Here is a 144,179-nt window from a genome sequence, read left to right as displayed (position 1 = left end):
CAGACCAGTACCATGCCTAATATTGCACACACTACCGAAAAAAAATATGTACAGGCAAAAAATAAGTTTCTTTAGTCTTCCAGTTGCTGTGATTTTTTTTTTTATTAACACAAGACAGTTTCAGAAATCCATCCTTCATTGGTATGTGAGGACAGGTTTTAAAAGCATACCTAAATATTTCAGATGAACATAGGGCAGGAAAATCTCAAACCCTGCCAATAGCCTTATTCTCAGTGGTTTTTTAACCATGCCTTCTGAAAAGACAGAAGCTTAAATAATTTAAAATATACATCCATTACTTTCCCAGTACATGCTTAAGAGACTTTGTGGTCTAATTTCCAAAAAAGTCTTGTTAAAATCTTGTTAAAAATCAAGGTATAGTGTTCAGTTCTTCATGTTTTTAAAATTGTGCATTAAAATTCCCCCCTCTAGATTTTGTTTCAAAAGTCAGAAAGACTATGAAATCTACAGTGTAAAACAAACACACACAAGTGCCTTGAGGCTTCGGCTGTGGATTCAGAAGAACCAGGTCTTGATGCTGAGTCTCTTAACTTGGGGAACTATGAGTCTTCAAAAGTCAGCCTATCCCTCTGATGCTGATTGCCAAATGTGATGATCAGGGTAAGAAGGCTACTCGAGTCCTATCAGCCTCCAAAATTAAATTTTTATAACACATTCAAAGCCCTATCATCAAAAGAGACTTCTTACAGATAGAATTTCATTACAAAATTCTTAGCAAATTTGTCTACAAAGTGCATATTCCCCATGTTTTGCAAAGATTAACATCTTCCTGTCTGACCCAATAGTCCTTGGTGATTCACTTGATGCTGTTTGCACTGAACTGATGGTAAGTATTTAGTTCTGGGGTACTTTGAGGTATTTGCTATGTTTAAAGGGAAAACAACAAAGTTAATATTTCCTCCAAATATGCAAAATATGGTTTGCCCCTTGTAATCCACAGAATAGATTAAATGCTTATTGTATATTCCACAAAGAAATGAGAAATAAACCAAGAGATAATTAGTGGGCCATAGTGCCATAGATAGAAACCTCTAAAACCATGAGCCAAAACCAATTCCCCCCCATTTTACTTTTATTACCTTAGGCATTTTGTTACAGTAATGAAAAACTTTCTAACACAAAGGAAAAGAAGGGATGTAGGAATAATGAGTAAGGAAAAAAAGTATTGTTCTTTATCCTTTTATTATTTGAGTTATGGATAACATTTGCATAATAACATAATAAATGTTTAGAAAATATTTTACAAAATATAAAATATAAATATCCTGAGTTAGTGGCTTTTATATTAACTCATAGGCCAATGAAAAATTTAAAAATCTGGTAGGGTAATGAATTCAAAAGGGAGAAAGATTACTTAGGGGAGTACTTTTCTGAATTGACTACAGCTACTCACTTTTGTGGAGACACTGGTTTATGCTTTAGAAATGTTCTGTTTACTCTTTGCTAATTGCTAAGTTCACTCCAAAGTAGAACCACATCAAATCTATAGGTTTCATCTTTCAGTCACATTGATCCCCTTTTCAAAAGCTCAAAGTTGAAGGTTTCTCCCAAAAGCTTAACAAGAGTTCTTATTTCAGGAGGAATGGAAAGACACAGACCATAACACATCTGTTGATAGGATGTGAGGAGAATGTGCAGATCAAGAGGGTGGGTTGGCATTAGGGCATGAATCCTGGGAAATGTGTTATCCAGTCATAAGTTGCCTTCATCTCAAGAAACCTACCAGAATGAGCATAATGGCATCTTGTATGCTAATCATAAATATAAAGAACTTAATGACAGACAAAATTGGGGGAGTTCCATGATACTGGCCAATAGAAGAGCAATAAGAATCCATTTTGCAGTCAGTCTTAGGTATTAGAGTAGAATGGTTGTTAATTAGCACCCATCTTAATCAAAAAATTCTCTGAAGACAGGTGTTGTTTTTGATAGAAGCCAGTAGCATCTAAGTCAGCTTTCCCGGGGCTTTTTTATAACAGAAAGAATAACATTTTGATAGCAGGTGAGTTCATTTCAGGCAATGTTGACCAAAATAGCCCTTTAGGTTGTAAAGATCAGTACAATTCTTGTAATCATATTTTGATATTTTTAGTGAGTTCAATGATAAATATTTTTAAAGGATGGATTCAAATGAGCAAAAGACTTTTACATCATTTGTCTTGCCTTAAAAATGTCAAAAAGAAGAAGAATAGTCTCCCTTAAACTGACTTTGATAAAATTCCAGCCTCTCCAGACTGTCAGGTTTGTATCTTTCCAGAATTGCACCTTTTTTTTTTTTTTTTTTTTTTTTGAGAGTGAAAAGAAGCCATCAAAACTCTGCTGAGCAAGGTTGATGGAAAACTTGTTTCTCCCCATGTTAACTGCAAAGAGAGAAATCACCAACCATGACTCAGTGCTTCTTATTTCTTGACATTTCTATAAGATTTCTTGACATTAGCAGCCTACAGGCTACCAGAGTCATTTAGCAGTTCCTTTGGAGGCAGAGGCCAGACGTAATTAAATCTCACAGACTCACTTGATTTCAAAATAAGTGGCTTGGTGACACATAGGAAGAATATCAGAACTGCCTTGGGTTCTAAACTTTGGTTTTTAAATAAAAAGAAATCAGAAATGCAAGTTGTGTCAGCATTCTAGTTAGTAGGAATGACGCATTGGACAGAAGAAAGGAGATTAATTTTGTCTCATTGTTTCATAGAGTTTCATTTATGGTGACTCAATCTACATAATTGAGGACAACATCATGTTGATTTGCATATGTGGTGGACAAATTAATTCACATGATATGGACAGGAAACAGAGAGAAAAGAGACAGGATAATCTTCAAAGTCACACATTCTGTAATCTAATCCCTTCACTGAGACCCCACATTTTGAAGTTTCCATCACTTCTCCAGATAGTGCCACCAGCTAGGGATAAAGGGTTTTTAACATAGTAAAATGTAGCAGACATTTCATATTAAAATCTTTTCACTATCAAGACATTCCTAAACAAGATCTAAAATTAATTTACATTATTTTGGGGTGCTGAGAAGGCACCTTATATTTCAGTATCTATTGTCATGTCTCTTTAGTAATGGATCTCTTAACTATAGGCCCACCATGTGGTTAGCAGAATTAGAGCCACCGTCTCTAGTTTTCAGCTAGTTCTAAATACCTCACAAATTCTCTCAGAGTGCTTGCTTTATATTTGTTGTCCGTAAGCTGCAGATTTTCTGTGCTATGTTGTTTCTTATTTCTGTTTGAAATGAGGCTACATTTCCAGTCATTGTTATAGAGAATATAGGCTTTAGAAGAGACAAAAATTATTCACTAATTTCTTCATGAAGCCTCAACCGGTCCCAGGTACATGCAGTTAGGTAAGCCTAACTTATAACCATGAGTTGAATCCTGCAGCATCACTCACTGAAAAGTCCAGATGTCAGTTTCAATTTTGTACTTCCTTTTTATGACTTTATATTTTGAAATATCCTTTGGATACAGCTTTGGGAATTCTGTCTTCAAATATTAGTACTTTTTATTATAAATTTTAGTGATTCTTTATGGATTTCACACCATGCATTCTGATCCCATTTATCTCTCCCCATCTCCTCACATCTGCTCTCTGCACTTGCAACCCACCCCAAATCAAAACCAAATTTAAAAGAAAAACCAAAAACAAACAAAGAGACAAAACAACAACATAAAAAAAAGAATCATCTTGTCCTGGAAGTTGTAATGTGGCCTGTTGAGTCACACAGTTTGCTCTTCAGTCCATTCATCTTTTTTTGCAAGTGTTCATTGCTAAGAGTTATAGGTCTGACTTGAGAGGTCTCTGGTTTCTGCTGCACCAACAACAATGGGTGCTCACTGGGGCTCATCTTGGATATCCTGTTATTGTTCTATGTCACAGAGATCCTGCTGTTTTGGATCTATAAGTTCATCCTGTTCACATGCTCCATGTTCATAGATTCAGTGGATGTTGGGGTAGGCCAACTCATAGCCATGGTTCTGGAACTGAGTGGTAGCTGGGCTAGTCAGCTCACCAGATTTTCCTCACTGTCACTTCCTGGGTGAGATCTCCCACAGGGCCTGGACTAGCTCATCCTACAGCCTACAACAAGGAGCTGGCCAGGTTCTCCTCCTCTTGGGCCCTCATATTCAGGTTTCCCTCACCCACATCACCAGGGCCAGCTCTTCTGTTTTTCCTAGGCAAGATGTAGGGCACTTTCTCCTCATTGTTGTAGGGGGAATGGGGAGAAAAGATCAGCTCTCCTGCTCTCATGTCTTCTGGGCTGCCTCACTTGGGCCTCTGACAATAGGACCAGCTCCACTGTACTGCCTAGACAGGAATCAAAGTCCAAATATTAGTATTTTACAATAAAAACATGTTTCTCCCCAAACTTCCATATATAGTTAACATTTATTTAGGCTGCAACATGAATCAATAGTTATCAATCCATGGAATCAGCTTAATGATCAAGGGGGGTTATTTGGGGGTTAACTCGCAAGACAGAATTAAGGGGTTGTAGCAGGATCCTGAAAGAGTGAGGCAAGGTCCAGGCTGTTCTCTGGCGAGCTCTGCCTTGGTTCATCTTAGCATCAAAAATCCACTAGGTAGAGAGAGCATAGTGAGAGTACATATGTGCATCCCAGGTCTTAAGTGCCCCTGACAGCCCCGCCCAAGGGGCAGGTACCTAGCAGCTACCTGCTGCCTCACTAAGGACGGCGCTTCAGGGCTTGGCACAAACAGCCACCCACTACAAGGCTGGAAAGAATGTTCAGTAAATAAAGTCCTTGCTGTGCCAGCAGGAAGACCTGAGTTTATCCGATAGAACCCACATGAAATTCCAGGGATGGTGGCACAATCCTAAGTCTTGGAAAGTAGAGACATGTAAGTCCCAGGTCCTTAGTGGCCAACCAGCCTACATAGCTTGGTTGGCTGATCCAAGAAAATAAGAAAATCTCTCTCAAGAAAAGAAAGAGAAAAGAAGATTCATGGCATCTGAAGAATGACCAGATGTTGATCTCTGGCCTCCACACTCATGTACACACATATTCACCTGAACATAAGACTGTACAGACACATACATGCTCACACAAATAAATGAAAAAGCAATTATTCAGCTCGTCATGTGCATATTTCTATTGCATGGAATAGTTATACATAGCACATTATTTACTACGTTACTTTGTAATTTCAAACTTAAGTAAGAGTCCAAATTTGTAGATTGAAATATACAGAAGTATATACAAGAAAATAACCTTCTATCAAATACACAAGTAATAAAAAAGGCAAGTAAGTCAAAATTTAAAACAAAATCTCAATGGGCATAACAACCGGTTCCAAGTAACAGGAGGTTATCTGCATATGTGGTTCATCCCATCTACACTTGATAGAAGAACAAAATTTTCTGTTTTCAATTTTCTGCTCATTATATTAATTTTTTATTAATATTAACTTTTAAAATCTCCAAATCTCCTTTCCTTCTTGTCTTCTTCTTTAGCACTTTTCTTCCTTCTTTCATTTTAAGAATGGAATGCACACAGTATTAGAATAGATTGTAGGATTAGAACCCTGGGGTGACTGCTTTACACTCACTATCTGAGGAGAAGTCATGAGCCCCTCTACTTGCATGGAATCTTGCATGACACCTGTAACCATAATCTTATAACTGGAAAATGACTTTTCAAAAACAATAAATTCAACTTTTGGAATGACTGTACAGACAAGTTTAAGGTGGGATCCATTTCCTTTTTATCATCCCCTTTTCTTCATTCAGGGCAAATACGTGGGCTGCTTCAGGTCACAGCGCCACAAAACAAAGACCTTTGCACTGAGTCCCTTGGTATGCTTCAGAGAGCAGTTTCTATTCTGAAGGCTTGTTTCTGGGTAGACACATAGGGCCTGTGTGTCTACACCATAAAAATATGTAAGAAGATATCATTTCTGCAAACTTTGAACATTTCTATTATAATCTATTGTAATTTTGATATGTTAGCAAATGAAAGAGAAGACTTTTTTTTTTCTTATTACTTGGTGGAAGCTTCTTGTGGATGGTTAGTACATTCCAAAGATTTTTATCTGATGTTAATGGAGACACAGGGATAAGAAATGAATGTCTCCTAAGGAAACTAAGATAACTTGGAGAAACTTTGGTTCTGGATAAGTATATTAAACTCCATGATTACAAAGATTGAATCAGTCAATCAGCCTTTCAGAGTCTTTAAAATAATGTTTCTTTTCTTCTTTTTTTTTTGTTTTGAATGGTGTATTTAGATTTGGGACCTCAGTTCACATTTCTAAAGCACAACAATAATGACATTTCTAAAATTAAAACAAGAAAAGAAAACCCCAGTGAACAGACAATCATGAGGTCAAATGCTTCCACAGTGAGTTCTATTATATCAGCCCTGACTTATAGTCAGACAGAAAGGGAATTAATTCTTCTCATTTTTAGGCATGAGGGACTCTGTTTACCTGTACATATAATTCTCTCAATTTACCAGCCTTTGTCCTAGCCATACTTGTTGCAGACAAATGGAATGTATACCTAATGTGTTTATTAATAAACAAAGGTGCATGATTTGACCTCAGGGTTTCATCACCAAGCAAGTAATGTGAAGACATTTAAAATATCGAAGATATAAAGCAAAATTGACCTGATTTCTTTGAGTGTTTTTCACTATGTTAAATATATCTCTTTTTGAAGGCCAAGCTAAATATTTACCTTAATATGCGTATATATGCATGTGTGTGCATTTATGTTAGTAAGTTCACATTTAACTCACCACAAAGACAGATACACTACCATGACCCGAAATTGTCTTTAGAATAGTTAAGAACTTATTTTAAATCTTGTGACTTTTTATTGCCTGTGTGTTTGGTATAAAGTTAGTTTCCTATATGTACAACATTGTTACCACTATAAAGTGAAAATTATAGATAAAGTGTGAGTTCATAATTAAATGGGGGAAGTAAGGAAAATTATAATCAAGGAAAGCTGTAGCAGGAGAGGTGGAATTTCCATTGAAAGAGCAAAACAATTGGCCATCAAGTGCCAAATGGTCAGTCCTGTAATCACACATACAATTAACATATGGGTGGAATAGGTTATACTGAGAAATATATGTATGCAATATACATATATGCATACAATAACAATTAGTAGGAAAAGAGGCCCTGGATTGGAAGGAGAGTTTAGAAGGAAGCAAGCTAAAAGAGAAATGGAATTAAATAATAATTTCAAAATGAAAAAGAAAAATAACTCTAAAAATATATTTAAATATTATAGCAGCTCATTTGAGGATGAAATAATTAAGTCCCTATGGGCATGGGCTATTTATTAAATAAAAGAAGTATGTTTTATAAACCACTAAAACTTGAGGAATTCTGATGATGGCTAATAAAAACCAGAAGAAGTACTGAATAACAAGCTAATTTTCTATGTAAGTTTAGATGAAGTATTAAACACAACATAAATTTAAGTTTACAGTGCAATTGAGATAATTTTTATTTTTATATAAGTAATATATTTCAACAAAGTCATATTTATACAATTCTAATAAAAGGTTTAAGCCAAACATTAAGACATTTCTTAAGTTCACAAAACTTCAGTTGAATATTTTCAGGGTGCCTTAGGAAGAAATTTAGCAAAGTAAACTATACTTTCACTAACCCAAGGAAGTTCTCTTTTTGTTTCTTTTCTTTTTTTTTTTTTAGTTTTAGGTTTTAATAGATGCATACATTGTTGTAAAAGTCCACCCAGGTTACTAGAATTCATTAAATCAGGTCAAAGAAGTATTAACTATATTTTTTATGTTTTACTCAATTACATTTTAAAGTCTGAAGAGATTTTAATTAAGAAGACTGCATAAAGAATACATGGTTTATGTTCAAGCCACAGAAATATAATATGTAAGCAAATACATAACATACTTATCTTTCTGTGTCTAGGCTACCTCATTCAAGATGGTTTTTTCCTAGTTCCATCCATTTACCTACAATTTTAAAGATGTCATTTTTTTAACAGCTGAGTAATACTCCATTGTATAAATGGACCACACTTTCTTTATCCATTCTTGTATTGAGGAACATCTAGATTGTTTCCAGTTTCTTGATATTATAAATAAAGCTGCAATGAACATAGTACAGCACACTTGCTTAAGGTTGGATGGAACATCTCTTGGGTATATGCCCCGCAGTAGTGTAGCTGGATCTTGAGGTAGACTGATTCCCAATTTTCTGAGTTACCACCGTATTGATTTTCATAGTGGCTGACCAAGTTTGTATTCTCACTAGCAATGGAGGAGTGTTCATCTTGCTCCACCTCTACCACCAGCATAAACTGTCACCTGTATTACTGATCTTAGACATTCTGACTGATGTAAGATGGAATCTCAAAGTAGTCTTGATTTGCATTTCCCTGCTGGCTACTGATATTGCATATTTCTTTTAAGTCTATCTCTGTCATTTGAGTTTCCTCTATTGAGAATTCTCTGCTTAGATCTATACCCCATCCTTTAAATTGAATTATTTGTTTTTTGATATCTAGTGTCTTGATTTCTTTATAATAGTCTTCTATCAGATGTGGAGCCATTAGGAAAGTGATAACCAAGCTATATACTGTAGACCTACAGAGGTTAGCTAAAGAGGAGGGGTATAGGCCAGAGCACGTACATCCCCAGGAGGGAGAAACAAAATAGAATTTAGGGGCAGACTGGGGGCCCTGGTGGGAATGGAGTGGGAGAACAGATATGGGGGGAGATGAGGTGGAGGGAGAGAGTGTCGGGAAAAACAACTGGAACTGGAGACATATGGGGTGGTGTCCTTTTGCAATGGAAACCTTCTGGAATGTATGAGAGGGCTCCTAATGAGGACTCCTATTAAAGGAGATACAGAGTCTCAACTGGCCATCTCGTATTACTAGGCAAGGCTTCCAGTGGCAGGATATGGTTGCATTCAATTGAGTTTTTGGCCAAGGCGTCCCATGGAAATCCCCAAACAACCCAGGCTGATGCTAAGACAAAGGATTTCTTTCTACAAACTGACAACAAGGTCCCATTGCTGAGGACAATACCCACACATCTCATTGAACATGGAGAAGATGAGCTGGTACATACATGGAACCCTCATCTCTGCTTTCTAGGCCCTCTGCTGCAGGGTACTGAAAGACAAATGTAGACACCAAACCAGGCACAAATCTTTTGACCTACAATTTATACTGTCTGCAAAATACACTAAGGCAATTGTTGCACACAACTAACCAATGACTTAGTTTACTTAAGGCCCATTCCATGAGAAGGAATTGGACAACACTTGTCTCACCAAGAACAAGAGACTAGATAGCCCAGAGACCTAGGATAAAACCAAAACCTATTAGTCAAAAAAAAAATCAATAAAATGACTCCTACTGATATTCTACTATACTCATAGATCATTGCCCATTCAGTCATCATCAAAGAGGCTTCTTCCAGCAGCCAATGGGAAGAGATGCAGCCAACATTGTGTGGAATGTCTTCATGGGAGGTCTCCATCAAATCCTTCTCCATAGATCTCAGGTTGTAAGCGTCAGAAGGGATGGAGGACACCAGTGGAACAAGGACCTCTGACTCCATGAAGCGAGGACCATATAGCTCACAGGGACTGAAGCGGCAAAAACAGAGACTACATGTGTCAGCACCAGAATATATTGTATGAGAAAAGAATTCATGTTCTATAAGAGAAAAAAGAAAACAAAAAGAAATGTAGTTATGTACAGATACTATAATTGTTCAGACCATTGACATGACCAGGTACCACTGTTTTATATCTAGGAGAGGAACAAAAGATAATAAGACAGTAAAAGCTGGCCTCCTTGCTGTAAAGCTGAGATATATTTCTGTTTCCCTGTAAATTTTGTAAAGACTAAATGACTTGATAGAAATTTTTAATGACCTAATTAGCTCTTCATTAATTGCCATAGCACATATGTGGTTTGTAAGTACTTACTTATCCTAAATATCCAGTTGGTATAAGCTCTCTACACACCTACCTTCTGCAAAACATTGTGCTGGGACCAGATTCAGATCAGATAAAATAGGGGGAAAATCATATTCTTTCTGCCTCGTCTCAATCATCCTTATTGAAAGAAATTCCCTGGGGAAAAGTAAAAATGTGACTCTCAAGTCAGGATCATTTCTGTTTGTTTTCTTCCTATGCTATTCTAAGATGAATTTCACACACACCCACAAAAAAAAATGTTCCTCCTAGGTTTTGACAAAATGAAAATCTAGGTCTAAATAAAGTTATATGCTCTTTAAAATCAGTGAATCTTCTGAGAATACCCTCCAGACTGATTTCTATGAACCAAGTGCTTCTGTATATTTCTCCTACTTTCATGAAAATGAATCTAAGAAATTGATTAGTTTCATTCATTTATTCCTCAGCCTGGTGAAGCATATTTGCCCACTTGTCTATTTATTGTGAAGTCATTCAGTCGACATACACTTATGATGCCAGGACCTGGGCACAGGTGTGTGTGTGTGTGTAGCACACTGTTGTCACTATGGCTCAAAGGTCATTTGTATTTAGGTTGTGTAACTGGGCCACCCTTATCAGCCCTGTAACCTTTTCTGACAAAGTGGGTGTATTAGTCAGGGTTCTCTAGAGTCACAGAACTTATGGAGTGAATCTCCTATTCCTTCAGATAGGAACAATGATAAGTTCTGGTATTTCCCCTCTGCACTATGTGTTGTGGTTTCTCTAAGTCCTCTCCTTTGAATCTGTTCAAAGAGCATGAAAAAGTATGTCTTCTTAATTCAAAATCTGGAACTATGCCACAATGACTGCTGCTAAGTGAGAGAATTATTTCCTCTAACCCAGTGGGATGTGTATGAGGCAAAGGACAATAAAGGAACAGAGGGATGGCCATGAAATTCACAACCAGAATCACCACCAATGTTTGTATCTTGCTTCTACCATTAACAAGCTACATGACATTGGATAGTATACACACATTTGATTCTTATGTTTCTTATTTATTTGCTTTAGTAGAACAATATCTATGTTTCCACTCAGCCATTTCTTTTTAGAAATTCACTAATATATTGTTTTAGTTGGTTTCATGCTATAACAGAATACCACAGACTAGCTAATTTATAATGTAAAGGTGCATACTTACCAAGGATGTTGATTTGAGGAAATTCAGTGTCAAGACACCAGTATCTAGTGAAGACTTCCCTGATGCATCATAGCATGGCAGAATGCTGCACATTTCAACAGCAAGGCAATGTGAATGCTTGGCATTCATTTCAGAGCAAGACCTGCTCCAAGTTCCTTTTATAGTGTGTAAGTCAGTGGGCTTTCATGATGTGTCTCACTCTGAGAGATTCCATATTATAATCAACATTTGACTCCTTTGAGTGCAAATACAGAGGCAGAATGACTCTGTACCTTGGTGCTTGTATCAACACCACCGTCTGGCTGTCACTATACAGAAAGCGCAGACTAAAAACTCATGACCGAAAGTAAGATGAATGCCATGCCTTAAATTTATAAAAGTAAATTAGAACTAAACTACCTCTTAGGCATATTAAAATCATGCCAGAAAAAATATATAACTGAAAACACATCAAACAGTCCAGACAGTCTGCCATCTCACCAGCACCGTGTGTGTGTGTGTGTGTGTGTGTGTGTGTGTGTGTGTGTGTGTGTCTGTACTTCATAGAGAAACCCTGACTGTTCAAGAGGCATTAGCTTGGTTTTGTCCCCAGTGGTGATCTGACCTAATAAAATCTGACCTGTTTATTTGCTCACTCACCTCTCCAGGTCTGGGCTTACACTTTTACTCTAAGGCTCCAGCATCTTCCATGTTCATCTTAGTTCTGCTGTTTGACTTGACCCTGAGGCTTGGCACTACATTGACCCAATGGCTTTGGTTGGCAGTAGCAAAGTCAGCATGTTTCTGACAGGTTTCCCTATCTAATTCCCACATAGTTAACACACTGAATCCATATCAACATTTTGCCTTCTCTAGTGAAGCCCCTTTGGAAGTCCTCAGACTCTGTTTTTGGTGTCCTTGTAGCTAGTAGCCATTCTGTAACCTGCATAGCTAGGTATAAAGACAAACAGAAGTGTAGACAGATAAATGATAGAAAGATAGATTATAGGTAGGTAGGTAAGTAGGTAGGTAAGATAGATAGATAGACAGACAGATTTACTCTATGAGAGGTAATATATGACCTGAGATTTAATATTAGTAGCTAAGTTTGTAGTGAGTAAAGTCATGTTTTCTTTAGTTATCTACCAAGAAAAATGTGGACTACATGGAAAATCGCTGCCAGTGGAACTAATGTAACATAATGTTTATTACTACTCAATAAATTCTTTAGCTGAGGGTGACTCAAATGTGTCCATCTGTGTTCCTGACATAGTGCTTCCTTTTCCTATGATGCCACTAATCTCAACATAGTCCCTATTCATCCCCATGACCTTCTTTATTATAACCATCTCCCAAAGGCACAATTTCAAATATCAGTGTATGAATTTGACAATTAAAATTTCAAGACATGAGTTTTTGAGGAAACATTCAAACCATATGGAAGTAATTTGAAAAGACTGTAAAGTTCATATCAAATTAATTATTACCTTAATCAAATTTTATGTGTGACTTTTAGTGATTAAATCTATAGACTTTGAAACCAGATAATGTTTAATATTAAGTATGTGATATTCACAATTTTATTCACTTTTTAAAACTTACCTTTTAATTAATTTTTATTGTCATGATTATCATGGAGTTCTGTGACATTTCCAAAGACTAATATACATAACATTCATTGCAGAAACTTTGGGGCATAGAATAATCAGGAAATGCAGCTAATTTTTTGTCCTTATAGATAAATATGTACATGTTATGAATGGATAGAAATTACTTTGATTAGTAAATGTTTATGGGCCTTAAAATATTATATAAAAATTAAAGCAGAAATTCTGTGGACTCGAGATTACCTTGATCAGCTTCATGTTGCTGTAGCAGAATATCATGGACTGCATAAACCATCCTAAATATAAATGAATTTTCCTTATATTTATGGACAATGTTAAGTCCAAGCTCAAAGGATGAGCATCTCATCAGGGCTGTATGCATAACAGTATACTAGAAATGAGAGCAGAAGAGCTAGAAAGAGAGAGAACGAGGAAGAGAGAAAGAAAGAAAGTAAGAAGAGAATGATGAAAGCAAAGAGAAAGAGGACCAAAGAAGGTGAAGAGAAAAGAGAAAAGAGGGAAAAGAAAGAAAGCGACAGGAGGATGAAAGAGAGAGTGAAACAATGACCCTGAGAAAAGAAACAGTATTTATGCACCCAATGGAGAGAAATATAGAGTAGGGAGCAGAAGAAATTAAATGGTAGTTATTGCTTCTTGCCCCATCCAATTATTTGGGTATACATTTCAAGAGAAATGATAGAAGATACATAAATAATTTATAAGTAAGGGAATTGTAGCAGGAATCTTAAAAGTTCTTATTAATAAAATCAAACCTGGTGCCAGTTATTGGGGTGAATGCTGGAAGATCAGAAAGACAGAACAAGCCACAGCTACCTCACCTTGTCAGTTCCTCAGCTGATCCTGTTTCCTCAGACTGGATGCCTCTGAGTCCTCATCCAGAATGAATCTCAGCTAAACTGTGCTGCTCAAAAGCTCAAAGCTTCTAGTTTCTGGTTTTCACGCCTTTTATACCTTTCTGCTTTCGGACATCACTTCTTATTAAAGGTGTTAATCACCATGCCTGGCTGTTTCCAGTGTGACTTTAAACTCATGGAGATCTGGATGGATCTCTGCCTCCCAAGTGATAGGATTAAAGGCATGTGTGTCACCATTTTCTGCCCTCTATATCCAGTGGCTGTTCTGTTCTCTGACCCCAGATAAGTTTATTAGGATGCACAATATTTTGGGGAACACAATATCACCACAGGGGATTGAATGCAGAAATGAGTTTTAGTGATTTTAAGTTCACCATATTTGAATATATTGGGTATAGACCATGTCATTATATAATAGTGCTTTAAATAATGAGCAGTATGCAACATCATACAAACTGGATGTAGGACCAGTTTGCTAGAGAGTAAATGTGATGAAAGATGGGTGTCCTGGTTAGGTTTTTATTGCTATGACAACTTTGACAAAAAGTAACTTGAAATTAATGGTATGACTTACCTTGTAATTCCATGTCCTCAGTCCATCACGATGGAAAGTATGGATCAGGACAGATACCTGCAGACAGGACCTGAAACAGAAACCATGGAGGAGTGCTGTTTATTGGCTTGTTCTCCACACCTTTTTTTTTTTTCCCGTTTTTCGAGACAGGGTTTCTCTGTGTAGCTTTGCGCCTTTCCTAGAACTCACTTGGTAGCCCAGGCTGGCCTCGAACTCACAGAGATCCGCCTGGCTCTGCCTCCTGAGTGCTGGGATTAAAGGCGTACGCCACCACCGCCCGGCACCACACCTTTTTTCATTCTGCTTTCTGAAACTGCTCACTGTCCACAGTGAGTGGGGCCCTTCCACATCAAACATTAATCAAACTATACCTCCTATACTTGCCTACAGGCCAAACTGGTGGAGGCATATTTTCAACTGAAGTTCCCACTTTTCCTGACCACCTTAAGTTGTGTCAAGTTTAAACACACACACACACACACACACACACACACACACACACACACACACACACCACACAGAGCACAGAATAACACAGTTTAAAATGACAGCCCAGGCAGCAGTAGGGTGGAAAACACAATGGTGTATCAGTGATTGCTGGATGGGCTCAGGTACCAATGGTATCAACAGACAGAAAAACTCTGGATTTCCATCAAAAGGAGACCATAAACAAAGACCAGCAGCAGTGAATGCAATCATTACATGGGCAATACATTTCTTAGAGAATTAGAGGCTTGAGAACAACAGACAAACAAATACAAGAGCCAGTACAGGATCATCTGCTCCATTTTCTCCAGCTTGAAGACATCGACTTTATGTTTACGGATCTTCCCAGGTAAAGGTAAATAAACCCACCATCCTTGTTGTGGTCCTAATTCTGGATTCCAAAGGACATAGTTTTTTAGTTTGTTCATTTGTTTGTTTGTTTTTTAAGAAAAAGAAAATGCTACCTTCTAAGACATACTAATATCTCTTATGGGTTTGTTGGACCCAGTAGTTTTCATTAATAATGGATTCTTTTGGTCAGGTGCCATTGACAATTGTTGAAATCATTTGAAAGTTTGACTGGTCTGTTTTCTTCATTCACAAGCTTGCACATCTGCAGGAATGACTAGTGCCTCCCATTACTTATTCCCTGTCCATATCACTATGTTTGGGTTCTTCACAATAAGCAATTACAGGATAAGTTCAACTGCTTAGGTCACCAGAGTCCAAAACACTTAGAAAGAAATCCTAGAATTTTTAAAAGCTTATTTCAGAAGTTACTTTCATAGTGTTCTACTTTTAGTGGGGGCTATGTTACATGTGGTAGTGAATGGTTCAACAGAATGAGTGTGAGTGACATGGTTTGATGCAGGACATTTTAAAATATATATATGCTTTAGATTATTATATATATATATATGTGTGTGTGTGTGTGTGTGTGTGTGTGCTTTAAATTACAATAAAATTATAGTACCCTCTACCCTATCCTTCCGGAAAAGCTTTCAAGATAAATGCCACTTGCTTTCTTTCAAATTATTGTCTTCTTTTTTCTTCAAGTACTCTTAGAAATGTACATGAAAGAGCTTGTGTGTGTGTGTGTGTGTGTGTGTGTGTGTGTGTGTGTGTATGCCTAAACGTATAAATACAACTTGTTCATTCTGTATAATGTTGCCTGTATGCATATGTTTTCAGGACTGACCATTTAGGATTTGATAACCAACTGGTGTGCTCTTCCTTAAGGAAGGCTGTTTCTCCTAGTCTCAGCATTCCTTAGTTGCAAACACCAAAGGACAAGAGAGTTTGCTGTAGTATTCTACATAGTTTTCTCCAGTATTCTACATAGCAGTTCACACTTTGAATACATAGGTAAAGTAATCCTACGGGGGAAGATTTATATAAGAAGTCAACAGCCACTGGGATGTTACCCTGTAAGCTTCTTCCATTTAATGTGAAGTAAAAATGTCTCATATTACTAGTAATAGGCTGTGCTAGACTTTTTCAATTAGTCCTTTAAAATGAACTCAATATCATATTATTACCTTAACTGAATGGCACAGCTGTTGTTATGCTCTTTGTACTGCTGCAGAGAAAGATGAAAGGTGAAATCAGGAACCTTGTCCTAGTTAACACACCTCGTTAATACCAGAATAGTGACTTAATCTGTACTTGATTGATGAATATTTTTCAGTAAGTACCAGTTCTGGGAATCTTTAATATAAATCTAAAACTGCTTCTAATGAATGCATATTCTAGAATAAGTCATACTGGTAGCCCAGTAAAAGCTCATGGAAGCAAAAGCAGTTGGCTGTTATTCAAACACACTCTTGCTTCTTTCATCTCAAATTTTTAGAGGAACAAGGACTTCACAGTGGCAGTAACTTGACTGAAACTTGATGACCAGAGCCTGGGAAGCTCTGGAACCCTACTCAAGGTGAAAGATACTTCATTTTTCTCTGTAGATGATGGAGTCAAAGCAAAATTTGTATGGGATGCAGAACAATGTTTCACATTGGTCTTTGTGGTGCCAACTGTAAGATAATTTCTCTTGCCATTTCGTGCCTCAGAAGACTTTTAGTTACTGTGGTTTAAGAAATCAGAATCCTTTGCAATATTTTAAATTCACTGTTTGCTCATCGGAGTGATGATTGCTGCATATATGAAACACCCAACCATCAAAGCTGTGTAGTATGACAAAGGCTATACACTCCAGTAAGGAATTTGTGTTAATAACAAGACAATGAACTGCAAATATACCATGAAAAGTTAGAAATATGTTCAAGATGTTTTTCAACTATTAAATATGAAATCTTAATATAATATTATGGATTTATTTTTACTTAGTCACAAAAATCAGACTTTTTGAAAATGACTTAGTTTCTAATTGTTCCTTTTTAGAAAATTCTGTTGGAGCAGTAAATCTGTTAATGCACTAGATATATGAGCACATCAAGTAGATGCTATTTCTAATTGGTTCATAACTCATAGAGTACAAGGAATGCTAAGTATTTTCCATATTTAGAAGTTGTGACTACAAATAAAACTTCCTTCTAGTATAAGAAAATTCCCTACAAAACCAAAGAAGTTCCCATGAAATTTGTTATGATTCCTAGGCAATTTGCTAACAGATCACAAAAACAAATTCTTACCTTTTTGTTTGATTCCATACATATTAACTGTGTGGGAGGGAACAAAACATATTGACTGTACAACTGCTATGACAAGCTTAGTGGCCCAGACACATCTTTTGTGACAGGTTTACTGACAGGCAAACTCTGGATCCCAGAAAAGCCATAAGCTAACACCACCCAGGGATCCACCCAGAGATGGGCCAGCATCTAAGGGGAAGAACCTGACATCCCAAACATTCCAAATATTATGTAAATTTAGATAAGATTATCAGATGTCCCTGAGTCTAGCACACAACTATTTTCTTTTTACGGAGACCCCTAGACAAATGTCAGCCAATCAGGTCCTGAACCCTAGAAATCCCCTCACTCCAACCTCTGATATGATTAAAACCCTATCCCACCTGGGCTCTGGGCTCTCTGTTCTCACCACTGCATCAGACAGAGAGTCCAAGCTCCAAGCTTGAAAATAAAGGCTCTTTGCTTTTACATATGGGATTCAGTCTCTGTGGTAGTCTTTTGGGGGTCCCCGCTATCTGGGCATAACAATAACTAATTACATACATGCTAAGATGCAGAGTGACGACTCCTCATGAGGAGATGACAGAATCACATGTCACATATATTGCATCCTATATTCACATTTGTCTTTGAGAGGACTATCAGTTGACAATCCACAGGAAGAAGAACATATCTTCACAGTGGTAGGTTGGGACTTTGTGGACTGTGTTTAAATTTAGGGATCTCCCCTCCCACAGAAATCGGGAGGGAAGAGTATTGTTTTTTAAATGACAGTGTTTCAAATAGACTATTTTATTGCTACTAATCTCAATTCTTTGGTTCTATTTTGATTCTTCAAACTTTTCCTAAGGTATGAATTTTATATCAAAATTTATAAGATTTATATATATATATTAAACTTTTGTTATGATAGTAAAGGTCATATAGAATAATAACTAATTCTAGAAAAAAAATGCTTCATTTAGATGCCTATACATGTTTTTGTGTTCGAGTCTCTATCAGTTTTCTGTAGGGAATCACGACCAGGCCTAACATCGAATTTGAAGTCTCCAGAAAGATGATGGGGTCTCACAACAATGATTCCATGTAGACAATAACAATACCGCTAAGCTGATAAACATCACCCAAAGATCAGCTTTGGACTACAAACTGCTCAGAATAATTTTGAAATGGCTAGCTGAGATGATCCAGTTTCATAGACTACTTGAACAAGGACTTGAGATAAGCACTGAACTTTGGCATTATGCAGAGACTGGACAACAAACGATATAGCTACCTTTCCTAGAACTTGACAATTAACCCCAAATTGTTCTTTTCAGAATCCCCTAAAGATGCCTTCACCCACAAACAACAGGGAGCAATATTAAGAACACAATGCCCACATTCCCAAAGAGGTGGGGTGGGGCGGGTGGTTTTTGGTCTTTCAATGGTCTTGGGTTTGGGATAATTTTCATTGTTTAGGAGGGTTGGTTACAAGTTGCTGTTGTTAATGGTTAGGGTAACGGATAAACAAAAGGAGATTAGATTTAAGGTTATTGTTTGAAAAAAATAGAAGAAATATAGAAATGATAGAATAGAGGGTAGATTATTGAATCTACTCTGAAAAGAGAGGATACTGCCAGCAGCCACCATGAGAAGAAAGATGTAAAGATACTGGTAAGCCATGAGTCACATGGCAAAGCATAGATTTATAGAAATTGATTAATTTAAGATCTAAGATCTAGCTAGTGAGAAGCCTGAGCCAATAGTCCATACAGTTTGTAATTAACATAAGCCTCTGTGTATTCATTTGGGTCTGAGTGGCTGTAGGAACTCAAGGACATGGGAGCTGGGTGGGCACAGGAAAACTTTCAGTTACAGGGAGGGAAGAGTATTGTTTTTTAAATGACAGTGTTTTAAATAGATGGTCCCTACATCCTTGAGAAGTATAGTCCTGGGCCTAAGAACTGGAAACACAGTTTAACAAACAACAACAGCCATAAAAACCTTCTATACATCCAAAAAGGAGGAATAATTTAGATTTGCATTTTTCAAAATAGATATTTAAGCAAACTCCATGGATTTTATTTTCTTCTTTAAGGTGAGAGAATTAACTCTCATAGTTTTAATTTTTATTAGCTCTATGTACTGCTTATGATGGACTCTGGTTTTGAAAAGCTACTTATAATAGAAATTTTGCCGAAGTTATCTATAAAAATCAAGAAAACCAGACACTATCCTTAGTGTTTGAAGAAAACACTTGGTATTAATACTGCCTTGTGCATGCCCTAAGTTTCATATTTAAAGACACTAGCAGAATATTCCACAATATTTATATTAAATGCCCTTTTAAAGACAGATACTTTACACACAACCCCACACTATTTATGTGATGGTTTTATTTGAATGGGCTTTTCCTTTCTAGTCTCTTTTATCCTCAACCTTTCAAGATGCTAATATTTGCTTTATGCATGGTCTAAATAGGTCCCTGGTGAAACTTATTGTAACAGAAGTCATGTTTTATTCATAATTCCCTTTCTTTCAGAGGATTTTTATAATTGCAATTGATTAATTGAAATATAGTTACTAATTGTCATTGCTTATTGCAGAAAAGCAGACATTATTTCTTCTATTTATGTATCTAATTGCACAATTTCTCATGATACCTCAAATTACCTACAAAGTACCATCATAAGGAGGAATTTCTCAAATGTAAGTATTTTAATGACTATGTGAGATGATTTTTTCTCTTACTGAGGTGAACATAGAACAACCAAGTTGCATTAAACATGAATATGGGCAGTTTGGCAATGACACAGCTATAATGAGGGTGCCCATCTCTACAGGGGTGGCTTTCTTGTGGAGATTATGATGTATAAACAACAACTTCAGAAAAATGACCTTTAGACTTGAGTGTCTCACATGATGCTGATGGCGTCACTTCCCAGGGAGGGACTCTCAATGAAGTGTTTGTTAAGGTAAACTCTAGATTCTAAAGAACTCTTTATGACTAAATCAGGGTGCAGTTTCAACTGGTTTTCCTTGGTCAGATACTAGAAAGTGTTGAGGACTTCTGCATACTTGAAAAATACAAAAACTTAAGATATCTGTACTTACCAACATGGATCGTGCACCCTGCTAACTGCTGAAAACGTAGAGACTCATAATGTGATTGTGTGTGTGTGTGTGTGTGTTGTGTGTGTGTGTGTGTGTGTGTGTGTGTGTGTGTGTGTGTGTGTGTGTGTGTGTGTGTGTGTGTGTGTGTAATAGGGCCTTGGAAAATTAAAGTAGCTAAGGTATTTTCATAAGAACTTAGGGTAAATACAATTCTGGCTAATGGTGTGATGTCCTATAAGGCAAAGAACACTGAGCATTGGTGCTGTTCACCAGAAACCAGAAGAGGTATGGGGCATGCTCTCCCCCAGAGGCTCAAGAGGAATCAACGGCGTCAGCGCCTTCATTCTATACTTATACACTCCAGAAAGATGGGAGAATAAATTCTGCTGTTGGAAGCGTCTTTCTGTGCTACAAGTTTTTATTGCAACCCTTGAAATATAAATACATTGCTTTTCTGGCAACCATTTCCTTTCAGTGTCAAGTGGTAAAATATCCTAGGCTATGTGTGGCATGTTTTCTCCACGGCATGTATTTCTTCATTCCAGTTTTAAGATGGTTTTCCATGCAAAAATTGTTTCTAGTCATGTGAATCACACATATTTAGATCCTATCACATTTGACACAGAAATCATAAATTCTTTACCATACCCTATTCTTTGATTTTATTTTTGATTTTATTAATTAAAATATATATCCATAATATCCTTATTCTGCAAGATGAAGCAGAATAAGTCAGTATGAATAGGCACCAATTTGGAAAACTGCCTTAATTTAGTTTGTGACTCCTTCTCTCTCTCTCTCTCTCTCTCTCTCTCTCTCTCTCTCTCTCTCTCTCTCTCTCTCTCTCTCTCTTTCTCTCTCTCTCTACCTCTTTCTTTGTTGTTCTCTCACATGTATGTTATTTATTAATTCAAGAACTAGTTCATAATAAAACTCAAATAATGGAAGCTCTTTTCATTATGAATATATTTATTAGCATAATTTACTGCTAACAGAAAAAGAGTCTGTCTAAATGGTTAAAACAACCAGATCAGAATTATACCAGATCATTTTCATCATTACCACCATTTTTTGTTTGTTTTGTTTTTCATCTTTACACAGTGCATAACCTTGGTCAGTGTTTGATTAAACAGCTGAGTTATTTATGTTGGTTAGTGATAACATAGAATTGTTAAGGTGTGGTTTTAAGTGTTATTTATTAGGTTAATTAGGTAACATCAATGTAATCAACACATTGAACCACTTATGAGGCTTTAAAACTTTTTTTTATTTTGTTAATTATGTTTTATTGGGAAGGGCAAGTAGAAATTTCCACAATTTTGAGCATCTGAACTTTATATTACATTACTACCAAGTAAAAGTAACAACAAAAATGTGAAAATTAGTCCTCAAATATAAAAGTTTTACTATATGCTGCAGGGACTATCAGTGGCATGGGTGTCAATGAAGTTAACAATATTTTTCTCTATCTTTAGAGTAAATCAAACCTCTTCCATCCTCTCTTTGTTTCTTGAAGAAGAGAGACACAGGACTCATATAAGTTCAGCATTTAATGAGGTAGTACTGATGGTGGAGTAGAATAAGTAAAAGAATAGACTTCTTATTTAAATGTTTGACTTTCTTAGGTGTTTTCATTTGTCAGGACGTTTTCCTTACTGTCAAAAAATCATATATGGGCCAAAGGAAGCATTCAGGCAGAGACAATTCCCATTGGTCAATTCACCTTGCCTAACACATCTTCTCTGTTGACTCCAAATGTAACAATGTATTACAGTACTAAACACTGTGTAGTCTTTCATTTACAACATCCTTCTGAACATTTCTCTTACGATCTTAAAATTTGTTTTCTACTAATTTATTTAGTTTTCAAATTAAAATATTGAGAGACAAGGTTAAAGCAGTTGCTGCGAGCTACAGAATCAAACTCTTTGGATGCAAGATTTTAACACCCAGCCATCTCACCGTGTCATCCATTCCTCCTTCTTTGCTTCACTGGTTGCGTACTAATCAAAGTGCTACAGTAATTTGGTTTGTGAGGCTACATTTCCTGCAGGAGATGCAGAAAGCCAAAGTTTACTGTTCCAATTTGCTAAATGTTTGAATAAACCTTGTGTCCAAGAGGCTTTGAAGATTCCTTTGCCTCCTAAGTTTGAGGTACTCTGGAATTCTATTAAAAACGGGACGGTATAACCAGAGTTCAAAACAGTTATGAATAAATAAGCATAATGTCTTTTAAAGTTGTTCCTCAAAGTCTGTTACACGTTGATGTCAAAACTCTTAATGTAAAGACATTTCTAATGTCAGAGTTCAAAAAGATGGATGGAATTTTTATACTTATTAATTTATGTATTTATTATATTATACTTTATTTAAAAAAGATTTCAGAAGGATCTGTAGATAGCTTACTGTCCTTGCCATTGAACCCAGGAACCTACATAATCGGTATCTACCTTTAAATCAAAGTTGATAAACACAACTGAATATAAATACTAAAGCAAGTTTAAAGATTCCTATACATCATAGTTGTCTAATTGTTATGGACAAAATTCTCTAAATCAAAAATGGTTTGACAGCTATGATCCAAACTCTTGTCATAATTTTCTCTGATAAGCTCTGGAAAGAAATATCTGCAGCTTAGATTTTGCATGAGAAAATTAATTTAACAGGAACTTTAAATATCTCCCTTTAATGTTGAAGTCCTAGCACCACTGACTCTTGGTATAGTCACATTTCTGTGCAGTCCCGTTCTTTCTTAGCTCAGTTCATTTCTTAAGTACAGAGAGACAAAACAAAAGACTGCACTGTTTGTACATAAATACTTGTCATGCTACGTATGCTTTTCAGAAGATAAAATTCCATCATCTGTGGCCCACCAAATATAATTTAGGACCTTGTGATAGATGAGGCCTCAGATAATCTTTCTGTATAGGAAAGAGAGTTTGTCAGAACCAGGGACATAATTCCGTAGTAAGTATGAATATATGCATTAACCATTTTCTAGAAGAGGATAAGGAAAGCATGATCAATATTATTCTTAAATCCTTTTGTCATATTCATATATCACAGTACAACTCCTACAGCTTTATACTGAATGCTGTCATACTTATGATCTACACTATCATTTTCTCACATATATTTTTTGAATATAAGTTCATTTTCCTTAGCTTTTGTTCATGGTATGGCTTTGCATTTATTTCAATAGAGACTTACACTGAGGTTTTCAAAGAGGATGGGCATTGTCTAGATTGTGCAAGGCCCCATATACAATTAAATATAACAACTTATATAAAACACTCAGCCAAAATCACACCTGCAGACACAGAAATGTATTTCACCAGAGTGGACTTACTGGTGAGAGATTTTGAATGTCAAAGCATTCTCTGAAACAAGATGCATACAAGCCATTGATTGCTATTACACAGCCTGAAAAACAAAAACAAAAACAAAAACATGTGAACTCTGAGCAGAATAAGATAAATGAGCACAGTTTGTCCTTTTTATAGGGTGTGGTGGGTAGTTGTTCCAGCTTTGACCTGGAAGTACTACCCCCAGTGAGGCTTCCAGTAACTGTCATGCCTACCTATGACCTGGCCCTGTGGTGGGGCCCAAATGGGAGCCCTTAACACCCTAGATCTGGTTGCGCCACTTGGTTCCTGGTGATCCTGGGTGCTGGATGGTAGACCGAGCAGACTTCTCCAGAGAACACCACTGGACTCTACTTCACCTCTCCCGTATCCTGTAACCTACCCCTTTACTTGTTGTAAGTTACCCCAAAATAAACTTCCCTTTCAACTACATGGAGTTGCCTTAATAAATCCCCCATTATCAGGGACACCCTTTTAGTGAGGAAAAGCTAATAGAGGGAAGTTCTCTTGTCAGTGAGAAGAAGATAAGGTACTTCAAAAGTTGAAAACTGGAAAGGAAACATTTTATGTCATATCTGGGCAACCAAAGATGGCATGTTAGGAAACTCAACAAAATCGTACAAATGGGGGAACTTTAAACATAAACAGATCTGGGATTAAAACATGGTATGGATGCCTAACTATTTTTTTTTAACAACAGTCGGCTACACACTTGGATTTTCTAAGCTCAGTATCTTTCCTCTAAACAGTATTTTTTACATGACAAGTTTAAAAATTAAAAATTGCTAGCAACATGTTTCCTGTGTTCAAATTACTCAATTCAGGATAGTTTTAAATTGATTATTGTAATTACTAGTACAGTCAGAAATAGAACACATATACCAACTCTTTGTGCCTTTATATTCTTAATGAAAGCATCCCTTGACATGAAGCATAATGTTCGTGCCAATTTTGAAAATGTGGATGAAACAGGTAAGTTCCACTTGCAACTGATACATATGCTGATTTATCCTCACAACACAAATGACCATAGGCTTGAGGCAGAATCAATGAACTCAGAAGACTCCGATACACTGGAATGTTTGGTTCCAGACATTTGACAGGGAGTTTTAAATCTGAGACAACAGCATCCTTCCTCACTGCTCTCACATTTCCCTGAGAATAGTATATGTAGAACCACTTAGAATTGTTTTTCCAAGAAAAGTGATATTAGCTATAAACCTGAAGAGATGTTTAGCCTTGAGTGCTTCTTACGTCGAGTCAGAGGGGTCAAGGGATGAGCAGCAGTGCAAAGAGAGAAATGGCCTTCTTTCCAGACGGGATTGCTTAAATGAAGCTGGTGATTCTTGCCAAAGTTAATGTCACTTTATTACCAACTTAGGTCCTTGCCTATGAGAAAGATACAATTTCCCTTCATGGAAACAGAGAAGGTGAGCCTGATGTTTTGTTTTCCATGTGTGGTGTTTGGAATAGGAATGGTCCCATAGACTCATGTGTTTCAATGCTTGGCCCATAGAGGGTGGCATTATTAGGAGTTATGGCCTTGTTGGAATAGGTGTGGCTTTGTTATAGGAAGTGTGTCATTGTGGAAGCAGGCTTTGAGGTCTTAAATGCTCAAGCTAGGACTAGTGTAGCAGTTTCTTTCTGCTGCCTGTGTGCATCAGGACGTAGAAATCTCAGCTCCTCCAGTACCATGTCTGCCTGGATGTTACCATGATTCTTGCCATGGTGATGATGAACTAAACCTCTGAAACTGTAAGCCAGTCCCAATTAAATGGTTTCCTTTACAAGAGTTGCTGTGGTCCTGAGTTTTTCACAGCAATAGAAACCATAACTGAGACAGAAGTTGTTACTAGGGAGTGGGGAACTGTTGTGATAGGCCAGACCATGTTTTTGTTTGAAGGAACATGGACTTCGGAACTTTGGATTAGAAAAGTCTTTGAGCACTGTAAGTGGGGTTTAATGGGCCATCCTAGTAGAACATTGAAGACAGTGGTGCTGGGGGTGATTTGAACTGTGGGGTCTTGCTCAAGAGGGTTTAGTGGAGAATGACAGTATGTAGCCTTAAAGACCAATTTTGTGATGTTTTGGCAAGGAATGTGGCTGCATTTTGACTTTGTCTAAAATGTCTGCCTGAGGCTAAATTGAAGAGTTTTGGATTAATTCTGTTGGCAGAGGAAATCTCAAAACAGCCTGATATTAACTCTGAGGTACGGCTATTAGTGTTCACTGTTATGAAGATTTATAATGAAAAGTAGCAAGCTGAGCAAGGAAAAATAAAAATGTACAGCTCAAGGAGAAGAGGGGCACTTGGAAGTAGAATGGAGTTGTCTTATGTTCAAGGAAATAAACAGATTAAATGAAAGCCTGATTTTAAATGGAATAGAAGAAATGAAGACCTCAGGGCACAATCCTATCATGCTAAACTTCCAACTTGTGAAAAGGAATTAAAAACAAAAAAATCTCAGAATCAGGTGTGGTGGTGCACTCCTTTAATCCCAGCACTCAAGAAGCAGAGGTAGGCAGCAAATCTCTGATTTCAATGCTAGCCTGGTTTACAGAACAGGCAAGCTTAGGCAGTGAAGGAAACTAGCAAAAACATAAAGCTAATGAACCAGGACAAGTGAAGAGGTGTTGGAAAGGCATAAAAGATGGAGAATCAAAGAGGTTTTTGTTTGTTTGTTTTATTGTTGTTGTTTTGGTTTGTTTTTTGGTTTTCTTTTTATTTGCTTATTTGTTTGCTTGTTTTATTTTAGTTGGGTTTAAATTTTCATTTGGTGGGCAGCTTCCTGGGGAAGGGGGGAATATGGAGGGGCTGGGAGGTGAGCATAATGTGAAATTTCAAAATATTAAATAAAAATTATGATAAATATAAAACATAAGTAAAATATTATTTAAAATGAGAGAGAGATGTAACCGAATGAGGGCAGCATGTCCCAGTCCCAGTGAGCAGCTGAACTTGGCTACTTTGTTCACAAAATTTAGGCTTTGGAGTTAAGGATAAAAGAAAGAGGTTATGGAACCACCCTCTCTGACCCCCACCTCACGATTAAGGAAAGTTGTTGAGGTCGGGCACGTGTCAGAGGTGTCCCTGAATGAAGGCATAAAGAAACCATTGTGTGAAGATGTGAAGGGAAGCCTGGACTGCTGTGGAGCCCCCAAAGATGCTGAAGACACCAGAGTCATGGGATATCTGCTGAGAAAAGCTGCTAACAGAGAGTGGAACCAGCCCAAGAGAAAGAAATGCACTGCAGTCAACAAAGCTGAAAGGATTTGGGTATCTGAAAAAATTTTAACATCAAATGGAGATGCAGAGTTTGGAGTTTGCCCAGCTGCTTTTCTTGCTTCAGTCCAGTATTTCCTCACTATGCTTCTTTTCCTCCGTTTTGGAATGGTAATGTGTATCTTGTGCGATTATATGTTGCAAGTATGTGATCTACTTTTGGATTTTTATTTTATAATAGATTATAGTTAAAAAATTACATGAAGCCAGGCAGCTGTGGAGCATGCCTCTAATCCCAGCATTCGGGAGGCAGAGCCAGGCAGATCTCTGAGTTTGTGGTCAACCTGGTCTACAGAGCAAGATCCAGGCTCCAAAGCTACACAGAGAAACCCTGTCTTGAAAAAACAAAAAACAAAAAACAAAAAAATTACATGAATCTCAGAGTGCTGGGAGTGTTCTGTATGCTGTGAATGTGTTGCGCTGACTGGTTGATCTGATTGGCCAGTAGCCAGGAAGGAAGTATAAGCAGGATAAACAGATGAGGAGAATTCTGGGAAGAGGAAGGCTGAGTCAGGAGATGCCAGCCTACCATCCAGGGAGTAGCATGTAATGAATGGCACACAGGTAAAGCTGAGGAATGCATGACAACACATATACATTAACAGAAATGGGCTGAATTTAAGTGTAAGAGCTAGTCAGTGGTAGGCCTGAGATAATGGCTGAGAAGTTTAATTAATATAAGCCTCTGTGTGTTTACTTGGGTCTGAGCAACTGTGCACCACGGGGGACACAGAAAAACTTTCAGCTACATCAGAGAGTTTGAATTTTGGCCTTTTAAACAAGTTTGAGACTGTTTTAGACCATGGGGACTATTGAAGTTGGACTGAATGTATTTCTTCATTATGGTATGTCTACAATCCTATAGGGACCAAGGAGTGGAATGGTGGTTTGAACAGAATCATGTTTGAATGCTTTGCCCATAGAGAATGGCACTATTAGGAGGTGTGGCCTTTCTGGTATAGGTATGGCCTTGTTGGAGGAAGTGGTTGTAGTGGGTAGCCATTCCAGCTTTGATCTGGAAGTTCCAACCCCCATTGAGACTTGGGCAACTGTCACGCCTACAAGGCGGGGCCAAGGGAGGCGCCTGGGGACCCGAGATCCGGATCGGTGAACGCTCTCTTGGTTCCAGGACGCTGGATGGTGGAGGTAGACAGAGGAGAGCTCCAGAGAACACCGCTGGACTGTGATACACCTTCCCCAGACCCCGCGACCTACCTATCCCTTAATTTGTAAGTTACGCCATTAAATAAATCTCCTTTTAACTACGTGGAGTGGCCTAAATAATTTCACCAATATCTGGCGCCCAACGTGGGGCAAATCCCAAAAGCCTGGGTGGCTCCTGCCCTCAGCCCCCTCCCCGGCTAGCGGGTACCTAAACCCGCCTGCAAAGTTCCATATAACCAGGGAACACCTACACGGTTCCATTCCCGAAAAAGGGAGCAGCTAGTCTGGTCTCAGCTCCCTAGCTTAGCCCCGAGACCAGCGAAAGAGGCACTCCTCCGCTTCCTGAGTGCACGCACGCCAGCTGCGGCTCGGCTCCGCCATCTTGACTCCAGCGAGCTGCAGTCAGCCAAGATCACCAGCAGGCCCTGCTTTGGAGCTGTACCATCACCACCTGCTGGCTGAAAAGTGCTACTACACCCCCCAAAACCACGAAAGGTAAGTAAAAATACCTGATAATTTTACACCTTAAAATTGACTAACAAATTTTGAGTAATTCTGGTAATATGGCTGACAACATTACCTCACAAGAATTTGAAAACCTTTTTGCCTGTATGATGAATGACATCTTCCTGGAAATATACGACCTTCCTAAGGCATATCTGGCCTGTACCATTTTGGCATTCATCGTAATAATTCACACAGTGTTCAAACACTGGTTTAAAAACAAGAACAAAGATGAGTTATTATTGGGACTGATACAGGCTTTAAGCGAGAGCAATGACGGCTTACAGAAAAAGATTCTATCTCTGGAATCTGCTTTAATGGATAGCAATGAGACCTTAGAGAAAAAGATTCTCTCTCTGGAATCTGCTAACCAGGATTTACAGGCTTTCAAAACTAACAATGGTGGCTTACAGAAAAAGATTCTATCTCTGGAATCTGCTTTAATGGATAGCAATGAGACCATAGAGAAAAATATTCTCTCTCTGGAATCTGCTAACCAGGATTTACAGGCTTTCAAAACTAACAATGGTGGCTTACAGAAAAAGATTCTATCTCTGGAATCTGCTTTAATGGATAGCAATGAGACCATAGAGAAAAATATTCTCTCTCTGGAATCTGCTAACCAGGATTTACAGGCTTTCAAAACTAACAATGGTGGCTTACAGAAAAAGATTCTATCTCTGGAATCTGCTTTAATGGATAGCAATGAGACCTTAGAGAAAAAGATTCTTTCTCTGGAATCTGCTAATCAGGATTTACAAAACAGGCTTGTACCAAAAATTGATCTTATTGATAATAAATGTGAATATTTAATGGACAGAACACTAACTCTCCAGACACTATATAAGGAAGAAAGATTATCATTAATTGATAAGATAAGGTCCATGGAATCATGTGTTTCTGAGGAACATAAAAACTTCTATGATTCCATGAGAAATCTGGAGTCCCTTGCCAGAGAGGAGGTTCACTCCCTAGAACAGACCCTAGGTGCTCGTTTGCAGGCCTTAGAAGAAACTCTCATTAAACATGACAAGGGACCTAATAAGCAGAAGGGCAAGACCATAGAGGTTGTAACATCTCCAAATGGCTCTCACACAATGGCTTATCCTGTTATCATCCATGAGAAGCCAGCGGATGACACACCCCCCGAGCCATATAATACATATACATTACAACCAATTTCAACAAGGGACTTTAAAAATATAAAGGAAGCAGTAGTTACGTATGGGATACACTCCACATATGTAAAACAATTGTTAAATTCATGGTCTACCTCACATAGAATCATCCCAGATGACTGGCATCAGTTGATTTCAGCTGTTCTAGAATATAGTCAGCAGCTACAGTGGAAAAGCTGGTTGAGAGAAGAGGCAAAAAATTTAGAACAACAAGGTAAACTCAGAGGTTTTGTGATTTCCCAAGATCAAATACTTGGTGAGGGATGTTTTGCTGACAGGAATGTACAAGCCATTTATGATGAACATACAATATCCCTATGCCGTACAGCAGCTCTAAATGCTTGGGAAAAAATTCCAGAACCTGGAAAACCAACTGAGGTATACACAAAGATATTTCAGGGACCGCATGAACCCTTCACTGATTTTTTACAAAGACTGAACACAGCTATAACAAGAGCTGTATCAGATAAAGAATTAAGAAAAGTATTAATTGAGTCCTTGGCATTCGACAATGCTAATGCAGAATGCAGAAGAATACTTACACCATTAAAGATCAGACCAGCTCCTTTGGAAGAATGGATTCAGTATACTAATGGTGTTGAGTCTCGTAACTACAGTAATGAGGCTTGGATAGGAGAGACAAATCCCAGAGGTGAAAGAAGGCCCCGTGTTACCAAATGTTTTAAATGTGGTACACCAGGTCATATAAGTAAAAACTGTACATTACTCCTAGGAGTAATACTCCTTTTAGGAATAGCCTAAACAGGAGACCCCAACCACCTCCCGGATTATGTAGAAGGTGTGGCAAAGGCCGACATTGGACCAGTGAGTGCAGATCAAAAATAGATATACGAGGTAACCCTTTACTGGCGGGAAACACCTCAGGGGGCCTCTTGCAGGCCCCCAAATCAAATGTAGTAGGAACATTCCCAGCCACTGTGGAAGAAATTCCTCTCCAGGACAACTGAATAAACCACTGCCTAATGTAAAAACCAATACTGCAATGGATGATAAAACAGCTCTGATGGATGGATCACAGTTTACAAAGAACACTATAAAACAAATATTTTGGCAGACTTCCATAAATGGTCAAAGACCAAAGCTTAGAATTCGAATTAATGGCCTGGTCATGGAGGGACTGGTAGACACAGGTGCAGATGTGACTATAATTACACCAAAATCATGGCATCCGAATTGGCCTCTTCAAGAGGTAGATGTCCAACTTTTAGGGATCGGCACCCTATCTCAGATAAAACAGAGTTTGAGATGGGTTGAATGCATAGGGCCAGAAGGACAGAGAGGAAGACTGAAGCCATATGTAGCAAATGTAGCAGTAAATCTTTGGGGCCGAGATCTGTTACAACAGTGGAATACCCAGATTAAAATTCCTACACTTTCAGAAAAAGAATACAGACCAATGCATGTTTCTAGGAATAATATCATCGCATGCTATAAAAATCAGGCACCAACCATTCAGGCTGTTCACAAACAGAGCACAACTGCTGTTGAACTCTCAGAAGTACCAACTGCCTTACCTTTAAAATGGCTAACTAATAAACCTGTCTGTGTTGGACAATGGCCTTTGACAAAAGAGAAGCTACAAGCTTTAGAACAGCTGGTTCAAGAGCAGTTAAATGCTCAACACATTGAAGAATCTACCAGCCCTTGGAATTCTCCTGTATTTGTTATTAAAAAAAAAAGTCTGGTAATTGGAGAATGCTGACAGATCTGAGAGCTATTAATAAAGTAATTCAGCCAATGGGCTCCCTACAGACTGGGATGCCCTTGCCCTCTCTGCTACCTAAAGAATGGCCTATAATAGTTATTGACTTAAAAGACTGTTTCTTTACCATACCCTTACAAGAAAATGATAGAGAAAAATTTGCCTTCACAGTACCTAATTATAACAATTCTCAGCCAGTCAAGAGATATCAATGGAAGGTCCTCCCACAGGGAATGTTAAACAGCCCTACTTTGTGCCAATACTTTGTGCAGAAACCATTGGAGATAATTCGTGTAAAGTTTCCACAATCCATAATTTATCACTATATGGATGATATCCTATTAGCTGATCCAAAGTTAGATACATTAGAAAGCATGTTTGAAGAAGTAAAAAAAGTTTTGCCTCACTGGGGACTGCAACTTGCTCCTGAAAAAATACAAAGAGGAGATTCTATTAACTACTTAGGATATAAGATAGAGCTACAAAAAATTAGACCCCAAAAGGTACAGCTAAGGAGAGATCGATTGAAGACTCTTAATGATTTTCAAAAGTTATTAGGAAGCATTTCCAACTTACTGGGTATCATGGGAATACCCAAAGATGGACTACAAAATTTGGCTAATACTCTAGAAGGGGACAAAAAATTAAATAGTCCAAGAGAATTATCAGCCGAAGCTGAGAAGGAATTGGTTCTAGTAGAAAAGACAATTCGAGAAGCACATGTGGATCGTGTGGATCCAGAACTTAAATGCATTCTTGTCATATTCCCCTCCAGACATTCCCCAACAGGTATTTTGATGCAGAGGGAAGATATTATATTGGAATGGATATTCCTACCATGTAAACCAAATAAGAAATTAAAGACTTATATAGAAAAGATCTCTGATTTGATTCAAAAAGGTAAACTAAGACTTCGCCAGTTGACAGGAATGGACCCAGCAGAAATTGTAGTACCTTTAACTAATGATGAAATTTCATCACTATGGAAAGATAATGAATACTGGCAGAGAGCCTGCAGTAACTTTTTGGGAGAGATTAACAACCACTATCCCAAAAGCAAGAGAATAGAATTTATAAAGAAAACCGAATGGGTCCTTCCTCACATTGTACGACAAAAGCCAATTTCTGGAGTCCTCACATTCTATACTGATGCAAATAAATCAGGGAAAGCAGGATATAAATCAGGAGACTTAAGTAAAGTGGTACAAAGTCCATACAGCTCTGTACAAAAGGCAGAACTGTATGCCATTCTTATGGTACTGATGGACTTCACAGAACCCCTCAATATAGTCACTGACTCTCAATATGCAGAGAGAGTTGTTTTACATATTGAAACTGCTGAATTTATTCCTGATAATACAGAATTAACTTCATTATTCATACAATTGCAGGAAACCATCAGAAAAAGGGAACATCCTATATATATAACACATATCAGATCCCATACAGGTCTGCCAGGACCTCTAGCACAAGGTAATGATGAGATTGATCAGTTACTAATAGGTAATGTGCTAGAAGCTTCAGAATTTCATAAGAAATACCATGCAAATAGCAAAGGTTTGAAGAAGGATTTCTCCATCACTTGGCAACAGGCTAAGGATATTGTAAAAAAATGTCCTACTTGTTCCGTCTATAACCAACTTCCATTACCTGCAGGGAGCAATCCAAAAGGTATACAAAGAAATGAAATTTGGCAGATGGATGTGTTTTATTTTGCAGAATTTGGAAGATTAAAGTATGTACATCATACCATTGACACCTATTCAGGATTTCAATGGGCAACTCCTATGAGTTCTAAAAAGGCTGATTCTGTGATTACACACCTATTAGAAGTTATGGCCATCATGGGGATACCTGTACAAATTAAGACAGACAATGCTCCAGCATATGTCTCCAATAAAATGAGACAATTCTTTGCTTATTACAATATAAAGCATGTTACAGGTATACCACACAATCCCACAGGCCAAGCAGTCATAGAAAGATCCAATCGAACTTTAAAGGATATGCTAAATAAACAGCAACAGGTAACAATGACTCCTAGAAATAGATTGCATATTGCTTTATTAACCTTGAATTTTCTCAATGCTGATGAGAAAGGAACAACAGCTGCAGAGAGACATTGGACGACAGACAAAACTCCCGAGCTAAACCAACCGGTTTATTTCAAGGATGTGCTGACCTCAGAATGGAAACCTGGATATGTTCTACGTTGGGGAAGGGGTTTTGCCTTTGTTTCTGCAGGAGAAGAAAAGCTATGGATACCAACAAAATTAATAAAAATTCGATTTGAACAGGAAAAACCCCTTGATGAGGTGAAGTAAAAGATCATCCACCAACGTGACATCTCTACAAATTGTAAGAAAAATTTAACAATCAAGGTTGGGGTAGGGTTCTGTTTTTGTCTTTCCAGGATAATGGAAATACCCATCTTCCAAAAATCATAAGGCCTTGGATATCCGGATGTTTACAGCAGAAAGAAAGAATCTATTGGTACCAATCTACACACGGTAAAATCTCACTGTCTAACATCTATCTCTCTATCAATATAGAAAAGTTGTGGTCCCAATTCAATTATAAGCCAAGCTGGCTTTGGAGATGTAATTGGCTCACTCCTTCTCTAAACCCAAGCACATTGCTAAAAGAAAAGTTTGAGAGATTCTTCAGTACCATATCAGAAGAGCCCTCTGGTGTGGGACAGAAGGAAACCAATAAAAAGGGACCATTGTCTTCTAGATTCTAATTCTCTCCATGCTTACTCTTGATTTCTCAGAATCCTTTCTTACATGCTATGTCCTCTTTAAATCCAAATCCTCCATTTTGATAACAAATAAGTTTTCTAATAACAATCTCAGAAGTCTCCAGAAGGAAGATTGGGCCCCAACAACAACTCTACCCAATCCAGAATGATGCCATGCCATGGTAATCATCATCATACTACACTTCTTACCAGAATTTCAGACAATCTTACCCATTACTCTAAGACTTGCTGCAGAACCTACAGTTAGTCTAACTGAAATTTAACTATCTGCGCTTTCTCACAGTACCCAACAGAGATAACATCACCCCCTAAACAGCAGGAAACAATTCTAAGAAAACGATGCCCCTTCTCCCTTAGGTTTCATAATTCTCAGGGTTATGGATGATGGTTATAAGGTTGGGGGTGGAAGGAAATATTAAACTCACTACTCCCAAAAAAAAAAAAAAGGAAAAGAAGAAATGGGATGGATATGTATAAGACATTATGGTAGATTATTGTGTATACTAGTAAACAAATTTAGTAAAATAGCAGCCTTAAATAATTTGCACTGTAATTTGCACTGTTATGGATTCTTATATGTTGATACAAATGTAAACTATTTTTATATTCCTGTTTAAGATAATTTGTATATTGATACAAATACAAAACTATACTTGGTATAATGTACATATATTTCTACTCTTATTTGAAATGTTTGTATATTGATACAAATGTAAATTTATATCTGTCATACTTTATGTATGTTCTACTTCTGTTTAGGATATTCGATATATTGATATATATTTAAGATTATTGTCATATTGCATATCCCACTACATACTCCTACCTCTGTTACAAATATTGATATATATTTAAGATTATTATCATATTGTATATCACACTTACACTCCTACCTCTGTTATAACATCTTATGTATTATCACAACTTTGAAGTCATCGTTCTTTACCATACACTTGCTTATAGACTGTCTACCTTGTTTACGTGAAGCCTTAGTCCTTAGGTTATTTCAGTAGATGAGACTTGTAGATTTATAGTCACCTATGCTTGTCATCTCTATAGTTACGTTAGTCAGGTTATACAGATTTACAGATACATAGGTCAGATGGACAGGTAATCTTCAAACACTTCATAGACCTAGAGAATATGGCATTTAAATAACTTAGAATTCTGTTGATGCGAGACACAATTGCTCCTGGCTGCACCAATTTGATCCCGAGAGAATGTTGGGCTTCTAGACATTTCCATTTGGAAGTTTGTCTTCGTGGCACAAAATGGCCTACTGGGCAAAGAACTGCCCTTGCCTCGACAGCTGACAGTACAAATGCAATGCTATCCTTTCTGGACAAGCGGGACACAAGGAAAGCGACCACTGTACTCTGCCAAGACAGGGTAAGATGGTCTTTCAGAATTCCTGCTTCTGAAAATGGTCTGTCAGATACTTTAGGCCTGTAGCCAATTTGAATGCACCAACAATGCTGAAAAACATTAGGTGATTGTCCAGGCTGCCAGCTGTCTCGGTCTACTCTCGCAAGATTCCCGAAAGTTGCTTGCATCCATCTACCATTTCTCAGGTACCATTATATTCCTTCTCAGGTCTTTGATGGGATTGAAGACTAGCAGTTATAGTTACAACTTAATAGATAGAACATATTAAGTATTAGATTCAGGTTCTTTAGGATAGGACACCTTTTGGAATGATCTTTGTAACATGCCATTTATCTATGCTCTATACTTCTCTGGATTTTAATATGTGTTTCTTGCTTGATATTGTTTGCATTGGTTGTAGTTCCATCTTATCTAGGTCATTATCCCTCATTATTCCTGGACAATATTTGATAACCATTCCTTTGTATATAGTCTTGTATTAGGTTAGAACTTTCTTATTTAGACAAAAAGGGGGAGATGTAGTGGGTAGCCATTCCAGCTTTGATCTGGAAGTTCCAACCCCCATTGAGACTTGGGCAACTGTCACGCCTACAAGGCGGGGCCAAGGGAGGTGCCTGGGGACCCAAGATCCGGATCGGCGAACGCTCTCTTGGTTCCAGGACGCTGGATGGTGGAGGTAGACAGAGGAGAGCTCCGGAGAACACCGCTGGACTGTGATACACCTTCCCCAGACCCCGCGACCTACCTATCCCTTAATTTGTAAGTTACGCCATTAAATAAATCTCCTTTTAACTACGTGGAGTGGCCTAAATAATTTCACCAATAAGTGGTCACTGTGAAGTTGGGCTTTGAGGTCTTATATGCACAGGCTAGGCCTAGTGTGACAGTCTCTTTCAACTGTCTGCAGATCAAGACTTAGAATTCTCAACTCCTTCTCCAGTACCATGTCTGTGTGCATGTTGCTAAGCTTCTTACCATGTGAATAATGGACTGAACCTCTGAAGCTGTAAGCCATCCACATTAAATGATATCCTTTATAAAAGTTGCTATGCATGGTGTCTCTTCTTAGAAATAAAACCCTAACTTAGATGCCATGCTTAGTTAGCTATGCAAAAAGTCCCACATATTTTTTATTCATTTCATGTACTTCAAGGAAGATCATCTATTTGACTCTTCCCAAGCCAGTGTTATCCTTTAGGATCAGTTAGGTTTTTGCAGAATTTGGGCATGTAATTGTGAAGCATATTTTCCCTCAAACTGTAGAGTCCTGTATAAATTTATTATTTGTCAGTAAATTTAACAGAGTGAGTCTCTTGGAATCAACCCTTCTCTGAATAACTTTTCTGACTGTTGCATCAAGCAAGGACACATACTTAGATATAATTAGACCTCTTATTATCTGTAATGTCTCTGCTCAGCTAAAATGTAGGGGTCAGGAGAGAAAAATTAGAAATCAAAGAAAAAAATCAAAGAAAAATAGAAATCAAAGAAAAAAAATGGGTCAATTCCAGTAGGTTGAAATTTCTGGAACTCCTGACCTATGTATTTTCCAAAAACAATGAAAAGCTATCTCAAAAGATGAAAAACAGTGCATATATATTTTTTGAGACCAGGTTTCTCTGTGTAGCTTTTCTCCTTTCCTGAAACTCACTCTGTAGCCCAGGCTGGCCATGAACTCACAAAGATCTGCCAGCCTCTACCTCCCAAGTGCTGGGATTAAAGGCATGCACCACCACTGCCCGGCTCCAGTGTTTATATTTTGTTCTTTCATAGCTACTTAGACATCTAAGAAGAACGAGATTATGGCTCAGCATTAGGACTAGATTTTGCTAGATGTAAAATTTTGATCTGTGACTTCCATTTTCTCGACCCTTATAGTATTGTTCTAAAAGAAGCTAAATCATATCCTGCAGGGTAATTGTGTCCTGCTGTCTGAAGAAACCTTTACTTAAAAAGGCATTCTATTTGGAGGATTGTGAAATTATTGCATGTTTTTTGCACTAGTCATCTTGGTTTTCTTCCACTGACTCATGTTTCCTTCCAAAACCATTGTAGATAAGACCATTTAAGCTTGGTTACCCTCAATAGAGAGCACGGTAAATTCAACAAACATTGTTTCATATTCTGTAAGAATGTGTGGATCTTGTTAAAATGTCAAAGTGGTTCTTAGGAAATTCTCATGAAAAGTGGCCTAACTCTCTTAAATAATTGTGTTTTATAGTTGGCATTTTCATTTGACCCCTGATCCAAGCCAGAAGTGATTCATAAGCTTTCAACAATAAAACTCTAAAAATTAAAGGCAAACCTGTGGCAAACACTCAGCCATCTTCTTCAGTCCAGAAACCAATGTTGGAGATTTGTCTAGAACTGAATGTAGAATGGAACAGACTCCTCTGTAATCAAAGCACAGAATTCAAAATCTGCCAGTGTCTAATACTTTGCAGAAAGATCCATACCATATATATTTCTGATACAATATGTGCCATTCTGGGTATTACTTGCTTTTTTACCTTTCCCAGTCCCAATCTGCTGCTATGTCAAATGGTACATAATTCATTCCTTTCTTAAAGGCAAAGCATTACACACTAGGTTTTGAGATATCTTTCTAGTCTTAGATGACTGTGAGAGGTGTTCAGAGACATCCCAGGCCATCATCACTTCACTCACCCTCTGCAGACCACATACTAAAAGTGAGGCAATTATGAGTCCTGTCAAACTTCAGGAGTAACAGCTGCCAGCTACTGTTGAAAGAAAAGGAAAGAACACCCACACCCACACCCACACACTCACACACTCTTACACACAATTAAGTTTGTTTAAAAGACTGATTGGGCCTATTCATTTGAATGTGACATTGTCAGAATTTTCTGATCTGTGTTTTTTTAGAAAGAGGAGTTTGTTGTAGCAGCCAAAGAAATGTACAATTTGATCTGCTGTCATGAATTGCCACTTCCAATTCAGTGGCACCAAGCACAGTTACTAGACAGCCTCTGGCTCTTAACACTTTGCATTCTGCAGCTTCACTCATCATGAGAAGCCCCAAGCCAGTTACTGAACATAGTGGAACTCTAAAACGAAGTAAATTTCCTTAATGCATGATTTTTACAGCACGCTATACTCAATCCAGACCATCCTGTGGGATATTGAATACCTTACTATATTTTCTTGGCAGTTTGATACTTCTTTCTAATCTTATTTCCTGAATCTCTTAAGTACTACATCTCAAATCTGTGTTTCTTGCATATTCCTCAACATCTCCTTCTCAGACTACCTGACTCACATGTTAAGATTTAGTACCATATAGTTTTGGTTCATAAACAAATACATTGGGAGCCAACTTGCTTTCACACAGATATTACTTCTTAGCATTGTAGTGTGTGTTCAATAATTGTATGGTATTTATGTTTTTAATCTTCATTCCTAGTGTTTTGAATCATCTATCTATCTATCTATCTATCTATCTATCTATCTATCTATCATCTATTTATCTATCTATCTTCTCTAAAAATTTTCTTTATTTTTAATGAGTTGAATATTAGGAAATGTTGATATATTTGCTATAATACTTTCAAAAACTTGTTTTAACCTTGCAATGATGAAATTTTTGCACCAACTATTTTTCCAAACCATATTGCATCATCTCAACTTTGCTCCTCCAAAAAGTATTAAAACAATTCAGTAAAGCCAGTGGCATTGAAATGGTAAACTTACCAGAAAGGAGTCTCTCAGACATGAATGACAAAGATGTGTGTCTTAGTCACTTTTTTAATGTCTCTAAGAGACACCATCAACAAGGGAACTTATAAAAGAAAACATTTATGTGGAGGAATTTTTTATAGTTTCTGAGGATGTGTCCATTACAGGGAGCTTAGAAGCAGGTGGGCAGTCATGGTATTGGAGCTGTAGATGAGAGCTTTCATCTAATTAGTAAGTTGTAGGCAGAGAGAGAGAGAGAGAGAGAGAGAGAGAGAGAGAGAGAGAGAACTGAGAATGACAGGGGTCTAAAGAAACCTCAAAGCCCACCTCTAGTGACACACCTCCTTCTACAAGACTACACCTCCAAATGTTTCCTAAAATAGTCCGATCCATTGCAGGCCATGTATTCAACTCTATGAGCCTATGGGGTCATTCTCATTGAAACCACCACAACATGGATGGTTCTTTTCTCTTTCCTATCTAATTTCTGTTTGTCCCCAAATTGTCTCTCCAACTCTGTAATATCTCAGACAGATCTGAAGTTAGTGCTGTGGTTTATGGCAGGAGTAGGTTCAACAATGTCCTAATCTAAGTCCCGAGACTTGAAACTAGAGTAATTTCTAAGACTTTATCTTTGGTAAATAGATCCTGAGAAACAACTCAATATCAAGGTCTCCTTAGATATTCTGCTGAGCATTAGTATATAGATATTATAACAGGGAAATACTTTTGTAAATGCTACTGATAGAGAAGCAAGGAACAGTCACCCCATGACTGTATATCATTATGTCAGCTAAGGTAATTTTGTTTCCAGGTGTCTTTGAGATACTTAAATCATTTTGCTTGCTATTTATACAACATGCTTCACTGAGTTTCCTGTCTGGAAAACTGGGAATCCTAGGGAAACCTCATAGGTACTGTGAGGAAAATACTTAGGCATTATTTGCATAGTTACCAAGCTTGTTATGTGTCATATAAAATTAATAGAAGGATTCAGAAGGCTGAGGCTTTTTGCCAGCTTTACTTCTTAATATCTATGGGATCTTCATCTAGTCAATATTTCTCTGAATTTCACTGAGAACTTGTAAAAGTACATATTCCCACCACAGAAATATTAATAATGACAAGACTGGAAAATATTGGAAAATTAATTTATATATAGAAAGATGCTTTACAAATGGAATACCTCAGGTAAAGCTTTAGACAGAGGTTATGAAAGAACTCCAGTCTTGTTCTTGTTCTCAGACTGTATCAAATGAATTTCAAGGTACAAACTTGGCAGTGACTTATTTTCTAGTCATAGAAACTTGCATTTAAAGTTATTAGGCTCTAGTATTCAAACTAAATGCCTGGTTTTCTGAAGTCATTCAGATTTCTGAATTAAAACTACATTAATAACCAAATAATAAAATTATTTGATAAAAAATGATAAATATGCACAGGAATAATTTTAAGTGCCTTAACCACAGAAGGCTTTATCTAGAATCAGGGAAAGATTTCATGGAGGTACCAAAGTTAGAGATGTGTAAATTGATGATTAGAAAAAAGTTCCATTACTTGGTTCCTGCTTTTCTTCTACAAATACAACTGTATTTTCAGATGCAAAAATTTAATTTTACTTTTTATAATTGGTGTGTCTGATCACAAAACATCTGAGAGTGACATTTAAGCAAAGGAACCTGTATGTAGTAGAGCTTAAGATAATGTATGTAACTCACCATAATATCAATTCCAAGCATATGTGGACAGTCAAATAAGAAATAAAATTATGAAAGCGAGGTGGTGGTGGCACATGCCTTTAAGCTCAGCACTAGTGAGGCAGAGGCAGGTAGATCTCCATGAGTTCAAGGTCAGCCTGGTCTACAGAGCAAGATCCATGACAGGCACCAAAACTATACAGAAAAACCCTATCTCAAAAAAAAAAAACAAGCAAACAAATAAAAAGAAATGAAAGTATGAAGAATGAAGAAAGAATAAAAGAGACAGGAAGGAAGAAAACAAAGTACTTCATAATTAGCTATATACATATAGATATCAAAGAATGTAAGATTAAATATACTTATAACATCATTTTAATGAATACTTACTCTCAAATTTTAATGCAGCATAACAATTGTTTATTACATCATATGGTGTTTTGATTGCATCACATATATAATCCTGCTATTATGTAATTTAAGTTATTAACATTAGAGAATTGAACATTTGTGGATTTTAGTACATTACAGGTTCTGGACTGAAATTTCATATGAATAATAGAGATAGAAAATCCCTACTTTCCTAAATGATACATTGTAATGTTTTAAACAAGTTATTTGGTATTATTATATCATTTTGTCACTTTATGTTGTTTAGAAATAATAATATATACTTTCATGAGGGAGAAGTTATAATTACGTTTACTAAGTGTCTTAGTCTAAAACTGAGTCCAGACAAAATGATAATGTCTATTGCATATAGTATGTAAGCACTGTTCACTATGTTTATATTCAAGCAAACCAGTAATATGAGCATTTTCTCAACCTTGATTTTTTGATGGCTGTTTATATACATTTTTTTTAGACAGGGTTTCTCTGTGTAGTTTTTGTGTCTGTCTTGGATCTCCCTCTGTAGACCAGGCTGACCTCGAACTCACGGAGTTCTACCCTGCTCTGCCTCCCGAGTGCTGAGATTAAAGGTGTGTGCTGCCACTGCCTGGCCTATACTTTTAAATGATCCTACACCATATACATCGATCATTGAACACAACAGTCACTCAAAAGCATATTAGAAGCAATGTGTATTTTATTTCTCATTCACTAGTCTAATAAGTAAATGTGTTAGAAAGCTAAAGCAATTTGAGAGGTTTGTTGTACTCAATGAATTGAGACTTTCTGAAAAAAATAACCAAATTTCACCAGGGAAAAGGGAACTGAAGTTCTCATCAGCACAAAGTAATTCTTGACATGACAGCTGTGTGACTCTGTAAGGCAGCTCAGGAGATGGGCTATGGGTCTTAAGTAAATCCAAACTTCAAACTCGGTGAATTTCTTATAACATACTATATTAGTCTCTGTGCTGGGAATAGCAAAGAACTTAACTGTGTCAACTCTTGATTTCTAGCATGTCCATCTTGTAAACAATCCAATCTAACTCCAATAGCTTTTATTTAGTATGCTTGCCAGAATTTTGAAGCTTCCATTTTGATAACTTTACTATTAGAAAGTGAGGAGAGGAGAGCCTAATATTTGAACTTATGTAAACCTTTCTCTTGTTGAATTAAATATTTGAAAATGTGCATGAGAGGTAATTATAGATACTTTTCATCCAGGGTTATATTTCTAAGATTTCATTTGCCATTTTTTTATGTTCTTTCTAAAATAAATATAAATCAAGCTAGGGATAAATGCTTTCAGTCAGTGTTTATTACTGTGCAAAGTTTAGGAATCATTCAACTGCATCTTGTATTATTAGTCGATAAGTGCAAATGATGTTAGAGGCAGCCATTGGAGCAGAAGAGAATAACAGAGGCCAAAAGTATAGTCTACTTTGCTGAAAAAAAAATGCCATGCAAGATGTTCTAACATACACAAAAATTACATGTAAATTATTTCTGCACTAGAAAATGTATAGGTAAGGAAATGTTTTTACAACATGAAATTAGAGAATAACTAGTGAAGAACTAAAATAATAGACTTATATGAGAAATCAAATGCAATTGCGGTAGTTATAGGGATACTACCTATAATTCAGCATTCTCTTCCAGATAATCTGTTACTAAGAATGACCAGGAACTTTACAGTGAGATTGTGCTTTCTAGCTAGGAGAAGGAAGCCACACCTGTTAAATATAATCTATGTGTCTTCCTAAAGAAGACCTGGACAATCTAAACAACCATTGACATCCCAAGGTATATTGATGAAAATCTCAAGGGACTCCACCCCTGCATAAATAGCTATAAGTAGTTAACAACTAAAAGAAGGAAAATTACTTTCCCTGAGGGATTAGAATCTGATTGGTTTTCCAATATCAAATGTTCAGCCCTTGGAACATATACATTCAGAGAACATTTAACAGAATCAGTGAGTTGTATTTATATAGTTCTTCATTCATATGTATATGTGTAACATGAATCTTAAAGGGTCTTATTAATAAAAAAAACAAAAAAACAAAACAAAACAAACAACAACAACAACAACAAAAAAAACTCAGGAGCCAGATATCGGGGTGAACACTAAAAGATCCAAGAGACAGAACAAGCCACAGCTAACCTCATCTCGCCAACTTCTCAGCCGATCCCGTTTCCTCAAACTGGAAGCACCTGAGTCCTTATCCAGAATGGATCTCAGCTGAAATGCTGCTAAAAGCTTAAAACCTTAACCAGGCTCTAGTTCCTGGTCCTCACGTTTTATTTACCTTCCTGCTTCCTGCCATCACCTCCTGGGATTAAAGGCTTGTGGCACCATGCCTGGCTGTTTCCAGTGTGGCTTTGAACTCACAGAGATCCAGATGGATCTCTGTCTCTGAAATGCTAGGATTAAAGGTATGTGTGCCACCATTTTCTGGCTCCTATATCCAGTGGCTGACCTGTTTTCTGACTCCAGATAAGTTTACTAGGGTACACAATATATTGGGGAACACTATCACCACATATATGTAACAATCATGGTTAAAAAAAGAGGTGGCAAATTTTAGGAAGAAGTTGTGGTAGTAGATGAACATGGAGGGGGCAAGAGAGAGTAGAGGAGGGAACAACCATATAACTATAGTTTAATTTAAAATTTTTGAAAAGGAATAGTTCTGAGTGACAGAATGTTGCTGTTCTGTGTCAACATGAACATTTTATCAAGACACATTTCCAAGAGAATGCATTTAAATAAATAAAAGATATATTTTTTTTTCACTGTTGTAGCTATGTCTTGGCTCATTCATTTTGTGGAGACAGTATATCATTGCTTTGAGTACATGGTACAACATGTAAATGTCTTCACAAAACTCTAAAGAGTGAGAGAGAAGGAAGAATAGGCTGGGATTGTATTAATCATTCAATGGAATACATCCAATTAATAAGAACTCACCAACTAACTAAAATAAATTCATATAAAAAAAGAAACCATGATGGGTGGAGAAAAGGAATTTTAGAGAAGAAGAAGAAGATGGTAAGGCAAAGGGATTAAGAAAAGAAAAATGGGAAATGAGGTGTCTTAATTTTGGAGGAGGAAAGCATTACAGAGTAAAAGGGAGGAAGGTAGGATAGCAAATGATGTTTGAAGGAGCCATAGGAAACCTACAATATTATGTTTACATAAAAGTACATATATAATATAATATATGAAGACACACACACACACACACACACACACACACACATATATATATATATATATATATAAAGTTTATTTTTTAATGAAGTTATACCAGTGCTAATAGTTCTACTCCAAGAACCACAGACTGTCTAAAAAACCCCAGGGCCAGGTACGGAAGACCTTGCTTTGAGTTTGTTGCTTGAGAGAGTTTAAGAGACCCCTCCAAAGCAATATAACTTACTACTCTTGCTCTTTGTTTCTCCTGGAACGTGATGGTAACACCACATTGCTGAACATACAACCCCCTTTGGACCCAGAGCTTGGAACAATTGAGTTGAAATTAACCTGTAAATCTCTATGCTAAGGACTGCCTCTCATAGTATCTGAAGTTGCTATGCAAGCTGCATATGCAAGTAGAAGACAATAGCCCTCAATGACCAACTGCCAAGATAGTAACAATGGTAGAGTAGAGACGCGTATATCTTGGAGGTAACTAACATCTGCCTAATTGTACTTAAGACTAATGCTGTAGGAGAGAATTCATGCCTGATTCTGCAACCTAGCCAACTACTCATGTCTGATGAGCTCATGAACCCAGGAAGAAAACCTACTATTACCATTTATCTAAACCAGTGCAATTTCTAACTATTCTAGAAATGTATGCTTCTACACACAGAAAATTGTAGGCTTTACTCATTCTCAAAGACACTTCATTATATAATAGAGGGAGACTATTACAGAAATTCAGCACTGGACGAAATGCAAAGTGATCTGCTCACTGTGATGTACCAAACCAAAACTGATACATCTTCAATGCTAACCTTTCATCTAAGGCTCAGGGAACAACAAAAGAGGTGTTTGAATGATTATAAGAGCCAGAGGAACAGAATGTATGCTTTGAGATAGTGTCTTTTGTATATTGCAGAGAAGCTGCACCCATGAAGTCTCAAAAAAGTGGTAATCCAATCAAGACCTGCAGAACAACAATGCCAGTTGACCTGCCACAGTGGATGAGGGAAACCATACAGGGATAAATACAAATTGTTAAAAAGTGTAATGGATACTGTAACACGAATTTCTAAATGGTCTTATTAATTAAAAAAAAAAAAAAAAAAAAAAAAAAAAAAAAACAAGCCAAATGTTGGAGAGAAAACTGAAAGATCAGAGAAGTAAAACAAGCCACAGCTAAGCTCACCTCGCCAACTCCTCAGCCGATCTTGTTTCCTCAGACTGAAAGCTTCTGAGTCCTCATGCGAATGAACCTCAGCTGAACTGCTTAAAAGCCTTTATTTCCTGGTTCTCATTCCTTAAGAGTGCCAGTTCCTGTTTCCTCACACCTTAATATACCTTTCTGTGTCCTGGCTTATTACTTCCTGGGATTAAAGGACTTCCTGGGATTAAAGGCATGTGTCCTAACCAAGCAAAAACATGAGATCTCAAGTGCTTGGATTAAAGGTGTGTGCCACCATGCCTGGCTCTGTTTCCAGTATGCCCTCGAACTCACAGAGATCCAGATGGATCTCTGCCTCCAGAATGTTAGGATTAAAGGCGTGTGTTACCACTGCTTAACCTCTATATTTAATATAGTGGCTGTTCTGTTCTCTGACCCCCAGATAAGTTTATTGGGGTGCATAATATATCAACCACAGGATACATGGTGAAGTGCTTAGTTATTTTCAGGATGAATGGAGCTGGAAGGTAAATTAATTCCTGTAAAATTTCTTTCCATTTCAAGATATTAAAGTAAACTTATAAGAAAATGCATAAGCAATTATTGTATTAGATGGTGTTAAATTTTTGCAAAGTAATTTAACAATATTTGCATGTAAGGCACTGAGTGAAGAATTTTTGTTAAACTTGCATTTTTCTTTTTCATTTTTTATGAATTGAGTTTGTCCTTTGGCAATTTTATACATTTATGTGATACATTCTAAAAAAGTCCATCATCCTAACTCTTTTATATCTATTTGACCCCATTCGACACTCCTTTATCACCATATTCATGGATTTTTGCTTTGTTTTGTTACACAATATGTTTGACCAGAGTGTGATCACAGATGCTGAACTGTCCACTGGAGCTTAGTGGGCTCCTTAGTGATAGCCTTGGCAGCAGGGTGTTAGTCTCTGTAACAGTTGACATACATTGAGGCATTAGAATTAAGAGCAGCAGGTGTATGCTGGCACAATTAGAAAATATTACAGAGAGCTTTCTTAGACACTGTCAGCCCCTTGTGTATCGTTGTGGGGGTTACTGAAACTGACAGTTGTTTATGACACAATGATGAGTCAGACTTCTCATAAGCATATGTGGGCGAACTGAGTTCCTCCAGGCCTTTGGTACTTTAAATACCCAGGACATTCTTTAGAATGAAAATGAGTGGCACTTCTTTGGTGTTGTAGGATTGCTTTTCAGTTAAAATCAAGTGTCATTTATATCTGAGCAGTCATTAGTTTCTATAGTTCTGTAAAATATCATCTTGGGGAATATTGTACAGATGGAGCCTGTTGCCTGAATACTAAACAAAATCATATTGATTTCAGTTGCACTTTGTCTGCTAGAATTTGCATCATAAATATCAGAAATGTAGAGCTCAGATTTCACACAATGGAGAGTGAACATCATTCCACAGTATGACAGTCTCAAAGACTTCATTTACATCACCAAAGGTCTAGATAAGAAGTTCTGATGCCTTGAGAATAGAAATCTCTTTATTTCCTATATTTATATGATTGAAATTGGTATCTTAGCTGTGAATAGGAAATTATACTAACATGAGATTAAATGGTTATTTGTTAACTTGCTGGAATTTTAAGTACATTTCTTTGTTATTGCATGTAAGCTTGAATCTCCAGGTGTCTAGCTTAACTCAGGAGTTTGACTCACAAGTGTCGTCTCCTTCCTGTATCACTACTGTATAACCCTCACTAAAACCATGGCTAAAGGGAAGCAACTATGTTCATGATGATGAGCTTAGTGATAAGCTAGGTTCTGCTTAGTTCCATCTTAGAGCAGTGTTCAGAAACCTCACCAAATATTGTGTTCAAATCACAAAAATGGAATGGAAACTCTAATACCATTTAAGAATGTGCATTCTTAAAAGAATGCTGCCTAACTACTAAAAATAAAAATGAAGTCTATTTTTTCAATGAGAACATTCTCTTTCCAAAATTTCTTGTTGATAGATTATAAGGCATTGATAACTTTATTGACTGCTTTAAGAATTTATCAAAAGTTACTAGCTGTGAACACTGAAAGCCGCAATAATTATTACAAAGCAAGCTATGCCCATTAACACATTGCTAAAAATGTTATTAGGATAGCCAGATACTTTCTTATTGAATTTAATGTCTCCTTCCCAGACATAACACTTACCTGGCATTGAAAATGGGGCCAGGAATCCTTAGCTGAGTAAGTTATAGGCCTTAGAGGAGAATCTGATACTATTATTTTGCTGTAAGTGTATACATAAAATTCCTGATGAAATTTATTCTTAGATTAGTGTAGCTTTCAACCCTTCACCAGAGAATTGTTTTGTACTTAGTTTTGATTATTACAAAGACTCACAACCAGTGAAAAGGCAGAGAATAAGTGGCTATGGTTTGTTCAGTCCTTAGTAGAAAAACATCTCTATTGTCCCTCATTTTGTATGTGTAAGATCAACAATTTGCTTTTTGTTTATTTTTAACTTGTGAAAGGATCTTTTCTCAGATGCAAATGTTAATGGAACTCTTAAGAGTATTTCACGTACTGAAAGTCATCAGTCTCCTAGTTTGCTTTCTATTACTGTGACAAAAACACAAACCTCAACTAGTTTGAGAAGGAAAGCATTTATTTTGCTTGCATGTTTTCATAAGATTCCGTCATCACCATTGTGAAAGCTAAGGGAAGAACAAAAACAGGGTTGGAGCCTGGAGGTAGAGACTATGGAGGAATGCGTTTTATTGCCTTTCACTCCATGGCTTTCTCAGCTTATTTTTATACAACTCAGGACCACCTGGCCATCGCTGGCAAAACTCACAATTTCCTGGGGCCCCACATATTATTAATTAAGTAAATGGCTCACAGACTTGCCTCCATGACAAGCTGATGGAGGTGTGTTTTATTTTTTTTTTTAACTGAAGTTCCCTCTTCCAAGATGACCCTAGCTTGTGTCAAATTAATAAATATTAGCCAGCTAAATTGGTGATAAATTATTTTGAAATATATGTGTCAGGGGAGATGATTCAGTTGGAAAAAAAATGACTGCTGCATATGCATAAGACCTGAGAGTGGATCCAAAGAACTCATGTAGAGAAGCCAGGCATGGCAGTGATGGCCTACAATCCAGCATTAGGGAACTGGAGACAGGGAGATCCTTTGGAATGTATCCGGCCATTATAGCTGAATAGGTGATATCCAGGCTCAGTGAGACAAGGAAAGAATTACTCTGGAGACCACAAACTAGAGGATCATCAACCTCAGACTTTGATATATATGCACTAATATGATCACACAGATCACACACAAACACAAACACAATCACACAATCACACAAACATTCACACACGCACATACACATACAAATACATTCATACACACATATACCCACAGGCACATTCACACACACACACACACACACACACACACACACACACACACATATGAGGAAAATATTTTTAAGTAACAATTTTAGTATATCTAAAACCAATTATCTTCAAAGAGCAAAAAATTCTCTTCAAGGGTCTACTGCACAGATTGTTTCCTTAAAATAAATATTTTCTTCAAAATGTTTGATCTGAAAATTTAGATCTAATACCTCAGAGAAACTGAAACTATCCTATGGCTTCACGCCCTAGAAATAAGTGATGGTTTACTTGGACTTGTGGGCTATAAAGTCACTTAAAGGTACTTTCCACACTAAGGTGTTGTCAGTTACATCGTTTTTCACTCTATGTGCACCAGATACTCACATCTGTGGCACCACATAAATTTCATAATGTTCTATCTAAGATAATATATATATATACTAAGTTGTAACTATAACTGCTAGTCTTCAATCCCATCAAAGACCTGAGAAGGAATATAATGGTACCTGAGAAATGGTAGATGGATGCAAGCAACTTTTGGGAATCTTGCAAGAGTAGACCAAGACAGCTGGCAGCCTGGACAGTCACCTAATGTTTCTCAACATTGTTGGTGCATTCAAATTGGCTACAGGCCTAGAGTATCTGACAGACCATTTTCAGAAGCAGGAATTCTGAAAGATCATCTTACCCTGTCTTGGCAGAGTACAGTGGTCGCTTTCCTTGTGTCCCGCTTGTCCAGAAAGGACAGCATTGCATTCATACTGTCAGCAGTTGAGGCAAGGGCAGTTCTTTGCCCAGTAGGCCATTTTGTGCTAAGAAGACAAACTTCCAAATGGAAATGTCTTAGAAGCCCAACATTCTCTCAGGATCAAATTGGTGCAGCCAGGAGCAATTGTGTCTCATGTCAACAGAATTCTAAGTTATTTCAATGCCATATTCTCTAGGTCTATGAAGTGCTTGAAGATTACCTGTCCATCTGACCTATGTATCTGTAAATCTGGATAACCTAACTAACGTAACTATAGAGATGACAAGCATAGGTGACTATAAATCTATAAGTCTTATCTACCGAAATAACCTAAGGACTAAGGCTTCATGTAAACAAGGTAAACAGTCTATAAGCAAATGTATGGTAAAGAATGATGACTTCAAAATTGTGACAATACACAAGATATTTATAACAGAGGTAGGAATATATAGTGCGATATGCAATATGACAATAATCTTAAATATATATCAATATACCGAATATCCTAAACAGAAGTAGAACATACATAAAATATGACAGATAAAAATTTACATTTGTATCAATATACAAATATTTCAAATAAGAGTAGAAATATATGTACATTATAACAAATATAGTTCTGTATTTGTATCAATATACAAATTATCTTAAACAAGAATATAAAAATAGTTTACATTTGTATCAACATATAAGAATCCATAACAGTGCAAATTACAGTGCAAATTATCTAAGGCTGCTATTTTACTAAATTTGTTTACTAGTATATACAATAATCTACCATAATATCTTATACATATCCATTCCATTTCTTCTACCTTTTTTCTATAAACAAAATTAAAGAGATTAATGAACTCATAAGATACCATTCCATTTCCTTCATGTCAGTTTATTCTAGTAATTTGAGCATATAATTAGGATTATGAATTGAGATTTCTTATTATTTCCTGGTGGCAGCAAGTGGAAGTATAATAAGATATTATGAATACTCTGTACTAGTACAGAGTAAGTTACATCATGTCTCCACATATTTACTTTAGATGTCAATATAACTACCATAGATGAACTGTTAAAAACTATGGTTATTTTGTATTCCTGCTTTAATGTATAGCATAGTATCTGGATCATTGAGTTACATATACATGTTTTTAATTATAGAATTCATGAAAATTTTTGCTAATATTAAACTCTTTGTAGTCATGTGTAACAAATCTTGTTATTGTACATCTCTATTATAAATACACAATTTGTATTTGCTAACTAAATATTTTTAAAACAAAAAAAAGTTCATGAGTGGGCAATTACTGAAATTCTAAGATTTGAGAAAATATGGTAGCATTGCTGTGCTGCTGGCTCAAGATGGTGCCATCCAGATTCTCACCTACAGGACAGTCCTTGAATCAAAGCTCAGAGTCTCTTTACATAAACCTCCCTGGATTGTATTGTGTACACTCTGTGTAGTTTATTCTCATTCCATCAAACCTTCTACCACCAGAATGTCTGATATGCTAATTGTGCTCTGTTGGACATTATGTGCACAGCCATGTTAGTTCTTCTAGCACATATTACCTAGGTGTCACTGGCAGAGTAAAAGCCGTTATAAGTGTATCCTGCTGAGAACAGTGCTCTTGTAGTGGGACTTAGATAGAGAACACATGACACAAATGATTTTTGTCTAGAGGAGATTGTCAGTAAACATAAATAATGCAACTTAAACAAAAAATGAAACCTTCAGCCAGGTGGTGGTGGCGCACGCCTTTAATCCCAGCACTCTGGAGGCAGAGCCAGGCGGATCTCTGTGAGTTCGAGGCCAGCCTGGGCTAACAAGTGAGTTCCAGGAAAGGAGCAAGGCTACACAGAGAAACCTTGTCTCGAAAACCAAAAAAAAAAAAAACAAAAAACAAAAAAAAACCAAAAAAAACCAAAAAAAAAACAAAAAACCTGAAACTTTCAATTTTAGTTTTCTTTTCTGTGACAGATTTCCTTCAACAACTATATTTTCCTTCAGGATTCTAAGCCATGAAGTTGTTTAAAAACAGAGAAAGTATTTAAACTAGTATAACAGAGAGAAATCCTTGCTCTCTTTCCCCGTGTTGGTAAGAAAAGGGATGTGCATGCTGCTGCATGGAGTGGTGAAATACTCTTGAAAATTCTCTCACACAGTCTGTGATGTCGTGCAAGTGCTGTCCATGGTGCTGACAGAGTGCCCATGCCTCCAAGGCATCTACAGTGATGTGCATCAACTACATTTAAATGGTAGAAACAAACATTACCTTGTTATTTAGGGATTCGCTGACTGGATTTTTTTACGTGTTCTGATAGCACACCCATTGATTTTTTTAATAATCTGACTTGATAGGATCTTCATGGAGTACTAATTGCAAGACTATCACAATGGAAATACACTTAGGAAACACCAGATGAGAATTCTAGTGATAAGAAAATTTTAATGTGATCCCAGAGAAACATTAAAAACTCTCTTAAAATAGAATTGTGAATGCTAAGTCCTCCAGAACTGCAGAAAGAATGGTACTAAGGGAGACATCACCATCACTACCTCCATCAATCACCATCAACATCACCACCACTGGACCCCAGAAAGGCTTACATCAGAATTCTAAAGAACCATTCCATTAAGGCAGCACTAGCAGAATTCACTCATTGAACAATTACTATGAGAATTTACATTTTTATTTCATATAAATAGAAAAGTTAAACGAGATTGAAATCCGTAACTCCATCTTGTAGTTGATGATACTGGAGCTTCTAGAAAAAAAAAAAAACCCCAAAACAAACCAACAACAACAACACCAAAAATCACCACCACTACTACCACCACCACCACCAACAACAACAACAACAACAAAAAACAGATTACATAGCCTTACATGGTTCCTTGAAATTAGAATTCAATTTGTCAGACTAGGTTTTCAATTATAACTTTATACTGTTGGGTTGATCCAATTTTATTCAAATGCCTTTATTTTATGATGAGTGATTATTGAGTTTCTGTTTCCTGTGCAACAAAGTTAGAGTAAGGCCATTTATTTCAAGCAAACAAGAACACAAGGAACCAGAGACACAAAACAGAGATATGTGGAAGTCTGGAGACTAAGAAAGATACATAGACAAAATATAGAGTCAGAGTTAAATAATACGGTTAGTCAAAATTGAAAAACCTAAAGCTGTTAAATTGTGCACATGACTACACCTGTGATTTTCTTTCGATGTTCAGTTCAGAGTCAGCTTTCCAAATGGCAACATAACCAATACCCTTCAAACTTTAAGAACACGCCTTCAGTATTTCATATCTGTTTTTATTACATCATTTCCCTTTTCAGGTCTTGCCATGGGTGATTTTTGGCATTTTTACTATTTATATTTTATGAGTAGTTTTCTTGAGCATGAACCCCAGAGAGATTTTTGTCTGTTTACCTTTATGATATGCTTTATTAACGGTGCATGGTTACTATGAAATACGATGGAATTTTGTGAGAATGACTGTAATAGAGAAGAATCAGGGACTGATGTCAGTGCTATCAAGAGAAGAAAGGCTATTTCCTGATTCTTGTTGCATTGTAGCTCTTCATGTACAGATATAGTAAAGATTTCTTTATTTGGTCATTTTCCTAGAAAGAAGAGAGCTCATTAAGGGAAAACATTGGTCTCTTTACTGAACTTTGCAGAAATAGAAATTGTACCAATGAGAAGTTGAGTTTTGTCTTGTGTTACACCAATCTGAAAGGGCAGTGAATACTTGCTTTGCCTGTGTCTAGTCTGAGGCTTGGAGGTTACACTAAGTATTGTCTATCTTGACTTTGCTTTTAGAGGACAGAATTCCAAAAGACACTAAGTCTATTCTGGAAAAGAGAAACTAAGGAGAGGACACATATCTGTTCTATGATGAATAATCCTACTAAGAGTAAAAGAAAATGCTAGCAATTATTGAGCCTTGATTATATACAATGTATGGCTTAAGGACATTATATGCATTGTGTTATATGCTAAGCTGAACTGTTGTTGAAGATTTTGTGTTTTGTTTTAAGCATCATAGTTTGGCTGCTTCTAGATAATGAACATTAATACTTTTTTACAAGTTAAATTTATTTATTTATTTTACATCCAGACTGCAGTTCCCCATCCCTCTTCTCCTCCCATTCCCTCCCCCACCCCCCAATCCACATCTCCCCTGTTTCTGTTCAGAAAGGGGTAGGCCTTCCATGGTTGTCAACAAAGCATGGCATATTAAGGTGAGTTAGGACTAAGTTCCAAAGCTCCTCCCCTTGTATTAAGGCTGGGCAAGGCAGCCCAGTATGAGGAATAGATTTCCTAGAAGCCAGTCAATGCATTAAGGACAGACTCTTCTTATACCACTACGAGCCCCTTGTCTCTAAATATTTTACTTTTTTTTTGAGACAGGGTTTCTCTATGTAGCTTTAAACCTGTTCTGGAACTCTGTGGCTAGGCTGGCCTTAACCTCACAGAGATCCACCTTCCTCTTCCTCCCAAGTGCTGGGATTAAAGGCATGTGTCACCACAGCCCACCCCCAGTCAGTATTATTCTTTTGGGGAGAACTTAGAGGTTACCCATTTTAAATACCTTGTAACACAATTTTCTGGAATTTTTTAGTTTTCCTATGGTGTTTGTGTGTGTGTGTGTGTGTGTGTGTGTGTGTGTGTGTGTGTGTGTATGTGTGTGTGTGCATGTGTATTTTTGCATGAGGAGGAAGGGTAAAATATTAGTCTCTGTTCTTATGCTACACAGTTTTGCTTCCCCATGTTAACAGTTTCTACATTCTTCTATTTTCCCCATGTAGATGCACATCAATGTAATGTATCAATTTAAGTCTCCAGAAATGAATAGAGATAAGAGATAAAAGAACACTGATCAAAATATCACATGTCAAGTCACAGCAAGAACTGCAGTCAGGATTTCCAATGTAAAAAAAAAAAAAACATCTAAGCCATCACTTTGCTTCTTCCAGAATGAGTTGTCTTACCTGTCAAGGAGAATAGGAATGTCTACCTCACAAATGTACCATCTCATTCACTTTTCTGTTTTTGCAATAAAATATCCAGAGAAAAGCAGTTTAAGGGAGGAATGCTTTATTTGGCTTTTAGTTTCAGGAGGTTACAGTCCTTCATGTCGGGAAGATATGGCAAGAGGTGGAGACAACAAAATAAGAGGAGCAGGAGGCGTCCTGAGGCAATGATTTTCTGAGTTCATAATTTCCTATGTATAGATCTATATCACTATTCCATGAAATGGGAGAAGCAATGAAATTCTCAGGCTAGATTCATTTCTGTAAGTTCATCCAGTTTATATGTATACATATGAATGTTTTCTTCTTAAACTAGAAAAGATATTATATTTTCAGGAGAAGCTTGAAAAATTCTTTTTCTTTTATAAGATGAAAATCAGGTTCGGATAGCTTAGGAAATCTTCTGGTCAGTTTTAAATAAGAGTGGCCTCCATAGGCTCGTAGATTTGAATGGTCATTAGGGAGTGAGTCTACTTGACAGGGATTGGGAGGTGTGGCCTACTTGGAGTAGGTGTGGCCTTGTTGGAGGAAGTGTGTCATTGGCTGTGGGCTTTGAGGCTTCAAGTGCTCAAGCAAGGACCAGTGTCTCTCTCTCTCTCTCCTCCTGCTGCCTGCCAGTATGCATGTAGAAGTTGCAGCTACCTCTCCAGCACCATGTCTGCCTTTGTTCCACTACACGTCTGGCCATAACAGTAATGGACTAAACCTCTGAAAACGTTAGCCAGCCCCAATTAAATGTTGGCCCTTATGAGAGTTGCTGTGGCCATGTTGTTTCTTCACAGCAATAGAACATTGACTAAGACACCCCCTAATTGTGTTTCATAGTGCAGCATGGTATAGACATATGGTGACTGCAATAATACCATAAAGCCAATTTAAGTGACTCACAGGGTTCATGTGATTTATCTTTTAGCAATGTGATGCAAACTGCCCTATGAGTTTGAGGACACAGGCTCCTTCAAGACATATAAACTCCCATAAACACGATAGCCAAGTTTATTGTTATTTGAATAGCTTAGCTTAACATCCCCTTATAAAAGAAACAGCTGTTAAATTGTCCTGAATGAATATAGGTGTGATTGAGAATAAATAATTCATAAAACCTCAAGAAAGGAGTCTAAATGGAGTCCCACCAAGTGAGTGAACGTTAGAGCCAGGATTACAAGTTTGTCTTTAATACTGTGGATACCCAAATAAGTCTCTGACTTATCCACTTCTTAATCAAGTGCTGTGCATGATTGATTGATAAATAAAGCACGGATTGGCCAGTAGCCAGGCAGGAAGTATAGGCAGGACTAGCAGAGAGGAGAGCTGGGAACAGGAAGGCTGGGTTAGAAGAGATGCTACCAGCCACTGCCATGAGTACCCACATGTAAGATACTGGTAAGCCACGAGCCATGTGGCAAGGTATAGATTTATAGAAATGGGTTAATTTAAGATGTGAGAACTAGATAGCTAGAAGCCTGCCACGGCCATACAGTTTGTAAGCAATATAAGTCTCTGTGTTTACTTGGTTGGGTCTGAGCAGCTGTGGGACTGGTGGGTGAGAGAGATTTGTCCTGACTGTGGGCCAGGCAGGAAAACTCTAGGTACAGAAGGTGGTATATTGCTAAACATTGACATCAATGTTGTAGTCCAACAATAGTTAGGCACTACAATATTATAGTAAACTGTGGAAAAGTGAAAATGAAATATTAGACAGCTTATTTTTTACATTTATAGTTTCCTTCTTCAAAATCAATATAATGAATTCTAAATTCTGATTCATTAGGGAATGAGGTTCTCTATTATGTAATTATTATGGAGCATCACAATTACTGATTCAATATTTTGGCTTTACTATACTATTAACAACATATTGGCTTTAATCCCACATTGAAGAAATGTTTTCTTTTTTCCTTTACCTGTTAAAACAAGATAGTAATGTTCACCACAGACATGAGGTATTTCTTGGGCATTTTCTGTATTTCTGATAAAATACTCTATAAAGGCAATTAAAGAATAGTTTATTTTGACTCGTGTTTCCAGGAGAGTACCGTCCATCTTGGAAGGAAAGATGGGACAACAGACAGAGAAAGCACGTTGGCAGAAGCAAGAGACTGGCTGGTCACAGTACACTGACTGTCAGGAAGTAGAGTGTGAACACAAATGGAGTCAGGCTATGGACTTCAAGTCCTGTGCCCAGTGAACTACTTCCTCCAGTGAGAACCCAACCATGCAAGGTTTTGCAACCTTCCAAAGTAGTGCCAAAAATTGGAGGCACTAATGTTCAAACATAGGAGGATATGGGGACATTTTACAGTGAAACTCTAAGGAGATGTGACTTATATAAACCATGTGGAAACTACACATCTCTGCCCATATGCTCCACTGGCTTATATTAAAGGATATAAGAACATATAAAATTGTCCATTTAAAGTAGTCTACCCTCCTGTATCCTTATAGAAGAATATTTGAGAAATTTTATTGTTCCTTTCTTTGCTGCTTTTGATGTAGTTAGACATAAGTTAAATGGTTGTGATTTTAAAGGTACTTAGAAAACTGAAGATGTATTTGTTGACAAATTTAGGCCAATATATACAAAAGTGAATCATCATTTATCTTAGCTTATTTTGATAGCTAAAATAGAATAACATAAAACTGATGGATTATAAACTGCCAAGATGTATTTGTCACAATTATGGGGACTTTGTAGACTTTAAAATTAAGAGACTGGGAAAATTGTTGTCTTGTCTGCTTCCCAGCTGAGCTGCACATTGTCAATATTTCTCATTATACTCTTTGTTTTAAAAGAGATCCCCTTTAATCCCCTTTACAGTAGCACTGTTCTCATTCCTGAAAGTATCACATTACACCCAAATCACCTTTGAAGATTGAATTTTTTCATATCAACAAATTCATAATTAGATCCACACAGAAGCTGTGAATGGACATAAATACCCAAACTAGAGTACTACTCAATACATACATAGGTCAAAAAGAAAAGAAAATTCTAAAACAAGCACATTGAATTTAAAAGTCTGTAAATAAACACCCAAAGGAGTTTTTAAGTCTACCAAATGTTGTTGGCAACTTTTTCAATTTAAGGACACAGGAGAAAAAATTCTTTGAGTTGTTGCTCATGAACAAGAACTAACTTGCTAACATTTCATATATCAGAAATTAATTCTACTGAATCAATATATAAGCAGATATATTTCTTTTGTTGTCCAAACATGTTAGTTGAAATAAGTAGAACAATTGTATAAAATTAGTCAAGAAGTATGATCATATATTTCATACAGTCTTGGATCTAAATATTAGAGCTAATAAAGTCTTGCTTTGTAACAGTTAATTATCATAAATATACTTTAAGCAATTTAGGATCACATTTGTGATTTCGATAGAGATAGCTCATTTTCAATAAGAAGTATTAAACACCAATTATCTAAATAAAAATAATAATTTTATAAAAATGAACAGGGTGCATGAAAGTCAGAAGACTGCTAATTTATTACATGCAAAATTTTAGGTTTGTAAATTTGGATGCATTTCTACTATGTAATTTCTCCCAACATTACTTTAATGTGGCTCTTCATTAACTAAATGGCAGATGATGGAGTTGAGCCTCTGTGTAGCTCCACAGTTAGTGAATAGTAAAGGACAAGTTTTAACCTCTGTCAACTTCCAAAGCTGTATGCTGTGCAACACTGGTCCTTCCCTTTTTAATTGTGTCTATTATCAGGCTAATCAGAACTACTTTGTAGACAGAGTGAAGTTTAACAAACTTTTCAATATATTAAACTCAAACTTTGAAGTATTAACCAAGATTTCATAACATAAATTATAATACACATATATGTACTTATTTGTATTCATCATAATTTCATAGACTACAAGAGGCTAAGGATCATTTCATTTACTATCTTCATTAGTAGAAGAAATATTCATATTTTAAATCATTCTCTAGTAGTCCTTTCTGGTAATGAGAACATTATTAAAAGTCGGAGGCACAAATTATGGAAGTACATGTAATACAAATGAATAGTCATCATTACTGTAACTAATCTCCAAATCTCTCTTGTCTATGGCCCCAAGCATCTTCCTTCTCTGAAGCAAACTGACCCAAAACAGTGAAAAACCCATGTTTTCCTACATTGCCCACACATAAATTATGCAAGGAAGAAGATGCAACAATTCATGTTGCAGTGTCCTACTTTTGTACATAATCTTTTACCCTTTTTTTCTATATCAATATAAGTTCACAACTATCATTTTTTCCACAAAACAAAATAAGTAGTTTATTATGTACTTACTTATCAAGAAATTGTTTAAAGGGATCATTGATATAGTGCTAGCCTAGTGTGTACAATGTTTAATCTTGCTCATCTTGGAAAAATTAAAAAAAATAAAGAGTTGTTCACTTATGCAACATTTCAATGCTTCTGATAAATACTATGTTTTAGATACTGTTCTAGGTGTGGGAAAAATTCAGGCACCAAACCAAAGGAGTCTCACTGATTTTAATGGAACTTGGGCAGGGAAAGGTTAATTCACCTGGAAAAGAGGTAAAATTTTAACTTTCAAAGTATAATACCCAGTGCAAATTCTTATACATGCCTAGTTTATGTAATAGGTATAGAATTGTGAAGGAATAAAGAAACAACTTAATTTCTGCCCATGACTATGTACATAATTACACTTTCTTTTAATATTCTGTTGCTTGTTTTTATATTATCACAGGTAAAGTCATAAGAGCTGTCACCACTCATTGAAACACAAGCCTGATTCATGCATTTGAAAACAATGATGGGCTATATTGCTTCATAGCACCATCTGCTTTCCAGTTACTTAACTCATTTAATTACTTTTGTTTAGAGGTAAAAGTCACAATATTTTGAATCAAGGTAGTCATAATATAATGCAAAATAGTATTTGGAATCCTGCTTCCATTAGGATTTAGCACTGACTCAAGACACTACTATTTAAAAGTACTTTATGCATTTTTCCAGGTGGGATATCTGTCTCTCAGATCTTGTTTTTACCATTGCTTCCTTTCTAGTAAATAGAAGAGAACTAATACATGCACCCAATACTCCAACATAGAATCTTTTTTTCTTTCCATTAGTTTAGTGTAAACTCTCCCCTGATATTCCGACTAGAGGCATTATTGTTTCTTTTAATTCTTTTCATAGTACATGTCATTCTGCTGCCAAATACTTTTCTAAATATGTCTTGCCACTTTCCACTAGAAAAAGAGAAGCAGATGGTGTCTTCTTCATAATTCTATAACTTTCAAACCATGTCAGAGGTTCAGAAAACAATATGCAGAGTATGCTGTAGAGTATTCCCTTTCAGTATAAAACTTCAGTATATAAAAGCTTCACTCTGGACAGTATTAATAATGAAATGTTTGAGCTTTTAGTAAGTCAAATATCCCATACCGGAAATCTTAAACTGCATGACAGAAATCTTTGTAACTCATTATAGATAACTGAAATACTATGTCATATATTAAATTTCTGATACTGGTGGTAGTGAGTTTTAAGAAAAAGAACATATTTCCTAACTCTAAACCAAACTGAATTCTGCTCCATAAAATAAAACTGAAGAAATTTATAATATTATTTTTATTTGTCTAGGTAATTTAATGATTATTGCTATAGTGGTCATATATTTTATAAAGCTTTTTTTTTCTCTCTCTCTCTTTCTCTAATGGAATCTGTAAGTCCTTTATCATACATATTATTGCTTCCTATCTTTTAGCATGTTTAATTTTTCTGTTTTCATCTATAAAGGCTGAAAACAACTCCAGACAGCATGAAAAGGAAAAATTCTCCTAATGAAATAGCCATATAATAAATATGATTAGTTAGACATATTACAAAATAAAGTTGACAAAGATCCATTCAGATTTCATTAATTAATGAATTTTATTATTCTAACTCTATCAGACGAAATGGTGGGGAGGCTGCCTGTGTGGGTGTACATGGCTTTTTCTAGGTCAGAGATCAACATCAGGTGTTAATTCTCAGGCCCTGTCCCCCTTAGCTTTGGAGACAGTCTTCAACTGGCAAGTAAGCTAGTGTGGCTGACTAGTGAGCTTCAGGGATCCTTCTCTTTCTGCTTCCTCATCACAGGGGTTGCAAGCATGAATCATTTTTTTTTCCAGATTTCTTGTATGAGTTCTGGTGATCAAACTCAGGTCTTTACCCTTGCAAGGCAAGCAGTCTGCTTACCGAGTCGTCTCTTCCTCCCCCAGAGACCACGTCTTGCAAGGTAAGAAGACCAATGACTGGACAGAAGAGTTTCTGTGTTTCTTCTCCTCTGTGAGGTCAAAGTTGGTGTGAAAGAAAGCAAAAGTATTAATTGTACAGTTAAGTTCTGACAAGGACATGTATTGGGTAATTAGTACTGAAACGGAATGCAGAAGATAATCATCACAGTAAACTCCCAAGCCAGTTAATCTTTGATCTAAAGATATTATTTCTATATCCTTAGGTTAGTTGTGTTTATTTTTAGGCTCAACATTTAAAAAGAAGCAAACTTTGAAAATTCATTATAGGAAAGCAAGAAGCATCCTAAAATATTTGCATATATACATGTAAAGTGAATTTTAATGGAGTTACCCCATAATCCTATAATGTATTAACAATTCTCCTGATAGAAATAACAGGCTAGCAAAAAAAAAATACCAACTCTAAGTATGAGTTAACTTTTTGTGAGTTATTTCTCAGTGTGTTCTTACAGATTCCCTCAAACATTATAGTCTATTTGAATTGATCTTTGTTAACCTCTAGAACTTAGTAGTAAGAATGTATTGCAGAAAACATCACCCACTTGAGTTCTTGGGCACACAGAAATCAAACTGTTAATTACTGCAAAGTTTCATGCTTATTGGCTAGCTTTTGAAGGACTGGAAGTTTGTACTGACATTACTGGGGGAAAACAGTATTCACTAATCTTACCCAGTATATCATGTGAGCTACAAGATATGTCCTCTGGGACAATAGTGACATAAATATTTTGGGGAGTAGACAACCACTTTATTATTGGATTTAAAGCCAGCTTTATGAGACTGAACTTAGAATGGTAGTCATAATTGAGACCAAACTCCATTAATAATTAGGTCCTAGGTCCTAGAGAGGAGCCTAATACTATTTTTTGCTAAGTGGATATAGTATTAAACTTCCTTCTCAGTTCTTTATACACATAGCTTTATGTATCTCTCATCCTTCATCAGAGGACCTTTATTTTATGAAGACAATGATTAATATAAAAACTCACAACTGGTAAAAGTGCAGAGAGTGAGAGACTATGTAGTACCTAGCTCTACAGGGAGAGTAATATCACATTTCTCCCCACTAAGACTCAGGGACCAGTGTTGAGGAGATGTCAGAAAGATCATGAAAGCCAGAGTTAGTGTACATCTGCAGCAAAACTTAATTTGCTGGAATGATGGGACCGTTGAACACATGAATTCCTGTGGCTGTGACTGCATATACAGGATCAATGTAAGACCAAGGCAGACCCAAGGCCAATACCACCATGTAATGAAGAGGGGTTCTTGAAGTCTCACACCTAGATGAGAATTTATTGGAAATTAATGTCTACTTGTAGATGGAAGGTAAGTTTACTTCAGTGAAGTGGTCCTTGAAAGTCTACTCATGTACCAGTATACAATGCTATACCAATGCACATACACACAACAATAATAAGACTTTTTAAAGAGTCATAAAGTTGAAAGATAGAAGTTGTATGGGGAGATAGGTTGGAATTTTAGGGGAATAAATGTGAAGAGGCAGAACATGAATGTGTGAAATGGCAATAAAAATAAAATAGAAAATAAAAAATTAAAATATAACATGCATTCATTTTGTATCTGGCTTACCTATTCATAGCACAATAATTTTAAAGTTTTATGTTATTGTATATATTTATGTGTATGTAACAATTTTATTGTATAAATATATAAAAATACATTGCCAGTTTTATATTTATTTTCATTTCAAACCCAGATTTGAATAACTACATAAAGAAAAACACTATGAGCCCATTTCTATATTTTTCCTGCAAATACATCGTTCTACATTTGTGTAAATATATAATGGAATAATTAGGTAAGATAATAAAGAATTATTTCAAGAAATGGATGGACCAACTCTTTTCCAAAGTAAAAATTTCCGTTTTGCCTTCCCAGCATCACTCTATGGCAATTTTTGGCAATGCAGACTATTTACTTCATTATTGTTATTTAATCTTTTATTCAAAATATATTCTTCTCTCATACACTGCATCCTGACAACAATTTCTACTTCCTCCACTCCTCCCACTGCCCTCTGCTCTAGATTCACTCCCCCTCCATCTCCTTTAAGAAAAGTGCAGGCCTCCAAGAGACAACAACCAAACACCACAAAACAATATACAATAAGACAAGGCAAAATCCCTCACATTGAGGCTGGAAATAGAAACCCAACAGGAGGAAAAGAGTCTTAAGCGCTTAAAAGTCAAAATAGTCAAGGAAACACTGCCTCCAACAGTTAGGTGTCCCACAAAACCACCATACTAACAGCCACAACATATATAGAGAGGACCTGGTGCTGACCTCAGACCCCCTCATACAGACTTGCCGTGTCAGTTCTCTGTGAGCTCATTTGTGCCCTACATAGTTGATTCAGTGGGTCATGTTCTTCTGATGTCCTCCATCCCCTCTCCTACAATCTTTTCTCCCCCTCTTCTGCCAGATACCCTGAGCTCCAGGGGGAAGAATCCGATTGAAACATCTAATTTAGACTCTCTCCCCACATAATGCTTGGCTGTGGGTCTCTGAATCCATTTCCAACTGCTACCAGAAGAAGCCTCTCTGATAACAAACAGGCCAAGGCAGTGGTCTATAAGTATAACAGGATAACATCAGGAATAATTTCATTGTTTTGTTGTTTGTTTGTTTGTTTTTGACCAGTCCTGTTTGGTACTACCTTAGGTCTATGGGCTATCCAGTCTCTGGTTCCTGGCCATCCAGGCAGTGTAGGGCATAGGCTCCCTCTCATGGAATAGGTTTCAAGTTAAATTAGACATTTGCTGGTCACTCCTACCAGTTCTGTACCACCATTGCCACAGCACAACTTTCAGGCAGGACAGACTGTAGGTAAAGGGTTTGGTGGCTCGGTTGGTGTCCACTTTTCTCTTTTAGTATCCTGCAGAGTAATTGCACCAAAGAAACTAGAATGTAAGACTGAAGGCACCATGCCAGGACCAGCTCAACATCTCCACATTTAATGAACTGTGTGGATGTTGTCCTCAGTAACAAGACCCCACCGTCAGCTTGTGAAAATCAACCCTCTTCCAGAATCAGCTTGGGTTGTTTGAGCATTTCCATAGGACCTTCTCAGCCAACAACTCAACAAAATACAACTCAGTCCTGCCACTGGGAGTCTTGCCAGCTATAAGAGATAGCCAGTTAAGACTCTCTATCCCACATTTCTAGGAGTCCTCACTAGGTTCACCCTCATAGATTCCAGGAAGTTTCCACTGCACTAGATTCCACAGTGCCCTCCCAATTCTCCCCATATTCTCTCCCTCCATCTCATTTCTCCCCACAAAGGTACCTCCTGCTCCGTTCCCAACATTCCACCAGTACACCCACAAAATCTGTTCTATTTCCCCTTCTCAAGGATATCCATGCGGTGCCATAGTGCCCCCTCTTCATCTAACCTTTCTGGTCCATCACATTGTAGATTGATTATCATTTACTTAACAGCTAACATCCACTTATAAGTTAATGCATACCATATTTGATTTTTTTCAGGTCTGTGTTACCACACTCAGAGTGATTTTTTTCTAGTTCCATCCATTTGCCTACAAATTTCATGATGTCATTTTTTAAACAGCTGAGTAATACTCCATTGAATAAATGTGCCACATTTATTTATCCATTCTTCTGTGAGGGACATCTAGGTTGTTTCCAGTTTCTGGCTGTTATGAAAAAAGCCACCATAAGCATGATTAAATAAGTGGCCTTGTGGTAGGATGGAACATCCTTTGGGTATACTCACAAGAGTGGTATAGCTGGATCTTGAGGCAGATTTATTCCCAATTTTCTGAGGAGCCACTGTATTGATTTCCATAGTGGCTGTAATAGTTTGCACTCTCACCAGCAATGGAGAAGTATTCCCCTTGCTCCACATCCTTGCCAGCATGAACTGTCATTTGTGTTATTGATCTTAGTCATTCTGAAAGGTGTGTAAGATGCAATCTAAAAGTAGTTTTGATTTGCATTTCCCTAATGGCTAAGGACTTTAGAGATTTCTTTAAGGGTTTCTCAGCCATTTGTGATTCTGCTATTGAGAATTCTGTTTAGATCTGTACCCCAATTTTAGTTGGATTTTTTGATATGTAGTTTGTGTAGTTTCTTTATATATTTTTGATATTAATCCTCTTTCAGATGTGGAGTTGTTAAAAACCTTTTCTCATTCTGTAGGCTGCTGTTTTGTCTGATTGAAAGTGCCCTATGGTAGAATATTTTAAGGTGTGTTACCTTTGTTCATGTTGCATTTGTTTAACTCTGTGAAGCTGTGTTACTGTGCCTGTGTAAAACGTCCAATGGTCTAATAAAGAACTGACCAATAGCAAGGCAGGAGAAAGGATAAGCAGGGCTGGCAGGGAAAGAGTATATATAGAGCGAGAAAAATGGGAGGAAAGATCAAAGATGTAGGAGCCAGAGAAGGAGGATGACTTAAGGGGCCAGCCACCCAGCTACACAGCAAGCCACAGAGTAAGAATAAGATTTACAGAAGTAAGAGAATGGTAAAAGCCCAGAGGAAAAAGGTAGTCAGGACAGTTTAAGTCAAGGAAAGCTGGCTAGAAACTAAGCCCAAGCTAAGGCTGGGCATTCATAATTAAGAATAAGCCTCTATGAGTGATTTATTTGGGAGCTGTGTGGCAGGTCCCCCAAAAAAGAGTTAAAAAAAAAAAAAACAATAGTGCTTTTTGCCTAACAGAAGTTTTTCAGTTTCATGGGGCCCAATTTACTAATTGTTGATCTTAATGCCTGTGCTATCACTGTTCTGTTCAGAATGTTTTCTATTGTGCCAATGCACAGAAGATTCAATGTATTCAATTGAATTCAATTGAATTCAAGGTTATGCTCCACTTTTCCTTCTACCAGGTTCACTGCATATGGTTTTATGTTGAGGTCTTTTATCTAAGTGAAATTGAGTTCTGTGCAGGGTGATAAATATCAATCTATTTGCATGCTTCTACATGCAGATCTCCAGTTTGACTAGTTTCATTCTTGAAGATGCTATTCCTCTTCCAGTGTGTGTTTCTGGCTTTTTTTTTAAATCAAAAATCAGGTGTCCATACGTGTGTGGATTTATGTCTGGGTCTTCAATTTGATTCTATTGAACAACCTGTCTGTTTCTCTGCCAATACTATGTGGTTTTTATTACTCTAGCTCTGTAGTGCCATTTGAAATAAGAGATGGTGATACCTCCAGCAGTTCTTTTATGGTTCAGGATTGCATTAGCTGTCCTGGAATTTTTGTTTTTCCATATGAAGTTGAGAATTGGCCTATCAAGGTCTGTAAAGAATTGGGTTGGAATTTTAATGGGGATTACACTGAATCTGTAGATTCCTTTTGGTAGGATAGCCATTTTTACTATGGTAATCCTGCCAGTCCACGAGCATGGGAAATCTTTCCATCTTCTCATATATTCTCTAATTTCTTTCTTCAAATACTGAAGTTTATGCCATACAAGGCTTTCACTTGCTTGGTTAGAGTTATCCCGAGATAGTTTCTATTATTTGAGGCTATTGTGAAATGTGTCATGTCTCTATTTCTTTCTAGGTCCATTTGTCTAGGAGAGCTACTGATTTTTTTTTGAGTTAGTATTGTATCCAACCACTTCATTGAAAGTATTCATCAGCTATAGGAGTTCACTGGTGGAAATTTTAGGGTCATTTAAGTGTACTATCATGTAATCTGCAAATGAGTATACTTTGACTTAATCCTTTCCAATTTATATCCCTTAATCTCCTTCATTTGTCTTATTGTTCTAGTTAAAACCTCAAGTACTATATTGAATAGAGATGGAGAGAGTGGATAACCTTGTCTTGTTCCTGATTTTAGTGGAATTGCTTTCAGTTTCTCTCCATTTAAGCTAATGTTGGCTCTAGGCTTGCTTTAAAGTAAGTTTTTTTATGTTTTAAATATGTTCCTTGTATTCCTAATCTGTCCAGGACTTTTATCATGAAGGAGTGTTGGATCTTGTTAAAGAATTTTCTGTATCTAGTGAGATGATCAAGTGCTTTTTATCTTTCAGCTTCCTTGTACATCAAATAATATGTATTGATATTTGTATATTGAGCCATCCCTGAATTTCTAGGATGAAACTCACTTTATCAAGTTAGATGATCTTTCTGATGTGTTCTTTGACTCAGTTTGCAAATATTTTATTGAGTATTTTTGCATCTATGCTCATAAGGGAAATTAGTCTGTAATTTTCTTTCTTTGTTGAGTCTTTATATGGTTTGGATATCAGGATAACTGTGGCTTCATAAAATCGAGCAATGTTCCTTCTGCTTCAATTTTGTGAAATAATTTGAGGAGTATTGGCATTAACTCTTCTCACCACGAGAGGGAGCCCACATCTGACTCTGCCTTGAGGTCCAGGACAAGAAGGCTTGTTAGCTCAGTAAGGTAAAACAGAATCAAACAGGACTTGGAAAAATAAATAAACCAAAAGATTCCCAATGGTATTCCACTATTGTTGTAGACCAGAATGTAGTATAATCTGTAATCACCATAAGAGAGGTTTCCACCAGCAAATGATAGGAGAACATGCGGAGACAGGCAGCCAAACATTAGGCAGAGCTCTGGGAATCCCAGTCGAAAATTGGAAGGGAGGATTGTAGGAGCCACAGGGGTCAAGGACACCACAAGAACATGGCCCACAGAGTCAACTCATAGAGGCTCACAGATACCGGGCAACAGTCAGGGAACCAATAGGAGTCTGACAATCACTGAGCCTAGGTCTTCCACATAAATGTTATGGTTGTATAGGTTGCTGTTCTTTTGGGACCCCTAACATTGGGAGTGGGGACTGTCTCTGACTCATTTGCATGTTTTTGGGACCCTTTTCCTCCTACAGGTTTGCCTCATCCAAACTTGATGTGAGGGTTTGTGCCTAGTCTTATTGTAACTTGTTGTGCCATGTTTGGTTGATGTCCCTTGGAGACCTGCTCTTTTCTGAAAGGAAATAGAGGAGGAGTGGATCTGGGGTAGAGGACGGTTGGAGGGGAGAGACTGGGAGAAAAAGAGGAAGGGGAAACTTCAGTCAGGATGTAATATATGAGGGAAGAATACATAAATAAATTAATTAAAAAATAACAATAAAATGCAGAAGAAAAAACGTCAAGTAGAATTCTGCACTAAAACACTCTGCCCTATGCTTTTTCTATTTTATTTTTTTGCTGGTAGACTTTTAATGACTGCTTATATTTCACTATAAGTTATGAGTCTATTTAATTATTTATATGATCTTGATTTAACTTTGGTAAGTAGTACCTCTCAGAGAAATTATCCATTTATTTTAAAATTTCCAGTTTAGTGGAGTACAGGTTTTTAAAGTACATCCTTATGATTCCCTGGATTTCCTCCTTCCTTCCCTGTTGTTATGTCTCGCTTTTCATTTCTGATTTTTATTAATTTAGATATTCTCTTTCTGCCTTTTAGTTAGCTTGAATAAAGATTTGTCTATCTTGTTGATTTTCTTAAAGATTCATTCATTTACTCTTTAGGGACCTCTATCATCTTCATATAGTTGGTTTTAAGGTCTTTTTCTTATACTTCAGCTGTGCTGGAATACTCAAGGCCTGCTGTGATAGGATAGCTGGGCTCTAGTGGAGATAATCTGTCCTGGCTGTTACTGGTTGTGTTCTTATGCTGATGTCTAGGCATCTGAGTTTGGGGTGAATATAGGTCCAGGTGCTGGTGCTGATTACTTGATTTGTCTTTGTTGGGTGAGTGTTTCATTACCTGGTTGTTTTTCCTGTTTTCCTGGCCTGCATACCTGATTTGCAGCTTAGTGTTCTTGTGGGACTCCCAACAGTGAGAGTGGGGGTGTCTCTGACTCTTTGGGCTCTTTGGCTACTCTTAGAGCGCTTTTCCTTCTACTGAGTCACCTATTCCAGCCTTGATATGAGGGTTTGTGCCTAGTCTTATCATAACTTGGTAGGCTATGATTGGTGAATATCTTTGGGAGGACTGTTTGATTTTTTTTCCCCTAAGGGACTCAGAGGAGGTGTGGATCTGAGGTAGAGAAGAGGTGGGGGTGGGGGACTGGGATGAAGGAGCGGAGGGAGGGAAAACTGGAGTTGAGATGTAATGCATGCGAGAAGAATAAAAGAAAAAAAAAGAAAGGAACAATATATGCATTTGTGGAAGTTTTGGGCATGTTTGAAATGCAGCATTATGGCCATAACTAAATAATACTGTTTTAATCTCAGAGGGAAGAAATTTAATTGCTTTAACATAGAATATTTTATGAAGTTAAAACTTCACAGAAACCACATGAAATTTAAATTATAAGGGCATCACAGAGGGCACTGAGGTTGGACATGCAGAAGAATGATCCCACTCAAGAAGATGAAAAATGATTAGTTTGATGTTTTGTTTTGTTTTTTGTTTTTGTTTTTTTTTTTTTTTTTGGTTTTTCGAGACAGGGTTTCTCTGTGTAGCTTTGCGCCTTTCCTGGGACTCACTTGGTAGCCCAGGCTGGCCTCGAACTCACAGAGATCCGCCTGGCTCTGCCTCCCGAGTGCTGGGATTAAAGGCGTGCGCCACCACCACCCGGCTAGTTTGATGTTTTTAAAGTAGGCATTTGGAATAAAGGCTTGACTATTTTCTTTTAGTAGGAAGAAAAATAGAAATGTGAACTTGTAGAAGAGTATTAAGAAACACATATCAGAACTAGAAAACTAAGAGGAAAAATACAAAATCATAACCTGATAGTTACAAATTTTTTTGTTTGTTTTTTCGAAACAGGATTTCTCTGTGTAGTTTTGTGCCTTTCCTGGAACTCACTTTGTAGACCAGGCTGGCCTTGAACTCACAGAGATCCACCTGCCTCTCGTGCTGGGATTAAAGGCGTGTGCCACCACCGACAGGCGATAGTTACAATTTTGACATGATTATTCATATATAATTCAATGAAAAAGAAAACATAACCAAAGAATGCTAGAGCTATGTAGCTTTCAAAAGTTTCTCCATGGTAGAGGAAACTGAAATGGAAGATGTTTCCTGGGGAAAAAAACAGGTTAAAGGGAAGAAATTTCCACTAAAAAAACAACTGAACTGCTAAGATTTTTCTTATTAAGTAAGGCAAACAGTATTTATGAAGAAATTTTGCTAGATTTTTGCTTTAGAGATAGGAAAGACAGATTAGACATATGGACTTTGCTGCTAAGGACTCTTTTCAGCTACAAGTGTATATGGCAAAAAATTGTTCATATCACCAGGCAGGGAACAAGAGAGCAAGATGGAGCCAAGCTCCAATGCCACTAACAACTCTCTAGCATGAACTACTCAGTGGTCTCATGAAAAGTACCTTCATCCCTTCTCAAAGGCAACACCCTCTGTTGACCTAAGCTCTCCAAATATGTGTGGTCTCTTCAAGTTTGCACCTACCTCTGAGCTATTTGGGAACCAAATCTCGTCACATATGTTTTGAAGAACTCTCAACCCATATCGAAACCATAGCATCATTGCACCAAATACAAGGAATGATCCATTAATGCCCGAGACACACTGGTACTTATTAGTCAAATAAGATCTGAAGGATCAAAAGCACAGGTGACGAATTTACTTATTTGAAAATTCTTCCATTTATGTACATTTTTAGTTATTTTATTGCTATTGTTTATTGGTTTTATAATATTTTATGTATACCCTATATTGTTTGTGTGAAAGAATGAATCTTTATTATTTGTTATCTTTCAATTGTCATTTAGTAAGCCTTCAAACATCTCATTGATATAGGAAGTGATCTAGAGCAAACTTTGGAACATTTGGAAGAGGGTTACAAGATGAAGGGCAGCCTAGGTGACAAGGTGAGTTTCACTTCAGCCTGATCTACTTTGAGAATTTGTGTCTCACCACTTCCCCAAAGAAAATCCAGCTGAGAAGAGCAAAAAGAACAAAGAAAAAGAATGAAATGACTGCATAATTCTTGAATCCAGGTGTAGACATTTTCTTGGAGAAGCGGATGACTTCAACACATGGTCCATTAGAATTTCCTTGACCTCAAAAATAGCTGGAGAGAAGCTACTCTCTGAGATTGTGATGGTGGGAACATGGAAAGTTGCTCCAATTTCAGTCTGGAACAGACAGGATCATATTAAGAAAAAAATCAAAACATTGGAGAGGGTCCAAAGTGAGAAAACAATGTTCCAACATGCACAGTACTCAGGTCATTCACAGAGCGTGCACATCTGCTGAGGAGAAAACTGGATGAAAAGAGCAAATCTTGAAACAACAAACATTGTAACTACAGTTGCAAACTTATTGAATCTTCAAAAGGAAATGGCACCAGCAAAGAAAGATTAAAAAAGTTAGCATTTGTGATGGAGAGGAGATGGACAAAATAACAGCTCGGTGAGTAAATCAGGCAGAAGTGTCATAGCATGAGGGAGCTGTGATCACAGAAAGAGAGAAGAGACAAGTCTCAGGCCATGAGGGAGCTGTGACCACTGTGGTGATATATTGTGTCCTCCAATATATTGTGTACCCTAATAAAACTTATCTAGGGTCAGAGGATAGAACAGCCATTAGATTAGACATAGAGGCCAGATAGTGATGACACATGCCTTTAATCCTATTCCTCAGGAGGCAGAGATCTTTCTGAATCTCTGTGAGTTCAAGGCCACACTAGAAACAGAGCCAGGCATGGTACCACACACCTTTAATCCCAGCACTTGAGATCTCACGCCTTGCTTGGGAAGGACACATGCCTTTAATCCCAGGAAGTGATAACAGGAAGCAGAAAGGTATATAAGGTGCGAGGACCAGGAAATAGAGGGTTTTAAACTTTTAAGCTTTTTAGAGGCAGTTCATCTGAAATCCCTTCTAGGTGAGGACTCAAAGGCTTTCAGTCTGAGGATTCATGGAAACAGGATCAGCTGAGGAATTGGCAAGGTGAGGTTGGCTGTGGTTTGTTGTGTTTCTCTGATCTCTCAGTTTTCACCTCAATACCTGGCTCTAGAATTTTTTTTTATTATTAATAAGACCCTTTAAGATTCGTTTTACAGACCACAGAAAGAGAGAAGAGGCATGTGTCAGGGCATGAGGGAACTGTGACCAGAGATAGAGAGACGAGATTTAGAAAACACAATCTGGGTTCAGTGCTGATGGAGGTACAGTCTCACCAAACAAGGGTTCTAGAACCTCTGTAGCGTTTGGGCCATAGTAAAGTTTTCTCTTCCCTGCAGTTGGGTACACTGCAGAGGCCAGAAAACATTTTGGGTAGGTCCCTCCTGAATCCAGGGCTTTGCTGTTAAATTTTTGCTTTCTCTTCCACAGGAACCAATACAAAGTGTCAGATATATGGGCAATACAAACTGACCTATAAACATGGTCACAGTGCAGGAGCAAAGTTACAGGAAGTACTCAGGATCTGGGCTGCAAACACAGAGGCTATAGGCTATATACATATCACAAGGACTTGTTATTTGTTTATTTTTTTCATATAACTTATTTTGACTCCTCCCCAACTCCTCCAAGATCCTACCTTCTCCCTACCTACCCAACTTCATGCTATTCTTTCTCTCAATTCTCTCTATCTACCTCTCTCTCTCTCTCTCTCTCTCTCTCTCTCTCTCTCTCTTCCTCCCTCCTTCCCTCCCCTCCCCCCCCTCTCTCTCTCTCTCTTCCTCCCTCCTTCCCTCCCCTCCCCTCAGTTGTAACATTTACTCCAAAGTTTTTATTTATGTGCTGTGGTCACTTTCCACTCTTTTTGTGTGATTTTTATCCCTAAATAGTCATTTTTGTGGTGTTTTGTCTATTTTAACTTTAAATTAAATATTATGACACCATTTTACATTTTAACTTTACACTTCACTGTGATGATTTATTTCATCTTAAAGCATACAGTTAAAATCCTACAGTTTAGACACTGTGCAGTTGTGTAGCTATATGCTCTTTAGCCATATTTCAACTAATGGCTACAGAATTGGCTTATGATGTCAGCCATTGCTGCAGTGAAAAACCAATAATACATATGTACTTTTGAGTATGCGAATACATTTTTAACATATTTCTTTGAAGCAATTTTAGATATTCAGGAAATTAAAAAAAAATCTATACAGATGATTTCTGCACATCTTTCAGTATGCTTCATTTAACATGTATAGTGTGTATAACTACAATGCAATGATCAAGACCTAAAAATTATCTTTAACCTACGATTAATGCACTACAGTTTATCTTGTGATTGCTGCAGTACTTATTGCAGAATACTTTTCCAAGTTGCAACCTGGGGCTGACACTTAATTTTCATATGCCCTTGTTTGATTGTAATTGTTTCTTAGTTGTTCCTTGTCTTTCAAGACCTTGAAACATTTCTTTGATTACTTGCCAGTAACTTAGTAGGATGTCCCATGCTAATGGCTTTTGGGATGTTTCCTCATAATTAAATTGAGACTGCATTTTTGGCAGGAAAACTGTTGAAGAGTTCGTCCTTTATGTCTTAAATCAGGAAGCTTATCAGGTCAATTTGTCTTACTAATGGTGATGCTAGCTTGATATCTTGTTTAAAATGGTGCTCACCAAGTTTCTTAACTATAACATTACAGCATTCTTCTGGCAATAAATTTCCTAGAGAAGATATTTGTGGACTCTGTTAGTATCCTATTTCTTTCCAATTTCTCATATATTACTTTTAGTGCTTAGTGGTGAATCCTGCAGCAATAATTAGAGCAAATATCCCCTAATGGTGATTTTCTATTATAAACATTACTTCTGATTTTTATAATTATAATTCTTCTAAGAGGAAAAACTATATTTTTATCCCACTCTTTCACTCAGGCAATAAGCTGCATTAATATTGAATAATGAATATTTTGGGCAGCATTATTTATACTCACTTTTATTATTAATGCTTAAATTGTACATATTGGACCATTTTGAGCTCTTTCTGGTCAGTTGCCATGTGTCAGAAGTTCTTGCAAATGAAAAATAAAATGCCCTATTTTTTTATATGTGGAAGTTTTGGATGAGTTTGCCTTTTCTTGTGTCAGAAGTACACTGCAGAACTGCTGTACTTTGATGAAAATAATATTTAGAAAAGTAGACTTTGGTGTTAAGAGTGTGAAAATATTTAATTGTCATGTGTTGCAATAAGTAGAACTGTAGAGTCAGAGGGGAATGAATAATTAAATTAATTGGATATTGTCAAATCACGAACCGAAATAGCTTTACAATCCCTCTATGAGCCTAAAAGGAGTTTACTTATAATATAGTCTCAACAGCATTTCACATTATGCGATCAAAGTGTTCACTAATCTAATGAGGCTGAACTGATGTTTCCTGCTGCTTAGAGTTCCAGAAATTTAATGAGGTAAAACATCCATTCTCTATATTTTAGCTGTTTTATTGCTCCTTAATTTTTTGACACTTCCATGCATGTTTGTACTGAATTTTGGTCATTTTCACCTCCATTACCCTCTTCTATTGTCTGTCTCTCCAGCTGAAATCTTTCATCTTTCCACAGCCCCTCCTACTTTAATGTATTATATGTTTTTTATATTTTTATCCGTTGAGATTAACCATGGTTTCTTGCGTGAGCATGAATGTGGGGGCTATTTGTTGGAACATAAATAGCTAACACTGGCTATAACCCTGAATTAAAGGATATTCCTTCTCTCAGCGCTCCTTGACTCCCCAGAGCCCCTCAGGTATGTGTGGAGTTTCATGATAAAATGGTGACTTGCCTAAACTTGTTCAGGTTTGTTGCAGAAAGGATGACATATACATATACACACTAAACATGGGTATAGCAGGCTTAAAACAACTGAAACTACTAGACATGAAGTCATAAATTAACCTGTGTTTTTACTTTTTTTAATTTTCTCTTCGCTGTCCATATAGCTCTATGTCACAAATAGATTTTGGTGAAAATTTCCATTGCATTGTTTATATTTTAATTGTTGATTTGTAAGTCATCCTTTTATTATCTGCTATAAATAAAGTTATTACTAGCCATTAAAAAATTATTAGGTTTGGAGTTATTTGCATAAGAGATATAATAATGATTTAATTGCGCCATAAATTAACTTCTAATTTTCAAAGAAACCTGAAATTGATACTGGTGGAGAATCATGATTGCTTTCACATAAAATCAGAAATACAATGGTCTCATTTTTCTCACTATGTTTTTCAACACATAATTTGGACATCATGGGTATTTTTCTTGCTTCAAGACAGCTACTAGAATTCTACTTACCAATGGAATTTTTGAAAAATAAAACATTAAAGACCAAGATAATTAAAATCTTCTTCATATTTTATTATTTACTTTTCATTGAAAATACATTTTTTTCATACAATATATTCTTATTACAGTTTCTACTTCCCCAACTCCTCCTAAATCCTCACCACCATTCCGCCCACCCAAATCCACACCCTTCCTTTCTCTCTCTGATTAGAAAACACTCATCTAAAAAGTAATAGTAGAATAAAATGAAGTAATGGGAAAAAACAAACAGAAGAAAAGGAGCCAAATATAAAGCACATGAAGCACATGTAAATGCAAACACACATGTTCACACATTCCATAAAATCACAAAACCAAAAACCATAATATAGATGCAAAGAACCTGTAAGGTAAAAGGGGGAAAATGCCCCCAACAAAGTGCTATGAGGTAAAGAACCTCCAAAAATGCCATTTAGCTGGTTTTGTTTGGTCATCTCATGCAGGGCATGGGGCCTGCTCTTAGAGTGGTCTTTATACCCAGTGAGATACCACGGGAGAAAACTAATTTTCCTTTGTGAGCAGATATCAATTAGAGATAGCTTCTGGATTAGGGATGGGAGTGGGTTTGTCCACTTAACACTGGAACTCTATCTAGCTTAGACCTGTGCAGGGCCTGTGCTTGTGGCTAGTCTCTGAATTCACCTGCGCATTAGTCCTCTGTATTTAGAAGGCTTTAGTTCTTTGGTGTCCTGCATCCTGTCTGGCTCTCACATTCTCTTTGCCTCCTCTTCCACAAGGTCCCTGCATCCTGAGGGGAGGAATTTGATGGAGACATTGTATTTAGGACTGAGTATTTCAAGACCTCTCACTCTTCATGGATGTCTACTTGTGGGACAGTATTCATTCCCTTTAAACTCTTCTTTAAAAGTAGAGTTTATAAGAATTTATTGCTCATAGAATTCCTCCTTTCTCTCATTGATTGGACTCCTGGAGCTCCACCTTGGAACCTGGCCATGGATCTCTGCATCTGCTTCCATCAGTCACTGGATGAGGGTTCTGTGATGACAGAGTATTCAGCCATCCAATCACCAGGGTAGGTCAGCTCAGGCACCCTCTCAACCATTGCCAGTAGTCTATGGTGAAGTCATCTTTGTGGATTCCTGGGAACCTCCCTAGCACTCTGCTTCTCATGAGCAAGAGATATCAAGACTATGATTGGAAAAAGTACAGAGACAACTAGCCAAACTAGTGGAAACATATGAACAGTGGGGAACAATAGCCGAGGAGCCCCGATGGTACTGGACTAGGCCCTCTGGATAAGTAAGACAGTTGTTTAGCTTGAACTATTTAGGGGAGTCCCAGGCAGTGGGATTGCGACCTGTCCCTAGTGCATGAGCCGACTTTTGGGAGCCTAGTGCCTATGGTGAGACACTTTGTGCAGCCTTGGTGCAGGGAGGAGGGGCTTGGACCTGCCTCAACTGAATGTACCAGGCTCTGCTGACTCCCCATGGAAGACCTTGCCTTGAAGGAGGTGGGAATGAGGGGTGGGTTGGAGGGGAAGGCTGGGGGATGGGAGGAGGGAGGACAGAGGAATCTGTAGTTGGTATGTAAAATTAATAGAAAATCTCACTTTTTCTTTTTTCTTTTTTTTCTTTTTCTTTTTTTCTTTTTTTTTTTTTTTTTTTGATTTTTTGAGACAGGGTTTCTCTGTGTAGTTTTGGTGCCTATCCTGGAACTCCCTCTGTAGACCAGGCTGGCCTCAAACTCCCAGAGATACTCCTGGCTCTGCCTCCTGAGTGCTGGGATTAAAGGCATGTGCCACCACTGCCCGGCTTAAAAAAATCTCTCAATAAAAAAGAGAATTTCTTTTTTGAATAATGATGAAAGCTTAATCAAATGGTTTATCTCTGAATGAAATGGAGGCTAAGAAACACTTCTGTGCTAAGTAGTAAGATAATATTAAATATCAGAGTTCCTGCACTGGAAGGGTATTATTCATGGAGATTCTGGGATAGACAGCTGTCAGTCTTTTCTACAATGACCTATGTGCTAAGACAATCACCTACATATTCCATAGCATACTACTTCAAAAGTTAGTCATTAAATGCTGTACGTGCATTGTATCTTTGTCTCATGATCTTACAGCATGTAAAGTATCGTGTCCAACATATTGTAATTCATTGAGTGTTTCATCATGACAACACTGTTCTTAGAGTCTGCTTCCCTATGGGAGCTCCTTAAGTGCATTTCATGTAGTCTATTATTCTCCACTATGTCTGAAGGAAACTCAGCATGTGACTAGCAGCTTTCCTATAGTTACCAGAAGTGGTAAACTCCACTTGAGACTAAGTTCCTGCTGGAGCAAAAATTATCACTTTTCCTTCACTGTATTTGATAATGCATAACACAAAAATCACACCAGAACTGAAGGATGAGAAAATGAATTATAACTCTTCATTACAGAAGCTTCTGGGTCGCATTGTTAAAATGTGAAAGTATTGATCATAGAGAAAGTATTGAAAGTTTTGTATATATAAGTGTGTGTGTATGGGAATATATATATATATATATATATATATATCTCCAAAATTGTATTTGATGGATATTAATTGCTGTATCATTAATCTGTACTTTAAAACATTCCCACCCCTAAAAACATCTGTAATTGAGTTGACTTAATAGATACATATCTATATAGATATATAGATATGTACACATATATGCATTAATCAATGAATTGGCATATGTATATATATGCCATATACAAGTATACAAACGAACCACAAACACACATACAAAGATTACTAGTTCAAAATTTAGATACAGTAATGTCTATGAACTTCTATAGTATGGTTGGTTAGTAGAAAAGTAGTTAATTATCTAACAAAAAAGGTAATGCAATACAATGTCAATTAGAAGCAAAATCATTATATTTTGACAACATGGTTGCCTATTTTTTAAATTATCAAATAATATTGAGTTTAAAATAGTGTTATGTAATTCATATTATATTAGAATTTGTCAAACAATTACAGTTATACTCTAGAACAACACAGTACAAAAATATAAATGACTAAGGACAGAGTCACTCCTTTACGAATCAAGTAAAACTTACATTAAAATTCCTAACAGATACATGGCTAGCTAGATTTATGTGAAAAATATAAAAATATAATTTGAAATTAGACAAATGACTTCAGTGACATTTTGAAATGTCACTTTGAACAAGCTCAGGGAATGTGCTTATTAGCTTGTAGAGTAGATGCCTAATGACTCAATCAATATGTTCATGTATTTACCTTTTAAAGTGTAAAACTTTAGCCCTGTCAAAGCACCACCAGGAAGTTTTCCTGTGATTTCTTTAACCTGCTATGTAGTTTCCATTTCTCTGACATCTGATCTACTGGGAAGAACCAGTAAATCACTATCTAATAAGGATGCCCATTTAAACAACTTAACAATTTCCCAATATAAAATTTATATTTTCCACTGATTTATTTCCTGATGATTCATTTACATCCGTCATGTTGCTGTCCTTTACAACTTAGTGATTTGTAAATTCTTTCACACAGATCTCTTATCTAATTACACCATAATTCAAGGAATTGTTGAAGTAACGAATTAGTCTCTGCTGACTGTGATGGCAAAGTTCCTTAACTCACTGTTTTTCCCATTAAACACAACATAATAACAAAATAAATGAAAGAAAATGAAACACAAGAGAGTCTCAATTGAAAATTATTTCTTAAGTACAGTTAAGTAAATGATTTTCCAAATTTTTTTGGGGGGCTGTCTTAGTTTGAAATTATTTTCAGGGTACAAGTTATAAAGATGATAAGCACCTACTATGTTTCCATTATCTACATCATACATTTGCAGAACAAACGACAACTCTTGTCTGAGAAGTATTGATCAAAATATTGTGAGGCAGATATTTTTATTCTGTCACTCAATGAAAAAAAATATACACTTTGGTATTTTTTGGAGTTTGCTTGAGTTTTTCAGCACATTCAAAGGAAGACTAAGGATGGTGAGAGTGAGATGGACCCCTGTGTAAAGACACTTGCATTTAATGCTGATGACCTGAATTACATTAATAGAACCAGCAAAGTAGAAGGGGGAACTCTTACAAAGTGTCTTTTGACCTCCACATTTGAGCTGTATGTGCAGTTACAGAGAGAGAGAGAGAGAGAGAGAGAGAGAGAGAGAGAGAGAGAGAGAGAGAGAGAGAGAGAGAGAGAGAAGGGAGAAGTGTTATTAAAAGGTAACTTTACATGGCTGTTTATGTATTACATTTTGTGTGTGTGTATGTATATATGTGTGTGTATGTGTGTGTGCGTGTATAGTATGAAATTTTTAAAAAGTAAAAGGAAATGGAAAAAAGGAGTAACATTATGTAGAAGAAAAATATAGAGAAAGAGAGAGAAAATAACACTAAGTAAGGTGTTTCAAAATGACATAGAAAATAATATTTCATATCCACCTGAAATTACATGTAATATATGTATATTCTTAGACATACATTTTAAATGAAATTATGACACTTAGTGTGATAATGCCTCCTCAAATCATACATTTCTAATTAAAAGAATAAGCTAGGGGCGAGGCAGAGATAACTTCTCAAGTTGTTGAACAGAGCAGTCTAAGAGCTCCTCAAAGCAGTGCAGGCATTGCTGTTGCCCTTGCTTGTCTCCCAAAACTGGAAGGTAAAGCCTTCTTCCTAAAGACAGTACATACTTAAGACACAGTACATGGAGGGATCAGACTGCAGCTTACCTAGACTCTCTGAGATGCAGCTCTCATGGCATCAGGGTGTAGTATGGAATTTTTTGAAGTAAATAAACAACCATTGGTTTATCTAGCTGTGAGCCAGACCAAACAATGACTGGACCACCATGGTACCCTCGATGGTGCAATAGAGACAGTTTTATCTTTAGGGTAAATAACATCATATAATTACAGACTTAAGGCTTGCTGAACAGGAACAATTTTGTGTTAGTACTATATACCTAGCCAACTACCTGTAGCACGAGAAGTCACAGACTTGTGAGTCTATAGAGAATCTGCTACTGCCCTTTTGTTCTCAATACTTATCCTTTTACCAACAGGTAAGTGTTGCTCACATTCCTCATCAAAAAAGCTTCTTTTTTCAACAGATGTATCCTATCATAGAGATCCACAAGTGATCAGAATGCAGGAAATACATTATGGTAAGTGCCCATCCCAGAGTGATATGTCTGCATTGCAATTGCTGCATATAAGGATCAAGGAAAATCACAGAAGTGGGGCCATACATATGTTTTAAGGAAGAGGCCCAGGACACCTGATGCTTGTGCCCCTTTAATACGACAGAGAAAACGCCCTCATGGTTACCTATATTGCACAATAACAACAGTTGATGTGCCAACACTAAGAACTTTTGCTTGTTCTCACCCATAGATGAGGAGTTACAGGTGTACTCTGAGAGGGAGAATCAGTTTCCTCCAGGGATGAGCTCTCTATAAGTTCTCCAGTTAAAACTGGTCAGCGAGGACACTAGTATATCCAGAAAAATTAAATGGACTCAGTAGGTTTTATATATATATATATATATATATATATATATATATATATATATATATATATATATATATATATGGATAGATAGATAGATATAGATACATAGATAAATACATAGATAGATACATAGATAGATATAGATATATAGAGATAGAGATATATAGATATATGTAGATATATAGATAGATTGAGAGACAGCAGATAGATAAATGGATAGATAGATGATAGATGGATGGATAGATAGATAGAGACAGACAGATAGGCAGAAAGACATGTGACAATAATTACAGAACAGATCATGAACTTGAGATGAGGACATGGGAGGGGCAGAAAGAAGGAAGGGATACATAGGAGTGATATGGAGAAGATGTTCATGTATGAAGTTCTCAAAAATATTTTTAAAAAACTGACCACAAGAGATTTTTATCGTTTTCTTATAACTTTTATATTTCTTGGAACAGTACATAAATATAACATATTACATAAATTTATAGAAATGGTTTACTGTCACTTTATATAACAAATAAACAGTTTGAATTAAACTTTTTCAGGAAAGTCAAGAATCCTTGTATTATGCATTGTGATCTAATAACTATAATCTCTATTATACTATATGATCTAGCAATTGTATTATATATAATATAGTATATGCAATACATTATATATAACATATTGTAATATATCTTATATAAATGGAGAGAGAGAATATCAAGAGTTTCAATCATTTAATGCATGGCCTGAGTTTGAAGCATACCAAAAGTGAAATGTGTTAAATTAAAAAATGGATCATAAGTCCTGATAGTAAAGTCATTTACAATAGGAAACTAAGCTGACATTTTCATAAATCCTAGTTAAGAAAAATAGTTTCAGATAATCGAATTAGATAGCTAAACTGCTGTGGCAACTTAATTAAAACTACATGAAACAATTTGCATAAATCAGACCATCAAATATTTCTCGTGAAATTTATTGCATTGTGATTTGTATAAGAAACAAGCACTCACAGATATGAAGAGAAATTCATTGTACTATTAGAAAACATTTGTAGACATATCATTTTTAACATTTTATAACATTTGAATTTAACTGCTTCAGAAAATCACAGGTCTAAATTATTTGCCTTCAATGATTTTCAGAGTAGAAAATTGGATTATGAAGAGTGATTATTTTAGTAAATAATAGATTTATTTTATAACATTAACACATGCTATTTTGCTCCTTAATTGCAATGTGATATCATTCTTTTTTCTGTGTGTGTGCGTATATATATTTGTAGATATAATAAATACTTTTATTTTATGCCTAACTTGCTTTTCAGAAACAATATATGTCATTCTTGGCATCTTTGAGGCCTTCCTTATTTGTAGATGATAAGATTTTATAAATAGAAGACCCTAAAAACTCCATGAGGATATTCCTACTACTGATAAAGGTTTTCAGCACAGTAGTAAAATACAAATTTAACACACAAAAATTAATTTCCCTCCTACATACAACCGACAAACCTACTGAGATGAAATCAAAGAAACAACACCTTCTACAACGGCCTCAAAATAGAACGTAGCATAACTCTAACCAAGAAAGAGGAAGACGTTTATAAAAACAATTATTTAAGACACATTGGAGAAGTTTAAGATGACATCAGAAATAGAAAGAACTACCATGTTCACTGCTTGACAGGACTGACATTGTGAAAATAGCCACTTTACCAAAAGCAGTATATGGATGGGTTCATTGCAATATCCATGAACATTCCAACACAATTTTTTACAGAAATTAAAATATTAATCTTATCACAACATTTAGGATAGCTAAAACAGTCATGAACAATAAAAAGAACATCTAGAAGTATTATTATCCAAGATTTAACTACAGAACTATCCTAATAAAAACAGCATGATATTGGCATAAAAATAAACACATTGATCAATACAATAGAACTGAAAATCTAGACATAATTCCACACAACTACAGGCACCTGATTTTTCTGTTTGACAAATAAGCCAAAATTACTCACTGGAGTAAAGACAAAATCTTCAACAAATAGTAGTGATCCAACTGGATGGCTGCATGTAGAAGATTGAAAACAGATTCACATCTGTCAGCGTGGTAAATATTCAATTCCAAATATATAAGGCCCTCAACACAAGGCCTGATACCTTGAACCTGATAAAAGAGAAGCAGGGAAGCCTTGTAGATTTTATTTGTGTTTTCTTTTCTCTACTTAATAGTCAATGCCTGATTTTTATCATTGATCTTCTTCATCTCATTGTATTTAAGCAATAGTTGTGGTTATCTATGAATGAAAAATGGTTTATATTTACTTGCTTTTTCTTCGTACCTGAAATTCCTTCAGTTACTCACTCAGCATATGTTCATTGTGTATCTACTCTATGTGAGGACTATGGCTTCATCTGTTTTAATAAATATTTAAAACTAAATAAAAAATAATCTTAATGGCAAGCTGATTTTCTATAGATTTAATGATCAATGAAAAATACAGTCATACAACTACTTTTTTTTTTCATGACAGGATTTCTCTTTCTAACAGCCTTGGCTGTCCTGGAACTCACTTTGTAGACCAGACTGGCCTTGATCTCACAGAGTTCTGTCTGCTTCTGCCTCCTGAGTGCTGAGATTAGAGGTATATACCCAATGCACAGCTAACTAAATATTTAAATGATATTTTTTAAACATTTCAGGACAAAAATGTTTTCTCACATATTAAAATTTTAAGTATGCTTATTGAATTACCTATTTTTATTTTTTATTTTTGTTTTTTGGTTTTTTCAAGACAGGGTTTCTCTGTGTAGCTTTGCGCCTTTCCTGGAACTTATTCTGTAGCCCAGGCTGGCCTCAAACTCCCAAAGATCCGCCTGGCTCTGCTTCCCGAGTGCTGGGATTAAAGGCATGCACCACCACTGCACGGCAAAATACCTATTTTTAGATAAAATATAATAATTATATATGTACACGTGGAAGTAAAATTGTGATAGTTACTTTTTCTATTATTATTATGTTTATTTGCATTTATTGTCATTATTTGTGATCATTTCTCAAATTTTATACAGAAATATAAACATTAATTTACATTATTAAATATATTATTGCATGTTTATTTTCAAAATTTGCCAATCTGTGGGTGGTTAAATGAATTACATGATAGTATTACTCTGTCTTGCTTTTGCTCTTAAGTATCAACTCTCAATAATAAGTAACACTATAATAGTATGTATTCATTGTTATCCAATGTGCTAAGCCCTGTTCTATATGCCATTGTATTAATTTTACCAATTTAATTATATCCCAAATAGTATTATCTACATTTTAAAATCCAGAAGTAGGAAAGTATTTACTGTTTTATCTTTACTATGTATCATCTATCAAATTGCAATATAATTTTTATTATATATTATCTTTATGTCATTTCATTTTCTATTTCTCATATATCTGTAAGACATTTAAAAACATTAAGAAAACTGAAGTATATACTGAATTTCTAGCAGGTCTTATCCTTGTTGTCTGGCCTTTGTTTATAACCTCAGTTCTGATTAAACACTCCAAACAGGCTCTTTCTTTTTCTCTCAAAATACAGTCCTAATGAAGAGGCCCTACCCTGTGGAAATTCCTGGGTCTTCACATCCTGAGTTGCATGAACATTTACTTTTGTATCTCTACTAACTGACCCATTTTCTTCTCACAATTTTCAAGCCACTGCTATGGTTATCTGATCTTCTGTGAGCAGGAGTGAAGGTTTTAAATCATGAACAATGTGTAAATGTGTTTCTGTACATCCTTTGGCACAGAGTTGAACTGCACATGTTAATATTAGAAAAGACTGACTCAGTAAATACTCAGTATATTTAGACACCATGTGATGATTTGATATTTGTACCTCATCCTCACTAAAGCTCCACACACTCTGAGACAGTTATTCCCTAGCCAATAGTTCATGTTTCACATACTGCACACTGTATTATTGTCTACTTTTAATGTAGGTATTGTATTTCATTTACTAGTGAGCAAAATATGGGGAAAGGCCTGTGAGTTGTTATACTACCTTGTAAAAGTAGAATGTACTGTTTTCACTGATATTCTCTGTAGGTTAGAGAAAATTATCAAGATTTGAAACAGAGTGTAACTGTCTTATTAAATGTTTCCTTTACCCTCATGTTCCCTTAATTAGGGCAAAGGATAATCCTCAAATAATAATGCCAATCCTATCACATATTTCAATCTTTCCCTTACTTCCGAGTTGAACATCACTATAAAAACCTAGTCTGTTAACAATGTGCTATTTCATGATTTCATGCTAAACTTCAAATGAAAATATTAATTGAATAGACTATGCAATATAAGGCATGACATTTAATTATTTTCACCTTATAATATTTATATTTGGCAAATAACACAAATCATTTCCTATACAATAATATTTATTCTGTGCACTATGGAAACAAACAGACAATTTAAATAAGTCTCTGGCCTCAAGTAATTCTCAAGGATAATGTGCTAAGTAATAAAAAAAAGTTATTAATTATCTTATATAACAAAATTGTTCTTAATTTAAAGATAAAGATTAATAATACTGATGACTAGTTTTTAAGTACATATAGAAGTATGCTACTAAAACATGAAGCATATTCCACATTACCCTGACTATTAGAACGTGTTGTTCTCTCTACTCTCTTTTTTACAGGTTTACAAATAAAATAAAGAACAAGTCTCTGCAGTTCAGCTTTTCTCTCTTTTTTTTTTTTTTGCACATTTTCAGCGTAAGGCTGAGTTTTACCCTAGTCCTTGTGTAGAACTAAAATAAATGGACTATGCAGTTGACTTCCAGTTATCAGTCTATACTAACAGGATTATTTAAGCTACCTCTCTGTAGAATGCATGCTTGTTGTTTTATAAATGTTGCTGTTTAAAATATTATTTTATTGTTTAATGGGTCTCCAGTTTCCACAATCTCCCTCAATGAGCCATCTAATGAAGATAACAAAGGTGAAAAGAAGGTTCTTAAAATAATCTTACTTACTAGATTTCCCCATAAGTATCCCACAAAATCTCATCAGTATTTAATATGCTTTTATGGATTCTAGGTAATCATTACAAGTGTAATTAAATTTAAATTGATAATGTAATTACAAGCAACAAGATTCTTTTTACAATAGCTATTTTAATGACATAAAACTATGAGAAGAGTTTGCAATGCATCCCATTAATAATTTAAAAATCTTTTTCCTTTCAATCTAGTTTACCACCCATTTTACCATATTCTGCCTATTTTTAAGATTTTGGTGGGTTACCTAAAGCTTCACCTTCTACTTCCCTGCCTGTGAAACATGGGCCTGAAATTTATTTCTTATTTGCTTTGTACTATCAAACTTCTATGATCCTCTGCATCCAGCAGAGGCAAAAATAGACCCCCATCACTCCACAGTCAAAATCAAACTCTATAAAAAGTTCACAGTTAAGTAAAAAATGAAAAAACAGATTTCAGCCTCTTCAAATTCTAACACTGAGGAATTGTCTGGCATTCAATAATGCAAATACATTTTGTTGTTTAATAAAACCACTTCTTAGGTTTTAGGCTAAGAAGCAGATGTGATACCTTCTGCAAATCACAAAGAAATTTTCCATGCAAGATAATTGACCTGAAGCCTGAAGGCAGTTTTATGACTAGGGAATATAATAGCTCATGTGCTCTAAAAGGAATTTGCATAAACTAACTTATGCACAGAAGCCCTGATTCATATGTGCCTCTGGGTGACGAATACACAACAAACAAGAATTTAATATTCTAAAAGGCTACATCCAAATAACACCCTTGTCAGTGATTGATATGAGAATCTTTATTCATAATTCATAATGCTGCATAGTTTCCTCTTTGTAGATTTTCATTTAGGAAACTTCACAGGCTTCAATTACAGTACTAAGAACTCATAACTGAATTTTGGATTTATGAAAAGAATTTCATAAACAAAATGTAAAAACTTCAACCAGTAACATCAAAAACCACGAAACCCCCTAACTAACTTTTCAAGCTATTAAAGACCAGATTATGAACTAATAACATTGTAAGTTTGCTTAAGATCACATATGTTAATTTCATTTTATCTCTCAATATATTATGAAAATGATCTTTGCCACTTGCCATCTGGATTCACTGAATCATTTAAAATTCCATGTATATTTTATTGACCTTACACATAAATTCACAGAGCATTAAAATAGTGGAAGTAAGAAGGAATTTATTAAATACTATTTGCTTTTTCTTATTTTGAACTAATTATACGATCACATGATGTTGGACAAAAGGTAACAGGAACTTTTACCCAATTTTACAGTAAAATAATCTGACAAGATTATAACGAAATATTAAAACATGATATTCACACTGAGAGACTTTTCTGTCATTAAAAGTATGCCCTGTGCCATTTTTGTACCTATTTGAAGTTCCTTATATGAATGGTACACTCAACCACTCATTTCTTTTCCACTTTTATTAATTTATCATTTTAATTTTCTATGAATGGAGTAATAGACCAGTGATAGTGGCTTATTGCACTTTGCATAATAAGTTTTGACATCATTCTGGGTTGCTTGTTTATCAGGAACTTCAGGAACTTGTTATATTTATGCCAAGTAGTATTTTATGATACAGGTACATTACTGTTTGGAGACTAATGTGTTAAAGATTTAAGACATATGGATAATTTCTGCTTTGAAGCTATTATGAATCAAAATGTCTATGCATAGTGTATTTACATTTTTATTTTTTGAGACTATAAAGTGCTGACATTTCTCCCTTCCCTTTCCTTTCTCCAAGCCGTCTAATATACTCCTCCTTACTCTCTATCAAAATCATGGCCTCTCTTTTTGTTAATTTTTTTCAGAACTTACCTCCTGGGGTACAATAGCTGTTTCTGCAGAAATGTCCTTTCTCTATTTAAAAGAACTAAACATTTTATGAAGCATCAGTGCCACTATTTTTAATTGCCATTCAGTTGTGTGAGTTGTGATACATTTCAGGCCCAACAGCATTTGCTGTTATGCTGTTTCTACATTATTATAGGCATAGAGTAAACTCTTACCATGCATTTCAAGAGCATATCCTCATGATTAGTAATGAGCTTTCAAAGCCAAGAAGGAAGATAAAACCAAGAGATGTACTATGTACGATTCTTGGAAAGAAGCAATCATCTTAACTAGATCACTGCCCTACAAACTACAATACTAACCTGGCAAGCAAGATGTTTTTTCACTTATGCAACATTGGTGCTCTGGTTATGGAGGAAATGAACTGTTTGCTGATATGATATGAGGCTTGTTCCAGCTGAGGGAATTAATATCTGCTAATGTAAAACAAGTAAAAAAAAACAAACAAACCCATAGCTTGGGAGGTCTTAGACACTAGCAAGTCATTGACTCCTTTTGTTAAGTTAAACTGCTGAGGCACCAAGTTATCTTCTGAATATCTATGTGTATATCTATTGCCAACTGCTTCTTTCAGCCTTAACCAGAGAAGCTTCTCTGCAGCTAACAGTTGCAAACACAAAGGTGCATAGTTATTCAAAGCGTTGAAAATAGGTGCCCATTGAGAGTTCAGCACTAAACAGAACATTTATATCATCCCTTCAAAGGATAGAAGTATCTTGGAAGATGGAATCAAAATAATGTAAAAACTGGAAACCAGGGGAAACAACTGTAAAGTACTGTCATCAGGGCATGTCATCACCAATGTGGTCTGGTAAGGAAGATTTCCTGTACATTTAGTAGGTCAGTCTGAATTCAGAAAGGGAAAGGATAACAGTGATAAAAATGTCCCACATGGATGTGCAAAATTGCCAAACAACAAATTTAATAAAAAAGTTATATTAAAAAAGATGTTTACAATAAATGTAAATTTTATACACTTCTTACTGCTGGCTAAGTACAGTTTAAGAAAAGCAGAATGACAAACAAAACCTCTTGATTGCTAAGATTAAAGTTGGAGACTTCATAGCCATTCATATGACTTTAACATTGGCACAAATAATTGATGTCAAAAATGGCTGTGATTACCTTGCTTTCAGAACAAGAGAGATTTTCAGCAGCTTCAGCAACTTAATACGACTGATTAAGGGAAGTTTCCACAGGTAGATCTACAACTGATGCGTTTACTATCCATATGTTCAATTACCAGGTATTAAAACACCCATTTTGTCCTATGTAGCTGCTGCAACAACCATGCCTATGTTCTTCTTGTATAATGAGATGCAATTTAAATCAATTTTAGGCCAATTCTTTTTAGCTAATATTTCGCATTTAATCATAACTACAAGTGCAAAAAAGATAAAATAAAGTCAAAATCTATGTGAAAGTTATATAAGATTAAAAATAACATTCAATAAAATAAGAGATTTGTATTTTTACATTAGGAAGTCTACCATACTTAATTTTTTAAAATTTCATAATGCATCTACTTTATTAATATATGATTTAACTCAATTCTTTGAACCCCATATTTATTTCAGATAGAGAAGTTTTATTTCCAAGTATTTTAATTTCAATTTATTCATTTTTATTTGTATTTTGTGGTGATGGTCATCGTAAACTTTCATAGTTCAATTTTTTAAAGTCACTTTATTGTACGTGTGTGGGTGGTTTGCCTTCATGTGTCTGTGTAATTCTTGCATGCCTAGTGACCAAGAAGCTAAAAGAGCATGTCATATCCCTTGGAACTGGAGGTACAAATGGCTCTGAACTGTCATATGTGTGCTGAGATTCAAATGTGTGCTCTCTGGAAGAGCGATCCGTGCTCTTAGCCACTGACACACCTTTCCAGCCCTAACTTGTCTATTTGGGATTTTGATGTCATTATTACAAATTATGTCTTGTGTCTCTGTCTTCAGGAAAAAATATCTTAACTATTGCTTAATAAATGGGATTTTTGTTAAAAGAAAAAAAACTTCAAAGATCTTGGTATTTCTCAGTTCTCTTCTCACCTTGTATACATTTTGTTTTGTTTTGTTTTTTGCACCCATCCTGCTTTCTTAAAGGTTATCATGGAGTCATCTAATGGACATTACTTCTTCATGACACCTTTGGGTCCCAAACAAAGGAGAGAGCCTGACTACCCAACCTGAGGATATTTTCTCTGAAACTGAAAAAATAAGTTTCCTAATAGCTGATATTCCTAGTGTAGAAAAGGGAGTTATTAAAAAAAAAGGAAACTGAATCTCTATCTACATAATTCTCTCTGGCTTAGTATCACTGTTTCTAGGGAATGATTTTTTTCTTCATGGTGATTGTCTCCTAGAGCTTTAGAAGACAGATGACTTTTTCTTAACTTTATTTTTGTTTATGATTCATGTCAGTCAATATTATTTGTGAGCCTGGTAAACATTTCTCAGCTTATGACAAGCAATGTTTTCAAGGGTTTTTTTTTTTCTTTTTTAACTCATCCATATATTGCTGTTGTTATTGAGTTAGAGTTCAACAATAGTCTACTGTATATAGGAAGGATAGACTCTAAAATTATGGTAAATTAATAAATGTCCTTAGGACCATTGACTTCCAAATAAAATGCTGGAATTCTCCCTCATTTGGCTGGATGTATCTTGAAGTAGGCTTTTTAATCCCAAGGCTTCTTGCTGTCTATCAAAGCTACTGTCTGCCACTTCACAAAGGTAAAATATGCTTTGTTTAGGTGAGTGCTATATAATCATGATGATTATCACTGGATTAATGTGGGTATAATAAAATAATGATAGCTAACCTGAAATGAATGAGCCTAAAGAACTCCACATTATGCTAATCAGGTACTGTGTATTTGATGCTTATGACAGCCTTATGAATTTAAGAATCTTTCCTGCTGTTTATTTGAAGTAGAACCTATCATTATATAAAAATAAGAAAAAATTCATAGTATTTTAACCAGCTGGATTTTGATTCTAAACTGTACATTACAGCCCAAGTATTGGATAGATACACTTTCTAAACTGAGTTTTGAAAAGGGTATATCTAGAATAAAAAAAAAATCATCCCTGTATTAAATAAACTGTTAGTTTAATATTTCTTTATTTTTCCTCTTATCTATGGTTTCCATGAAATTATTTATTACTGAAAGAGTCAAATTTTAAAGAAGAAGACCTAAACTGGAAGAGATAGGGAGTTCTTCCAAAAGGCATGGCAACCTCGGTTACCACTTTTATGAAAATGTGGAACAACACAAAAAGTTAATCATAGTAAGATTGAAAAGAAAGTAGTACACATTGAGAATACAAAGAAGTATGCAATGTTTTTAATATCTCTGGGTATAAGTAAAAGGAAAACAGTTATAAGTAATAGTCAGAATGCTTGTCCACACCAATACTAAGCCCTAGACTCCATTTTGAAAACTCAGACATTTATCCAAACTAAAGCTTGCCTAAGACTGCAGCTATCGATATTTTCTAAGATGAACTGTACATACAAAAAGTATTTTGTTGTTTTCCATTAACTCAGATTTTCATGATCACCACCAACTAACTACTAATAACTGCCTGAGCATAGACAATATTAATAGCATGCTCAAATGTTCCTCTTTTGTAGCACGTCACTGTATGACCTCATTTATTTTATGGGTTAGTAGGATTGATGTACTGCTACAAAATTCCAGTCTCACCAAATCTTCATTAGTAAACTTGAAAAGTGTAAATCCAGAAACTGCAGACTGTTTTATAACAATAGTTATCAGTGCTATCTTTTTCACCAAGGGGAAACACCATTTGAGAATGATAAAGTAACTTCCTGGCTCAAGAATGTATGTAGTTGTCAGTAGATTGAGAACAATAAAGTATCTGTCTATGGCATTCCATACATATTGGAACATATTGTATTTAGAACTCAAGTAAAGTTTTTAATGGATATAAGTTGAAAAAAGTAATATTGTACTTTCTATTTAAGGATGATTTAAAGTTATGTGAGTCACGCTATATTCTATATTATTATAATACCCATAGGAAGCACTGTTATTTTATTAAATGTCTCTTTTCTTGCTACTGGTTTTCTTGAAATGAACAGTTTGCTTCCTGTTGCCAAGGAAACAGATTTTTGTGTAGATGTAATGTAGCACTGATGTCAAAAGAAACCAATAAAGTGGAAAATTTTAATGTCATTCTTGCTCATGAGAGTAAGCAATTTGCTCTAATCAAAGTGAATTCAAAATCATTATGAGAATGTACAAATGGAAAATTTAAAAAATAATGCTTGTAAGCATTTATTTTGTTTATCAAGTTTATACAAAATGCACATAAAATATTCTAGTATGTGCTTGTATTGTATTTCATATACTTTTATAATCCCAGTTTACTATAATATATTCAATTTAAAATAATATTTAATAAGAAGACCATAACAACAGTTCAAAAAAGAGGCAATTAATTATAAAGGTTCAAACTTGATTCATTTTTCAATAAGCAAATAAAAATTATTAAGTGATGAAAGATATAGAAGCTCCTGTTGGACAGGTTAACAATTACCAGAGCCTGAAAGACACATCCTTTGAGTATTTTCATACCAATGTTGATAGAGTTTGTTTTCAAAATCCTGAGTTTATTGTGAGGTACTGATAATGGGGACTCATCCTCTGGGGCTAGCCTCCTCTTGTTCTGCTGTCTTAATGTGAGTTCTTAGAGATGAACACAAATGATGTGATTTGCACTTCATATATACCTCTAGCCCAAATGTGATTGTCCAGGCATTTGGAAAGTTATGTCATATGGAAAAATTGAAAGAATCTATTTGAAAGTTTATTCTTCAGGTTGGAGGGTGAGGTTTCTCATTTGAGATAGCACTTAATTAATAACAACCCCAAATCATTTTCTTGAGGCAAAAAAAAAAATAATAATAACCCTGAATCTCTAAATGTTTTAATTTTAGCATATTAATCAGTGGCAACAAGGAAATTTTTTATTTTTAGCTTTTAGCTTCAAATAAGACTCACAGTATATCATGGAGCCAATTCACATATCATTTATTTACAGATCAGATGTTTTGAGAAGTGACTTGTGACCTGAATGAGTTCTGACAAAAGGCCTAAGAGCCTCTCTTGCAGGTGTCACGCTATAGTAACACTGTGGGGCTTTAGTGGTGAGATCAACAAAGGATTAGGGGCCACAGTGATCCCTAAGATGGACTTGCAACTGCAGTCACAAGTCAGTGTTTAGATCAGTGGTCCTCATACTGGGGGTCTAATGACCCTATCACAGGGTTGCATATCAGATATCCTGCATGCCTGATATTTACATTATGGCTCACAATCATAGCAAAATTATAGGTATAAGTATCAATGGAAATAATTTTATGAATGGAGATCATCACAACATGAGGAATGCTATTAAAAGGTCACAGCATTAGGAAGGTTGAGAACCACTGGCCTAGATCTTCAGAGACTAGGAACATGAAGACCCAGCTACATGTGTGGGAAAAGTTAGGCAGCCACTCACAATTTTAGATTTTGTAGCACAGGGGAAATGAAACATGTTTTTTTGCCAAATTCTAGAGAATCCAAAAATCTTTGTGAAATTGATAGCTTTGAAAATCAGGAATTCCCACTTTCGAGGTTTATATATTTTGGTAGTCAACACAGCTTTATTTCAGTGTTGCTAGCTTATGTGGGTGTTCATGAATACGCAGTAACCTTTCAACAATTTTACTTACAATCCTCTGGTCTTTGTTATAGTTGTGCTATGTAGCTTATCAAGAAGTATGCTCTTCAGGCCTACTTACAATATAATGCTTCACTGAGATGATTTTTGTTTTCCAAGCTGCTTACTGTTTATATATATATATATATCTTAGTCATTGCTCATGCTATGAAAATAAAGGGTAATACTACTTGAGTCAATAAATTTCTAAATATACAATGAATCAAGTGGTGTGTGTTTATATTAGTTTTATTCTTGAACAAATGTTTTCTGAAAATTTACCGTTTCTCAGACCATCTATGCAAACACAGCTTGCAGACAGTTATGAAAGATTGTCCAAACATCTATACAAGGAACATGCAGACAAAATATACCTAAGATGCTTTCTCTCAAGCCATAGATATATAATTAGAAATGTGAAAGATAAAATAGCATATACACATTTATAGAAATACAAAAATAATAGAATATACTTTAAAACATCTTCTGTTAAACTATTAAGACTTGGTTGGACAATTTTATCCCAAATAATCACTATTTCTTAGTGGATATTAACATAAAAGGGTCCCCAGAAAATGATTAATTACTTACATGAGTTTTTCCAATATACAGGTACATTAAGTACTCATTGCTTGAAAAATTAAAGCATCAAAAAAAGCAAACAGACTTGGCTATTTAGTGAATCATTTTTATTTTTAAATACATTTTTTTCTTTTATTCTTCACTCGTACATTACATCAACTGAAATTTCCCCTCCCTCCACTTTTCCTATTCCTCTTCCCACTACCTCCCCTTTCCCTCAGAACAGCTCCTTCTTGGTTTCTCTTCATAAAAAGAGCAGGCCTCCTAGGGATATCTACCAAACACAGTCATAACAAGTTACAATAGACTAGGTACAAACTCTCATATCAAACTGGACGAGACAACCCAGTAAGAGGAAGAGGGTCTCAAGAGTAGTCAAAAGACTTAGAGAAAAACCTCCCACTGTTGGGAGTCCTACAAGAATACCCAGCTACACAACCATAGCATATATGCAGAGGACCTAATGCAGATCCATATGGGCTCCGTGATTGTCACTTCAAACTCTGTGAGTCCCTATGAGCTCTGCTTAGTTGATTCAGTAGGCTGTGTTCTCATGGTGTCCTCCACACCTCTGGCTCCTGTAATCCTCCCCACTCTTTCTCTGGAGAATTAGTTCAGAGCAGAGGTTTGGATATCACTTACTTGTATGTTGATCATGTAGTTGGAGGAAGGTTGGATGAGTATGCTGTTTAGAAGTAGATGAAAGATGGGATGCCAGGGATACCCGAGAAATTAGTTCATTGTGAATGGTTTGAAGGAACATGTACAGATGATGTGAGGAAGGAAGCTCTTTGAATGTGTTGTGTTTGGCTTTGAGTCTAGAGAATCATTGCTGTTCCACCTTTCTTGGGTGACCAAACTGTCTCTCAGGGGCTGTTTCTACTGTAGTTTCTTTAAATCTTTTTACCTTTTCCTATTGTCTTATATTTTGAATATTGTTATTTTTCCTTTCCTTCTGCCTGCATTAGGGTGTGATACAAACTGCAGAGGATGAGGATTGGCAGTTGATGAAACTGCTCTCATCAGCCAGGGCACTAAGTCAAAGCCTGTCTGTTATTTACTGATCATATAACTATACCATGCTAAAAAATTTCTCAGTGCCCATCTTCTGGTTTGTAAAAATCTTTATATTTTTTGATTAAAAATCTTTATATTTTGGCAACTCACACATTCAAATCTTGGAGCGAGATATTTGACACATAATTAAATTCAATAAAAGATGACTGAGGTGATGATGACCTATTCATAGACAAAAATTGACATCCTTGATAAATCAAAGGGCTATAAAGTATTGGCCTTAATTCCTTGGGAAGGACAAAATGGTAAAAATAAATTACAAAAGAAAAGATTAAGATAAAATCACTCTATACTGATTTTAGCTCAGAGTTTTCTTTCCTATTCCAAAAGAGAAAAGAGATTGAATAATGTTATGCAGGTTATCAGAGATAAAGAGCTCAGTGAGGTTTTAATTAAGTTAGTCTAATTATGGGATCAGCATTCTGGGGTTGCAGAAAGTTTATCCCTTCTAGGAGCTAAGGATCATTGCCTTCTATTGCCCTACTATATGGCAACATTGACCTGTTCTATTGTGATCTCAGTAAATCTAGTGGTTTAAAGGGACATTATTTATATTGTTCTTGCTTTGATACTAGAATCACAAAATTCCCAAGGGTAACTAGAGAGTTTGGGTAGGATATAATATTAAGAAATGTGAAATAATGATAAAATGCTTTAAAATATATTCAAGATCATAATTTTTTATAACAAAACAGACTACTTTTTAGTGTTTAATTCATTCTAATGATAAGGATTTTGCAGACTAAAACATCATTACTTGTGAGGTTTAAGATAAATTGTACCTTGAGTAGGTACTAGGAGTGCTAACAACAAAAGCAAGGGTAATGTGGCCAAAATACAGCATTAGTTAGAAAATGGTAATCATAAAGATGTGAGGAGAAAGATCCTCAACCCATACCATCATGACAAAATTAATTAAAGCAGGCAATTAATTAAAGAAAGCTTTTTTATTCCTGTGCATGGATTATCTCTTCCTAAAAGCAGGGTTAAAGAGATCACAGTAGATGTAAGGAAGACAAGGTTTTTATAGCTCAGGGGTCGGGAGTTTCCAAATGGGGGATTTGGCAGACAAGTAAGTGATGTTACAGGAGCAGTAAGTACATAAGCACAACAAATTAGTCGTGATAACTTTCTGAACATGACTGAAAGGTGATCATAAGGTAGTCATAACACCATGTAGTTCTACAACCTTTTGAAACAAAGGTAGGGTTTCAAGATGGTTATAGCTTTTTGAAACAAAAACACGGTTGTAGTTTCCTAGAACAGGAAAGAATACAGAACCATTTGTATTTAAGGTTACAGATGGGGTATAGCCCAGTCTTTGAGAAACAGAGAATTAATCATAAACAGGAATGAGCCTAGTTTGTCTTTACTATAATATGCCTTTTAAGCCCAAGATGGAGGCAGGCTGATTCATCAAAAGTAATGAAATCTAATAAAAGCATAATATATATTAATATTGACAAACCAATAGACATATACAATGTCAATATTTTTACACTTTCCATTATAGGCCCATCAACCAAAGAAAATACCTTATAAAATGAATTTTATTTAGTTTCCATTCTTGTGCTCAAATTGACATTTGAATTTTAACCAATTTTAAATGCTACAGGAAATCATTTTTATTTGTTCCCTGGAAATATTGTCTTTTCTCTTTTATGTTGGAGTTTGAAGTCTGTTTCCATAGCAACTATTCCATCAAGCTAGAACTTGAGAAGTTCTTAAATGCAATAAAATGGGCTTTACTATCTCCTCCTAGAATGGTACAAGCAACTCAAAACAGTACTGATGTTTTCTGGATTCTTTGCATAGTTCTTGAATTAGAGGCTGCCATAACTGTCTCCTCTGCTGTTTCTCTCTCCTTTTCTGCAGTGCTGTGGATAGAATCCAAGGCCTTTTGTTTGTTAGGCAAGTACTCTACCACCAACCTGTGCCTCACATCATCTTTTTCCTTCCTTCTTTCCTCTCCTAGTTCTTCCCTTACTTCCTATAATAATGCGATGTGGCCATTGTAGTAAATTAGAACAACTTTATTATCAACAAACACAGCATACATTTATTTTATCTTATCATTTTAGAAGGAGGAAATCTAAAATTTCTTTCACCAAAGTGAACAGGGCTCATTCCTGTTCTAGAATTCTTGCTGAATCATCCTTGACTGTGTTGACTCTTGTAGGCCACCTGTATTCCTTTATTCTTTATTCCATCTTTCCATCACTCCAGCCATTAGCTCACACTCTCACTTGTGCTACCACTCAGGTTTAGTCCTTATCCTTATAGTAACTTTGTTATTCTGCCCTACTTACCCACATAGTGTGACACTGTTTTCCCATCTTCAAATTCCCAACTTAGTAACGCCGATGGTAAAGCCACATTTGCATAAACTGTGACATTCAGATTTCTAGGTATTATGACATGCTCTATATTCTAATATTTGTCCTATTATTGCCTAAATTTCCATTTCTTATGAACAAAAACAATGATAGCATCATGGCATCATGTGTAAATTAAGGTAATGAAAGGAAGGAATAGACATCACCTGCAAGGATTACAGTTCAAGATGTGTTTAAGACAAATGAGAGATGTGGCCAAGCCAACTGTAAACAACAACAACACAACAACAACACAAACACACAAAAAGCAAAACAACAGATAACCTGTGCAATAGAAGTTCAGACACTGTATTATATTTTTGTAAATTATGAATGTCAGAAATATGTAGAATTTCATGCAATGAAAGTTTTAGGTCAAAATCATTATGTCATTTTCTAATCAAAAAATTAAAGATCAATGAAACTAAATACCTCCCAGGTCTTCTACAATTTTTAAATTAGAACTACAGCTGCAAATAAAGTGTGGGACTCTCTTAACAACTAAGTGGTTCATCTCTGCCTATCTATCTATCTATCTATCTATCTATCTATCTATCTATCTATCTACCTATCTATATCTTTATTAGTGAGCTTAGTGTCTTGGATGTAAATATGTCCTTCATCACATGTGAGATATTCACTATGCATATGTACTGTAAAACAATGTTTTGGTCATTGATGGTATATGTGACATAATCTCATATTGTATGGCTGTGTTATAGGCTACATCATATAGGTTGTAAATATACAACTCTGTTGCTTATACAATTATAAATTCATGTGATGGTTCATCTAGAAGAGTGGATAGACACTTTTAGTGAGGAATATTCTAATATGCCTTTTTATTTGCAGAAATATAAGCTGTTATAAACATAAATTTTAACTTGTGTTTCAAATTACTTTTTACATTAACAGAGAGGTTGTGTGTGTGTGTGTGTGTGTGTGTATGTGTGAGTGTGTGTGTGTGTGTCTACTTTGAACCAACAAAAGAAAAAACGCTGGTTCACATCATGATTTTACAAACATGAATCCTATCATCCATGATATCTGTGTTTTAATTCCTAATGTGATTTTTTTCACATTATTTCTTCTACATGTTTTTGCAATTGTTTAGAAATTTTGTTTTTAAAAGTGAAAATATGTTATGATATTATTTTTTCTGTACCATCGGAGAATTAAACCTATTATAAATATTTCCTCTCTAAATATTCATTAAATATTATTATGCAAGGAATTACTTTTATTTTTTGTACATAGTATACTATTCTTAGGAAAAAAGAAATAGAAAAAAATAAGCTTGCATTCTCAAATATGATTATTACTAAAATTCTATTTATAAAGTGTCAGCCTCTGTTCATCAGAATCCTTCCAGAAGTTATCTTTGAATATTCCTTTGCATTTCATCAATGTTTTCAATTAAATTATCTCAAATGTTATTTAACTTTTTTAATTTGTTATTCACTTCCTTTGCTAATAGAATCTTCAAATCTGTTATATAAGGAAGACTAGTTTTCATAATTACATCGGAGTAATCTTAAAAAGGTTCATTATCTGAAGGTAATGATTCGAAATTATTTAGTGTTTTATAATGGTTAAATAAAAACTGATTAGCAATTGGTAAGAAGTCACTTACTACTTAGTATGAGTCACAAAACCCTTTCAGAAAGAAATTTGGTCAATAACATGTAAGTAGAGCTCACCTTGTATTTTAGTATCTATTATGAATCTTTGCTTCTAGGAGAAGTCAGATAAGACACATTGCGCTCTAATACACAATATCATCTATTGCTTGCAAAACTCTAGGAAATGTAAAAATATATGTGACTTCTACTAACTAATATTTAATATTAATTACACAAAATGTAGGGTCTGATAGTATAACAGTAGATGGATGAACTTGTGCCGAACATAAACTTTCAAAACTTGATCTTTAAAGGAAATAAATGCCCTTGAAATGCTTCTACAGCACTATCATGCTTAACTTTGCATTGAAAAATGTGCCATTAATAAAATGCTGTATAGACTTCCAGAATTACTCAGACTCTGTTCTCTTGGACAGCACACTAAGTAGTTATGAATAATAACATTGCTATTCAAGGACCATGAGAAGTGAACTTCCATAATCATGTTACCTTGAGGCAAGGTAAAATAAGTAGTCATTTTCATGGGTAGTTCATAGGCATTAAATTTGAAATTATTCAGGCATCTGATCAACTCATTTGAGAAACTTCAGCTGTGGATCAAGGAAATTAAGAAAATTGTGTTAACAAGTTGAAAAGTCAAGGAACAAGTTAAAATTATCATTCTGCTTATGAGAGCATATTTTATAGGAGAGATATGACAATCCTACAAAAAATGAAGCTTGTTCTCACACAGGGCTCTTCATTGCCTAGCTAGAAAATACAACACCCACACAGAGCATAACATACCTTCTGTTTCTGCTTGAGAATATATTGGAGCATTTTTGGTTAAAAATGATTTTTAAGTTGGGTTCTCTAAAATGAAATATGGAATATCTAAATAAGTTTAGATAAATAATTTTAAAATAGAAATAGTATGCTAAAAAGACATATTTTGTAATCATTAATTAATTCAAATGTTTTGATTTTCAGATAATCGGTGATTATTAAACTAATATTGCTTTCCTTGTCCTTAAAATTCAAGTTAACAAACTGTAGTTTTTGAGTGCTAACATCACCTGATGTAAATGTATGAGTAGACAATTAATGCAGGTGTTAATGCTTCAGAAAATTGGCAGGATTAATATATGAAGCGTTCTGATTTATATATAATATATATAATTATATATAATATATAGTAAAAATATAATACAATAATATATACATGTTCTTACTTAGGTTGCAATTGCAAAATATCTGTCTATAAACTCATAAATCACAGAAAGTTACAGCAATCAGAACTTAAGTAGAAGTGAGGAAACCCATTTCAACTTATGTACCCTAAATTCATCATTTTTAGCTTTCTCTGTAATATTTATATTCCTTTCCACTTTTAAGTAAGAATATCTTGTTTTCATATGAATGTAAGAATATGTACTTTGATTTTACCATGGACCTCAGACACACAAACTTCTTTTCGATGATATATAATCTTCAGTATAATTAGTAAAGTAGTACTCTAAGTCGTTAATGATTATAATAATGGAAACATGGAGAAATTAAGCATAATACCGATTCATGGCTTCATTCTATCTTCTTCTCAACTGAAGTGATGATATTCAGGAATACCCAGAGCTCAGAAAAACAGGAAAGAATGAGTAAAATTCAGTCACTCGGCCAACAAGTATTCATTTTGCACCAAGTTATTGTTACTTAATATTTTGGTATCTGGGAACACACAAGTGCAAAAGACAATTCCTGTTTAAATACAGCCATAAAATAATCAATAATTTCTCATTTAATATGTTCTAGGATAAGTGGATTATGTGCAGCAGAACCAAAGCATTATGAAGTGAGAAATTTCTCTATCAAGACAGTACACTGAAAATACTGTGTGAGAAATGAAACATGATTTGAGATATGGAGGGTGAAAGAATTCAGCCTAATCAATATGGGCAGTCAGAGTGCATGCTTAAAGGAACTAGTAACTTGCAAAGGTATAAAAAGTATATATTGCCCTGGGGTGTCATAAACATATTTTACAACAGAAAATAAGTATATTTGATATGATTAATGTTTAAGTGGATATGGTTTCAATTAACAGGGTAGTATAACAAAAAACAATATTGCCACACTTTTCTCCAAAATGTCTTTAGTTTGGAAGCAGATACATGTCACTTGTTGGGAATAGGGACTGCTAAAATGACATGTATGTGATGATTTCAAAGAGTGGAGAGATTTGTCTTATTTTTAATTCTATATTTTAAATTTTATTTTAAATGAAAAAGATTATGTAACATTTTCCCTCTCTTTCCTCATTATTGGCCCTCCCAGCTACTTTCCCTCAAACCCCTCCCATATCATATCCCTCCACTCTTAATTTGATATAGTTGATTAGTTTGTGTTATATAATACACACACACACACACACACACACACACATATATACTATATATATATGTATATATATAGCTAGTGATAGATAGATAGAGAACATGCTGAGTCCATTTTTGTTGGTGATATGTATATGGTTTCAGTGTTGACCATGTGCCCTGGACAATGAATAAGATAGACATTTTAATATGAAAGGTTAAATTTTGAAGGTACCTACCCCTAGAGAAAGAACTAAAGGCAACTAATGACAGTTAAAAGAAGGAAAGTTATTTTTTCCTAGGAATGAACCCACCTATTGGTTGTTCAATAAAAAGCAGTCAGCCTTGAAAGCATATATATATATATATATATATATATATATATCAACAAGCATAAAAATTATCAACATGACAAGACATGCATAGAGATGCAATAGTGGCACTTTCAGATGGGTAGCAACCAATAGCTGTCTAATTGAACAGAAGACCACTAAACAGGAAGGAAATAATATCTGGTACTGGAAACCTAGCCAGCTGTCTAGGGCTACTGAGATCAGTGACTTTATTGAAGGTTCTACTACTATCGTTTTGCTGGGCCACCATCATTTCTAATTGTATTATAAATCTTACCTTAGACCCAAAAAATAAATGCAGCTGCCACTCTTCATCAAAGAAGCTTCTATTTAGAGAAAATGGAGAGCATCACAGAAAACCATAAATGAACACAGTGCAGAGTCAAGAAATCCTGTGGAGCCTAGCCCCAATGGATACATGTATATTGCAGCTTCTGCATCTGTGGCTCAGAGAAGAGCACAGAAGGAACAGGATTGTAAGGGCCAGAATACCAGGAAGTGTGCTGTGAAACTGTATCTCAGAGAAATCGCTACATAAGTATCCATAGCTCTTATGAATTTATCTATTTAGTGATTATAATAAACAGGGGTCTAAGTTAGGGCCCCAAACTTGCTAAGCCACTACTGAAGGGACTCTGGCTGTCCCAAGCATGGCAGACATGGCTCTGGCAGGCCTTGCCCTTCTCCTCATTCCCTCTGCCTTGCTAAAAACCACTAGATTATTTTCCTAAAGCTAGCACCCAAGGTCTGTTCCCTTGTTTGGCTACTTAAGAGGCTGAATATCAAGATCCAGCTATCAATGTATAGGAGTCTAGCAATCAAAAGCCCCCTTTGGCTCACCAAATTAACATACCCATTTAAAATTAAATCCCCCATCTTCATACAGGCTTTCCCATTTGACCTCTATCAACTGCCATTTTCCTATGTGCCAAGGCTATCTCCTTTCTATTCAGAGGCAGTTAATATCTATCCACAAATCCAGTCCTACAGAAAGTACTAGATGGAAAACTCCAATCCAAGAAAGTTAACTGCACCCACAAAAACACAGGCAATAGATAATCTCACACCAGCAAATCTCAAAAAAGGGAAACACACACACACACACACATACACACACACACACACACACACACACACACACACACACACACTACCACCAATAACAATAAAATAAAAAAATAATAGGATTTAACAATCACTGGTCATTAATATCTCTTACTATCAATTGACTCCATTCACCAATAAAAAGACACAAGCTAATAGAATGGGTATGAAAATAGGAGATTTGTCTTCTAAGTATTGTCATAGCACTCTCAAGAGAGCAGCTCAGAGTCAAACACTAGCTAGTGGACTAGTATACAAGTGTAACCTCCTTGTTCTGCTGGAAACCAATCTAATAAGATATCCAAGCTTCATAATCTTCCATATGATTTGGCGAATACTCAAGAAGTAATTGAGTTAACTGAGTTTCTGGACAGCTTCTCTTGCTTCCTAAGTTTTGTGTGCCTTAAACCTTTAAAGATGTGGCCACATAAAATGCTCCTCAGAAATCAAGATTTCAAGTTTGTTTTAATGTACCCGATCTATGACCAGGGATTATAGAAATGAAAGATAATACTGTATATGTGAGAGATTGAAAAGCAATTAACATGACTTTAGATTGGGGAGTCAGGAAGAGGCAAAACTTACAGGAGAGAAGTCAACACAAATCAGGCTGTATTTAGAAATACTGTTAAAAAGCTGTCACAAGATCAACTAGAATTCATTAGAGAGTTTTAAATAAAGAAATGACACATATGGGGATTTAAAAAAGACAAACGCCTCATTATACTCTCTTATATGTGGGGCTTTGTTTCAAATCTTCTGTGTGTTTAACCTAGAGTATATAATGAAGCTAGAAACAGGCTGTTGGTGGGCGGGAAGGGCACTTTTTATTGCAATGGGTAGTAGTGGTCAATGCAGTAATTACCATTCAAAGTACCAGGGATAAGCAATTATGAGGGCTTAGCTATAGATGGGACAACTACAGCATTACCCACCCACCCACCCCCATGCCACTGCCAACAAGCTTCAGGGAATATCACTGAAGAGGGTCATAAGACCTGGAGAAAAGGGTGACATGCTATGAAGTGCTGCCCTTCTTACATAGCATAACTCTTACACACATGAACTCACAGTCATTCTGGTTACCTATACAAGACCTGTGCAACATCAGGCTAATTTAAAAAAAAATAGTCAGGTGTGGAGGTGGGGGCTCCTAAAGTCCCAACCTGAGTGAGAAACCATTGGCTGCTGATAGTTACTGGAGGAAAAGTCACTTTTATTTGGTTGTGTGGCCACTGGTAGGTTCCTAATGCAGGTGGAAAGTTTGTGAAAGATATCACGAAGCCTGATTAGTGCTTCTCACTCATACATGGGTGTGATGTCATCTACTGGAGCATTATGAACCTACCTATTCAGCAAGGCTAGAAGACTGCCAGCTGGAAGAGTTCCACCTTCTCAAGTTTTCGGAAGGCTAGGATTGTATGACTCACCACCAAACCCTGCTTTTTACCGGCGTGGCAGGTTTTGCACTCAGTTCCTCACACCCTTGGGGGAAGCATTTCACTGCCTGAGCCATTTCCCATGTGCTCAGATTTTTGATATTTTAATCAGCAGGTCAAGATGTAGTCTCACAAAATTTGTCTCCATTACCTTAGCAAGAATTTGACATTCGCCTTTCCTCTAACTGCAAAGGAGTAAGTGTAAAACTTTCCAATTATTAATAGTCAAAGGTTGGTAAAACAGATATAGTGGGATAAAGAGAGCTAGAGGGAGAAGGGGAAGGTACAGGTGGAGAGTGGTGAGCTAGAGAGAGGGGAGAGAGAAGGAGAGAGTTGGGAAGTAGGGGTGTGTGTCTGTACAATTTGCTTGGTTTGCTATTCTCTGTACTTTTCCTAAAATCCAAACACGCCCTCTCTGTTTTTATTCACTGTATGCATAAATTTACTTATACAGCATCATGTAACTTCACCTTAAAGCACAGAACCAGGGATCTTAGACATCTTAAAGCTAGAACAAGTTGGTTGTTTGAGCTACTTAATGTAAACTGGTGAGAGCACTTCAAAACCTACTCAGAAGTTTTCTCTTTAGTTTACTGAAATTATGTGTCGGCACATCTGAAATCGTGATAAAAGCCTTCTGAAATTAGCCCTTGTTTGAGTGACAGAACATGCAGCCTTTAGAGGTTTTAAGCATAAAACCACGGAACTTAAGTTCAGACATATAAAAGATAATTTTATATTTTTAACCTCTGTTCAGGATAGAGTGCCTTTGTTTATTGAAGCTGTCTTATATTTGACTAGTTTTCAGACGAGCCAGTCTTTCCTTGGCTGTCACAAGGAACAAACACACTTGAATATGCTCTAATTTTGTAAGGGTTGTTAATTCCAGAGCATTAGCATTCACTGTTTTAAAGCTGTAGATTCAGTTTGGCCAAATTCCTGACCTCATAATAAGTCACCAAAATTTAAAACAGTTTGTTAGATATTTGCTACCCGAAATTGTATATTTTCCAGTTAGTCTATTACAAGCACTATCTTTTGAACCTGTAAAAAGTTTTATAAATTTCTAATTATATGTATATACTTTGTGTTATGTCAACATAATCCAGCATTTTTATTTTCTGTTACTTCCCTGAAGAAAGATTTATCACTTGTGTGTCTCAACTCTTGCCTCACTTGAATTCAACTTCAGCCAATTTAGTAGTAGGGAGAGGACAACAGATTCCTTTATTTGTGATAATTTGTTGTCAATTATTTATTAATTTCTTAGATTTTTACTTTTTATTATTTGTTTTATATTGACCTTTACTTAATATTCATGTGAAACGTTAGTTTTTTTTAACAGTTGAACTGGCTTAATAATTGAAATTATGAATATCTCTGAATTTACTTTCTGTCTTTTAGTGCTTGTCTTAATTTTTCTCCTGTTCTTTGTAAAAAAAGTTGACAAAGTAGTGAAAATTTATTTTCTGTCTTGGGACATTTTCTTGAATATTAATTGATAGAGGAGGAGGCTCCAGACTACTGGAAGCATTGTCACCCTAGGAAACGTGGTCCTAGATTGAACACGAAAGCAGGCTGAGTAAGCCATGAGTTGCCTCCCAATACTCAGATTCCTCCATGGCCTCTACTTGAGTCCCTGCCTCTCGGTTCCTGCCTTGAATTCTTATCCTGATTTCCATTCATGGTTGACTACAGTTGTAATGGAAATAAAATCTCTTTCCTCTCCAAATTGCTTTTGATCATGGTAATTTTCATAGAAATAGAACGGAAACCAGAAAAGAAATATTATGAAACATAAAATGAAGAAAGCCTAGTCTACTAGCTTGTAGGATTCTTTTCCTTTGTGAAAAAATGTAGATGAGGGTGTTTTTTTTTTCTCATTGGGTTAGAGAATACTTTAAGAAACATTTATCCGACATGTAAATACAATGTAATTCTCCTTTTACCCCCATTTTCCCTATTTCTTTCCCACTAATGTCAAACTTTTGAGTATGAACTCCTTTGTTAAAAAATAAGAATCCTTTTATTTTTCAAATGTATTATTTCTTTTACTTTTATTTATAAGTCACAGAGTTTGACAAAGTTGTTTCAGGATTTTTATCCATATGTTCTATATTTAATTAGACTTTTACAAGTAGATTTAAAAAAACATATTTCACAATTCTGTTAAGATGAAGTCCTAGGTCATGTTGTATTTCCTTGAAAATGTGAACAATGTGAACATTTATCTAAAAGAAGAAAGTATCAAACTTACTACTAAGTAATGGTATAAATGAAAGAAAGTTATAGATATTGGGACCAAAAGAAGAAATAAAGACCCTATTTTCTACAAAACAAATTTTATCTAAATATGAAAAACTGTTCAAAGGATGCATATAGCACCAAAAAACACCAAAGTCTAGAAATATTGGACATTTCAAAAGCATGAACAACCTGAAAACTGATATAGGCACTAATGGTAACTTCCTTTTGGAAGCTAGGTTATCTATATTGGTCTTTCCCAGGCCTTTAATTAACAGGAGGTACTTGAGTCTGATAAACATCTGCAGAAGCCAAATAGAATGATTTCTGAGTTGTGTCTCTACAAACCAAAGTCAAATGGTCCTCTACATTCCCGAACATACTGACTGCTCCACAATTGCAAAGATCAATAGCAAGTAAGGAAGGTTTACAAATGATAAGAACTGTCTATGACTGAATAATACAGCCTTCTTCATTAAGAATAAAAGTATTATGTATTCTAATTGTGGTGGTTTAAGTGAAAAAAATTTCACCACAGGCTCAGGAATTTTAACTTTGGGTCCCCAGTTGATGATGCTGTTTGGGGACGCTTTATGAGGTGTGGCCTTGGTGGAAGAAGTGCATCCCTGAAGGTGGACTTTATGATCTCATAGCCTCACCTCACTTCTACATAGACATCTCTACTTCATGTTTATGGTTGAAGATGTGATCTTCCAACTTCCCCATCCTGTTGCCATGCATACTGCATTGTAGTCCTTCCACCATGTAGATTCATCTCCCTCAGTAACTATAAGCTAAAATAAACTCCATCATCCTCAAATTGCCTTTAGTCATGTTGTTTGTTATAGCAATATGAAAGTATCTAATATATCAATCAGAATTAATAAATAATGATACAGAATAATAAAGAGTAAAGTGTTATAATTTTCCGCTTACAGATTTCCAATTCAGTTTACAGTAAATTATATTTTATGAGAACTGTATAATACTAAAGATGACTGTATCATTGACATCAATATATTTTCAGCAACCATTTAAATATAATTATTGATTATTTTAGTTCAGATGACCCTAAGATTAATTTGTTTTCTCTTCTATTACACTTTTATAATAATTATAATATGGTATTTTCCATAGATATATTAGGGATACAATAATATAAAAATTGTGTAATTACAGATTAAGTTATAATTCTAACCACCATTGTCCCTTCACAGTTTTACCATGGATAAGAACCTCTCATTTTGTGTATGCTTTCATATTGTTCTTAACAGAATTTGTGAAAATATTAGACTACGGTCATTGTTATTTTGCTATCTACTGTGTCTTTAAAAACATAACCGATTGTTTTAACATTCCTTTCAGAAATACTGATAGCTAGAATGGCTTTGAGATTTTAAACAACAGAAATGGAAATGGCCAATGGTTAAACCAGCTTGTTTAACAGATGTTTGATCATTGAGACTTAGAAATTCCTAGTTATAATGGTCTATTCATGCTAACAAAAACTGACTTAAAGCTGTATGTCTAATAAATTATGTCTTTGCTAAATTTGTTAAGATTTAGATATTTAAAGAAACTGAGTCATATTAAAACTGTGATGTTTTGTAAAAGTACACTATAAAAGAATTGGAAAAATGAGGTTCCCAGTCTCCTCATGGACTATATCCATGGCTTAAAGTTTGCTTTGATACTAACTGATCGTCAATTCAAAAATTATATTTTTTAAGGCTCGAACTTAAAAGGAATAAAATTATTATTAAATCTTTTTAAAAAATCGAAGATAAAGTCTGAGTCTACTGAGTTGTAGAGGTGTCTCAGAAATTGCAGTAGGGACATTGAGTTATCTGTATGTAAATCTTGTATCAAGAGAAAAGTCTGGGCTACAGATATTAATTTAATGGTTGGTTAATTTGCTCTATTAATTTTGACACTATAATCTGGTTATGTGTTGACAAATGGAATGAGTACAAAGCTTTCAGGGATCAATATGTGATAGCGTACAAGCAGCGTTCAGAAACTGGTGTTCCCTGTCTTCATAGATGATCAAGAATTATTTGAGCAAAAAGAGGAAAGAATGCCAATATAATTACAACAGAAAAACTAACATCATACCTTGAAAAAAGGACTTCTGTTTGTTTGTTTGTGATTAGAGATGTTCCAAGGAGTCTAAGGGAGACAAAATTGGAGACGAAGCTTTCTATTTCCCCTGTAGATGCCCCTTTGCTAGATGTCACGAAGGATTTGACATTAAAGCCGGGAGCCCTGGACATGTGTCTGTAATTGTAGCCCTTGAAAGATAGAGGCATCTTCAGTCTTTTACGCAGTGAGTTCCTGGTTAGTCTCAGCTACATGAGAAATTACACACAAACATCAAAAACAAACAAACAAACAAAGTTTAAAATAACTTTCCTCAAAATGTCAGAATGTAACCCTGAAAAGAGTGAAATATTTACATTAAAATACCTGTGTTGTAATTAAAATAACTTGTAGGCTAAAGTGGTTTATGTTGATGAATAGTTAAATAAATTGTATGTTAATTTTACCTAGATTAATAATTTCAAAAGCAAATGTACAGGATTTCTTGGTAAGAGTTGATTACATACATATACATTTACAGAGTTCCTTAGTGCATATAAAATATATTCTGTTTATTTGTGATTTACTTACATATCTCTTATCAATCAAAATGACTCACTTGAACAAAATGCACATATATTCACAATGTATAAAGCAATGAAGTAAGTTAAATAATGAATGGTGTCAAATTTGAATACAAGGACGGAGAAGTAACACTTTGAATAAAATTAATTGGTGGCAAACGCCGTCATATTTCATCTCAGGAACACTGACTTATGAGAAGACCCTGACACGTTTGAGTTGAATGAAGCATAAACAAGTATATTAACCAAAAGTGCTTTCCACGATATTTATACTCAGTCTACACTATTTAAACCAAGTGATGTTATATTTTTAGTATTATGATAAAATGATTTAAAAATCAAATAGTGTATAAGCTGTATAATAAAATTTAATGAACATGCTTGCTACTGACATCTAAATTTTCTGGAAGAAAAAAAACTGTTTTGTGGGAGGCACAGAAGTTCTTGTATTCACAGATAAGCACTAAGGGGAACCAGGAATTTTAAACACATGGGTTTGTCTCTTCAAAGGGAGAGATATATAATCTATTTTCTACTCAGAAGGCTGGGAACCAATGTAGTTAATACCCTGGTGACTTTTGTGGTATCTGTGTGGCTGTGTCCACACCAGATCCTCCCTCATAAAGGTATCATGAACTTGTCAATGTATAGATACTGTCTTTATGGAATGTGTCATGTGTTGTCAAACTATACACTCAATCTTTACAGATGATGTCACACACACTTTACACAGAATTTTGGTGTAGTCGTGTCTTAAGCTTTCTTATGCACAAGTTGTAAATAACTCTATTTACAACTCAGGAAATTTTCACCAAATTTTGTTATGCTTAAATATGCCTGAAATAAACAATTGAGGTTTAGACTCTCAAGTTTGAACCCAAACTGGCTATTGAATCGTGTAGACCCAAACTATCTTTTCCCTTCTCACATATTGTTACTTTACTGACCATGGTAGTTTCAGAGACCTTCACACTCCCTCAGTTTTTTTTAAATATATATTCCCATGCATTTATCTTAACATTGCATAATATATGGAGATATTGTTTATCCATTTTTTAAAAGGTCTACTACAAAGACACTTACCAAACTCAACTAGTGTGTAAAAGTTTTAATTACTAGCCAATGTACTCAACATATATATGATTCTTATGTTTATGTTTAGGGATTTCACTGGAGAAATAGACATAATATAAATAAAGAAATAGAAATTCTAGGTAAATTCTAGATTTAAAAGCACTGTAACAGAAATAGAAAAATGGCATTCTAGAAGATTAATCTAGCTAAGGAAGAAATAAGGGCATCTGGATATTGGCTGATATAAATATCTCACCATGAAAGACAATAAGAAAAGGAAACAGAAGTTAAGAGCAGCATGAAATACCCTAACATTGTAAGACAACATTAAGATATCTGATATAATGTCATTAGAATAATTCAAAAAGAGATGAATGATGAAGAGATACATGATGTGGGATGTCTTTCTGTATACTGTGAATATATGTTGCTCCTATCAATAAATAAAGCTTCTTTGGCCTATGGCAAGGCAGGATAAAGCCAGGTGGGAGATCCAAGCAGAGATACAGTGAGAAGGGTAGAGTCAGGGGCAGACACCATCCAGCCACCCAGGAAGCAAGGTGCCAGCAGACTGATAATGCCTCAGCCACGTGGCATTATATAGATTAATAGAAAAGGGTTAGTTTAAGTTATAAGAGATAGTAATAAGCCCGAGCTATAGGCCAAACAGTTTGTAATTAATACTAAGTCTCTTAATAATTATTTACAAGCAGCTATGGGATGGGGCAGAACAGAGAAAAGTCTCTGTCTATAGATCCAGGTACAATAATATGTGAAAAGCTGCATATTAAAAAAAAGACGAGACACGGTGTTTGTTCACCATTCTGAGGGAATACAAATCACAATTCAAACAAAACTACTACTAGATAACAGGATAATACATGTGATAGGAAGCCAGAAACTGAAAAAAATAGGTCAACATTAATACGGAAAAGGAGGTCAACATGGAAGAAGAGAAAAGGAGGAGAGGAAAATAACATCCTATTTAAAAGACCATATGGAAAAATACTGCTTTTTATTTACCTAAAATTGCGTATGATGCATAAATGTATATGTGTATACACATGCACATTCATTTTAAATGAAGTCATGCCACTTAGGCTGATAATGCTTTTGACTATTTATCCAAAACCCCAGGTCCTGTAATGAGAAATCATCTTTACAGTTGTTGGGCAGAGCAGTCTAAGAGACTCCCATAAGAAACGAATTATCGAGGATGCCCGTGGTTGCTTCTCAGATATTGAAGGTAAGTCCCTGTTTCTGAGGAACTCAGGCACTTCAGATACAGAACTCAGAGGATCAAGTTGGTTCTGACTTGAAAGTCTCCTTAGACTGGCATTCATAGATCTGAATAATTCCAAGCCACCAGTATGGCAACATGTTGCTAAAGGTGCAATAGTGACACTCATATCTTGATAAGCTGTCTAATTGGACTTAATAGCACACAACAGGAGGGAAGCAATGCTTCATACCACAAACCTACCCATCTCTCCAAGACTGGTGCATCCATGGATATTAGAAGAGGACTTTCTACTCCAACTTTACTAAACCAGCATAATTCCTAACTACACCATAACTCACAGAGACTGGAACATACAGGGCCTACATATCTCTGCACCAAATCCTCTCTCTCTCTCTCTCTCTCTCTCTCTCTCTCTCTCTCTCTCTATATATATATATATATATATATATATATATACACATATATACGTATATATGTATATATATGTATATATACATATATAGGTATATATGTATATATGTATATATATTATATATATACATCTCTCTCTATATATGTATATTATAGCTTTCATTTTAGCATTTTTATGGGACTCCTGAGAGTGTGAACAAGTGGGTCTGTGATTCTTGTGTCTTTTCTCTTGGGTCTCTTTTCCTTCTGTTTATTTGCCTTGTCCAATGCCAATGTGATGGTTTTTATTTTATCTCATGTTGATATTGTTATATTTTGTTATTATGACACATATCACATATCCATGAGTGTTTAAAGTAATACATATTCAAATAACACTGAGCAAGTTGTATTTATATACTTATGTATATATACAAATATAATAATTAAAGAAAAAGAGGCCATAAATTTGAGAAGAAACAAAATATACAGCATGGGAGGCATTGAAAAGAAAAAAGACTAAATATATTTAAAAACATAATTTACAATATTGAAAAATAAACTATTGCAAATCATATAGTACTCAAACTGAAAAAAAAGATAATAAAGACTTTTCTCAAAAGAAAAAAATACACAGAATAAGGGATTCATGTAAGAATAATGATGGATTAATTATTTAAAAACTTGTAAGCAAAGATATAATGAGGTTTTTAAGATATTGGGAAAACACTCACAAATTTCTATTCCTCACAATATGATAGAAAACGAAAGATATTCCTGAAAAAGAAAAAAATCATATCAAAGAAGTTAATCAATACTATACCTGCCTTGTAAAACAGTGATCAAATATATCTTTAGTTGAAGAGGCAAAAGACAAACTTTTAAACTTCCCAGGTAAAATTAGGTAAACAAAAGGAATATCAGAGACTGTAAGAAGAAATTCTATTAAATACCTATATTAATTATTAAGAGATCTAGTAGATATATGCTCAAAGTAAAAATAATGTAAGATGATGGATTGTGTTAGGGAATGGCAATAGATGTCAATATGAAAATTGGAAGCTATGTCATGAAGGAATTGATGGATGGCTAAAATTAAACATATACAGTATCTGTCCTAGCTCTGAAACTCTGTAGAATTCTTTGAAAGCAGAAATTGGTTCATATAGCTATATGTAAACTCTAGTGAAACGAAAGAAAACAATCTTTGTAAAATTGTATGATTGAAATACTAACCAAGAGAAAAAATAGAAAGAGAAAATACCTAAGCAACAGCAGAGGCAGAAAAAGAAGAGAATATTAATGTGAAACACTTTGTAAGTATCTCAAACAGAAAACAGCTAAGAAATATAAATATAAATCTGATATTGTCAATATTAATATTCTATTATTTATTTCTTTATTTGATTTTATTTTAAGATAGCTGTTTTTTACCTTTAAGATCTCACTGTGTAGCTTAAGTTGATCTGTAACTCACTATGCATCACAGATTAATCTTGAACTCTTTATCCTCTTGACCAACACTTTCATGTTCTATAGTAATGAGGTAACATGACCTGAGTATTCCAATGACAAGGTCATGGTCATCACAGTGGTTAAAAATGAGGCAGAGCTATTTTTTTGCTTTTTAACACACAATTTAAATACAGTGACATTTATATGTCAAAAATAAATGAATGGAGAAAAACTTACTGCCTTAATAATAATCAAAATAAATTCATAGAAATATATTAATATTAAAGTCAAAATCAAAACAAGAAAAAAATAATCAGATGTGAGCATTAGTATACAAAGAAATGAGGTAAGTTCTCCAAGAATATATAATAATTCTTAGTACATACACGTTTAAACATATAACATTGAGTTAAATGAACAAATGCTTCTAGAATAATTAAGAAGAAAAAGAACTCATACTACACTACTAGTATTCAATATTCTAGAATATGAAGAAGAAATAGATGGAAGTATATGGTTTACTTGCACGAACATACAAACTGCAGCATAGAAGAAAATGTAGTATTTATACCAATATTTGAGACTTTAATACTTTTTTTCTCTTTTAAAGAAAAGCATAGCTAAAGTTAGGGAGTATATAGTTGACCTGAGCAAGAGCATCACTCAAACTGATGTCAGAATGCTGCAGCCCATCAGAATACACATTCTTTTCAACTTCACACTGACTATTCACTAAGAGAGACCCATGTAGCAATAAAACACATGAGAAAATTTGAAGGAATATAGAATTGGAAATATGTATTTAAACTTCAGTGAAATGACAACAGAAATCAATGACAGAAATGTAACTGGGAAACCCTAAAGTACTACAGTACCAAACTCATTTCTAAATTTCTGTTATGGAAAAACAGAAAACACAAGAGAAACAACAAAAACAAAAAATATTTTGAAAAATCTTAAAATGAAAATAATACAACTCAAATTTGGATACTCTAAAATGTTTTGAAATATAAATTTAAGCATCAAAAGATTCCATTAGACATGAAGCAACCAGGGCTCTTCTATAAATCATATAGACAATAAAAGTATATTTGATTTATGAATGTATTGATTTCTTGAGAAAATCAGTAGAAAAGTCCTGAAATTTGAGTCAAGATAATCTAATAAGCTAGTATCTGTATGCACATTTAATATTAATAACATGAATACATAACATCATAAAAAAGAGCAAACTCATTTTCTTAAAAATTCTACAAAACTTTAAAAGTATTTTTATTAAGAATTTGATACTTTCATGCTATGTATTTTCATAATCATCATTCACTCCTCTCACTAACAACTCTCAGATACATCTCCAAACTAAAATTTGAGGAAGGAAATCATACCATAATTTTCTCAAGAACTTCCATATGAAAGAATAAAAGGCAGTTTCAAACTGTCTCGTAAGCACTGCAAAAATCTCACATCAAAACCTTTCAATAACTTACAAGACATGAGGTATCAACCCACATAGATCACTCATGAGACACAGATTTAAGAAATTCCATAAAAATTAAGCCAGTCAGTTCCCAGAAATGCACACCTCTAAATCATGACCAAGTATTATTTATTGCTAGCGTGTAAGGCTAGTTTAAAATTCATAAAAGATTGTAATATATCACATCTTCAATTTGAAGAAGAAAATCATAAACATACTAATGCCTAGGGAAGGAGTAAAAAAACATTCATTCTAAAAATTCTGGTGAAACAAAGACTAAGTTCATTTGCTTAGGTCCCAGGAGATAAATATGCCTCTGACTGAACCATCCTCAGAGAGGTCTCTCATGATTTTGTGATGCTCCCCCTCTAAAATGAGAAACCAGATAGTGAAGATCCTGGGATTCTTTATAACAGTGGGAGAAATATCATAGACTACCATAAGAACTTGATACATTGTATAAATGGATGAAGATGTAGGCAGAAGGGTTTTGTAGAATCCAGTCAAAGGTAGGCTATTTCTTCACTCAAGCAAGGGTATTTTTGTACATTCATTTCATTCCCTTAATACTTTTTAATTTATTGTGTCACATGACTTTTGGAGAAAACAAAACACACAAACTAAAAATCCAAGCACCTGACTCACATCTTACCATGGGTGGAAACATGACATTCAAAACTGCCCGAAAGATCATAAAATTATTGTCTACCAAAAATATTCTCTGGTAAAGAAAAAAAGCACTCCCTTATCTCTTTCTGACAAGTAAATTCAAATGAGCCTGTCATTCACCTAAAAAGGAAAACACTGTCAAGAAACGACTCTTTAAGAGATTTTGGAAAAGTATAAAGCAAACCTAAAGAGGTGGATGACATAGTAGTCTCCCTGGCTATTGCCAACTCTCTCCTCATGAAAGTGTTTCCTGCATGAAGGTCTCCAGTCTCTGACCGCTGCTTATTTTCCTCTTCATAAGTGTGTTTTCTCCCACAGTGGTTTCTTCTTTATTATCTTCCTCGACTCTCTCCCTCTGTAAGAGTTCCAAAACCAAAACGCTGAATTCTTAGTAGAAATAGACTCATACATTTTATAAACACTAGTGAAACTTCTGTGACCACTGTGAATTCTCACTCTTTTGTGATATTCATATTACTTTGTAATAAAGCTGCTCACTTTCTATACTACACTCTGTCATTTAAAAAAACATACAGTATACAGGGTATGGTGTTGTAAGCGTTTAATCTAAGCACTCTGGAGGCAGAGGCAGGTGGATCTCTGTGAGTTCAAGGCCAGTTAGTTCCAGGAGAGCCAGGGCTACAGAGGGAAACTGTCTTAACAAAAAAACAAAAAGACAAAGATACCATACAGTACAGCTTAGTGTTGGTCAATGGTGGAGTGCATGTCTAGACTGTCTAGAATTTGAGAGGAGCTTGATTCAATCCACATTTCTTAGTGTTTACACTTTCAATAACCATCTATTAAACTTAAGGAATAAAGGGAATGAGCTAAGGAAGAAAATAGAAAAGTGGAGTGATAATATATAATATGGCATTCTAAAACTGATGAGGGATTTCACAAGAAAAAACCTTAAAATTAGATAATGACTACTATAAATGTAAACATTTGTCACATTTTAGAAAACCTTAAGCATTCTTTCAGTTGCTTCAGTTATTGTCATTGTTAAGACAGATGACTGTCCACGTAGTTGTGTCCCCTAATTGTTTTGTTATGACCCAGAATGCTTCATACTGCCTATTGCTCAGCCCCCATGAAAAATGAGCCTCATTGTGCTGGTGTTCCACACCTCTTCATTACCTGCTGCTGAAAAGCTTCCCGAGATAATAATGGTCCCAGAGCTCCTGATTAATATGATTCTCACTGTTGACAGATTATGTAAGTTTCTGGTCTGTTACCTGTGAAATCTGTTTTCTTAGTCTTGGAAAATTCATTGTTCTCTTTGGAAAAATGTTTTTGTGGAAACATAATTTGTTCAAATGCACCACATAGAAAGTTAGGTCTCATTGAGCAGGGCTAGATCACTCAACTGAGAAATTTTGCACAAACCCAAAGGACTTTTTTTTTTTTTTTTTTTTTTTGGTTTTTTGAGACAGGGTTTCTCTTGTGTAGCTTTGCGCCTTTCCTGGGACTCACTTGGTAGCCCAGGCTGGTCTCGAACTCACAGAGATCCTTCTGGCTCTGCCTCCCAAGTGCTGGGATTAAAGGCTTGCGCCACCACTGCCCGGCTAAACCCAAAGGACTTTAAGCTGCAGTTTTAGTTAATTAATTAATTAATTTTTATTTATTTATTTATTTTTTCTAGACAGGGTTTCTCTGTGTAGCTTTGTGCCTTTCCTGGAACTCACTTGGTAGCCCAGGCTGGCCTTGAACTCACAGAGATCCACCTGCCTCTGCCTCCCGAGTGCTGGGATTAAAGGTGTGCACCACGACCACCTGGCTTATGCTGCAGTTTTTAATTGCAAATATTCTGTTAATATAAATATATAAATAAAAACAAAACTTAACCAAAGTTTGAGACAATTGTTCGACATAGTAACAGTGGTAAGTTGGTAGCAGTTTCACACTACTAGTAGTTACTGAGATGTATAAGCATCCTTTTATTAAACCCAAGGGTTTCTGTTTACTAAAATTACTCACCATCACTAAGGATGTGATTAGTTCATTTCTTCAAAAAAATTCTGTTTGTTAGCTTTTCTTTATTTTTTTTTAAACAGGAAGAAACAATAGAAAAATTATTTAAATGTTTCAAATGACAATGAAAGCCCTCAAAAGGAAGCTAATATTTAGTAAAAATAAAGCATAAACATTCATTTTCATGTTGAACAGAGACTCTGGGGAAGGACTGAAACTGTGGCAAGACTAAAAGTAGACGAGATCTGGCTGGGCGGTGGTGGTGTATACCTTTAATCCCTGCACTCTGGATCTCTGTGAGTTCAAGGCCAGCCTGATATACAGAGCAAGTGAGTTCCAGGACAGGGTCCAAAAGCTACACAGAGAAACCCTGTCTTGAAAAACTAACTAACAAATCATCCAAACAAACAAACAAAACAAACAAACAAACAAAAAACCAACACACACACACACAAAACAAAAAACAAAACAAACAAACAAAAAACCAAGAAGATGAGCTACTTTTTAACAAATTGTGTTGCACAACATTCTTTCAGTTTCAACTTCCTGTCCTTGAAATAAGAATGGGACTTCCTTCCTTGTGTAAGAAAATCACCTTTTTTAAATATTTTTATTTTATAATTAACTTAATTTCACATATCAGCCACAGATTCCCCTGTCCTCCCTCCTCCCAGCCTTCCTCCCCAGTCCGCCTCCCATTTCCACCTTCTTCAAGGCAATGTCTCCCCTGGGAAGTCAGCCCATCCTGGTAGACTCAGCCGAGGCAGGTCCAGTCCCCTCCTCCCTACACCAAAGCTGAGCAAAGTGTCCCAGCATAGGTCCCAGGCTCCAAAAAGTCAGTCCATCCACCAAAGACAGGTCTAGGCTCCACTGCTTGGGGGCCTCCCAAATAGTTCAAGCTAATCAACTGTCTCACTTATTCAGAGGGCCTGGTCCAGTTCCATGGGGGCTGTGGTGATATTGTGTTCCCCCAAATATTGTGCACTTTAATAAAGTTATCTGGGGTCAGAGAACAGAACAGCCACTAGATATAGAGGCCAGAAAATGGTGGCACACATGCCTTTAATCCTAGCATTCCAGAGACAGAGATCGCCTGGATCTCTATGAGTTCAAGGCCACACTGAAAACAGCTAAGCCTGGTAACAAGAGCCTTTAATACCAGGAAGTAATGGCAGAAAGCAGAAAGGTCTATAAGGCGTGAAAACCGGGAACTAAGCTGGTCAGGCTTTCAGGCTTTAGAGAAGAAGTTCAGCTGAGATTCATTTTGATAAGGACTCAGAGGCTTCCAGTATGAGGAAATAGAATCAGCTGAGGAATTGGCAAGGTGAGGTGGCTGTGGCTTGTTCTGCTTCTCTGATCTTCCAGCATTCACCCCAATACCTAGCTCTGGGTTTGTTTTATTAATAAGACCCTTTAAGATTCATGCTACAGGGGGCTCCTCAGCTATTGGTTCATGGTTCATGCTTTTCCACTAGTTTGGCTATTTGTCCCTGTGCTTTTTCCAATCATGGTCTCAATATCTCTTGCTCATACAATCCCTCCTCTCTCGAGTGGATTGGACTCCCAGAGCTCCACCTGGGGCTTGACCATGGATCTCTGCATCTGCTTCCATCAGACACTGGATGGGAGTTCTATCATGACAGCCAGGGTGTTTGGCCATCTGATCACCAGAGTTAGGTCAGCTCAGGGACTCTCGACCATTGCCAATAGTCTACAGTGGAGGTATCTTTGTGTTGGAGAAGAAAAAGAAAGGACACACTATGCTTCTGAGGCTTGCTGCTTTTCTTCTCTTTCTAATGTTTTCATTTTATTTGTATTTCATTCATTTTCTTTTATTTTTTTCTTTTATTTAAATACCCTTTTTTTCTTTCATAATATATCCTGATTATGATTTCTGCTCCTTCTACTCCTCCCACTTTCTCCTACATCCTCTCCCATCAAGATCCATTTCTAAGAGACAATAATAAAATAAATTATCAAAAGATAAAACAAACACAAATATACTAGAATTGTATAAACAAAAACAGAAGGAAAAGAACACAGGAAAAGGCACATAAAGCAGATATAGACACAGAGACCCACTATTTCACACATCAGAAATCCCATGAAAATACTAAGATGGAAGCCCTAACATACATACAAAATGTCCATATGGTAAAAATATAGAAAAAATATAAATAAAACAATATAAAATATTAAATAATACAATTTAAAAAAAAACCATGATACAACATTATGAGTCAAGGACTTCCAATGATGCCACTGAGTTTATTTTCTGTTGGCCATCTAGTACTGAGCATTTAGCCTATACTTAAGAGTAGTTTATTTTCCAAGTGATGCTTCTTTGGAGAAAACTGTATTTACAATTTCAAATGGTTATCAAATGGAGATAGCTTCCAGTTAGGAATGGAGCATGTGTTTACTTCTTCTTCAACCTCTGGCACCCCAACTGGTAAAGACATGTGTAGCGCCTGTGCATACTGCCTCAGTCTCTGTGAGTTTACATGTGCATCTATCCTGTTCATTTAGTCTTGTTTACTTGTCCGTCCTACATCCCCTCCAGTGATTACAAACTTTCTGCCTCCTTTTCTGTGGTGTTCCCTGAGCCTTGAAGGCTTTGATGGAGGCATCCTATTTAGGGCTGAGTGTTTCAAGTTCACTCATCTCTGCATAGTGTCTGATTGTGGGTTTCTGGTCTGTTACTATCTGCTGTAGGAGGAAGCTTCTATAATGATGACTGAGCAAGGCACTGATCTTTGGGAATAGCAGAATGAATGCCACTAGGATTCATTTTATTGCTATTTTTCCCACTTTGTTTTCTGTTTTATTCTTGATCCCTGGGTTATCTAGTCTCAGGTTCTTGCTCATCCAAGCAGTGTCAGGTATGGGTTCCAACTCATGGAGTGGGTCAACCAGATATTGGTTGGTTGCTCCCATAAAAGTGCTACCACCATTGTTACTAGCATATCTTGCTGACATGACACCATTGTGGATCAAAGGGTTTGTGGCTGGGTTGTTTACATTTCTCCTTTGCTAGAGTTGCAGAATACATTCCTGTACCAAAGACACTAGCATGTAAGGGTAAAGGTTCTATGTAGGCACCAGCTTGACTTCTCTATATTCAATGAATTGTGTAGGTGTTGTCTTCAACAGTGAGCTTTGCCATCAGGTGTGGTGATGTATTGTGTTCCCCAATATATTGTATACCCTAATAAAACTTATCTGGGGTAAGAGAATAGAAGATCCTCTAGATTAGACATAGAGGCCAGAAGTGGGGGCACACACATCTTTAATTCTATTACTCAGGAGGCAAAGATCCATCTGGATCTCTTCGAGTACAAGGCCACACTGGAAACAAAGCCAGGCAGTGGTGGTTCAAATTTTTAATCCCAGGACTTGAGACTTCATGTCTTTGCTTGGGAACGACACATGCCTTTAACCCGGGAAGTGATGGCAGGAAGCAGAAAGATATATAAGGCATGAAGACTAGGAACTAGAGGCTTTTAAGCAGTTCAGCTGAGATCCATTTGGGTGAGGACTCAGGAGCTTTCATTCTGAGGACTCGTGGAAACAGGATTGGCTGAGAAACGGTTGAGGTGAGGTTGACTGTGGCTTGATTTGCTTCTCTGATCTGTTAGCATTCACCCCAATATCTGGCTCCAGGTTTTTTTTTTTATTAATAAAACCTTCTAAGATTCATGTTACACTCAGGTTTTGGAATACATCTATAGTTTTGGCAACAGCTTAGGATATTTGAAAGTTCCCATGGGATCCCTTGGCCAACAATTCAATTAAATGTAACTCAGTGCCAGTACTGTAAGTTTTATTTGGTGAAAAAACATAGCCACTTGGGGCTCTGTTTCAGTTAGATTACTTTTGTAAATTTCTATATTTTACTAAGCTTCTACTGTATTAGGCTTTTATACCAGCCCTCAAATAGTCCTCTTTCTGTATTTTCGGCCTAATCCCCCTTTTGATTCTGTTCCATACCTGATTCTCACATTCTAGTTACCCCATCCATTCATAATTATCTATTTATTTTCCCTTTCTTAAGAAGATATATCTATTCTCTCTAGTCACTTACTCTGTGAATTGGTTATCATTGTGTTAACAGCTAATATCTACATATAAGTGAATAAATAACATATTTCTTTTTCTGCATCTCAGTTACCTTATGTGGGATGACTTATTTTATAGTTCTATTCATTTATCTGTGATTTTCACTGTTATACTGTTTTTAAGAGCAGAGTAATATTCTATAGTATAAATGCATGGCATTTTCTTTGTCCATTCAATAGTTGAAGGACCTCTAGGTTGTTTCTAATTTCTGGCTATTATGAATAAAGAAGCAATGAACATGATTGACCAAGTGTCTATGTAATAGGATGAAGCATCCTTTGGGTATATATCAAGAGTTTTGAAATAGATTAATTTCTAATTTCCTAAAAATCTGCAGCATGATTTCTATAGTGACTGTGCTTGTCTGAACTCCCACCAGCCATGGATGAGTGTCCCCCTTATTTCTTCTTATCCTCAAGAGCGTAAACTATCATTTGTTTTATTGCTCTTAACCCCATTCTGATATGTATAAGATGAAATTGCAAAGGATTTTTATTTGCAGTTCCCTTAATGATTAAGAATATTAAACATTTCTTCAAGTGTTTCTTAGCCATTTGGGATTCCTCTTTTGAGAATTCTTTGTTTATTTATGTATCTCATTTTGTAATCAGGTTACTTGATTTCTTCCTATCTAATTTTTTTGTTCTGTATATATTTTGAATGTTAGCCTTCTATTGAACATGCAGTTTGTAAAAACCATTTCCCATCTGTAAGCTGCTCTTTTCTCTGAATGATGGTGTCCTTTGCTGTGCAGAAGCTTTCAGTTCAATAAGGTTCCATTTATTGTTACTGGTTTTCATGTGTTTCTATTTATTGATTTCATCCCTGAGTTTGATTATTTCTTACCATCTATTCCTTATGGGTGTTATTTCTTCTTTTTTTTTTGTTCTAGAGCTTTCAGGTTTGCTATTAAGTTACTATTATGAGATCACTCCATATTATATAAGGATTTAGTGCAATGAGTGTGCCTCTTCAAAATCTAGGTATGTCATGTGTTCATTTTCATTCTTTCCCGGAAGTTTTAGTTTCTTTCTTAATTTCTGTCTTGACAAACTTTTATTCAGTAGTGAATTGTTCAGTTTTCATGAGTTTATAAACTTTTCATTGATTCTGTTGTCATTACTATCCAGCTTTAATCTGTAGTAGTTGGACAGGATGCAGGGAGTTGTTTCAATTTTCTTCTGTCTGTTGAGATTTGCTTTGTAACTGAGTATGTGTTCAATTTTGGGGAAAGCTCCAGACTACTGAGAAGTTATTTTCTTTTGTGTTTGGCTGAAATGTTCTGTCATACCTTTTAGGTGCATTTTATTTATAATGCTATTTAGCTCCACCATTTCTGTTTACTTTTGTCTCGATGATCTCTCTGTTGGTGAGAGTGGGTTATTGCTGTCTCCCAGTATCAGTGTGTCAATATGTGATTTAAGATGCAGTAGTGTTTCTTTTTTGCTATGGATATCGCCCTGTATGCTGTGAATGTTTTGCTCTGATTGGTTAATAAATTAAATGCTGATTGGCCAGGAGCCAGGCAAGAAGTATAAGTGGGACAAAGAGAGAGGAGAATTCTGGGAACAGGAAGGCTGAGTCAGGAGCTGCCAGCTGCCACCATGAGAAACAAGATGTAAAGATACTGGTAAACCAAGAGCCATGTGGCAAAGTATAGATTTATAGAAATGGGTTAATTTAGGATGTAAGATCTAGCTAGCAAGAAGCTTGAGCCATTAGGCCATACAGTTTTAATTAACATAAGCCTCTGTGTGTTTATTTGGGTCTGAGTGGCTGCGGGCCCAAGCGGGACTGGAGAAAACTCCAGCTACAGTTTTTTTTCTTTTACTTTTTTTTTTTTTTTTGGTATTTTTCAAGACAAGGTTTCTCTGTGTAGCTTTGGAGCCTGTCCTGGGACTCGCTCTATAGACCAGGCTGGCCTCAAACTCACAGAGATCTGCCTGCCTCTGCTTCCCAAGTACTAGGATTAAAGATGTGAGCCACCAACACCCAATGCCATAGTGTTTCTTTTATGAACTTTGGTATTTTTGTGTTTGGTAAATAGACAAGATTGTAATGTCTTTTTGGTAGATTTATCATTTGGTGAGTTTGGAGTGTCTTTCCCCATCTATTCTGGTTAGTTTTTGCTTTGAATTCTATTTTGTTAAATATTAAAATGGTTATACCAGCTTTCTTCTTTGGTCCATTTACTTAGTATATCTTTTCTATTCTTTTACCTGGAGGTGATACCTATCCTAGATTTTTAGGTATGTTTCTTGGATACATCAGAAGGACGGATTCTGTTTTGATGACTATTCTTTAGTCTATATCTTTTTATTGGGAAATTGAGACCGCTGATGTTGAGACATATCAATAGCAGTGGTTTGTTGATACCTGTTATTTTGCTCTGTGTGTGTGTGTGTATGTGTGTGTGTGTGTGTGTTTTCCTTATTTTTATTTGCTGTTCTGGTGTTACTGTTCCTTGTATTTTCTTGTGTGTAAGATTGACTGGACAAGTTGAGTTTTGGTGTTCTACTTTAATTTCTGTTGCTGTGAAAAATATCCTGAAAAAAGTAACATGTGATGGAAAAGGTTTATGAGGATTGCAACATCAATTTATATTCTATCTCTTCATGAAATTCAAGGCATATACTCAAGCAATGAGTCATACATATCATATTCAAGAACAAAGAGAGAATAAATATATCTTTGCTTTCCTTTTTGCTCTTTCAGCTAGATTCTTTCCTATTTAAGGCCATTCAGGAACTCCTGTCTAAGGTATGGTGCCACCTGAAACAAACTGAGACTACTACATCAATTAAAATTCAAAACCATCGTTTCCAGAAATAACTTGAACTCCTCCTAATCTTCCTACTTTAAACTTTCAAGTGTTAGATTGTAGTTGTGTGAACTGTATCAAACTCCCACATGTATGTTTATTGAAAAATTGTCACTTTAAATTGTTAAATTGGGAAGGGAAAAATAAGAAAGAATCCATTCTAAAGATCTCTGATAAAATTTACATTATATTTAGTACAATTTAAAATTATTATCATATTAATTAGTTAGCTAAGTCTAGATATTTAAAGGATATTTTGATATGGATGTGAAAGGTGTATACCTATAACTCCAGCATCCAAGAAGTGAAGATAGGAGGTTTCTGAATTTGAGATTAGCCTGGGATTACATATTAAGATATTATACCACCCAAGATAATTTGCATATGTTTATTGGAAAAATGTAACTGGAAAAGTAGTATAAAAATAAAGTACAGGATTGATAGAAAATAAAGCATAATTAAATGTTATGCCAAAATATATATGATAAAAATACATTTTGTTTTCTAGTTTGAAGAAATCATAAGTAAAAATACATCCTTAAAATAACTGAAAAATTCAAACTGTGCAAAATAGGTACTATTAAAAATTATTTATAGAACACTAGCTAATCTTACTGTATTTGTTAGGAATATTAATTCATTTTGAGTGCAATTAAACAATAACCACTTTTTCCACTATAAAACATATCAAAACATTGACAAACATAGAGAATGTGACTGAAGTTAGCAATGGGTGAAATTTTTTAGATAAAGGTAAAAAACAAAAAAATACTATGATTGATTAATTCTGAATAATTATTGAAGTTAGCTGAGGAATACATGGATTTAATTATACCATTTCCTCTGTTTCTTTATACATTCTCAAATTTTCTCTGTATTTTTACAGATTTGAAAATTTTACAATAAATCGAACGAGATGAATAACAGTCTACATTCTGATAGGTTTGCTGGTATTTTTAATATTTTACTGTATAAAAGAATGAAATATTATAAAGTGTGCATCACAAGAATGGATTTTAAAGAAAGGCTATCTGCATAGTGAATTCCAACTTCAATATGAGCAAAGGACACTTAGCACAGAAACATATATTTCTTCCACATATTAAAATATTTTAAAATGCATTGTTATAGGAATAATCCTGTTTAATTAGACAGGGTGCATTTCCTGAGACTATTACAGTGTTAATGATATAACTTAATGTTAGTAACAATGAGAGAAGCATGCATCTCAGATATCATGGGGGCAGTACATCTTTCTTTTAAAATGATGCTTTGGCTCCAAAGTATAGAATTCCACAGACATAATTGCACATGCATATAAAAAACATATATGTAATAGTTTTTGTTCTGTGACTGTTTAAGGAAGTGCCAATAATCATATATACCTACTACGAAAATCTTAATTATTTACAATCGTACATTAGAATACTATAAATAAAATTGCCCATAAATAAAAACGTGTCTAATAAAATATAGCTACATTTTCACATCAGAATAGACAACATTAGAATAGACAACTGAAGAAACCATTTCTTTTTGGTATGTAGGCCTGGCGGTCGTGGTGTATGACTTTAATCCAAACACTTGGGAGGCAGAGGCAGGCATATCTCTGTGAGTTCAAGGTCAGTATGGTCTACAGAGTGAGTTTCAGGACAGGCAGAGCTACATAGAGTAACCTTGTCTCGAGAAACAAACGAACAATCAAACAAAAACCATCCTTTTGGTATGTAGCTGTACCCCAAACTCCACAGGAAGATAATTTAGTATTGATACTGATGTGCATTTGAACACTTGTTGGCACCAGACTTTAATGATGAAATCCATGCTATAATAATACTCTTCTATCTGATACAGTTTGCTTTTAACTAAGCTTAGAACATTGAATATACTGATATCTTGTATTTCAAAGTATAAAGAGACCAAGTATATTTAATCATATCATCTAGAAATTAAGAAGCAATCATTAAAATGGGATTATTATTGGTATTTAGCAGAATCATGGAGGTAACAATTGGTTCCTTCATCTTTATTTTTATGTAAGTATATTTCTTTCTCATACATGTGGAGATGACTCTGAAGTTTTTTGTCATTATTGTAGCATGAATCTTAAAAGGCCTCATTAATAAAAACAAACCCAGTGCCAGTTATTGAGGTAAATGTTGGAAGATCAGAGAAGCAGAACAAGCCACAGCCACTTCACCTTGCCATTTCCTCAGCTTATCCTGTTTCCTCAGGCTGGAAGCCTCTGAGTCCTCATCCGGAATGAATCTCAACTGAACTGCTGCTAACAGCCTAAAAGCTTGACCAGGCTCAACTTTTTGGTCCTCACGCCTTATATACCTTTCTATTTCCTGCCATCACTTCCTAGGATTAAAGGCATGAGTCACCATGCCTGGCTGTTTCCAGTGTGGCTTTGAACTCACAGAGATCCATATGGATTTCTGCCTTCAGAATGCTAGGATTAAGGGTGTGTGTACCACCATTTTCTGGCCTCTATGTCTATCTTGAGGTTGTTCTGTTCTCTGACCCCAGATAAGTTTATTAAAGTGCACAATATATTGGGGAACACAATTATCTCCACACATTATAAGTGACACTACTACACATACATGTAAAAAGATTCTGAAGTTTTCATTCTAAGAATCACTGCTAATCACAACTGTTAAATTGCTACTCAAAGTCCTGCGTTATGAGTGATGTTAGGTAAATATTAAAAGGGATGGTTCAATTGTAAACACATTAGGACATGAAGTGGCTCAGAGTATCAATTCTTATCAAGAAAAAAGAATAATTGAAGGAACAAAAATGGGTGTGTATGTTCACACCTGTAATTCTAGAGCATGGAAAGCTAGGACAGAAGGATGTTGTGAATTCCAAGCTGGCTTGAGCTATTTCATGTTCTAGGCAAGTGTGAGATGTAGAGTGACATATTGTCCAAAGGAAAAAAAAATGAAATAAAGTAAAGAAACAAAACACAACAAAACAAAAATTCCTTTAAAAAATTAAATCCTAGTTGTTTAAATACTAACATGTTTTTCACTCTTTGGAAAATTGTATATGGAACTCTGAGTGGTGTCACAATGCACAGGTAATTTTGAATTCCAAGAATTTCATATTTATTTTTCCATGATTTTATAATATTTCTAATGAACCAAAGGAGAATAAACAAGAGAAAATGGTATTAAATCAATTGGTATTCAGGAAATAAAATTAATGGGATGGCATTTTTATTGAATTAAATTGAATAATTTGAACAGTTACAGACTGTTAACAAATTACTACTGAACAAAATTATACACTTCAATACTTATCTCATTATATTCACTCAAATTAGTTTCCATATGATCACTCTTAGGATAATCATCACTTAAGAATTACTGTTGGCAGATGAAGCCTGCAACTAGCTTTATAAATTGGACAGTTCTGGTTTGAACATAAGAACTCAGATGAAGGAAAAGTTTAGTGAATGGGTTGCAGTCCTATGTTTATTAAATGCCAGCAGTTAAATAGACATTACATATTTCCCTAAATAACTCAACACAAAAAGATGAAAATGACAATTATAAAGTATTTTTTCATATTAAGGAAAATGAATTCATTGATACTTCTTATTGTTCATTATTGCAAGAAAGGAGAGTAGTATATAATTAAATCTCTTTGCAAAGACAACCCCAAGAGAACACAGAGAGATGAATGAATGGAGATATAGATAGATAGATAGATAGATAGATAGATAGATAGATAGATAGATAGATAGATAGAAAGATAGAGACAGACAGACAGACAGACAGAGGATTTTCCTGTCAAATTGCCTCACATGAGTGTAGAAGCTAAGAAGTCCCCACAATTGGGACTTCTTCAAACTAAAACTTGATAGCTTTAATCAATACAAATCCAATAACCTCAGAACTTTGGAGATCCCTTGACTCTAACTTCCAGTCAAACACTAAGGCTCAGGTTTGAAAACCCAGAGAGTCATTGGTGCTTGTTTTTGAGTCCTGACAAGCAAGGGTAAAAGTATGTCCTAACAGTGAAATGAGAGAAGGGAGGAGGTGGTGATGTGGGGGGGGGAAGAAGCGAGGAAAGGAGTAAGGGAGGGAAGGATGGGGAGACACAACACACACATACACACACACATGCATAGACACACACACATGCACACACACAGAGAGAGAGAGAGAGAGAGAGAGAGAGAGAGAGAGAGAGAGAGAGAGAGAGAGAGAGAGAGAGAGAGAGAGAGAAAGAACAGGATATAGAGGCAGACAGAAGTCCCTTGTGAATGGGTTTAACTTTCTTAATTTCAGCATCGATTCCAATATCAGAAACATTGTCACAGCCATAACCAGATATTGGAGTTCACCACTTATCTGTTTATCCATTAATACAACCATGCTGAGACCTTGGAGTGAAGGAACCATAGGTGAATTGTACTTAAATATCTTTAAATGTATTATTATATGGATTCAACTAATTCCTGTTAGAAACTTTGCTTATATTTCCTTCTCTGGATTCCCTCATTAAGACTATAATGTAACATATTTTCTAAGGATTAAATAGTGTATCAGTGAGTAAAGACTATTGTTCATTAACACAATTTAAATGAATTTCAGTAGCTTTCAACCACTAAAGCTTATATATTTTCTTATTAACCTGTCATGGCTGCTACAATGTCCAATATTACTAATGTCTTTTGCAAAGAAGAAAGAAGTGAAAAGCAAAATGAAATTATTTCCAATATCTAATTTATTTGTGATACAGTCACCAACTAATTTATATGTGCAGAACACAAAACTGAAGTTGAAAAGCAGAATCAATGTTATGAGGCTTTGTTAAGGTATGATGTCTCAGTCCTCCTGTACATGATGAAAAATGGAGCTTTGGAAGAATCCAGTGAAGGCAAGTCTTAGTTCTGCAAATGTGATGTGTAAAATTCCTTTGAAAGTACTTACTTAGAGACACTTGATAACTGAAGTGGCACAATGTAAAAGGGCACCTGCTGACATAAAACTTTAATTTCATGTGCCTTTAAAATAATGGTGCAGCTTCCTTTAAATAACAATATCCCACATTCTTACTCCCGTATACAGTATTCCATCTGAACACTGGAATTCTATTTTAGTTTAATTTGCATAATGAAGTGAATAAAATGGAACAGGAAGGGAATAACGGAATAGTTTAGTGCTAAATGTTGAGTTATCCTATCAAAGAATTTTGTTGCTTATTCACAGAAGCAAAACTTTCATAAAATCAATCTACCAATATTTGCTCTTCTGTGAAACAGATTTGCTGGAAGATGGTATTTAAAGTCATCCAGTCTAGGGAGTTTCTCAAGCTTTCCTCCAGAAGTGTTGACTATCACCAGAAACCACTCTGAAGATTGAACAGCTCATTAACTGGGACTCTGTACTTTTACCTCCATTGCATATTCCAAGTGCATTTGAAAAGTCTGGTGACTGAGGATAAACAGTTGCTTTATAAAATTTTAATGCACTCATCTATTTGAGTATTTACATAAAAGGAATTTTTAATTACCATAACATACGACTAGTACCATCATCATGCAATAAATTATCATGTGTTCATTCATATATGCACTTTGGTTTTAGAAAAAAAAAAAACAGTTCCCCTAACTGGATACCAGCTTATATTATGGTTTTGGAAAAAAAATTATGGTGTACTGAATTATCTTGTCAGATGCTCTATGAAAACTTATGACAGGATAAATGGTATCAATATGTAAGTGCAAGTTGAGTAATTGTTGCTTCCTATCTCCAATGTATGTTTTCATTTCCTTGAAAATCTAGTCCTTAAAACTCAAATATCTTTCATTCACACTAAAATCATCACTTACATAGATGTTTGAGTTGTAAAACACAAAGCAGAAACAAAGTTGAAAATTTTATTCACACTGAGACAAGCTGAACATTTATAACTGATCTTTTTGGGGGGTATTAACTGAACAGTAGCCTCACATTCTACCAAGGGATATGCAGTAAGAGTCAAAACTTTTATGCAAACACATCTCCACACATTTGCCACTGGAAGTGTGCACTTAAGAGCATTCACTGTGAAACTAGGTAACCATGGAAACAGGGACAGCAGAATCATTAAACACAAGCACATAGTGACTTTGTGTCATTCTAAAGAATGATTTGCTAGACCAACCTAGGATCTATACTCCAAATATTAAAATTAAATAATATTGGATGTGTTGTCTCTGTGTTTAATAGGGCAATATGATTAGGTTACAGGCATAATCCACCATTACGGCATGTGAATATTTGAGATCTAGTTTGGAATTTACATTATTCTCCTTTCATTTGTATGTGTATTGATAATCAAGCAATGAATGTGGTCATTACAATTTTTAAATGATTCAATAGCACATGAAAAATATGTTTATATATACAAAAATATTAGTCTGTATACAAATTGCTTTGCTAGAGAAGAGGTTTCTGGGTATGGAAATCAAAATCCAAAAGGCAAAAGGCAATATTCACATATCATTTTGGTTAATAAATGAATTTTGTTTTTGTTTTTTATTTTATTTTATAATTAATTTAATTTTACATATCAGCCACGAATACCCCTGTCCTCCCTCCTCCCACCCCCAGGCTTCCCCTCTAATCCTTCCCCCATTCCCACTTCTTTCAAGGCAAGGTCTCTCCTAGGGATTCAGCTCAGCCTGATAGATTCAGTTGAGGCAGGTCCAGTCCCCTCTTCCCTACACCAAGGCTGAGCAAAATGTCTCAGCATAGGCCCTATATTCCAGAAAGCCAGCTCATGCACTAAGGACAGGACCTTGTCCCACTGCCTGGGGGCCTCCTAAATAGTTCAAGCTGATCAACTGTCTCACTTATCCAGAGGGCCTGGTCCAGTTCCATGGGGGCTCCTCAGCTATTGGTTCATAGTTCTAATTTAGCTATTTGTCCCTGTGCTTTTTCAATCATGGTCTCAATATCTCTTGCTCATATAATCCCTCCTCTCTCTCACCAATTGGATTCCTGGAGCTCCTCCTGGGCTTGGCCATGGATCTCTGCATTTGCTTCCATCAGTCACTGGACAATTGTTAGGGTGTTCAGCCATCAGATCACCAGAGTAGGTCAGCTCAGACTTTCTCTCGACCATTGCTAGTAGTCTATTGTGGAGGTATCTTTGAGAGTTGGGAATGTCAGTATAATAGAGATGGCAGGTAACAGATAGTCAAAGAATCCTGGCTGTCCAATAAACAGTCTTTTGCGTTACTTTTAATGAAATTCTCTCATGTGTGTGTGGTGGGGGGCAGGGTCAGGTCATAATAAACACATAAATATTGGTGGAATGATGCAGACAATGATTTATAAAGGGAAGGGTCATATGATATAAAGATAAATGGCTCAAACTTAATTATTTAATAATTCTATATTATCCAATATGCATATGTAACCTTCCAATGATTAAAAACTTTATATGTACTTAATCTTGCATTGGTATAATATATAATATTGCTTATACTATTGTTTTTTATTTAAAAATATAATTTATAAGCTTAGCTTAATTTTTGGTGAATTTTTTATTATTTGGGTGGTATATGTCTACAGCTTATACATCATTTCTTCCTCCTCTCCCTTCCTTCTCTTCCTTCTCATTCCTCCCTTGTCCTCCCAACTCCTCAAATTCATGATCTCTTATCATACACACACACACACACACACACACACACACACACACACACACACACACATATATATATATATATAAAACAACAGCCTTCTGTGTTCATTCAGCATTGCTCATATGTGTGGGTGTTCAGACCTGAGCACTTGAGGTTGGACAACTTACTAAGAGTCTCTTCTCTGCAGCAGACTGACTTTCCCTCTGTGAGTAGTGACTGACTGCCTATAGCTCTTCATCTAGGGCGTGGGCCTGCTGAGATTCCTCTTATCAACACTGGCATGTCAATTTGTGCCATTGTCCTGTCTTCATTAGGTAACCATATTGTTGAGGTTTCACGGGAACAGATTCCCTTCCATATGGAGAGACATTATCACAATGGTCCTCTTGGATTTCTCTGATGATCTTAGATATAACTTATATAGGAGAATCAAATATGATACCATATTTATCCAGTTACATGTAAATGACATTTTAAGACTATTTCAGCTTGTCCAGTAACCATCAAATCCTAAATTCACTCAAACCTTGTGGATTATAAAGACAGAGAATGTGACTGAGGTATTCAAAAGTTTGTTTATATTTTCAAGTTAAAATGTACTTATACAAGTATGTATTAAGTGAATGGTACAATTTTTATGGGATTATCATGTTTATTTTTTTTCTATGATAATAAATGACTTGATCTTAAACATTTGTATGTGTTTACCTCCTAGCAATAAGCCAGTTATATTAATTGCTTTCCTCTTTGCAAAAAGCATTTGTTGAAATATTATAGAATCATTGTTCCTTCAAAATAGGACACAGAATCAGAGCACTAGGTGTCCTAATGTCCTTCAATATTCCTTTGAGACAGTCTTGCACTTAAAATAATGCTTTTTATTAATTTAGCCTCTATTTGAATGACTATAGATGCATTTGTAATTTTAGCATGTTCAGAAAAAGAGTGAAAAATCCCCCCCAAAAAAAATCACAGAGAGAATAGTTATGTTCTGCATGGCATCTGAGTCCAGTCTTGATATGAAGATTTGTGCCTAGTCTTACTGTAACTGGTCTTGCTGTGTGTTCCATTGATATGCTTGAGAGGCCTGCTTTTTTTAAGGGAAAGAGAGGGAGGTTGTGTATCTAGGGGAGAGGGGGGAAAAGGGGGAAGGACAGTGGACAGACAGGGAGAGGGAGAGAGAGAGAGAGAGAGAGAGAGAGAGAGAGAGAGAGAGAGAGAGAGAGAGAGAAAAGTTATGCTTATCTGAACTCTGACTCAGAAGGGTAAGTAGACTTATCAGTTCCTCACAGTGGCTCCATCCAGAGATATTGTCTGTAGCTTGAGTTTTCCTGCCTCGCCCACGGTCAGGACAAATCTCTCTCACCTGCCAGTCCCACAGCCACTCAGACCCGATCAAGTAAACACAGAGACTTATATTGGTTACAAACTGTATGGCCGTGGCAGGCTTCTTGCTAACTGTTCTTATATCTTAAATTAATCCATTTCCATTAATCTATACCTTGCCACATGGCTCGTGGCTTACCGGGATCTTCCCATGCGGCTTGTCATGGTGGCGGCTGGCAGTGTCTCCCTCTCAGCCTTCCACTTCCCAGAATTCTTCTCCTTGTCCCGCCTATAATTCCTGCCTAGCCAATGGCCAACCAGTGATTTATTTACTGACCAATCAGCAACACACTTGACATACAGACCATCCCACAGCAATTGTCCAAAACAAACAAACAAAAAACTTTAATACTTCCTCACATAACTTCAAATTATGCAATCAAAAACTCACAATATAATGTAACAGATGGGAATTTATGTAGGAAGATTATTTCAATAAAATAGATTCAATACTATCTCTAGCAATTCTCTAAATACTCAATTTTTGGATTTTGTGAAAATTACTCAAATTTAATATTTTAAGATATTTTTTCTTGTTTTCTTTACAATGTTCCTAGTAATTGTTATGTGTCATTTCCTTCCAGAGTATCTGTCTAAGCCACAGGATATTTATGGGCTATGTTATGTCTTTAGAGTGTTATAAGCAAGGGGTCAAATAATCCTGATCCCTTTTATATTACTTGAAATTGATTATATTACATGCAAATGACCAATCTCCAATTATTTATAAGCAGAATTAAGACAGAAATCTTTCCTTAACAACTGAGTCTTGGATATTTCCTGCAAAGATTTCTGCAGGTTTTGTCCTTAGAAATGTTAGTGGAGGATTTCTTATTAACACTAGAGATCCAACAACAGTCTGTACTCTGTGTTAAGTTTTGCTGTTTCTGTATCCTAAGTCATAATAAAAACAATAGTGGGGTTCTAAAAATCTAATATGGAGAAAAAAATGATTGTCATTGATTCTTCTGATGACATCTATGAAACTGATGTGCTTTATAAATGACAAATAATGTAAATTCTGAAATTAAAATATATTTCCATAAATCAGCTTTAACAATAATTATATTTAGTTTATTAAAATGAAAATAATTTCAAGGAGGAATTTAATTCTAATTATCCTTTGTATTCAAATTTACATATATTAAAAGAAAGAAAAACTGCTCGTATATAATATAGTCACACACTTAAAAGGTGCAGTTCTTTTTAGAGATGGTGAGTGATTGTAATTTTTTCTATCATTTATTTCCCATTTTCATATAGCAATTGATTTAACATTTCCAAAGTCATAAGGTCTTCAAAATCATCTTATAAAATAATGGTATGTGATAAGAGAGATCATTACCTGAGAGTGAAATTTAAACACCAATTTTATTGATAGATTTCTAATTTCCCTCATTATATTTCAATGATGGGCTTTGCTTTGTGATGTGAAGATAAAGACAGCAATCATTATGCAAATACAACTTCTCATTTCATTACAATCTCAGGCTATTCACTTCTTTTCACATAGTTTTGCTGATATTATCTCTTATAAAAATGACACTTAATTGTGACCTGTACTAGCAACTCTCACAGTACAACCTCACTGCTGTTCTTTTATGATTCTTATTATATGCTCTGAATGTGTTTTTGATGAGATTCACTTACAGTTTCTACAGTGCATTAAATGATTTAATACTTTTTATGTCAACAGCGAACATTCTACAACATATTGAACTCCAATCACCTTAAACACAGGCAATCATTTTATTAGAGAGGTTTATTTCATTGCTTAATATAATTGTTTTGTTAGCATTGATATTTGTTAAAATTTTCCTATTTTTATTATGCCTATATACCACAAAGATATATGTTCCTTTAATCACTCACTATGAGAGGCTGACGTCAACCAGATGCTTGAATGTAAAGTTAGCAAGCTTGTCAATCTGACGCACACAGATGCTCAGAGGTGCTCCTCTTCTGAGAAAAGTAAAGCTTTAAGGAAGTCTTACTACACTCTTTGTGAGAATTCACCTCTCTTCCTTCTTTTCTCTCTTTCTTTAATTGTTTATATGAACTAAATTCTTCTTCTATCGCCAAAGCTGGGTCTTTAGCTCTGCAATCTTAAAATCTTTTGAAGGCACAAAAAAAGGTGGGGGCTTGGTTTCATATTTTACTAGTGGTTAATCACTAGACATCATGTATTCTTTGATCTACATTGGTTAAAACAGAATGGACTAATTGTTAATTTTTCTAGATATTTAAATGTATACCTATTAACTTTTCATCTTCGTTGTGAAAGGAAGTTGTGTTTTCCACTTTACAGTAGGTACTTCTGTCTCACTTTCTCCTTCTGTGCCTGTGACTTCATGCAGAAAACCAAGCAAGCAGATGTGCACAGGCTCATATGTGTGATGTGGCTGGCAGGGAGGGTTTGGGTGATTCAGCAGACACTAGTTTAATATTAATACTCTGATGTTTACTTAGTTTTCTTTCAGATTAAGTTTCTTGGCATCCTCCAGTCCTAGAAGAGTCTTAAATGTTCATAGTGTCCATTAAGAGGCAACAGATTCAATCTATGTTTTCATAGTTTTACACAAATCCAAATCATAGCTGATTTTATTATCCAATATTATTAAATACTGTTGTGTAAAAGTCAATACTATACACAGTAGACAAGAGATAAAATCATAGTGACATAAATGAACAAATGATGTATTACACTTCTGTGAAGAAAAGTGACTCCTTGTGAGTAAGGAGATGGATATTTAGGTTTTACAAAATTGTGTACTCCTTTGGCAAAACAATTTGCTTTTACTTTTTGTCTTTGTTTTGCCTTTTGCAAACCCAAGTAATTTTGACTATTAACTTTTCAGAGTTGATATGTCATGGCCAGATTCTTCTGTGTGTGCACTAGCCATTCCCCATTTCAGTTCATAAATGTGAAGTATGGTAGATGAAATGGGTTTTCTAACTTTGGCTTTAAGAATGTCAGTCTCATGTTCAATAACCTACACATAAGTTGATTTTTTTAATTCTCTGAGAATGAAGAATTGAAGCATTGTAGATCATATCTTTTGTGATTATCTCTCTTCCTAATATTTGGATCAATTGATTCACGACAAATAAACAACACAGGGCATGGAATTAGCACTATTTAGAACAGAGACATGACATCACACTAAAACAGTGTCTCCCACTTCTCAAGGAGAATAATTTAGAAGATAAAGAGGAGAAGACAGAAGCTCAAAACCCAAATTCAAGTAAAGTTATGAAGTGATTTCTTTTATGAAATAGAATACAGTTTTTCTAAGTCAGGAGTTTCAAAATTCTCTTAAACAAGGCCAGAGGATAAATGCTTTAGACCTCTAGATTGTATGCAATTTATGGTGGAAAATCTCAACTTTTGTCATTGACTATGATTATTGTGGATTAAAACAGCCAGAATAAAGTTATCTGTGTTTCAATAAAACTTCATTTACAAAAAGAAAAGGCAGACTGGATTTTTATTTTTTTTATTCTACACATGGAGAAAAGATGATTATTTTATTTCTTAATTTGTTATTTCATTTACCACTGAAATCTCCAGTTTTATCTACTTACCAACAAAAGACATAAGTATGTAGTTATAGCTAAATATTATTTGACTATGCATACATGCCACTTTGATCCTTCTTTATTCATTCATCTGTCCTTAAATTTATTTTCTGGATAGTCATTTATTTTTCTAATTAAAGTATAGTTATATCATTTTCCATCTTCCTTTCCTTCCTCCAGCCACTTTCATGCATCCCCACCTTACAGTACTCTTTTTAATTAATTATCAATTTTATATACATATATGCATATATAATTGGTATATAATATATAATTGGTATGACATGTAATTAAATTTAGATAATTTGGTTACATCTATACTCTTTTAGATAATTACTAAATATTTGACATGACAACTTCTTATGGATTTATTTAAGAACCTCTAATGTTAGCTGTAACATTGTACTCTTTTCCAAATCCTATGAAAATTGTTGATGCTTGATTTATGCTCCACTTTTGATTCATCTTTATTGGGCATGTGTGTACTTTGTAAATAAGAAGCTATATTCTGCAGATACTGTTTGCTACATTTTCCATAAAACAGAACATTTTGAAAACTACATCCAATTTTCTTCGGTATTTTAAATAAATATTGCCCAATTTTGTCTGTTATTCAGAAGATTTTTATTCAGATTTGACAATATAATCATCTATTTATTCTTATTTCTTCAAAATTGTTCCTCAAAATGTTCCCAGATTCATAATGAAGCTATTTTTAAAAGATAAGAATTAAAGGATTTCAGATTAATTGAAATTTTTCTCATTATATATTTCATTTGATTGTCTAGACTGTAATTGCACATGTTTACTTTTATAAAATACAATTATCTGTACCCTTGTTGTAAATATGTATGTGTGTGAGTGTGTGTGTGCCAGGGACGTCAGCAGTTTCAGTGGTCGGAAGGATGGAATACCTGGAAGGCGAACTAACGACTCAGAGTCAGTGCTCCTGACAGGTCACTTCTGGCTTCTGCAGTTGCTAAGTAGCTCCTGCTACAGCTTCTGCTTTTGCCTTGGTAACCTCAGTCTTTCATTTTCATGAACAAGAAGAAACAGACAGAAAAGGGGAAATCACCCAATACAGAATGTTCTCATGATTCCAAAGGTTATTCTTAGAAAAATCACCAATATATTCTTCATCATCTTTGGTTAAACACAGAAACTATCCCAGGCTTAACACCAAAGCAAGCATAATCTATTTTAATTTTTAATGATTATACAGTCTTCTGAGCACTTGACCCAGAAGCTAGGAACTTCAGAAGGAAAAAAAAGATCAGTGGTTAATATACCAGACAGTCATTTCCTTCTCACAGCCTGCTCCGACCTCAAGACCCCTGTAGCTGCCTAAGTTCCTCCTCAACCCTCTGCAAACACCAAGCCCCGTGACTGGTGGGCCCCAATGACTTCAGACAAGAAATCTGGCCCTGCAAGTCAAGGACTTTGTCCTTTTTTTTTTTTTGGTTTTCGAGACAGGGTTTCTATGTGCAGCTTTGCGCCTTTCCTGGATCTCTCTCTGTAGACCAGGCTGGCCTCGAACTCACAAAGATCTGCGTGCCTCTGCCTCCCAAGTGCTGGGATTAAAGGCGTGCACCACTGCCCAGCCAACTTTGTTCTTCTTATCCCAACAGTTCCAAGGAAGACCTGATAGAATAGGAAGAAAATAGTGGCCTCCACCAAGAAAGGGAGATGGCAACTTTAATCCAGATATTTTGATTCCTCCTGAAGGAGTGTGGAGACAGTGTGGCAATGGTTGGAGTGATTGCTGCAAGTTTTATTGGGTTCCTAGATTGAAAAGAACAGCCAGGAAAGGTGAACTTCCTTTCACGGAAGCTCTGAAAATTGGATCAGGTCTTCCTTGGAACTGTTGGGAATTTGTCCTTCTTATCCACTATCTTGGGTCTCTCATCTCCAGTTTTTGCTGGCAGCGTGTCAGACATGTTATATGCCGTCCTCGGGGTGTGTGAGTGAGTGTGTGTGTGTGTGTGTGTGTGTGTGTGTGTGTGTGTGTGTGTGAGAGAGAGAGAGATCTGGTGGTTCAATCTCTTTTAATAAACTGAGTTATTTTTATTTGGATGGCATACATGTGGATGAGAACTTTTAGTGATTATTTTGGTGTAACATTTTCTCACTAGAAATACTTCTTTTTTGTGTTTGCCAAGAAATTTTATCTAAGAGAGAACAAACACTGCAATGCACGGTTAAGAAGACCCGAAGCTGTGTCAGATCTCTCAGAGAGCTGATGTATTTATGAACTGTAGCAATTTATAAAACACAGAATTATTCAGGTACCAAACTGAACTATCAGGTGTCATGGGGTACTACACATCTAACACTCTAAGGCAGTTTTTCTCAATTCTACAATCCGTCCAAAATCATTCTTTAACTCCTCAACCATTTACCTCTAAGTTTCACTTAGTTTCATAATGCTTGAGCTGAGCTGCTATTTTAATATCAATACTTACCAAAAGGGAAGAAGCTATATAAAATATGGGGTTGACTATTACAATCTTTTCTTTGTGTTATCATGTCTTTTTATCATTTCCTTGAAAATTCTCCAAGGACCTGCAAGTGATGTTTTCCCGTTTTATCTTTACCAGGTATCTCACAATGATCAAAACCAGTACTTCATACTACTTAAAGTATTTTAGTAGAAAAATGATACAAAGAATAACATTTACTTGTCTAAAATGCTTGGGCACTCATCAAAACAAACACAGTGAAAACACTGACCTCTGACTGCTCCTTCTGGGACAGGCATTTCCTTCACATCTTACAGTCTTCCTGTTCCAAGAAAGCTACTTTGTGTCTCATAAACATGAGTATTTCAGAGCCTTAAGTAAGTGGCACCTTAATAACAACTTAGAGAAAATGTTTCAATTTTTTAATACCTGCTAAATAACATTTTAAAATTACTCCTTGAATGTCAGTCCTGTAAATACTGAACACCTTTGACTCATCACCCAGGTATAAGAAATTCCTTGTTCTTCTACAAGCAGAAACAGTAATTATAATCAACTACTTTATCTCAACTTGTGATTTGTTAAGGAAAATAACATGAAGTATAAAGTATTTCTCATAGGAGATTTCAGAGTTACGTCTCTTCAGTTGTATCTTTGAGCATAAACATTTTTAAATTTTCACAGGAAAAAAAAGACAAGTGAATCCTGAGACTGTAAATTTAGCATTCCAAGTCATCATTGAGCTTCCATTTCGTGGTCATGGGAGCAACAAGCTGTACCACAAGCATGGATATGGCATCTTCTTTTACAACAACAGAGTTCAAGGATTGACAAAGCCTCTCACAATCTCTGTTGTGATATCAGTTTTGGGTAATGGAAGTAGATCACACAGGTACCCTCTGTCCTCTGGGTATTCACAGTATGAGGAGAGCCTATATTGACTATCCCAACTGTCATCTCCACATAGGTAAACAGATCATTCTCAAAAGCTATAGTCATCATTTTATTAACATAAAACTGTTCTTAATCATGTTCAAGTTTAAGCTTCCCATTGTGGGTTAACATAATTGTGGTCAGTGTTAACTCACTTAAGGGACTCAGAACAACTTCAAATTATGTCGTGCTGACAAAATGATCATTTTAAGCTGACAATGTTTGAAGAATAAAATAAATATATAGAATGCTTTCTATCCTTCAGCTGTCTGACTGAAAACAACATAAATTCTCCTTGTGAACCTAATTTCTCTCATCCCTTCTAAGACAAGAGAGGGAGGAACAATCTCAACCACTCAGACTGGCTTATGCTGAAAGCCTCCACAAATAGATTTTGGAAACTAGTCTCTGTCTATTATTAGCTTACCCATATATTAGCCTTCTTGCAACTGCTCAGTGAAGAATTTAATTCTCTTGTCCTTTTCCTACATCTCTAAAAAAATTATAGCTCTGTTGTTTACAAACTAAAAAGGCACAAGCCCAAACTACCTATTTGAGTTGCTTATCACTGAAAATGCCACGTGTGATGATATGTAATTAACATATTACTGCTTCCTTTGTCTTTTTCTTAAACTGTTTACTAGCATACATTAATTGTACAAAGTGATAAGTTTCATAATGAGCTTTCTATTCAAGTGGATTATTCAACTGGCCCTCATCACACTACGGATTTCGTCCTTTTCATCTTCTCAAATGGGCTTCCATTTACTTTCATGTTATTTTGTTTGAGAAGAGGACCTAGAGCCAATATCTACTTTCACAGCCATCATCTTTGAATAAGCAGGTAACACTCTTTAAAGTGCCTGTGTGTATACACACACACACACACACACACACACACACACACACACACACACATTTATGTATGTACATGAAAAAGAGCAGGAGAATTTGTCAATAAATTTGGTTTATTTAGCTTAACAGGAAAAATTACATTTATATCAATTTTTCCTTCACTGACCTTATTTTGTCATTTATAGATTAATAAAAATCTGAAGTATACAAACACACTTTCTTTATCCATTCATTTGTTGATTAACAGCTAGGTTGATTTTATAATTCAGCTCTTGTTAATGTAAGTGCAGTAATAGGCAGTTTAAGTATTTTTTTTAGAGTGTATCCTAAGATTCCTTTGGAAATTTAGCTAAATATGATATTAAGTACAAGCTGAGAGATGTTAGGCATTGAAGGAAATATTCTGCTGAGTGGGATTCATGGCATTCTAATGCAGAATCTGAAAGGTACTCAGCTTCCTCCACAATGTAAGAACACAGAGAGGTACCCTCATGGCACTGGATCCACCAGCACCCTGATTATATTTGCCAGACTCCTGTAATATCGGACTAATCTTTCTTTGCTTATAAACTAGTCCATTTATGGTGTTCTGTTACAACAGTCTAAGTGAATTGTTACAGATCCATATACTTTTAAACCAATGGCTTTTTCTACATCAACTATTCATTTGCCTGTTTTAAGGGTTAACCATATACCTAATTAAAAAAAAAAACAAATACAACAAAGCCCTCACTAATTCCCACAAGAATACTTTGTCAGACACGAATATACCTAAGCTTTTGCCACTTATATTTTAGATTACCTTTGTAAGGATGAAACTTGAGAAAACAAATTAAATACCAAAACATGAATCATCCTCAGTTTAACATTTTAATCATTTTAATTATAGGATTAGTCTTTTTTTATTTTTTAAATTCCATTTAAAAAATTTAATCCTTTAATTCTTCAGGCATGATTGAAAACTTGGGGTTCGATTCAATCAGCTTACTAAATCTGTAATTCATATCATGAATTCTCTCTACCAAATGGAAAAACAAAGTAGATAGGAAAATAATTCTACAGAGACAAGGCATATGAATGCTCATTTTGAACTCTCTGGATTTATTTTATATCACTGTCTTGTTGCATTCTTCCTTTCTCTTTCTTAGCACATATTTTCTCTTTTAACTTCTATCCACTTTTACTATTTTGCTAAAAATTTGCTTAACATTTCTACATATGACCTAAGAAAATTCAACTGGACTGATGATATCCTTGTGTTTTCTGATGATAAAGTATTAATGAAAGATAATAAAGTTACTCTATCTTTGATGATTTTATCAGTAGCTCATACTGATATTTTAAAATTTCTGCTGTTTTAGGTAGATGTTTAAACAACTGTCCTTTGCCTCTGATATGTATGTGAAGACTAACATGCACAATCCATGCTTTGATATTCTTGTCTTAAATCAACACTTTAACCATTTCTCCTTTCCTGGAAGTCAAAGTTCGTCTCTGAGGTTTGTTTTATTTTTCCCCCCAATGTTACGACAATCAAAATGAATAGTTTAATGTTTCCCCCCACAGCTTAGAGAAGTTTTATCCTTCAGAAGTTCTTTCCTAGTCATTTAGACGTTATTGTAATTATCCATACTTGAGTGTTTGTTTAAATAATTCACTTATTATTACTTGCTTTTGCAGAAATGATTTTTAATGGTGAACTAAACAGGAGAAACAAGCTTCATTCATGAAGTCTGTGTGTGTTCAATTCTGTATAAACAATATTTATCTGTGAAATTGTTATATACTTTTAGGGATGGGGACTTTAAAATAGGTGAAACTTAGTTAACAAATAGAGTAAGTTAAAGTAAGATACTACGTGTACGTCAGGGAAAAGTGTACTTCAGAGATGTTGGGATGGTCAATTGTGACAAAGGATGGAAGGATAAACTATTGCCTATTCTGTTCTTTATCTGGTTTTTATTTTTCTCATCATTCAACATGGGCTTTTATTCCTTTCTTAGAATATATTTTACAGTCATACGTTGCTTGACATGGCTGCTTTAAACATAATAACTATGTAAATATTTTTTTGCAAGTTGTGTACTGTCAACCACAGTTGCTATGAGTGCATGAGTGCCTTGGCGACATCATGACCATTAAGCACTTTGTGGTACTTTTTCTTATCATTTGGCACTTACACTCTTTCTATCATCTTTTACAATGCTCTGTGAGTTGTTGACATAGCGATTTGGTCCAATTTATTTCTAAACATTCAGCAGTCACTTATTCTCAGCACTTAGACAACCCAAAGTAATGGGCCTTAATTATCATTAGCTGTTTTGATCAAGGCTCAGGAAAACTTCCATCTATGGAAATAAACATGCATATTTAAAAGGCGGGTATTTGATGTGTATATTTTAGCAAAATAATAGTACTGACCACTCTAGTGCCCATGACATACCCAGTGTCACAGAATTTAGATAACA

This window comes from Peromyscus eremicus, chromosome 10 (genome assembly GCF_949786415.1).
Source record: "Peromyscus eremicus chromosome 10, PerEre_H2_v1, whole genome shotgun sequence".
NCBI classification, from domain to species: domain Eukaryota; kingdom Metazoa; phylum Chordata; class Mammalia; order Rodentia; family Cricetidae; genus Peromyscus; species Peromyscus eremicus.
The sequence above is the reverse complement of the archived record's forward strand: the minus strand, read 5'-3'. Positions refer to the sequence as shown.